The 121,896-nt window shown below is 47.0% G+C and overlaps 1 protein-coding gene across 1 annotated transcript; it reads right to left on the bottom strand.

Annotated features, from left to right (window-relative positions):
• Positions 1-2,218: 2,218 nt before the first annotated feature.
• Positions 2,219-96,558, bottom strand: NFX1 (nuclear transcription factor, X-box binding 1). Its single transcript, XM_066579225.1, has 24 exons — positions 96,421-96,558; positions 90,126-91,172; positions 69,725-69,886; positions 56,541-56,618; positions 55,968-56,073; positions 55,289-55,360; positions 52,964-53,103; positions 44,288-44,387; positions 41,395-41,612; positions 29,813-29,910; positions 26,523-26,553; positions 24,473-24,555; positions 22,044-22,152; positions 20,233-20,352; positions 18,290-18,369; positions 16,307-16,537; positions 15,149-15,222; positions 14,204-14,305; positions 12,762-12,803; positions 11,634-11,729; positions 9,021-9,087; positions 3,596-3,741; positions 3,333-3,437; positions 2,219-2,472 (listed from the first exon to the last, which is right to left on the bottom strand). The coding sequence occupies exons 1-24, from the start codon at positions 96,440-96,442 to the stop codon at positions 2,397-2,399; spliced, it is 3,405 nt and encodes a 1,134-aa protein (XP_066435322.1). The 5' UTR covers positions 96,443-96,558; the 3' UTR covers positions 2,219-2,396.
• Positions 96,559-121,896: the final 25,338 nt, after the last annotated feature.

The following is a 121,896-nucleotide window of genomic DNA, read 5'->3' as shown; positions in this document are numbered from 1 at the left end:
ACCGGCTGAATGAGAAGACGTTCGCTTCTTGTTCGTCGATCAGTGTCTGCATGCACAAACCTGAATGATGAATTGGCCGTCTTCTGAAGGACTGCCTGCGTCCTGTGAGTGGAGGCGGCTGGAATGATCCCCGGGCCGCTTATCCTCCATTCACTAGCGATAACTGGCCCTGCGTCGGACATCTCGCGCCTGACAGGTCGTCCCGTGTAAAGGCACCTTTACACGGTAAAAGACGTCCCTAGTAAAAATGTACAAGCGATGGACTAAAGCATACAAGTCCTTTAAGGGTTAAAATTTGTTTTCTTGTTCAATAAATGAGATTTTAAAAGAACATTCCTGTGTTTAACAAAACAATGAAATGAAAGCGATGTGACCTGGAAGTCAAGGAAAGGGGACGCTACAGCATTCAGGGAATGAAGGCTTTAAACCGGCGGCCCGGCTGACATCCCCTATAGCCGCCACGATTAACAGACTATTTGATTAACCCATTTTGTGCACTGAACTCTATAACCGGGGACAAGCAGCAGATCCCGGGCACTAGTGGCCGTTGTCCCAACCAGCAAAGTGAAGGCCGGCCAATAGGGGCAGACCCCCATATAAAGGAGCAGAACGGCTTGGACTGTCCATGTGGGTCCGGTCCTATGGGATCCACTGCGATTATAGGCTTGACCGCCACTCCATGCACATTCTGAACTCAGTGGTCCAATGGGCGGTTCTATCAGTGATTGACAGCTGTGTATGACTGTACATAGAGGGAAGGCTGTCAATCACCGATAGGACCGCCTATTGGACCACTCAGCTCAGAATGGTCCCATAAAAGTGAATGGAGTCGAGCATGAGCAGCATCACTCCATTCAGTTGGGACATTTGGAGTACGGCATCCTTTAGATTGCTGGGGAGCCCAATGATTGGACCTCCAGCAATCCATGTATCCCCCATCGTGTGTACTGGGGACAAACCTCTTCAGGTAAAATGCATTTAAAGGGGAACCTACAAAAAAAACTGCAATCAGGTGACAACAAGCAATAGATTTATAGTGTTAGGTTTACCATTTTGGTAACACGACAGGTCCTCTTTAAGAGAGCGCCAGAGCGAGCAAGCCACCCACATTTTGCATCGGTGTACTAATTAATAGCTGTTGCAACGGTCATAATTTGCAGTTTAATTTCCTCCCTAGACTGCTATAGAGGGTCATGACGGACACCAATAATCGCCACGAGCAAAACGTCACCAACATTCATCCAAGGCCAAAAAAGGCGATCTACAACAGCGACCTTCAGAACGTCGACATTTACCCCCCCAGTCAGAAACAAGCACATTCATCAGTTGTGAGATGTAAATTGTTCCTCAGGCACGGACTATCTGATGTGTCCGGGTAACAAAGTGGCAAACACCCCGCGGGTCATATCGTATCTCTGCCCTTACATGTCTAACAGGGGAGGCATCAGAGATCATACAGAACATCTTATAGAATTACTCTTTCAGACCGGGGCTGCAGTTCATTGCCAAGAAGGATAAACTCAGAAGTCTCGTACGTTATTTGACAGACTTGGATTGACGCCACTTGTTGCAGGATATGGTTTACAGACCGAGTCCACATACGATATTCAAGCGCTAAAGTGAATCGGTTTGGGATGAAGCATTTGCCACATTGTGAAGAGAGGGAAGGTGGTCTTATGGAGGCGATGGCTCCATGGACACATACTATAAGCCGTACCATCTGAACCCAGGAGACTAAGTCTAGTGGAAAGCAAGCAACAAATCATTACACGGCAAGCACAACATTCATCCGGAACACTCAGCTGCCATAAGAAAGCTAGAGATGTCTGCGGCCTTGGCACTGCCCTCCGTCACATACTTACAGCAATGTTGTATTACTGTAAGTGAGGCCAGAGGAGAACAGTCCGGGCACCTTAGCTGCGATGCAGAAGAGCTGCGTGTTCATAGAACGGGGTGTGCATCGCTTTTATATCATGTGAGGTAAAATTAATTCGGCAGCAATCGCGCGGGAAGGTAGGTAGTTCTGCCAAGTGGACCAACTTCAGTAGAAAAGTGAAGCAAAAATGGTATCTTTCATGGGAAGCGACTTGTATAAATCCCTCCTTCGCGATCTAAGACTCAGTGACCACAGAGCGAGGCACCGAGACTGTACATACGTGTGCGCGGTGGTCATGGCTAGTGCAGCCCACTCAGGAGAAGGATAGTAATCTGCAATTGCTTTATTGTGATCGTTTATTGTAGACCAGAAGTCATAATGTTTTGTGCAGGAATCCCAGCGGCGTTTCATGAGTGTGTACTATACCTACGACTACTTAAAGTGGGACTGATGAATTCATGACTCAGTAGCCACAGAAGTCCACAATGCCCTTCGGGGCTCTCATCCGCTGCAGAGGTCACTAGTCTTGCACGTCAAAGTAGTCTATTATCGGTTCGTCCCGCAGGGTCTTCTGGGAGCCGCTGTTTCCGCCATTTCTAAAATATAAATGTGCAGGCACAAAGTCACAATGCACTTAAAGCGACAGACCGCTGTTCTCAATACGCTCTCTGCCCTATTCATGTAGGCCATACTCAAAAGGCGGGCATTTTTGGAATAAAAACAGAAAGGTGTTAAAAAGGTTTAGAACACACAATTTTTATATATTCTTAGCCAGAAATGGTGTGGAAGAGCGTCCCTCACTCTGGAGGACCTGTCTTATACAGAAGACCCATGGATATGAATGGGCACTGTGTAATGCTTCATTTCTCCTGTGATGGCACCGCAGAAAAATTGAGCACTTACTGCCAGGTTACCTCACAAAACAGTTGATCGCTGAGGATCCCAGCAGGACAACAATTTGTGTTTGGCTTATTGTTAAAGGCTTCGCCTAACAAGGGGGGGACTGTCCAAAGCTTTATTTAAGGCCCATTTAGACACAACGATTATAGCTCAAAAGCCATCTTTTGAGGGATAGTCGTTGCGTGTAAATGTGCCAATCTTTCACTTTTCAACTAACGTTGGATTTCAGTTCGGCATGAAATCCATCGTTCAGCAGAACAGCCAATTAGATGGACTGCACGCTGTGTTCTGCCTGGGGAGCACTGATTACATTGTCTCAGCTGTCAGCTCTGTGGCAACACAAAGGGAATGTATTCAGCGAACAGCGGGTGGTCGGTTCCCTGACTACAGCTCCCGAAGGCTCACACGCTACTAATTGGTACTAATTGGCATCAGTATCAAGTAGTAGTTTATGCAAAAATGATCGCTCAAAAGCCATCTTTTGAGTGATCATCTGTGTGTCTAAATGCACCTTACCACCTCTGACAACATGTGTAAACCTGATGCCGTCTCTCACCTCTCAGCCTGGTGTCTGTAGTGGGCGATGGGAGGAGGGGGCCTTGCCTGGATCTCTCTTTCAATTACAGACAGAAGGGAAACATTTGGGCACATAGATTTGCCTCTGCAAAAGATTGATAATAAATATGTATTATATACATATCCATTGCATTAATGACAGACTGCATGTACCGGTATATATACATACACACACACAGTATGTATATACACACATACATACACACACAATGTGTGTATGTATGAGTGTGAAGTTCTACTCACTTTACGGCAGTAATGACGACATTGCGTTTGGGCTCGTTGTCGTAGCTCACGCTCTCTACACCGTACACTTCTGCGAGGTCGTGGATAATTTTTCGATGGTCTCTGTTCATTGGTGGAAAACAATGGCTTTTCTTGCTTTGCTTTCCCTACAAAATAACACATTAAATCCAGTGAATTACAGCGGCTCGCATACCACTACAGCCACTACAAATAGCAACACTACAGCGCTACTCTATTACAGCGGGTAAAACAAATCTGTTCAACGTGGTGATATTTCTGGAATCGCCTGCAATTCTGGCAAGGAGACACTAGAATGAGCCTCGCACTAACAGGTACGTTCTGAACTGTAGCGATCTACTCGTTATGGACAGCTGGTATCTTCTGTAGTGGATTAGCTCACTGGCAAGCTGTAAGGGGTATTCCCATCTCAGGTAAACATGGTCAAGGATGGAAACAGCCAAACTTGCTGCTCCCCCCAGTTTTTGTATATCCAACAGAAGTCAATGGGAGTTGTGTATACAACACAGTACAGCAAGCTACATTGTTTCTGCACCTCGGAAGCTAAGAACACATCATAACGGACTGCGCTATCCCATTTCCGTAATAAATGTTGACTTTTATGGGAGCTATGGAAACGGTGTAGAACAGCTAGTTCAGTGGTTCCCACAATCCTGGCCATTAGTGGCCCTGGCATACAGTCCGGTATTACCATCGATTGCACAATCATTTGTTATTGAAGGAATCTTTTATGATGACCTACCGTATTTCCCCGAAAAGAAGACCCTGTCTAGTAATAATTTTTGCCACAAAAGAGACACTAGGTCTTATTTTTGGGGATGTCTTATTATACTTACCTAGCAGGCTCAGCCCAGGTCCTTTCCACTGCTCTCCGGAGCTCCGTCAGGCTTCCTGCAGTCCTCGGAGACCCACAGAAGATCACTTCCTGTTTACGAGATTCATAAATCCCACCTCCAGGAAGCAATGGCTCCGATTGGTTCTTTGATTGCTGCTCAGCCAATCAGTGCAGCGCTCCATGAACAAATCACAGCCATCGCATTGGTTCATTAAGCGCTGCATTGATTTGTTCTTCAAGTGCTGCTCAGCCAAACAAAGCCATCGCTTCCTGGAGGCGATTTATGAATCCCGTAACCAGGAAGTGATGATCTGTGGGCGGCTGAGCACTGCAGGAACCACACTGGAGCTCTGGAAAGCAGCGGGAGGGACCTGGACCGAGCCTGCATAAATAATGCAGCTAGGGTTTTATTTTCAGGGTAGGGCTTATATTTCAAGCATCCCCAACCCCCCCCCACCTTCCAAAAAAAAAATCTGACTAAAGCTTATTTTCAGGGAAACACTGTAATAATTATTATTTGTTGACACTATCTCCTTATGTTAACAGGCATCTACTAAAAATTAGAGGAAGTAGAAAAAGGTGAAAAGCAATGGAGGCCTCCAAAGGTCGTAGGGTGCCTGAAGGATAAATGGCTGCGTGCTCTCGCTGTGAGCGAGGCATTCAGAGGACAGAGGAACCTCCCTCTTTTTGTTAAAACATTTAAAAGCCGCTGTCAGAATTGGACAGCGGCATCTAAATAGGCAACGTCTGCTATTGCAGGGCTCTCTGATTGCAGCTGGGTAATAACGGACAAACCCTGCGCACATCTGATGTCGCCAAGAGGTTAAGCAGCATCTGTTGCTAAATTTTTTATTTAAAGGCGGGCAAATTTTTCCCTTTATACCCTATCGCTACAGATTTTTGCGATAGGGTTTATACAAAATTTCGCCCCGTTTGTCCCCTGCAGCTCCTATGTATCACCGTGTATAGACGCTGCAGTCTAATGGTCTTTTTATGTTGATCAGCGCCCGTTTCATGTCATTCTTTTTCTTTTAGCGTGGGCGAAGCATTGCTCATTCCTACCACTGGTGGGCGCTCCCTGTTCACACACGAAGATGTACAGCTGAGCAGCTTTATGCTTGAATCAACAGGCCAATGAGCCAACGCACAAGCGATTGCTCATTCTTTGGCTGATGATTTGTCCGTTTACAAGGGCCTGACTGTCAAGTGATGAGTTTTCGGGAGCCATGGTTGAGCCCTGTAATCCCCCAATGTAAAAAGGATGTAAAATACCCACGAGTCTCAATAGGAAATCTTCATGTCCTGCTTAAGCTTCTTCAACAACACACACGACTCGTTACATTGAGTGGTTTGCACGATGGTTGTATAGTGTATACGTATGCAGTGACAGACCGATCGGCGATATATCACTGATCAGGTCCGTCATGCAATCATCGTTGATCTGTGCTGCGTCGTTCAGTTTAAACAGGCCGGCGTTCATCTATTTGAATCAAGTATGATATTAAGAAGTTGTAAATATCCTGCAGATCCTTCTGTTATATTTGCGGAGAGTTCACCAAACACGGGCACAGAAGCACTTTTTGGCAACAACGCAAAGATGAATGCGGCCTACTAAGCATATTTTGGGATGGCTGTGGGTGATCCAGGTAAGTCAGTCATCGGAACCTTACTTCAGATGCGATAACTGCAAGGAAACTCTTGAAAGTTGGTTCAGAGGCGAAAATAGAGCCAAGAAGTTTGCGATACTAAGAATTTGGCAGGAGCCAACTGATCATTCCACCAACTGCTATTTCTGCATGGTAGACCCCTCCAAACGTCGAAGTGGAAAAAACGCAGTTGCTGTGACGTATCCAAACATTCCTTCGTCTATGGCCCCGGTACCACATTGCTCTGATCTCCCCATTCTGACGCCTCCACAGAGCATGCATAGCGTGCAGACGTGTTCAGAGAACATCTGCTCAGACAGGGAAGATGCAACGGATCCTTTCCATGCTGGCGAAGATGGCAGAAGACCGTACTACCCGAACCAGAAGGATGGCAATGATTTGATAAGAGATTTTGGTAAGCAGAAATTCTGACATCGAATGGAACTTGTTGGATGATAGCGCGCAAGTCAAAGAGAATGTCATTAAATGTTTTCTACCTTCTTCACCCTTCAAGATGGACTCGGTTACTGCCATGACGTGACAGGTCTATTCAGTAAAATTGGGATACCTTGTAACACACAGGATTGGCGTCTTTTCATTAACAGTTCTTCCAAGAGCCTGAAAGCAGTTCTGCTCCACAATGGAAATCAACTTCCATCCCTTCCAGTGGCTCACATTGCACATCTCAAGGAGGAGTACAGTAGTATCAAATTCCCATTGCAAGTATTATCAGTATGGTTGGGAAGTAATTGGAGACTTCAAGATGGTTTCCCAAAGTTTCCTTGCTATCTCTGTCTTTAGTATAGCAGAGCCAAAACTCATGACTACCATCGACGAGACTAGCCTGAACATATTGACTTCACTGTCGGACGCCGCAACATCAAGTGGGAAGCCCTAGTAGATCCCAAGAGGATTCTGATGCCACTTCTTCACATAAAACTTATGAAACCGTTTGTCACAGCTCTAGACAAAGAATCTGCAGCGATGAAACATCTACTAAACTTCTTCCCGAAGCCGAGTGAGGCCAAGGTAAAAGCTGGCATCATACTGGGACCACAAATGAAGAGCATCATAGAATGTCCAAAATTTCTTGACATGCTCACAGAAGTACAGAAAGCAGCTTGGAACAGTTTTATTGCCGCGGTTCAGGGGTTCTTGGGAAATCCCTAAGCAGACGACTATGTGGAGTTGGTGGAAACGATGGTGAAGAAATACCACGCTATGGGATGCAAAATGTCGCTCAAGGCTCATATCCTGGATTCTCATCTATATACGTTCAAGCAGAACATGGGAGCATACTCTAAGGATCAAGGAGAAAGGTTCCACCAAGATATGCAGCAGTTTTAGTGTCGCCATCAAGGACAACACAACGAGAAAATGATGGGCGACTTCATCTGGGGGCCGGTCCGTGAAAGTGACCAGGAAAACAGTCGTCAATCAAAAAGAAGCAGACATTTTCGTTTATTTTGAACTGTATGGACATACTCTGTATTGTATAATGACTTTGGCTCATGATTGTAAGCATCGATGTCCTGACCACAAAAACAAACGGGAGAGTGCTGCAGTATCTGAATAGGGTTAAGGTCAGGAATCTGACTTGGCCATGCCAAAATGCAAATCATCTTTTTTCAAACCATTTTTGAGCTGATTTACTTGTATGCTTCAGGTAATTTTCTTGTTACATCACCCAACGCCTTTTCAGCCTGAGGTCATCGACTGCCGCTCTTACACTCTGTAAAATGTTTTCATACACCTTAGAATTAATGGTTTCCTCAATTATAAGGCATCAGCGCAACCCCAAACCAGGATGCGTAATTCCCAATGCTACATGTCAGGAGGAGGTTCTGGTGTTGGCGTGTTCTTTTCCCTCCAAACATAGCGTTGTGCATTTGTGTGAAAAAGCTGCACTTTTGTCTCATCTGCCACAGAACATCTTCCCAGACGCATGGAGGAATATCCAGGTGGCCTCAGGCCACGGTTGTTATTTTTGCCCAACAGTGGCTTCTTTCATGGGGTCCTTTAATTGCCTTTTTCTGGCAGTGGACCCATGAACAGAGGCGTTTGTTGCAGTCTGTAGAGTCTTCTGTAGGTCCTTCATACTGTTCCTGTTGAATCACTCATGTTTTTCGGGGCAGCCTCTCGGAGTAATGTCAACAGGACATCGCCTACTTGTAGGAAGTGCAGCGACTGTCCTCAACATTCTCCATCTGCAGATAATTTGTCAAACTGTGAACTGATGGACATCCAGATCTTTAACAACACTAAATGCCCATTAAGCTCTTGCAGAAGTCAAAATCAGAGGTTCACTTACTTTTTCTTGCTGCACTGTGAATGTTTACTCAATAAAAAGTCATGAAGGCACAACCCTTTGTGCATTTCCATCTTTCAAAGTTGAAGGTAACGTGAACTGAACCATAGAAACCAGTGCTTCATAAGCTGGGAGTCGGGCTTCAGTGGTCGGGCTCCCCTCTTAGGCGTTGGCGAGTTGCGGCTGGGGGGGCAGCTTGGGTACGGACTGCTAATATACTGATGGGTCCTACTGAAAAGGACTGTCTCCGGCTGCAAGAGCATCAGATATAGTAGCATAGGGATTTCTTCTATGCCTAAATAATACTCTACTGAGTGTCTATATATACAGTAAATCTATCTATATAGGAGTGTTTATTCAAAGTGAGTGCAGTCAGGGGGACTCCAGTAGATGCGGCTTCGTACAGTCTGCTGATATGACGTCTTCCATTACATAAAATTCTTATATAACCAGAAATCACTCTTAAATATCACCTTGTAGACATGAGAGGCGATCAGTTCTGTATCCTAAGGTGCGAGATCTGTAATAATGGACTTGACTCATTTTGGGTAAATGCTCCTACCTATCCGATCCAAGAACAGCTTATGGAGGGGCTTGTGAAGTGTAATATTAACCCACCTTATTGACTGCATCCACAAGGGCTTTTACTTCTCTCTCAATCTCAGATACAAACTTCAAGTCTTTCCTGCAGTTTAAAAAGAAAAAACAAAAATGAACATATAAAGTCATCCGACGGCCGTCTACAATCCATAAACTACCAATCTGCTTTATTTAGACCCCCAGTGGGAAGAGGTCTCTCAGTATAACATAGCGTTGGTGCTACACTTCTGTACACCACATCCTTGGTGGCTCTTAGATGTCTCTAGCAGGTGTAATGCATCCAGTGGCCAGCAGGGAGAGCCACGGGGTTTACAAGCGGCTAGAGAATAGGACGACCAAAGCTCTTTACCCAAGAAAAGCAGAGCCGGAGTCCAACTCCGTTTTTGGTGGATTCAGAAGAAATGGGCCAGTAAAAATATTCACCCTCTTAGTCACTTGCTTATGTTATATTTTAATGACAAAGCAATATTCTTAGTTTTTTTTATCGTTACATGGCAAGACTCATCACTTTTTATTTTTTCATGAACATAGTTGTAAGAAAACTTGTTTAAAAAAATAAATAAATAAAGTTGTATTTTAACCCCTTAACCCTTTCCAATCCACTTTCTGACGTCTGAAGACATACTGATTGAGGGCTGTACAGCTCCGATGTTGGAAGACATCCGGCAGGGTATTCTTACTGTAGATTACTGGCTGCTCTGTTGTCGGGGGCCTCTCCAGCCTGTCACATACTGCAGTACTGGATCTAGCCAGCAGATGGCGCCATTGTATAATGGCAGAAAGAGAAAGCCCCCTAGGAAACCCTGAATCCAAAATTGGATTGCAAAGGGTTAACACTACAGGATGTAATTTTACATCCTGGACCAATGGTACTTAATACAACAGGTCGTAAACGTACATCCTGCGGATGGCACGGGCTCAGAAGTGTATCAGCGCGATCCTGCTGCGATTGACAGTTGGCCTTACACTGCAACAGTAGGGATCGATGAGAACATTGATCCCCGTTTTTAACACCTTATATGGCTTTTTAAAATGTCTTTTTAAGGTGCCGGAATGGAAAAAAAAATATTGTAATAATCCTAACACCATTATTAATGCTGTAAAAAAAAAAAACCCCAAAAAACAAAACAAAAAAAAACCACACACAAAATACCAAACTGTCAGTACTGAGGCGGTTTTTCTCTCTGCTGTCCAAAATACGTTAATAAAGTTTTGCAATACATTTTATGAACATAAAAATGGTACCAATAAAACTACAGCTCACCCCACAAAACAGCTCAGACGGCCATGGTGACAGAAAAAAGATCAAAAAATAAAAATCTATCATGTTTATCAGCTCCGTTGCAGACCTATGGATCTCCATGGTTACATGGGTTTCACTGGCCTCCGATGAATATCCGATCAGTAGCGGGCCTCCCCTGACAATAAGCTGTTTGTAGAGGCCGCAGCAGGAAGGCGATTGCCGAGGTGTCTTTACACGTGACGCTCGGCCATTGGTCACATGACCTTTCTGCAGCTCAGGCGCAAGTCCTAGTATCAGGCACAGTGCTATGGCTGGTATACAGTAATGATGTCACAGCCTCTTCAAACAGCTGATTGGCCCGAATGCCCGGAGTCAGACGCCCACCGATCTAATATTGATGACCTATCCATCGATGTCGGCATCCAGGAAAACCCATTTGTCCATGCAGATACATAGGTCTGCAAAGGAGCTTTAGACATAACATGGTAGGCTTTTAAACAAGACTTGCAAAGATGCTTTTTTTTAAAAAAAATTGTATGCATTTAAAGAGCTTCTGTAATGAGAAAAAAAAACAAAAACACAACAGGGTTTTGGGTATAACTTACCGCAAAATCATTGGGGGACACAGCAAGACCTTGGCTATAGCTTCTGCCAAGGTCTTGCTGTGTCCCCCAATGATACGGACAAGAAAAAAGAAAATCTGTTCTTACCTATTCCTCCCCCGTCAGTCTTCTTACCAGATCCTCACCTGTCCGAACTTCTTCTGGCTCCTGCAGTCCCCCGGGTCACCTCACCTCCAGCTGGTCGGATCCTCTTCTTCCTGTGATGTAGCATACATTGCCGGCATTCTCCTTCCTGCAGGTCAGTGTACCCGGTCAGTAGTGACAGCGTTCACTGCCTAGAAGGGAATGCAGATTCCCTGCAGCATGCTTTAGCACACATGCTCCGGGTCTCGCCGCTAGTGTCCATATTGTATGTGTAGCGTTGAGACGCTGTGCCTGCATACTAAAGGAGGCTGCCGAGGGTCGTCATTCCCTGCTAGGTAGTGAGCGGTACGTCAGTAGTGACCGGGTACACTGACCTGCAGGGAGCAGAATGCTGGCAATATACACTTTGTCACCGGAAGAGAATCCGGACAGCTGGAGGAGCCAGAAGATCGGGGAGGTGAAGATCTGGTGAGAAGGCTGCCTGGGGAAGAATAGGGAAGGACAGAATTTGTATTTTTTTTTAATGACAAAACCCCTTTAAGCAACAATAACTTGTTACAAAGATGTGCAAAGCCTTCAATAACATGGGAATAAAAGGTTCTACAATTGTATCATTTATTGCAGCATGTCCAAATATTCCAGCTTTTCCTGCAATGGAAGGAGTGTGAAGGAAGCACAAACCTCGCATCATCCTTCAAGCTGTCGCTGAACTTGAATCCAGAACGAGTATTAAAAGGATCTGAATTCTCGGTAATGTTCAGAGCCTCCGCCAGCCGTCTGTGAAAGATGGACCAGATCAGCAATCAACAACTGAAAGCACAGAGCTACAACTTGCTGTAATCATCTGTCAGCGCCATGTGACGCACATTGTACTATTCCCCCATCTGCGCCTTTCCTACAATGTCCTATCCACATCTGCCTCAAACCTAAGACTTACCTCCACACGCAGGTGAACCTACATGCCATCAATACATGGCATTTCATCAGCGCCCTACAACTTGTGCCGCCTCTCTCCTCTTGTTCACACGCTGCAGATTTTCTACAGATTTTCAGTAGCAGAAACCTGCAAACAGCAAATCTGTACTAACTGGTGCGGCTCGGCCACGGACTTGAAGGAGGGAAATCAGTAGCAAAAATCTGCAGCATAAAACTGTGGATTTAAAATCTGCAACGCAGGTCAGCGTACGCCGTGTCTCTACAGCGTGTGGATGGGTAGTGGTCACATGCCCACAGCATAGTGCTGTTAGGGGATGTGATGGAGCCGGGTGAGGCATTTCTTATACTTACCCACTATCTGGATCCAGTGGTGTCCACCTTTGTAGATCCGGCTTGCACTGAGAATCTGACTTTTTCGCAGTGTGGTGCACGGTCTCCCATACAAGTTATCTGACTTTGCACAGTAGATATTATATTAGTTGGGGAATCACCATTAACCCAAGTCCCAAACAGGGATAAATGAGGCATCTATAGAACGAGGACCACCAAACAAACAGTCATTTTCCTCAGCTCTTGTGAGATGGTAAAGGAAGAACAATGGGGCTGCATGCAGTCACAACTTGTAGGTTTTGAGTGAGGTTGTTCTCTAAAAGTCTGTGGTCCGCCATCTGTCTTTGAGAGGGTTCACTGAACTTTTGTTTTTGGTTTCTCAGTAGTAATTATTTTGCTTGCTCTGACTGTCCAATATGTTAATGCTATCATTACCAATGACGTTCAAGCAGCAGAGGATCTAGAATTCTTTACCCTACAAAACATGACATAACCCCCTTTAAGCCCTCTAATCCCACCAGATACAAGCGTGTGCCCGCTTACCTGTTCCTCTCCAAAGCCAAGCATTCTTCATCACACTGCAGTCTGTAATCAAAGCCAAACAAAAGCAGGTCAGCAGGGCGCTCGCCGCAGAAGGGGCCAGATAGCCAACACTTCCTCCACCGCTCCTAGTAATTAACTCGCCTACTTGTTCTGACCTTTCACAATTAGCCTTAAAGTGTTCTTGCTGAATACCTTCTACTGGATCGTTGTGACAATCAAATACAATTAGTACGCTTGGCTTTGAAAATGAAATTAAACTGGCAGCCGCCCACACGCATTGTCTAAAGAGAACTTGGGCAAATGTGACGCGGGAACTGGAAGAGAAAGCCTGTGGCACTCGCAAGGATAATCACCCTCAACGGGCATCTTGTAAACAGCGTGGCCATTGCTGACATACAGCATTATACTCTAAACATGTATTCTACAGGGCAAAATCTGATGAATGACGGTTCCACATCTGCGTTGGAGGTTGTGTACCAGATTCGGCTGAAAATACTGGAAGAAAGTGCTCCATGCAGTGCCGCTTCTTCCATCCGAAAGCCGGGCAACTAGGTGTGCAAATCCCCATTATGGTCTATGGGGTCCGTCCAGAGACAGCCGTTCAGCCGCAGGGATTCCCTTTTCCTGCTCCACCCAAAGTTTGACCACCTCTGTTAACATTACTACTTTCTACAACTTTGTGAGTGATTTATACATTTGGGGCACGCATTATGGCGGGCCAAAATTTGGAAAATTCTTGGTGCAAACACAATAATAAAGGTCAGCCAATGTATTGATTTCTTTAGACTGCGGCTGTAGTACAACTACAAGACGTCTTCATGTAGCCTCACAGTAGAGCTCAGACAACTGGAGTGCCTCTAGAAATCCCTCGGTGCTCTGCAACACAACATCACCAACATTTAGGAGTCTCCTATCAAATCTAATGTCAGGGCTGTAGGTAGAGTTTGTGCTGCAGTTGGCACTTTTAGCACCTGTGCCCCTTATTGGCGATTATGGCTAAAGCTGCTCACACATTTTATTTACTTGACGGCATCCTATCGATCCCCCTCTACTCCCCCATACACATGCATGCGGAGCTCAGCAGAGCCCACCCTCTGTCTGCTTACATGCTATGGTCCTTATTAATCACTATGTCTGTGGGGGCTTTGTGGATGGGTAAGTGTATGGCAGAGCTGAAGGAGGGAGCCCCAGTCAATCGCTCCTTTTACCCCACCAACAACAGTGGCCCTGCACAGCAAGCATACAACCAAAGACTGAGATGTTCATCTCCTCTCTCCCCACTAGAGGGCTACACTGGGTAAAAGACCAGACCTCATGGCTGACAAGGACCATAATACAAGCCCTGAGCAGTGGACACTACAGTGTAGCAGCAAGTATGGGACTCCAGAATAAGTAGTAATCCATGAAGATTTTATTAAAACAAGGAGGCCGTACACACTTACCTGGTCTGCTTCAGCTCTTTTTTGGTGACAAGTTTTCCAATATCCACAGAATCGCCGAGTTGCATTTCGGTCAGCTTGGCAGCCATAGATATAGCAGCTATTCTAGAAACAACAAGCCCAAATATTGGCATTATTAAATTACCAATTCCAAAGCATTTGTAGCACGGCTGACGACACAAACGGCAATCAAGGAGAAATAATACTGCCGTCAGAATTCTTAGAACTAAACAACCAGAACTAAGAGAAATGAATGAGGACGTGGATGTCTAGTATGCTCAGAGGTCAAAGACACTCCGGCAGGGTATTCTCTTTGATGGTTTCCTCCATATGTCTACACTGCTACAAAGGAAAGTCAAAAGCCTTTAAGGGGTTTCTGGGACTGTATTTTTCTATTGATGACTGATGGGTCATCAATAGATGATCGGCAGGGACCCACCGCTATGATCCCTGCCGATTCCTGGGGCTGCATCAATGCAATCTGCGTAGAAAGCAGAAAGCGTTAACCATAGCGCAGCAGCTTGGGGGCGGATATGGCAGCGCAACTCCCATTGGATTCAACAGGAGTAGCGTTGCAGTAGCAACCCAGGCGGCTGTGCTACAGCCAGCACTTTCTGCTTCCCGCAATGACCATGGCTCAGGAATCAGCTGATCAGAGGGGATCTGAGTGGCTGATCTCCGACGATCACCTATTGATGACTCATCGGTCGTGTTTTTTTTTTGAAGTCCCAAAGTACCCCTCTAACATTTCATACTTGTATTCTGTAATGAACTACTGAATTCTTTTGGACTACACTGGATATCCCATTCACATGAGCCCGATGATGTATGCAATGACTAGATTGTACTTCAGTGGGCACGCCCAAGTGAGAGCATTTTTTTAAGAACAAATGTGCAATTATTATGTGACTCACTATTATAAGTAATGAAAAATTACCACATACTAACTTTTGATAGGCAGAGGACGCAGCTGAGCAAACCACGCTGTCTTTCCTTCGCCCACATTCACACTGGAGGTCTACCTAAAGAACACAAAAGACATCAGCACCACACAGATCCTCCATCCAGCTGTAGATGGGAGCAACACAATCGTCAAGTCACGTTACATTGTAGACTGGAAGAGAACGAAATAACCTTCCCCAAAAAGAAATGATTCAAATGCAATGAACACAGAACTTAGAAGCTCCAAGATAGAGTTAAAGCGGCTATGCCAAGAAGACATTGATCAAGGTCCTCTCCCCCGTTTGGGACCCCTTTTTATGGCCAGATCAGGTGGGCTTTGTACCATTCTTCCAATAACCAACCTATAATACATTTCGCCTGCAGCAGAAAAATCTGTCTGGCCGCGGTTCCCCTCTGTTGAATGAGTGGTCTGCCGGCGGTTGTGGGAACGAGACCTCAGGGAATCAGCGGTATGTCTACAGCCCACATTCTGAAAGAGGCTGTGTCCATAATTTGTGACTCCTGTATATTCCCTGTAGTATGCGGAGTGTACTGTATGTTTTGTACTTGAGAAAGTCGCGGTCATCGCGACGAAACGCATTGTACATGATTTATTTTATGTTACAGAATTAAAAGAAGCTACTAGTGCTAAACCCAAGATCCCACTGGTCTTCTCCTGTTGGAGCGCCGAGTGGATGCGTGAGGGCACACAAGGAAAATCGGGCTCAGGACCCCCCGACAGACCACCAGTAGGGAGGAACGTCTGATTGTCTGACAAGCACGAGAAGCTTCAACTGTTTTGTTGTCTGCCATCTTGAGACAGGTGGCGCCATCGTTACACCCCTGTGTATATCAGACATTTCCAGGTGCTGGGCTAAGGACATTTGGTCTTACGGCGCCCATTACATGTACTGCGTTTGACACCCACCTCACAGTGGTGTCGTGAACAACAAAACTGGACGTTAGGGATTGGAACCGGGTTGTCTTCAGTGACAAATCCAGGTTTAGTTTCATCGCCGACGACAGTGGGGTGATGATTTGGGGGGCCATTGCATATGACAGTCAGTCCCCCCCCCCCCCCCAATAGTGGTACGAGGGACAATGACAGCTCCTTGTAGGTGCCTGATTATTTTGACAATGACTGTATAATAAAAGTACAATTACCATTGAACTGCAAGCAGAAGGCGGGCACGGCTGAGAGGGGTGGCAAGTAGCCAAACATGGATGTCCACAGTCCGGTCTTGAAAGCGTGCAAGGCTGTTTACAATCTTCATCGATGAGGCACTCGCCTTTGTGGCAGATTCTTTTGCATTTGTGCATTGCACATTTTAAAAGCTGGTTGCATCGCAGGCCACATGAGATATCGGTAAGATGGCAGGGGATGTTGTTCCTAAGCTGCGGAAAGAAAAGAGGAGAGCTTTATGGTCCGAAAACTGCTCAGAGCATCATATGATGGGTCACATCATGTCTGCCAAAACTAGGGGCAAAAGAAAAGTTTATCTCACAAAGTTGTGGCTGAGCTAAGCAGCTGGCTGGGGGTCCAGCAAAACACTCCTAGGGGACAATAGCTGCACATAGGGGGCTCCATAGTACTTAGCCGCAGGGACTCTGCGTGCCTACAGATGCCACACATGACCTTCATTGAGATAGCATGCTGCAGAAAGTCTAAGGCCTAGTGCCCACGGCTGTGACGGGCTCTGCAAGCGGAATTCCGCAGCAGAGTCCGTCACGGCGCCCCCCGAAAGACCCCGGATCCACTGCCCGATGTCCCGTATTCCGTGGCGGCGCGCATGTGCAGCACAGCACGTGATGCGGCGGCCGTGTCATATGACGCAGGCATCGGTGGGTGGGGAAGCGTTTTCACGCTATCTTCCGCTGTGCTACAGTGGAAGATAGCGTAACGGATGGCTTCCATTGACTGCAACGGAAACCGTCCGTGCGTATGCCGGCGGCAAATAGAACATGCCGCGGGTGATTTCACGGGGTGGAATTCCGCACCGTTAGCATTGCGCTATTAGGTTCAATAGAACCTAATAGCTGCGGGGCAATGCCGTGGATTTCCGATGCGTGATACACGGCGGAAATCAGCCAGTGGGAATTAGGCCTTAATGAAACACCCCGATAGCGCGGCACACTTTGATATTACGTCTTGTTAAAGGGAATCTGTCACCATCTTTTTGCAGCCCTCACCAAGAGCTCTATGAAGTAGTGCCTGTTACACCGATCACAGTGACATGTCTGCTGTGTGCATCTGTGCAGGAGTTTCAGAAAAACTTGCGTTTTTTTTAGTATCAGCCAGACACAGAAGTAGTCCTGCATATTCATGAGCTGCAGACTGGCCACACCCACCCCGCCCTCCAGCCAATGACTGGCAACTCTCAATGCAGAGTAATGGACAGCCAGCAGCCAGTCAGTGGTCGGAGGGCAGGGGTGATCTGGGTGTAATTAGCCTGCAGCTCATGACTATCCAGGACTACCTTAAGTAGTCCTCTAGGTATGTGTTGCTGCTGACAGAATGCAAGTTTCTCCAAACGTCCTGCACAGATCTACAGCAGACATATCACTGTAATCAGTGTCACAGGTACTACATTATGGTACTCTCAGAGAGGAGTACAAAAACATGGTGACAGAGTCCCTTTAAGACCCATCTGCAGGAGCACACAGCACTGCCATGAGCAGGAGACCTTTAGTCTACATATAGGGCTGAGCACATGGCTTATAGGTCTACGATGGTAGGTCATGTCAGGCAAAGTAATGGGGCTCGACCACAGCCAGGACAAGGCGAGGCCAGCAGAATCTGGAATTTACATTGAAAATGATGTCTGACAAGTCTCCTTATTTCCTGGAAAACTTCTTAGCAAGTAAAAAAAAAAACCGTGCGGTCTGGGGCGACGGTGTATATAGTGTCAGCGGGCCGATGTCACCATGTGCTGACGGAGGAGGACTTCTGTAGCACATGGACAGGACAAGTACTGCGGGAGAGTCTTCCCTGCAAGCAAGGCGATTAGCCCATTCTTACTACTGTACTATCTACAGAACAGCCGTGAACGCCCAAACGGCGCTGCGCACATCTCTCCCATCTTCCCCGTCACCACAGCACTTCAACGTCCTAACCTGATACAACAAAGTTCCGCTAACCGTTCTTACCTCGTGTTTCCCCATACACCATTTCTGAGTGAGGTACGTACACGGGGGACATTTGTCCTCACTGTGACATGAATGAAAAACTGGGAAAAACAAAGAAAATACAATTACTGGCATTTAGGCAGACAATCTTATCGGCGCTTCTGGACGTAAATGTCAAAATGTAAGGAAAAATAACAAAACAGTTATCGCTGCCAACAGGCGCCGGCGCGATTCTGGGAAAGGTCATACATGGTGACAGTTCTATTTACAGAAAGTAGCAGGAAAACTACAAGGTTAATTCAGCCATTCACATGCATCTGCCTGCAGCTGGGTCCGCTCGCCAGGGGCAAACAAAAGCCCGGACAATATACGCTGTCTCCCCCTGCAGGTGGAGGAGGTGGGCCGGGAGCGGTGCACTGAGCTCCTGCTCCCTCTCCGCTATTTGCAATGGGAGGGTCAAGAACTTAGCACCCCCCCCGCCCCTCTCATTGCAAGCAGTGTCGAGGGGCGGGAGCTCAGTGCACTGCTCCCGTCCTGTCCCACCTCCTCCCCATGCAGATATCGGCTGGGCGTGAAAACCCTGCCGATATATGGATGTCTGAATAAGCCCTGAGGGTGCCTTTACACTAGCGTTTTTTTAACACAATGGGACTTTCTAATGTTAAAAACGCATCAACAAAAAATCGTAAAGCACAAACTTGCGATTTTTCTGCAACGCGTTTTTAACATTAGATTGCCCATTGACAATCAATCACATAAAAAAAAACCCCAAAAAAAAACAAAACACTGCGATATCGCAGCGTTAAATAAAATGCAAGTGGAAAGGCACCCTTAATTATACAACATAATGACATGATAAATTTGTTCTGCGGGTCGGTTCAATTGCAACTTTATTTTTTTTAGGTTTTTACACTGCTTTTTTTTTTTTTACATTTTTTTTATGACCCTGTAGGGAGCTTGAACCATAAGAGCTTTGATCACTGCGACAATGCATTGCAGCATCACTCACAACAGCTATCACAGGGCATGTCAGGCCCAGACATCAGTGTATAGCATCTGGGTGCCATTGCAACCCATCAGCCCTCCGCGATTACATCATAGGGGGCTGATGATGTCGCAGGGGCGGCATGCTCCTCTTGTGAACCCTTTACATGCTGTGAGCTACATTGATCACAGCCTGTAAAGGGCTAATAGTGGGGATCAGTGTTCTCCTCTGGAGGCGAGCCATCTGTCCTATTGCATTAACTACCACCCTGCCAGAATGTAAACTTATGTCTTTTGTCGTTAAGGGGTTAAACCAAACGATCAGCGAACAAGCCTATGATGATTTTTACTCTTGCATAAAATGAATGATGAACGATAAGTGAACGAACTATCATTCAATCGTTGGCCATGATTACATTGAATTTGCCTGAAGGGAGTGCAGCTAAAATACTGTAAAAAACACAACACGAAGTAAATAAAATCCATGTAGCTGTACGGTTAACCCCCCGCCCCCCCCCTCTGCACCTTCCTGGACTCGTCTTATATGTAAGCGCACACACTAACACATTTTGAAAAGTGAAACCAGAAATTAGCAATTTTCCTTCCACCGTTGTCAAGGAGCCGTAAACTCCCAGCGGTTAATTACAGGGCTGGACAATTTGCAACGTTCCCCACAACTGCATACATCAAGATGATAATTGCAGCCATCACAGATCCCACTATATGTTCGCCATATCTTTATGACAACCACAATTAATAACCTCACAAAGCATATTGCAGAAAAGGAAACGAGTCGTAATGCTGGGCACGGGGCTGTCCGCCATGGAGGCTGAACCTCCGGAGGCATCGGTGATCTACTGCAAGAGGAGGTTAGAAGAGGGGAGGAATGCAACATAATGTCTTTGGGTATCAAGTTAAATGCAATTCCTGATGATCCCAACAAGGAGTCAAAATGTAAGATGTTATATTGGGCAGCCTACCTGGATGGTCACACTCGTGCCGTCTTGTGCAAGAGTTTTTACACTCTGGAGGCCTGGTGCCACAGGGTACCGGAGGGTAGATGATAGACTCCCCACAATAGCAAGTGAGCTCGTCAAAACCTATCAAGAAAGAAAGAGGAGGACTGTTAGACTGCGGCTACGTGGCGAGTGTGGCGATACATGGTAAAAGTTGCTGCAACCATGACCTAATGATCAGGAGAAATCCAGCAGGTCAGGATTTCCATCGATTGTCGGTCGCGGCTAATATTTTCTGCACTCCAGCGCCTGCTGCATTCTTGATAAGTGGTCAAAACGGCATTATTCCGTAAGATAATACATGACCGGGCTTCTCATCTGCGCTTGTACTATTGCTGCATGGAAAGTTACTTCTGGTAAGAAGCATGCTTTAATCCTTACCAATCCAATTTGTATCCTGGTTTTCCTAGGGGGCTTAGTCTTTTTCTGCCGTTATACAACGGCGCTATCTGCTGGCTAAAGCCAGTACTGCATGAGGTGATACGTTGGATAGGCTCCGACAGCAGAGAGGCTGGCAATATACAGTAAGAGAACCCCGAGGGATGTCTTCCAACATCGGAGCTGTACAGCCCTAAATCATAATGTCTTCAGAGGTCAGACAGTGGATTGGAAGGGGTTAAATTAGACTAATGTTGTGGCCATTGCCACTCCAAAGCACATAGCAACAGCAGGCTCCATGACGTTTCTTCATGCCACAAAAGCCACATCCTCCTCCATCACTGTTCACTGTTTATCCCCGGTTGTCTTCCAACACAGTCAAGAGGAAGGACTCCTCTCCACAACGCAGAAGTGATGCAGTACAACTGACAGATGGAAAGAACGCAACGCAATTCAAAGATCTAATTCTTCACAAAACTTTACTAGGCCAACAAGTTTCAGGACAGATTCCGCTCTTCTTCACAACCAGTTTCAAACCAAATTACATCCAGTATTGTACATTCATTGCAGATTCATCTACAAAGTATTAACAAGTATCTAATGGTATTTAACACACAAAATGTAAGGTCCTATATCTGGGCAAGAAAAATGAAGAAAGCACATACAGAATGGGAGGAATTGGGCTAAGCAGCAGCACATGTGCTAAAGACTTGGGTATACTAATAGATCATGGACTGAACATGAGCCAACAATGTGATGCAGCAGCCAAAAAGGCAAACACAATTCTGGGATGTATTAAGAGAAGCATAGAGTCTAGATCATGTGAGGTCATTATCCCCCTCTACTCTTCCTTAGTCAGACCTCATCTGGAATACTGGGTCCAGTGATAAAAATAGTGATCCTTTAAACACTGAAGGCAGATGGAAGCCCTTCAGTTTCCTTCTCTCCGTCACTGGTTTTAATACAAAAAAACAACAAAAACGAAAAGGTACTTTCCATTTGCTTTTTATTTTCTGACAGTCACTGAAAGTGAATTGAACGGAGTCAAACTGCACCCAAACAGAGCAAAAAAAAATGTATTTCTCTCAATGGGTCCAGTATGCTTCAGCTTTTCTATTAAAAAACACAAAAACACTAAGCCTGAGGGCCAGACGCGGATGTGTAACCACCCGCAGAGCTCGTTTTGCGTTATTATACTATTCATAAGGAAATGCAATACATTTTGCCAAGAATACGAATAGTTCAGCCCTTAGAATACCCAAGACATTTGGTTTTTAGCCTCTGCACACAATTACAGCCCTAAAGGTTGTCACTTTTCATGAATACATTCTGTCGATCTTAATGCAAGCATGGAAGCAGCCGAAGCAGAACATCACTGTGACCCCCACTCAACTTACTTGTCTGCCAACAGTTCTGACAGTTCCCACGATGGCACGGGTGATCACATCTGTGAAGGCCGCAGTTCAGTTTATGACCACAGATTAAGGAGCACTTATGTTCTTTGTCCTGAGCAGAGACATAGTAGACAACAGAAGAGCAGTCAGAGTATATGGTCACTCCTATTGTTACAGAATGAAACGGTCCCAACGACTCTACAGCAACACCAAATCATGCTATCGCTGAACCGCTGAAGACCCTTACTCCATAAACACGGAGCAGCCATCCTGCTCCATGCGGTGTTTGTGGTGCCATCACTACATGCCACCAGCCACCCCAGTGCCAAGCACAAATAAAGGCTGGGAGAAAGAACCATCAAATCCACCCTTACTGAAAATTAATAACTTTAATTTGAAAGTTTCTTAAAGAGGTTTTGCATGAAGAATACTACGAATGCCGTACCCTTAGTTGATCGACTGGGATTCTCATTGAAATCAAAGCGGGCTGCGCCTGCAGTTACCAGCACCGGCCACTACACAGAAGTCGGCGCAGAGACTTCTGCTGCTTCCGCTCTGACCTCTGCGTATTTGCGGCGCTGACAGCATGCACCCACTCAGCTGATCGGTCAGGGTCCTGAGTGACGGACCCCAGCCAATTAACTATTGATGACCTGTCCTGAGGATACATCATCACTAGTACTCTCCCTGGGAAACCCTTTTAACTCCTCAAGCCTAAAGTATACAGTGGAATCGAATTTTGAGCAAATGTTCTAGATAATAAGCAGCGCTGCCATGTTTAACCCCTTGGCGACGCGTTTTTTTTTTCCCTCTCATTTTTAGTTTTTGCTGTCTGCTTAGAAAACTTGAACTTACAGTATATTGTGAGATCAAACACTCACAATACTTTTAGAACCCGTGAACACCGGCCGATCGGGGGATAGAACGGCTGCTTTCAGAAATCACAGCGGCATTTAAAGAGAGAGTTAAAAGCCGTGATGCACATGAAGACGGATCGTGGCTATTGTGGCAGAATGCCAGCTGTTAAAGATGGCTTACACCAGTCATGTATGTGGCGGGATCAGCTCCCAATCCCACCACACAAGCCCCGTGCACCCAGGACGTACATACATGTTACTAACACTACTCTCTTATTGGCTCCAACAGTCATGTGACTGGACCTTGCAGGACTTAGATCATTCATCCAGTAACCCCGTTTTCCTTGCACGGCTCTGGAACAGACTATGATCTTTTTTCACTTATCTGTAGTCACCAATCCTTCTTACATCATCAGGTTTTGTTTAAAAAAAGCAAAAACGTGGACTTAGATTGTCCTTTTTCCAAGCCCTTCAAATTTTACAACCAAAACCATGCAACGTCCTATATATCCCCCGTCAACTCCATCTACTGCTCCTTAAAAACCCTCTATTGTCCTCCCAACCACACAGGTATGTCTACTAATAATATGGAATTTAGAGGTTTTGCCCAAAATTTACTGCATTTCGTGAGGTTTTCTGAAGACCCCAAGAAATTTGTTTTGTTGTGTAGCTTCTCGGTACTGCTAGGAGTTCGAGATCTCTTCAGTGAGGCCCCATTTGTTTGAGAAGTTGTCGCTAGGGCTTGGAGAGACCGGCGCTAGGGCTTGGAGAGACCGGCGCTAGGGCTTGGAGAGACCGGCGCTAGGGCTTGGAGAGACCGGCGCTAGGGCTTGGAGAGACCGGCGCTAGGGCTTGGAGAGACCGGCGCTAGGGCTTGGAGAGACCGGCGCTAGGGCTTGGAGAGACCGGCGCTAGGGCTTGGAGAGACCGGCGCTAGGGCTTGGAGAGACCGGCGCTATCTTTTTGCATCCTTCTGAGGGCGGCATAATGTATTAACAGTCACTGCAATTATATGTCTGCTGTGTAGATCTGTGCAGTAGTTTTGGAGAATCTTACATTTTATCAGTAGCAGCAAATACATAGAGGGCTACCCAAAGTAGTCCTGGATATTTATGACCTACAGGCTAGCCACACCCACCCCACCCTCCAGCCAATGATTGACAGCTCTCTGTCTATACACAGTAATAGGCAGAAAGCTGCCAATCATTGGCTGGTGGGTGTGGCTAGCCTGTAGGTCATGAATATCCAGGACTACTTTAAGTAGTCTTTAAATGCATTTGCTTATACTGATAAAACGTAAGTTTCTCCAAAACTACTGCAGAGAGGACATACCACTGTAATCAGTGTGACAGTCACTACATTATGCTGCGCTCAGAAGGGTGCAAAAAGATGGTGGCAGTCTCCTTAAGCAAGATTAGTTGACATACATAATGCCGACAGAAGTCACCGATTCCTCAGATGACGAGTAATCTTCACTGTACTAGTGAAGCAGATCCGTAGAAGTGTCACATCATTCCAATACATCAGAAAGCAACATCTAGTAGGTGTTGTATCCCATGAAACACATCGACTCACCACACAGCAGATTTCACTGCATTTGTGTCGCCCACACTGACGTTTCTTGTTACAACGCTTGTCACAAATGAATGTGAGATCTTCTAGAGTTGGAGAAGCAGAAGGAAGACAAAAACAGAATAAACCTAAGTTTTGGATCATTCGATGGTAAATCAAGGCTCCTCGCAGGAAACTTGTTCCAGCTGATAACAGGGAAGCGTATTAGAAAGCTAAAGAAGAACATTAATAACTTTGAACTTAGTTTGCGAGGATGCCTGAAAGGATCCAGAAAGGAGTTCTCCCTCCGGCTGATCTCCCGTGAGCCATCTGTCCCCCCGGCAAGCGACTCCTGTTCAACATCAGACAACGCCCAACCGCTTATCATCCCAGATCAATCCCAACAAATGTCTGTAGGGTCAGGAAATGCCAGCGCTGGAAGTGATTGAGGGCTCATGTCTACGGGTGGGTTTGAATTCCAGGATCCGCGTGGTGTACCCGCGCGGATGATCCCGAGTTCAAGCCACCCATAACTATTCATGGGCTCCTGCAGCTTAATTAAAGCATGCAGGTTTGTTTTCCGGACTGGGAGGTGCAGAAAACAAATCACAGGATGCTCTATTTCGCCGCGGGTCCCGCAGTGATGGCTTCAATTGAAGTCAATGGAATCTGTCTGATCTGCGGCACACCGGGAACTGTCACATTTAAAAAATATCTCCACTGCGCACGAGCGGGGAGCGTGCCGTCCGGCAGGCCCACCCACAGGCGCGGAGGAGACGCTGGACGACCCGCACACATCTGGACTAGTAAGTAATGTCCTCCTGCCGCGGGCAGGGTGGGATCCCGCAGAGGCGCTCCCGCCCACGGAACCCGATCCACCCATGGACATGAGGTCTATCCGTCTGCTAGCCAAGTCTCAGCTATTCCTATTATCTATCCTCACATTTCAAGAGCATAACGTTTGAACTTTTCAGTCGACGGCCATGTGAGAGCCAGTCTTTGGCCGGATGACTTCTATTTTTTAGTGGTACCATGTAATGTATTGAGAACCTTTTTACACATTTTTTAAGTGTTGTGAAATAAAAAAAAAGTAATTTTGGGGCAATTTTTTCTTCTACTGTGTTTATGGTGCAGTAAAAAGGACGCGTTCACTTTGTTCTACGAGTCAGTATGATTACGGCAATGCCACATTCATACATACCTCCACCTGCTGATCACAATATACTGCAATGATTCAGTACTGCTTAATTTGGGGGGGGTGCATCACTGGGCTGAAGACTGTCATGGACCAGATCTCCCAGCTGATGGTTGACATGCCACCGTCAGCACTAACTGTGCATAGGAGTGGGTATATGGTCACAACTGGAACTAGCGCCAACTGCATTCATTTATGGCAGGTGTCAGCTGTTTGAAACTCCCGAGCAAGCTTCATAATCAGCGTACAACTCTGTGACCTATATGTACGTCACAGGTGGTTAAAGGGTTAACAAGGTGTTATCTGAGTTCTACCATTTCTGCACAACCAGAGCTGCTTGGTCCTCGGCGCCCGTGTACACGCTGCAGTCCTGGCCAGTTAGCAGGATGTCACCGGCAATGCAGTTAATAATAGAGCTTAGAGATCAAGTGCTAAGCTCAGTTATTGGCTGCAGAGACTGCGACATTCTGTAAACTGTAAAAAAACAAAACAAAAAGAAAGGCTTGTTTGCTTCCATCCCATCAGGTTTCTACTTTTATGCATGGAAAAATAACGCTACAGACCGCTCAATTTTTCCATCCCCCACCCAAAAAAAATTAAAACTTCACGGAACGGAAGCCTGTTTGTTTCTGTTTTTTGAAACCCAATTAAATGGTGGAAAAAAATACAAAAAACAAAAATGGATCAGTTTTATTCCAGTTTCTCTCCTTCAAAAATGGAGCAGAGAGACGAAAACCCTGAAGTGACCCCAACCCAAGTGTAAGAGCAGCCAACCTGAGTGAACAGCCACTATAACATAACCTTGTCCCAGGGTGCTTCTAGAATACGTTACAGTCTCACATTCTGATGTAGCGAAAGCTTCCAATCTCCGGTCCTTACCTTCACTTTGTATCAGCGCACAGGGAACTTCCTGTGGAAGAAATGAAGCCAGAATCATCAACTCCATCTCTAATTATTGTCCTTTATTTCAAAAACATTAACAGATGAAATTACTGTAAACTGACCAACAAACATTTAACCCCCTCAGCAGTTTAGGACGAGATCTGTTCTTTTTGCAGGAGAAGAACATTACAATTTTGGATGAAGAGCTGGTTACCCTGTAAACGGCTGTGACTCCAGTTCTATCAGCGCTACCCCTAAAGCGTTGTGGGCATTTACAGAAGCGGAGCTCCAGCCATTGGCAGAGAAGGTCTGTGATCCTCCTCTATATATCCCTGTCCTAGGGGAGCGGTAACGTGAAGGTTTGTTCTTGCCATCACCCCCCCTGACTATTACATGTGGAGCTTTGCTCAGAAAAGGACTGAAATGAAAAGGACTTGCTCACTGAAGCCGGTTTCACGCAGCTGAGAAAACTGCAAGGTGCACAAATCTCAAACAAATAGGAACCCCATTCAAATAATGGGGTCCTACGCATGAATGGGGTCATACACATAAGCGATGCGTCATACACATGAATGGGGTCATACACATGAGCGATGCGTCATACACATGAATGGGGTCATACACATGAGCGATGCGTCATACACATGAATGGGGTCATACACATGAGCGATGCGTCATACACATGAATGGGGTCATACACATGAGCGATGCGTCATACACATGAATGGGGTCATACACATGAGCGATGCGTCATACACATGAACGGGGTCATACACATGAACGGGGTCATACACATGAACGGGGTCATACACATGAACGGGGTCATACACATGAACGGGGTCATACACATGAGCGGGGTCATACACATGAGCGGGGTCATACACATGAGCGATGCGTCATACACATGAGCGATGCGTCATACACATGAGCGATGCGTCATACACATGAGCGATGCGTCATACACATGAGCGATGCGTCATACACATGAGCGATGCGTCATACACATGAGCGATGCGTCATACACATGAGCGATGCGTCATACACATGAGCGATGCGTCATACACATGAGCGATGCGTCATACACATGAGCGATGCGTCATACACATGAGCGATGCGTCATACACATGAGCGATGCGTCATACACATGAGCGATGCGTCATACACATGAGCGATGCGTCATACACATGAGCGATGCGTCATACACATGAGCGATGCGTCATACACATGAGCGATGCGTCATACACATGAGCGATGCGTCATACACATGAGCGATGCGTCATACACATGAGCGATGCGTCATACACATGAGCGATGCGTCATACACATGAGCGATGCGTCATACACATGAGCGATGCGTCATACACATGAGCGATGCGTCATACACATGAGCGATGCGTCATACACATGAGCGATGCGTCATACACATGAGCGATGCGTCATACACATGAGCGATGCGTCATACACATGAGCGATGCGTCATACACATGAGCGATGCGTCATACACATGAGCGATGCGTCATACACATGAGCGATGCGTCATACACATGAGCGATGCGTCATACACATGAGCGATGCGTCATACACATGAGCGATGCGTCATACACATGAGCGATGCGTCATACACATGAGCGATGCGTCATACACATGAGCGATGCGTCATACACATGAGCGATGCGTCATACACATGAGCGATGCGTCATACACATGAGCGATGCGTCATACACATGAGCGATGCGTCATACACATGAGCGATGCGTCATACACATGAGCGATGCGTCATACACATGAGCGATGCGTCATACACATGAGCGATGCGTCATACACATGAGCGATGCGTCATACACATGAGCGATGCGTCATACACATGAATGGGGTCATACACATGAGCGTTGCGTCATACACATGAATGGGGTCATACACATGAGCGATGCGTCATACACATGAATGGAGTCATACACATGAGCGATGCGTCATACACATGAATGGGGTCATACACATGAATGGGGTCATACACATGAACGGGGTCATACACATGAGCGATGCGTCATACACATGAGCGATGCGTCATACACATGAGCGATGCGTCATACACATGAGCGATGCGTCATACACATGAGCGATGCGTCATACACATGAGCGATGCGTCATACACATGAGCGATGCGTCATACACATGAGCGATGCGTCATACACATGAGCGATGCGTCATACACATGAGCGATGCGTCATACACATGAGCGATGCGTCATACACATGAGCGATGCGTCATACACATGAGCGATGCGTCATACACATGAGCGATGCGTCATACACATGAATGGGGTCATACACATGAGCGATGCGTCATACACATGAGCGATGCGTCATACACATGAGCGATGCGTCATACACATGAGCGATGCGTCATACACATGAGCGATGCGTCATACACATGAATGGGGTCATACACATGAGCGATGCGTCATACACATGAGCGATGTTTTCTTGCATAGCACTGCAATGCTATATAGGAAACATGACAGCATGTTCTATCTTCCTGCGATATCACCCGCTGGCTGCAATGTGGCTGGAGGGCAGTAACGTGGGAACACAAAAGGGCAAACGATTTACTGGCTCTTAAATCTAAAGTTAATTAAGTCACTAAGGGGTTAAAATGACTTCTGCATCAAATAGATTTACATTAGACAAATTCAAAAGCTGCAAAAGAAGGGGAGGGTTAGCCTAATTTTAACGTGACTGGTGGTAAGGCTAAAGAGAGGCGCACTACCTACTATTTGCAGGGCAGCCGATAACATATTCTTCCCTGTGGGGGCCGGATCAAGGCTGGCGGGAATTTGAGTTTTCTTCATTAAAAATTACTGAAATGTAGTCTACAAATATATCTTCCTCATCTCCAGTTCTGATAACTAGCTGCAGAAATGTTGCCTCTGCAAGTTCTTTACTGCGCCCCCGGAAACGGCCATGTTTGACGTTTTCAGAATCAGATACAGAATAGCCAGGTACTTTGCCCGTCATTCTAACGTTCCTGCCATGGCTGCTATTAGCGCTGCTTCATCTATAAACGGCCGGTATGGACTACTGGTGGAAGAGTTAACCAGGCGGGTCCGGCACTTCCTTGGTTAATAGTCCTTCATTTGTAAGACATTTAATAGTCACACATGGCCAGCCATACAATGTGGTTGGATGGGAATTGGTTCCTACTGCTTATTACTAGGGCTTTTCCTAAATAGTTATGGCAAAATTAAAAAGGGCTGAAAGAGAAAGCGTAAAAGTCCACAAACCGAATACCTTTGTTTTAAAGCCACATCGGCAGGATATGCTGGATGTCCGAGAGCAAGGGCCGCATTCTCCTTCGTGACAGAGGTTCTCGCAGGTATGAATGAAGTCTGCCATGAAAGAGACAGCAGTTACTACAATAATGCATCCCAAAGCCCCACAAATACTCCAGGCACCAGATCTAATGGATCGCATACAGAATATGTGAAAAGTGAAAAACAAACAAAAAAACAACAAAAACAACTAAGGTTTTGTATAAAAGTAGAAGAGAAATGCTGCAGGAAGCCCACCAACTGTCAGCTACCGTGTCAATCACAGAACAGAGTGGGAGTCGATGACAGATACACGGGCCATCCAGAGAGTCGTCCAAGTCATACGCTCTGTCATGTCTGAACACGCGGCAACTTTGCCTAACGAACATGTAGTTTTAATCAAAAGATAAAACGATTATCCCCATAGATCGCTTTCACGCGACCGAGAAAATCGTGAGATTTGTGTGTTGAGGGGGAGCGCGAGGAAAGAAATCTCCTGCAGCCTCCCCGCTGTGAGCCAGCGATACTAGCTCCCCCGCAGCAGCACCGCAGCTAGTACGTGCGGGGACGAGTGCTGGACATTGTCTGACATTCGTCCTATTTAAATAGACCTTCAGTGGGTAACGGTTGTTTATGGTTAACGGCCATGTTCAAACAACTCTGAACGATAATTGTCTCGTGTAAATAGGCATTTGGGCAAACGGTGTGGCCACTAACAATGATCAGGCAGTAACCAAGCAGAAGTACTTGGCCGCATCGCTGCCGCATCTCACAGGCGCTGTACCTGTGCAGCAAACGCGGTGTAGGACGCCGTCCTTTTATAGTAACTTCTCTCCTTTTAAGATCGACACCCAATTTTTTCAAAAACTATTTAATAATATACCCAATATATATTATTCACATGGTGGCCGGCACCATCAAGCGTAGGATCCGATGCAGCCAAAAGCTCCAGCAAGTGCAGCTCACTAATAATTAAGGCCACTCTCACACATGGACGCGGCAAAGCATTCACACAGGCGACTACGATATTAGTCCAAGAAACTCATTAATGTACATGTTTACCACTAAATTGTTACGAGTACAACCTTCCTATTTATACTTCGGGCTGTGTGACTTGTGCGGGCACATAGGGTGGATCGCTGGTCACTGTGATTTCTGCGGGCACATAGGGTGGATCACTGGTCACCGGGACTTGTGCGGTCACATGGGGCGGATCACTGGTCACCGGGACTTGTGCGGTCACATGGGGCGGATCACTGGTCACCGGGACTTGTGCGGTCACATGGGGTGGATCACTGGTCACCGGGACTTGTGCGGTCACATGGGGCGGATCACTGGTCACCGGGACTTGTGCGGTCACATGGGGCGGATCACTGGTCACCGGGACTTGTGCGGTCACATGGGGCGGATCACTGGTCACCGTGACTTGTGCGGTCACATGGGGCGGATCACTGGTCACCGGGACTTGTGCGGTCACATGGGGCGGATCACTGGTCACCGTGACTTGTGCGGTCACATGGGGCGGATCACTGGTCACCGTGACTTGTGCGGTCACATGGGGCGGATCACTGGTCACCGTGACTTGTGCGATCACATGGGGCGGATCACTGGTCACCGTGACTTGTGCGGTCACATGGGGCGGATCACTGGTCACCGTGACTTGTGCGGTCACAGGGTGGATTACTGGTCACTGTGACTTGTGCGGTCACATAGGGTGGATTACTGGTCACTGTGACTTGTGCGGTCACATAGGCTGGATTATTGGTCACTGTGACTTGCGCGGTCACGTAGGGTGGATTACTGGACACTGTGACTTGTGCGGTCACATAGGCTGGATTATTGGTCACTGTGACTTGCGCGGTCACGTAGGGTGGATTACTGGACACTGTGACTTGTGCGGTCACATAGGCTGGATTACTGGGGTCACTGTGACTTGTGCGGTCACATAGGGTGGATTACTTGTCACTATGGGAATGGGCACCCCTGGTTTACAGCCCCGATTCCAGACTTGAACCTACAGAAGGACGGCTGATACACAGATTGCGGCTACTTTCCTTCTTGATAGATTATGCTACGTTCATCTGGAATCTGGAAGGGTTAGGCCGCTCTCACTCAAGCGCCAGGCAAAATGCCACGATTTTATTTTCGTTTTTGGTCGCAGGTTCCTGCAGCAGACAGCGGGTTTTAGCGCGCCCCATCGTTCTGATGGGTGATAAGGTGTGCTAACCACGGATAAAAAAAGGGCAGACAGCGCTCGAATATCACGGCATTAGAAAATGCCAGGTTTGAGCGCATGTCTGCAAGGCCCCTATTACTCTGAGCATGGCCAAGTATCCTTCTCCAGGTCCTCCTACCCAACCTGTATAACCCGACCCCAATCATAAGTCACTCTTACAGCTCCTCTTACCGGGAGAACAAAGCCTAAACAGGACGACATTTGGTTATTTCTGCCTATTAGATGCCAATAGTTGGTTAATACTAGTTTAATGTTAAATACTTCATCTTCTTTATCTTCTTCTTGTCTTCTAGTCTCATCCCAGCAAGAAACCGAAACTTCCAAATGAAGACCAGGAAGGAGGTTTCCCAGCCGGGGTAACCCCCGGTGAACCAGGTACTGACCCCCCATATAATAAGGTCTCTATTACGCTGCTGGCTGCCATTACAATATCTTCATGTAAGACAATAGCAGCATAATACGGTTTAGTAGTTTTGCTCCCCGGATCACTGAAATCTGAAGTCCCGTCTAATTCCTCCTAGTAGATAAGATGCGTTTTAAACCATTTGCTTTCTTTTGATTACTGCTATTTCGCTAATACATTCATCGTTTCCTCCTTATATACAGATTCACCAATTCCATCATCCAGCAATGTCATCTGCAGGTGAGATAAATGACCTCTAGAGGCGCTGCGCTCAGATCAATCAGCGTCTATTATCATATAAGACCCTCTGGGATATTTCATCATCTCATCTACTAATAGCAAGGATTCCATCCCGTTAATAAGACTTGGGAGGTTTCACTATTACACTTTCATCCACTGATTTATGGATCTACATTTGTTTTCACAGATCCACCGATGTCATTGTGATTTCGGATGATGATGAGGATTCTATAAGCGATGTAACACCAACTCGCAAAAGTAAGTAGTAATTAGCGGAGTCTTCTCGCTACACCCCAGACTTCTGGTATTGGCCGCAGTATATTGCTCACTCCTCTCTACTCTCATGTGTTATTACAGGACGCAGGACGTCTGATACAGAAGCGGTGGACGACCAGCAGTCCGGATCTCCACTGGTCATTAGAGATGACATCAGAACATCAACCAACATCACTGGTCAGTTTACAAAACTGTTTTCTGTATCTTTAGAGACGACTTCAATAAAAGCTCATTTAGACTTTATCTATTATAAACTGTATGGGACACCAATAGGAGCCCAACATATTATCTTCTCATGGCGATTCTTGTGCTAAATCCAGGAGTAATGACTTCTCTTGCCCGGAACATAACATGGAGTTAGTCACTAAGACACGTAATATTAGGTCTCTTCAGGGTGTCCCAATGGAGAAGCTAAAATGTTCTTCTAAACTTCTGATCAGGCAAAAATTCCCCGCAGCGTCACAAAGTTTCCCTGGTTAGGCTAGAAGTACGCATAGACCGGACAATACTTCTGATGGTGGTATGTGCCGAACCTGGGCGAGGTTTCCGTCCCCAGACACTGATGGGTACAAGTGCCTCCACCCGCTGTCTGTATTACAGCTGCCCATTAATAACCTCATATACACTGGTCCATCATACGGGCAGACAACCGGTTATGGATGAACAGTCTTGTATGTAGCTGCCCTTCCAATAGACATTATTAGCTGTGAACATTATAATACATTTGTCGTCCTGAATTGTAGGGTCTTGTTAATATAAACCTTCCGCACGGATTGTATCATAATGGAAGATTTTCCCTACTTTATATTTCTATACAGATAATGAAGCATTTGAATGTGGAGATGAACCCACATCAGGGAAAAGGTAAGTTATATGAAGTTTCATGTCCCTGTAATTAGTCTTGTGGCAGGTGCACTTTCCTGCCTCCACCTGTCCATACCTATTGCTGCTGCTTCATGTCTCTATGGTAGGTCGACCTCTTAGTGATATAACCCCCTATTGTAGGTCTAACTCTTAGTAATATTACCTGCTATGGCAGCTCCTCCAGTTACTGATATTACCCCTATGGTAGGTCAACCTCTTAGTGATATAACCATTAGGGCAGTTTTATGTCCTACTGATATTACCCCCTATGGCAGCTCCACCTCTTACTGATATAATCCTTAGGGCAGTTCTATCTTCTACTGATATTACCCCCTAGGGCAGGTCCACCTCTTACTGATATTACCCCCTAGGGCAGCTCCACCTCTTACTGATATTACCCCCTATGGAAGGTCCACCTCTTACTGATATTACCCCTATGGAAGGTCCACCTCTTACTGATATTACCCCTATGGTAGGTCCACCTCTTACTGATATTACCCCTATGGTAGCTCCACCTCTTACTGATATTACCCCCTAGGGAAGCTCCACCTCTTACTGATATTACCCCCTAGGGAAGCTCCACCTCTTACTGATATTACCCCCTAGGGAAGCTCCACCTCTTACTGATATTACCCCCTAGGGAAGCTCCACCTCTTACTGATATTACCCCCTAGGGAAGCTCCACCTCTTACTGATATTACCCCCTAGGGAAGCTCCACCTCTTACTGATATTACCCCCTAGGGAAGCTCCACCTCTTACTGATATTACCCCCTATGGAAGGTCCACCTCTTACTGATATTACCCCCTATGGAAGGTCCACCTCTTACTGATATTACCCCCTATGGAAGGTCCACCTCTTACTGATATTACCCCCTATGGAAGGTCCACCTCTTACTGATATTACCCCCTATGGAAGGTCCACCTCTTACTGATATTACCCCCTATGGAAGGTCCACCTCTTACTGATATTACCCCCTATGGAAGGTCCACCTCTTACTGATATTACCCCCTAGGGCAGCTCCACCTCTTACTGATATTACCCCCTAGGGCAGCTCCACCTCTTACTGATATTACCCCCTAGGGCAGCTCCACCTCTTACTGATATTACCCCCTAGGGCAGCTCCACCTCTTACTGATATTACCCCCTAGGGCAGCTCCACCTCTTACTGATATTACCCCCTAGGGCAGCTCCACCTCTTACTGATATTACCCCCTAGGGCAGCTCCACCTCTTACTGATATTACCCCCTAGGGCAGCTCCACCTCTTACTGATATTACCCCCTATGGAAGGTCCACCTCTTACTGATATTACCCCCTATGGAAGGTCCACCTCTTACTGATATTACCCCTATGGTAGGTCCACCTCTTACTGATATTACCCCCTAGGGCATCTCCACCTCTTAATCTAATCGCCTGTTCCTTGTGATTTGGTTTTGAAATGAACAAGGACTGATTGATGTATGATTTCTTCTTCCTTCCAGCAGACCTCATTGTAACATCAGGGGCTGCTTTATTACTGACATCACCGCAGAGATGTCCCCATACGTCACACACTTCCACCAGAACAAGCGGTTGCTGGCAAGACGACTGTTCAACCTCTACAACCGGACGGTGTTTGAGAACAAGTTACCTTATCCAGTAGTTCATCTCTGGGTTACTCATCTTCATGTTCAGCTTACTTTAAACTCTGGTCATAATTTGTGAGATTTATGGATTTATCCCTGGCAGCAATTAGTGGCTCCAAATCAACTTTAAGTGCGGTTGGACGTAGAACTTGGAGCTCCTGGGCCCTAATGCAAAATCTGTATTAGAGCCTCTCACCTACCATGTGCCAGGTATAATTCTGGCGTCTTGTGGCAGAATGGCATTGTGCCATCTCAGGCACCCGGGCCCGGTTGGGCCTGCTACCTCTGCATCCCTATAGCTAGGCCCCTTAACGAGATTGCCAAGTTTTAACTTCATGGTCTTGATTTGGGGATGAAAAAGGTCTTCAACTTTAATCACCGTTTGAAATAAAATTATTAAGGGATCGTGTGGCTTCAGTTTTGAGTGGATAGAGAATAACAGATATGAAACAAGTCACAACGGAGACATTTGGGTCTGTTTGAAACGATGGAACACAGATTTAATGTTTTCGGTTTTTCCACCTGCCTCTTTAGCTTCCCGATTCCACACTCCTGACCTGGAACACCAGTCTGACAACAGCGTCTGGAAGATGTATTAATATATATGACGATGGGGATTGTTATTCATGTATTCAGATATCAGAGAACATCTGTGACTCTGCCGGTAAGCTTCACAATCGCTGCTTTGGGGTTTACATTAATGACTCTTGTGATACATTGTGTCCTTATTACTGTGTATACTGTTCTCTTTAGACCGTGTGAGAGATACCTTAGCACATGAGATGTGCCATGAAGCTTGCTGGATCATCGATGGAGTCCAAGAAGACAACCATGGAGACCTGTGGATGTCATATGCCCAAAAAGTCACCCGTGTCCATCCTGAGCTGCCAACAGTCACCAAGTATCACGACTATGACACCGATTTTACATACAACTATATGTGCGAATGGTGTCTAAAAAGGTGAAGTGATATCTTATATCTATGTATTTGTGAAGAGAGGGGGGCGGGGGGGGGGGTTCTATGACAAAATATTTATCTTTATATTGTTATAGTATAAGACTAAGTTCTTCCTCCACTCATTGGTCCTCTTGGCCAATACCTGCCTACTAATCGCCGTTCTTCTCTGTAGATATGGATCCTCCACAAGTTTTGGTGAAGAGGCGAGATCTTGTGATGTATGTGGGGGTCCACTGCTCAGTGAGGATGAGGACAGCGAGGACTGACCATCTACAAGGCAAACTCCATCGGCACACACGGCCAGAGAAAACTGCGGAGCAGCTAAAACATCAGCATCCGGAACAAGCCGGCCACAACGCAGGATGAGACTCAATGCTGGCTGTTCCGTAAAACGCAAGCGCCCGACCAAATGTAAGTATATATGCGGCTCATAGAGCAGAGTCACATCATACACAGAGCAGGTCTGCAGGAGAGGTTTCCAATGACACGTGGTCACCGGGATCATCACCGGCTGCGTCTCCCGGCCCGGCGCTGACCGGCACTGCAGGCTATCATCATCTTCATAGTTTATCCTAAGATGATCCCTTGCATTGTATCCATGTAGTAAATAGGTAGAATAGAAATGTTACATGTGATTTATAATTCATTCTAATTATCGCTCCTCACAGAATACCATCAAGGATGGAAGAACACATCCTACATCCTAGTGAATGACAGCAAGCAGAGATCTTGTAGACCAAGAAAAACCTGATATAAAAGGTATGTTGGACATTGGCAGAAATTACATTAATTTGACAGTGAGAATAATATTCAATGGTCCGGTATGTAAACGGCCGCATCCACATGTTAATATCTCATGTATCACATGTAGCAGGGTTTTCTCCTCCCCCACCTGATACATGACTCGGGGTAGTGCTAAGTAACTATTAGCTTCCCTTACACAGAGAAGGGACATTACTTTTTGGCCAGGAGTTGCTAATAGTTGGTTAATACTAGTTACTAAGTATTTATCTTCATGATATATTTGCACTGGAGGGCGGCTGTGAAAGCTTCATTCTACAGAGTAATTTCTTATCATGTTTCTTTCTTCCAGTCTCATCCCAGTAACAAACACCTAAACATCATCCAGCACTGACATCTACAGGCGCTGCGCTCAGGTCCATCAGCGCCTATTATCATATAAGATCCGCTGGGTTAGATCATCTTCTCCCATCTACTGATATCAATGGTTTCACCCCGTTAATAAGACTTGGAGCTTTCAACAAGGTCCTTGTGATTTCTGATGGGGAGGATTCTACAAGCGAGGAAACATCAAAAGTAAGTAGTAATTAGCGGAGACTTCCAGCTACACCCCAGACTTCTGGTATTGGCCGCAGTACATTGCTCACTCCTCTCTACTCTTATGTGTTATTACAGGACTTCGGATACAGAAGCGGTTGATGTCTAAGCCGTGACGGTCTTCAGTGCTGAATAGTGACAGTGATGACAACTGCATGATAACAGCAGCACAAAATCTGTCGCCATCTTCCTAATCTGGGGAAAAAAACTGTTTCGCCAAGCTTTCCCTTTGCCCAAACTTTCCCAATTTTATGCCATATTTACCAATAAAAAACCTAAAACCTTAAGAGTCTTCTGCCTTCTTTTCCTGCAACAAAGTGATCGCCTCTTCACAAGTCACTGGTCAGACCACAGATAGAGTATAGTGGACAGTTTTGGGCATCGGTACTCAAGGAGGACATTTCAGAGCTTAAACGGGTATAAAAGTGGACAACTAAAGTAATAAACAGAATGGACTACAATACCCAGAGAGGTTATAAAAATTGGGATTATTCAGTTTAGATAAAAGACGGCCGAGGAGCGACCTAATAACTATGTATAATATATCAGGGGACAATACAGAGATCTCTCCCATCATCTATTTATACACAGGACTGTAACAAGGGGACGCTCTAATAACTATTTATACATATATATAAGGGGACAATACAGAAATCTCTCCCATCATCTATTATACCCAGGACTGTAACAAGGGGGCGCTCTAATAACTATGTATACATATATATCAGGGGACAATACAGAGATCTCTCCCATCATCTATTATACCCAGGACTGTAACAATGGGGCGCTCGAATAACTATGTATAGAAATATCAGGGGTCAGTACAGAGATCTCTCCCATGATCTGTTTATACACAGTACTGTGCCTGTAACAAGGGGGCGCTCTAATAACTATTTATACATATATATCAGGGGACAATACAGAAATCTCTCCCATCATCTATTATACCCAGGACTGTAACAAGGGGGCGCTCGAATAACTATGTATAGAAATATCAGGGGTCAGTACAGAGACCTCTCCCATGATCTGTTTATACACAGTACTGTGCCTGTAACAAGGGGGCGCTCTAATAACTATGTATAATATATCAGGGTACAATACAGAAATCTCTCCCATCATCTATTATACCCAGGACTGTAACAAGGGGGCGCTCTAATAACTATTTATACATATATAACAGGGGACAATACAGAGATCTCTCCCATCATCTATTATACCCAGGACTGTAACAAGGGGGCGCTCTAATAACTATGTATAATTATATCAGGGAACAGTACAGAGATCTCTCCCATAATCTGTTTATACCCAGGACTGTGCCTGTAACAAGGGGACGCTCTCCTCATCTAGAGGAAAAAAGGGGTTTCTACAACAACATAGAAGGGAGTTCTTTACTGTAAGAGCAGTAAGACTATGGAACTCTCTGCCTGAGGTTATGGTGATAGTGAACTCAAAAAAGAGTTCAAGAGGGGCCTGGACATCTTTCTTAACTATAACATGTTATATCACTGATTACTTCAGAAGGGTCGGTGATCCAGGAATATGCCAGATTGAAGTCGGGAAGGAAGTTTTTTCTTAATATAAGGAAAATTGGCTTCTACCTCATGGCACTTTTTGCCTTCCTCTGGATCAACAGTGCAGGATAATAAGCTGATCCGGATGGAAGTATATTTTGTTAGCCTTACATACTATTTTACTATGTTATTATGAATCACGGGAACCCAGGAAGAGAAAAGAGACCACTGCAGCTGCAGACCGAGCCATAGGTCCAGTAGCAGGAGAATGGCTGCTGATGATCGTCCGGCCCAGCAAGTAGAGCACCAGGGCATGGGAGCAAAGGAGCGCCATGTCCAGTGAAAGCAGCAGGTGATGTCAGGTGAGATGTGCCGGCCTGTGAGGGATGGCCCAGCAGACCTGCAGCAGATGGGTATGGTGGGATACCCAACCTCAGACTAGAGGGCATGGTGATAATTACTCCAGAAGAGTGCCAGTCTGTCAGAAAGACGTCCAGAGTCCTGGGGAACAGGAAGCCAAGTGAGTCATGGAAGGTAGCCAACCATGAGAAAGGGCCATAAGGCTCTGCTGTCCTGCGTTGAGACTGCAGTGAGCGGGCGATCGGCTCCTTGTTGTTCAGGACAGTTTGCAATATTAGAAAGTTTTATAGTTTAATGCAAAAACTTGTGTTGCTTCCGTCTGGTCTTCCCATCATAATAACCAACATCTTGCATCTTCACTCTACGCTACATTCCATGTACATTCATACATATTACTGCATGTTTACTAGACAACCATGAAGTCATTATATACAACACCAGCACATACACACATCCTAGGGTCCAATGTATACATCCATGGTGCATACATATACAATAGAAAGAATACCACGGGAACATTTAGGAGTTCCAGCCATGACTCCTCACTACACACAAACTCCCAGTGCCAACTGGCAAGCAGATGGATGTGGATCCACCATGCCACACACCGGTTTGGCTTTGGGCTTTCTGAGGTCACAGCACCTGGGGAACCCCGGTTTTCATGCTTAACCCCTCCAATTCAGATATCGGCTTTGCTGCAGGGTCCCCAAGCCGCACACAGATAGTCCCGATTATGTGGCACGGTACCTGTAGGTCTGAACAGAGGCATCGTGAGGAAACAAGCTGAAGTCAGGGCAGGTAGCACAGGTGAGTAAACGAGGTCCAAACTGAAGGTCAGGGCAGCCATTCCAAAATACAGAGCTGAGGTCAGGGAACACAGAGGTCAGAATGGTCTCCCCAACTCTCTTAGAAACCATGGTTTACCAACTTTCTCTACATGACCGATTCATCTGTCATGTGGCTTTATTTTCACTATTGAGGAACAGTGAATCTGATTAGTAAGGGCATTGACCAAAGACCACCCACTAGACAGACAGGCCAAACCACTCAATCCAATGTAGTGAAGTGCATCCTACTGGGTGCTGAGAAGACATTTAAAGGGGTTGTCCCGCGATAGCAAGTGGGGTTAAGTACTTCTGTATGACCATATTAATGCACTTTGTAATATACATCGTGCATTGAATATTGGCCATACAGAAGTTATACACTTACCCCCTCCGGTGCTGGCGTCCCCGTCTCCATGGCGCCGACCAAAGCCGCCTTCTGCCTGGATTAGACGCGCTTGCACTGAAGGGGCCGCTCCGGCGTGCTCGCGCCGCACAGGTCTTCTGCCCATGCGCAGAGGACCTCTGCGGCGCAAGCACGCCGGAGCCGGACAGAAGAGGGCAGACTGCGCAAGCGCGTCTAATCCAGGCAGAAGGCGGCGCCATGGAGACGGGGACGCCAACACCGGAGGGGGTAAGTGTATAACTTCTGTATGGCCAATATTTAATGCACGATGTATATTACAAAGTGCATTAATATGGCCATACAGAAGTGCTTAACCCCGCTGCCGCGGGACAACCCCTTTAACTGAACACTGCCAGCATGAGAATATATAGTTCTGGGCGGAATGATGACAAACCCGGGTGTATCACAATACAACACATATCTGGACTTTAGATAAAGCCCTCACATCCAAAACTGGAGGCGTGAGACAAGTGGTGGTCCAGAGCCATTCTCTACAACTACGAAAGGCGGCTTAGATTACCGTGAGAACCACAAGGCAGAGGCTTTCCACACGTCTTCCCACAAGATGGTATTGGATCAGTGCAGATTTTTCTGTCCACACAGCCCAACTCAAGTAATTTGCTCAATGGAGTTTGTCCACAGGGGCAGAAACGCACAATCTGGGGAAGTCGTGGACAAGGCTGGCAAGGCTGCGGATGGCAGACCTCCGTACACCCATGTTTTCCGCAATTTAATTTTCTGTAAGTAAACATATGTGTTAGGACTTAAAGGACGTTCTATGTAACAGACATGACATGCACAATGGAGAATTAAAAACAAATCTAAATTAGTGCTGCAATAGAAGAAAGGTTTCAGCCCTTCCCATCACTTTAGGTATATGCGCCATCCTACCTCAGTCCATACAACTCAATCCTTGACTAATATTTCTCACTCAATCTCACCTAATTTACTAAAAAATACCTGTGTGTTGCATCCCTACCAAAATAAACCCACTATTGAGAAAACGTGGAACAAAATGAGAGCTCTTAATAGTGTATTCCTCGTTGGCAAACCAGTTGCAGCGCCAACAGGGCACTTCACATAATGACTTCATACATGCAAAAAAAAAAATCAAAGGTTTACTCTCATACATCAACTTGAGAAGGGCCTTAAAGGGGTTGTCTGGTTGTAAATGAATTTTTTCAAATAAGAGCCAAATGGGTTAAAACAATAAAACAAGCAGGTAGTTATCCTCCTCAGCCCCACTGCGACAGCGCTGCAATTCCTCCATTTGAAAATCCTGGCATCATGGCACCCAGGATGTCAGCGCTGATGCCGGGAAAAAAAAAAGTTGTAACACTGCAGCCTCTGATTGGCAGGCAGTGGTCACCTGACTTCCACAGTCATAAGAAACCAGGACAATCGCGGTGCTGCTCCGCTGGATTGCCAGGAATGAGGAGGGTAAGTACTCATTTGTTTTACTGTTTTGACCTATTTGCTTCATATTTTAAAAAATTTCATGTGCAACTAGACAACCCCTTTAAGGGCCAAATCACATGGCAGTAATTTCAGGCCATGTCCACAGACAGCACATGGTCCCATTATAGTCTATGAGGCTATACACATGAACAAGTTTTCACATGGACCAATGATTTTGGTTGGGGAAAAAAATTGCTGCATGTCCAATTCTCGTCTGTTTTCCAGCATAAACGAGGATAGGACATGCAGCGTCTGCACAGATCGGACAGGAAATGGCGGAGTGTCCGTGTGCTTTCCAAGGCGGGTTGCGCATGAGCTTCGTGGGTGCAACTCGCCATATGATTGTGTGAATCCGGCCTCTCTGAACTACAAGATAAGTTTCCCAAGAGCAGTTGTTTTATTTATTACCTACAAATACAAAGTTAAACCCAACATGTAGACCATGACCTACTGAACAATGAATGGGCATCTCCCTAAGGGCTCCCGCACACTTGCGATTTTGTTAACGCCGTGTTTTTTTTTTTTTTAGGAGGACGTCCAATGCGATGGGTGACTTTAATAATGGTGGCCATTTAGTGTAAAAATCAGTTACATTACACATGCTGCTCCCTAATCAGGGGCATAGATGGGGCATGTGCCCCAGTTGCAATCGGGCTGGAGGACTGGCCAACAACCACAGGACAGAATCAGCTGTTTGCTTCGGCAGCTGCCTGACACCAAGGGCGCCTCTTAGTTCTACAAAACAGCGGATTGCTGCTGTCAGGGGCAGCCTGCGTGTTGGGCAGCTGCCAAAGCAAACAGCTGCTACGATAAGACAGAGACAGTCTTTGTGAGCAAAGGACCTTTCAGGACATCCTGCATGTGACTAGTCGCACAGGCTCCGCTGTCGGGGCTGTTCTCTACAGTTTTTTTTCCGTACAGAATATGAAAGGTCCTCATGAACAGGTAAAACAGATGTATCAGAGAAGAGGTGACCTGTGATTAATCACTAGAGGTAACTGCACTGTAATCACTATCGCTGTGTAGAACCGGTCTCTGTTATATGGTGAATGCATGATAACATTATTTTTGCGTGGAGGGCCAACAATGATGTCTTGAGGCTTGTACCTCTGATCTCTGAAGACCCCAGCAGTGTATCAAGCTACTAGTGCTACATCAATAAGGCTCATAAGCCCAGTGATGCAGCTAAATCTCACAGATGGGCTGTGCCCGAAGCCATGAAGTAGAGCAGGGGGACCCTAGCTGAACTTTTGCACCGGGCCCATGAGCCTTTACCTATTCCCTGTGTCTACGGTAGGGCCACACAGAGCGGCATGTCACAGTACAGCCACAACATGATTCAGTGCCATTACCAATCGAATGTTATATGGCTGCACGCAGGATAGATTATAAAAATCTGATCAGCGAGGGGTCTGATCCCGAGAGCTTGCACTCCGCTATCTCCAACAGTCCCATTGAAATGAATGGGATGGTGGCATGCATGCCGCTCCATTCAACGTACAATGAGGAGGAGAGTGAAGGCATAAGACTCCCCCCCCCCCCCCCCCTCACCTACCCCATACTTCGTATCAGTGGGGGAAGCCTCGGTGATGAGAAGTCGATTCTGGGATAATCCCTTTGGGTTTCCAATGGGGAAGAAAGCTAACAATTTTTGCTTGGAGGGCTGGAAGCCCTGCTGTAGTTCTACCTCTGCCATAATCATATGTACGGGTATGGTAATATGCATGTCTCCTCTTCCTTGGCATGTGGCCGCCATATGCATATCATCATACAAGTCTGCTACTAAAACGCATTACTGACAGTTTACAATAAGATGCACTGTAGATGTGACAGTAAGTAGATGTACCAACCTGTGGTGAGAAGAAAATAACAGACAGCAGTAATCATTGCACTATCATCAACCTATCTGCATGTTTAAGTAGTCGGCCATCGGTATCAGAGGCGCTGAAGCTTACTTGCCACAGAGCTTTTGGCAGGAGAAGTTTCCAAACCCATCGTAGTTATCCTTGTCTGTTCCGCAGGACACGTCCCGAGAGCTGCCGCCACAATAGCACGCTGCGTGGGAGACCAACAAAGACGACACCGAATTAGTCCAACATTATTATATTATACTAGATCTATAAAATTGTATGTATGTGCGCGCCACCATAAGTCATCAACGCCTGTAGCAATTTGAGCTACACTTGATACATGTATAACTCCTCCCATGGGGCCAAATTTGGGGGGGTTAACACAGCCCCACTACCCCCGGGGGGAGAGGGTGTGGGAATGCTAGAATTGCACTTGAGCAGATGGTTTTTATTTCACAGGCTTATATTACACAGATGACCTCCTCCTTATCATACACTAATCTATTACACAGATGACCTCCTGCTCCTCATATACTAATCTATTACACAGACCTCCTGCTCCCCAGATAATATCTTACACAGACTACCTCCTCCTCTGCTCCAACTACCACACAGCTTCCCACCAGCACTAAGCCACTATGTACCACACAGAAATGAGCCCAGCACCCACTATTATGAAAGCTGTCCAAAAGGAAATCGGTGTTGCCCATAGCAACCAATCACAGCGCAGCTTTCATTGTACCTCAGCAGTATAACAAGTGAAAGCAGAGCTGTGATTGGTTGCTATTGACAACAAAAATTACAGGGGAAGTCGGTGAGTTTTTGATTCTTAATTACACCAGTATTACACAGACTTCCTGCTCCTCAGATAATATCTTACACAGACAACTTCCTCCTCCTCAAATACTATTACACAGACGACCTCCTCCTCAAATACTATTACACAGACTTCCTCCTCCTCAAATACTATTACACAGACGACCTCCTCCTCAAATACTATTACACAGACGACCTCCTCCTCAAATACTATTACACAGACTTCCTCCTCCTCAAATACTATTACACAGACGACCTCCTCCTCAAATACTATTACACAGACGACCTCCTCCTCAAATACTATTACACAGACGACCTCCTCCTCAAATACTATTACACAGACGACCTCCTCCTCAAATACTATTACACAGACGACCTCCTCCTCAAATACTATTACACAGACGACCTCCTCCTCAAATACTATTACACAGACGACCTCCTCCTCAAATACTATTACACAGACTTCCTCCTCCTCAAATACTATTACACAGACGACCTCCTCCTCAAATACTATTACACAGACGACCTCCTCCTCAAATACTATTACACAGACGACCTCCTCCTCAAATACTATTACACAGACGACCTCCTCCTCAAATACTATTGCACAGACTTCCTCCTCCTCAAATACTATTACACAGACTTCCTCCTCCTCAAATACTATTACACAGACGACCTCCTCCTCAAATACTATTACACAGACGACCTCCTCCTCAAATACCATTACACAGACGACCTCCTCCTCATATACCAATATTACACAGACGACCTCCTCCTCATATACCAATATTACACAGACGACCTCCTCCTCATATACCAATATTACACAGACGACCTCCTCCTCATATACCAATATTACACAGACGACCTCCTCCTCATATACCAATATTACACAGATGACCTCCTCCTCATATACCAATATTACACAGACGACCTCCTCCTCATATACCAATATTACACAGACGACCTCCTCCTCATATACCAATATTACACAGACGACTTCCTCCTCATATACCATTACACAGACGACTTCCTCCTCATATACCAATATTACACAGACGACTTCCTCCTCATATACCAATATTACACAGACGACCTCCTCCTCATATACCAATATTACACAGATGACCTCCTCCTCATATACCAATATTACACAGACGACTTCCTCCTCATATACCAATATTACACAGACGACCTCCTCCTCATATACCAATATTACACAGACAACCTCCTCCTCATATACCAATATTACACAGACAACCTCCTCCTCATATACCAATATATTACACGGACGCCCTCTTCCTCCTCATATACCAATATATTACACGGACGCCCTCTTCCTCCTCATATACCAATATATTACACGGACGCCCTCTTCCTCCTCATATACCAATATATTACACGGACGCCCTCTTCCTCCTCATATACCAATATATTACACAACCGCCCTCTTCCTCCTCATATACCAATATATTACACAGACGCCCTCTTCCTCCTCATATACCAATATATTACACAGTCGCCCTCTTCCTCCTCATATACCAATATATTACACAGACGCTCTCTTCCTCCTCATATACCAATATATTACACAGACGCCCTCTTCCTCCTCATATACCAATATATTACACAGACGCCCTCTTCCTCCTCATATACCAATATATTACACAGACGCTCTCTTCCTCCTCATATACCAATATATTACACAGACGCCCTCTTCCTCCTCATATACCAATATATTACACAGACGCTCTCTTCCTCCTCATATACCAATATATTACACAGACGCCCTCTTCCTCCTCATATACCAATATATTACACAGACGCCCTCTTCCTCCTCATATACCAATATATTACACAGACGCCCTCTTTCTCCTCATATACCAATACATTACACGGACACCCTCTTCCTCCTCATATACCAATATATTACACGGACGCCCTCTTCCTCCTCATATACCAATATATTACACGGACGCCCTCTTCCTCCTCATATACCAATATATTACACTGACGCGCTCTTCCTCCTCATATACCAATATATTACACGGATGCCCTCTTCCTCCTCATATACCAATATATTACACGGACGCCCTCTTCCTCCTCATATATCACTATATTACACAGACGCCCTCTTCCTCCTCATATACCAATATATTACACAGACGCCCTCTTCCTCCTCATATACCAATATATTACACAGACGCCCTCTTCCTCCTCATATACCAATATATTACACAGACGCCCTCTTCCTCCTCATATACCAATATATTACACAGACGCGCTCTTCCTCCTCATATACCAATATATTACACAGACGCCCTCTTCCTCCTCATATACCAATATATTACACAGACGCCCTCTTTCTCCTCATATACCAATATATTACACAGACGCCCTCTTTCTCCTCATATACCAATATATTACACGGACACCCTCTTCCTCCTCATATACCAATATATTACAGACGCCCTCTTCCTCCTCATATACCAATATATTACACGGACGCCCTCTTCCTCCTCATATACCAATATATTACACAGACGCCCTCTTCCTCCTCATATACCAATATATTACACAGACGACCACTTCCTCCTCATATACCAATATATTACACAGACGCTCTCTTTCTCCTCATATACCAATATATTACACGGACACCCTCTTCCTCCTCATATACCAATATATTACAGACGCCCTCTTCCTCCTCATATACCAATATATTACACAGACGACCTCTTCCTCCTCATATACCAATATATTACACAGACGCCCTCTTTCTCCTCATATACCAATATATTACACAGACGACCTCTTCCTCCTCATTTACCAATATATTACACAGACGACCTCTTCCTCCTCATATACCAATATATTACACAGACACCCTCTTCCTCCTCATATACCAATATATAACACGGAAGCCCTCTTCCTCCTCATATACCAATATATTACACGGACGCCGTCTTCCTCCTCATATACCAATATATTACACAGACGCCCTCTTCCTCCTCATATACCAATATATTACAGACGCCCTCTTCCTCCTCATATACCAATATATTACACAGACGCCCTCTTCCTCCTCATATACCAATATATTACACAGACGCCCTCTTCCTCCTCATATACCAATATATTACACAGACGCCCTCTTCCTCCTCATATACCAATATATTACACAGACGCGCTCTTCCTCCTCATATACCAATATATTACACAGACGCCCTCTTCCTCCTCATATACCAATATATTACACAGACGCCCTCTTTCTCCTCATATACCAATATATTACACGGACACCCTCTTCCTCCTCATATACCAATATATTACAGACGCCCTCTTCCTCCTCATATACCAATATATTACACGGACGCCCTCTTCCTCCTCATATACCAATATATTACACAGACGCCCTCTTCCTCCTCATATACCAATATATTACACAGACGACCACTTCCTCCTCATATACCAATATATTACACAGACGCTCTCTTTCTCCTCATATACCAATATATTACACGGACACCCTCTTCCTCCTCATATACCAATATATTACAGACGCCCTCTTCCTCCTCATATACCAATATATTACACAGACGACCTCTTCCTCCTCATATACCAATATATTACACAGACGCCCTCTTTCTCCTCATATACCAATATATTACACAGACGACCTCTTCCTCCTCATTTACCAATATATTACACAGACGACCTCTTCCTCCTCATATACCAATATATTATACAGACACCCTCTTCCTCCTCATATACCAATATATAACACGGAAGCCCTCTTCCTCCTCATATACCAATATATTACACGGACGCCGTCTTCCTCCTCATATACCAATATATTACACAGACGCCCTCTTCCTCCTCATATACCAATATATTACAGACGCCCTCTTCCTCCTCATATACCAATATATTACACAGACGCCCTCTTCCTCCTCATATACCAATATATTACACAAATGCCCTCTTCCTCCTCATATACCAATATATTACACAGACAACCTCTTCCTCCTCATATACCAATATATTACACAGACGACCTCTTCCTCCTCATATCCTAATATATCACACAGATGACCACCTCCTCATATATTAATATATTACACAGACGACCTTTTCCTCCTCATATACTATCACACAGATGACCTCGTCCTCCTCATATACTAACATATTAGTGGGTTTGTGCTGTATCATACGGCCTGAAATCTATAAAAATGGACTTAATTCCCTTTGGAAGCCCGCTCCTGCTTGAAGCTGGCTGATCAGACGAGCCTAAGTTTATACCTGTCACATGCAATACGCAGTCCGTCCCCAGTTGTGGGCATCATGTTATGGAATGGGAGGAGCCAAGTGGACTGATATATAGTCTATGGGGAAAGATTCAGTAGAAGTTGTACTCATTGAAATCCCTGCTCCTTCTGTGCTTAGGAGTCTAGTGGACGGTACTCATCAGTGATTGACAGCCTTCCCTGTATTGGTATACACACAGAGATAGCTGTCAATCACTGATAGGACCGCCCACTGGACTCCTAAGCACAGCAAGAGCAGGGATTTCAATGAACATATAACAAGCTCTACTGAGTCTTTCTCCCCCACCCGTTGAGCTCCTCCTGACCATAGATTATGCATCATCTCCAAGATGACAGGTTTCCTTTAAAGGCAAGCCCGTTACTGCAGTGACACTAAACCAAGAAATACCCTACGACCTCAAGGCCAAAACTGGCTACACCAATGAGATATTTACCACACAGAACCACAAATGTTTACTGTACAGTATATTTCTTCTGTCAACAGGTTCACGAACGTCATTGATCAAACAGAGGAAGCAAGCAGCTACGTATCGACCCTGTGCTCGGGTCTTTATCAGCTTGATATAGACCCGAGCACAGGGTCGATACGTAGCTGCTTGCTTCCTCATGTTATTCTAATAAAGAAGAGGATTTTTAAATGAATGCTGCCTGGTTCTTCTTTTCTGCATTGATGACCAACGGTGGACCCGGGGAGTCGGGACCCTAACTGGGCTACTGCATAGTACCTTGCACCAGCGGTGTGACTGAACTTTTGGAGTGCTGCTGTAACTCTTTTTCTTCCTATTGATCAAACATATAAATGGGTAGGCCGCACTCTCGGTTTTTAGGGCTTGAGCATACTTGCACAGTGTATTATGTATGCAATACACTGTGAATAGACTCCATTGTTTTCAATGGGTTCGTTCACATGAAAAAAAATATGTGGCATGTCCTATTTTGGTGGGTATTACACATTGCAATAGGCCATTGAGGAGAATGGGCCGGCACACTTCTGCAATGACCTGCGTATTCACTGTGCATTTGCGCAACAAATACATGGCCCTCCTGCATTTTTTCCATGTGCACAAAAACCTACAGGAGTGGGCGAAACATGCGGGTGTGGACGATTTTTGTCTTATTAAATAGAAGCAGCTTAATCTCCTCCATTGTGACTACAAGCTTGAAGCTCTGAAGTTTGGAGCCAGCGATAGACTTCATGGTGAAATGATCTGCAGTGAAGCCTTCATGGTGAAATAATCTGCAGTGATAGACTTCCATTTACAAATATAAATTGCTGCTTTAAGGACTACATTTTCCTGAGCTACAAATCGGACAGAATAATCCAAAGTAAAAGGATTATGTACTATAAGAGTGTTCGGCTGCCATGGTAACGCTCCGATAAAGATATAGAAATGGTTACATTATCCAGAAGCATTAACACAATTAACTTATTTAATAGCACTTCTGATATTACATAACTAGTCGTGGTGGAAGCTCCAACTGCATGCTGGAGACAAGAGACACTGTGCACATACAGCGGATGTTAAAGTCTACACACCCCTGTCAAATGGACATGTTTTTGTCCTGTTTTAAAAAAAAAAAAAAAAAGCAGACCAAGATGAATCATTCCATTTATTTCTCCTCCATGTGACCCGTTATCTGTACTATTCCACTGGAAAAGAGACTGAAATCTTATTAGGGTGGGGAAAAAAAAACTAAAATAATGTGGTTGCATAAATCTGCACACCTGTAAAACTAATACCTTGCTGATGGACCCTTTGATGGCATTCAGTCTTTTTGGGTCGGTGTCTATCAGCATGGCATCTTGACTTGGCAATCTTTGCCCATTCTTCCTTGCGAAGCATTCCAAATCTGTCAGATTGGAGGACATCTCATGTGTAGCGCCCTCTTCAGGTCACCCACAGATCTTCGAAAAGGGATTCAGGTGCTCTAATTGGCTATTCCAAAACTTTTTTCTTCTAGTGAAGCCATCCTCTTAGTGATTTGTCGTTCTGCTTTGGGACGTCTGCTGAAAGCGGAAATTCCTCATCATATTCATCTTTTTAGACGAGGCTTGAAGGTTTTGTGCCAAATGGACTGATATTTGAAGGGGCCATAATTCCCTCCACCTTGACTAAGCAGAACAGCCCCCCACATAATGCTGTCCCCTCCATCCTCACTGCAGGTCTGAATTCAATGAATGGCCGATCGCTGCCTGTGATTGGCTGAGCCCTGTGAGCAATCACAGGCAGCACTCAGCAGTCATTCATTGAATGGCTAAGTGCTGCCTGTGATTGGCTGAGCACTTAGCCAATCAGATACAGCTCTTTCAGCAGGCGGGGTTTTTAAATCCCCGCCTGATGAAAGAATTTTAGAGCAGTGCATGGAGAGGACACGGCTACATGCGGCTGAGAGGACAGTATATTTTTTTTTTTTTTACACATGCTATAAATGATTTTCAGGGGAGGGCTTAGATTTAAAGGGGTTGTCCCGCGGCAGCAAGTGGGTCTATACACTTCTGTATGGCCATAATAATGCACTTTGTAATGTACATTGTGCATTAATTATGAGCCATACAGAAGTTATAAAAAGTTTTATACTTACCTGCTCCGTTGCTGGCGTCCTCGTTCCCATGGAGCCGACTAATTTTCGCCCTCCGATGGCCAAATTAGCCGCGCTTGCGCAGTCCGGGTCTTCTGCAGTCTTCTATGGGGCCGCTGGTGTAGAATGCCGGCTCCGTGTAGCTCCGCCCCGTCACGTGCCGATTCCAGCCAATCAGGAGGCTGGAATCGGCAGTGGACCGCACAGAAGAGCTGCGGTCCACGAAGGTAGAAGATCCCGGCGGCCATCTTCAGCGGTAAGTATTGAAGTCACCGGACCGCCGGGATTCAGGTAAGCGCTGTGCGGGTGGTTTTTTTAACCCCTGCATCGGGGTTGTCTCGCGCCGAACGGGGGGGGGGTTTAAAAAAAAAAAAACCCGTTTCGGCGCGGGACATCTCCTTTAAAGCCCTTCCCCGAAAATCACTGTGGGGTTGCCGGGAGCCCATTGCATTCAAGGGGGCCGCCGGCAGCAGCGGCAGTCCCATTGAAAGGAATGGCAGAACGGATTAGTGTCGTATCCATTCATTTCAATGGTGAAACTGGTTTTGACTTACAAGTGTTTTGGATTTAGAGCTTTGTCACGGAACAAATTAAACTGTTAACCTGAGGCACCCCTGTATGGGGGAACCCAGAATCCCTGTAAATAATGGCAGCGGAGTTCTGACTACTAGTTATCAGGAGGTTACATGTGATTGGCTGATTCTGAACACAACTACTCCCTCAAATATAAGAGGGTGTGAACACTTATACAACCACATGATTTTAGTTTAGTTATTTTTATTTTTCAACCCTATAAGGTTTCAGTTTGTTTTCCAGTGGAATCGTACAGATAACGGCTTACGTGGAAATAAATCTGAAAGGATTCATCTCTGTAGGATTTTATACCATGACAAGAACCTGGCATTTTACAGGGGTGTGCAGACTTTATATCCACTGCACATGTAATGCTTATTGGTTCATGATGAGGCTTGAGGTTTTGTAGGTAAATACTCTTACCCCATCCAGTAAATACATCATCATCCATACCCAACACCCACACAACAGTGGAGTTTCCTACCTTGATGTATAATTTGCTGGCACGGCTGGCACTTCCCAGCATGGCAAACCTGATTACAGTTGTGTTCCCCACAGTTCAATGGATTTCCACAAACATTTGCACAGTGCATAGTAGAAGATTGGCCACAGCGAACAGATTGACTGCAAAAAGTAGAAAGTGTTAATCAGAGGGGCGGAAACATAACTGAAAACTGCAAATTTATTAATAGTGTTTGAAAATAATTAATCAGTTCCACACGACCGTATATACGCTTTTTAGCTAAGTCCAAAAATTCAGGCAAAAATCGCGGCCATCTGAGGAATTTGATTCCAAGGTATTCATTCAGATGAGCGAATATTAGCCATGTAAAAGAAACAAAAGATCACGCCGACAAAAATAGAACATCGGCGCCAGTTTTTGGTCGACGATTTTATATGCTGTGTCCAAAGATAGGCCTTGCCCTATCTTAGGCTGAGATACGTTGGAAGCTCCTATAGACATCCATTACTGCCATTAAAGAGTTTGTGCCATGAGTATAAGTTATCTCCATCCACAGAGGACAACTTGTAATCATGGAGGGGGGAGGCTCAGAACTTCTGTCAATCAGCTCAACGGGTCCTGGTGGTCCTACTACAGCCGCACCCTCCTAATTGTTTTCACGGGCCCAAACTGCATGAGGAAGTACTTTTAGTCATGACTATGGCCAAATGCACTCAGGTGGAAATTCCGGGGTGGGATTTCCTGCAGAATTTCCGCCTGTGCCCGCTGCCATAGAATTGCATTAGATAACACAGTCGCGATTTGACCACACGAAAACGGGCCTGGTAAACAAATCGCAGCATGTCCTATTTGTGTGCGAGCCTCGCAGAGAACAGCACAGAAACATCAGTAGTGAAGCGCCAGCTCCGCATATGTGCCAGCTGGGCGGCAGCCGGCACATAGCTGAGAGGGGAGACGCCGAAAGCGGGTGAGTCGCAGTGGTCACTGCAGGGGCTCGGCTCGCATCCCGCTGTGAGAATTCTCGCAGCTGGATCCGACCCGGCTGTCTGCAGGCGGCCTCTGTTTGATTGAGGCAAAGCTGCAACAAGAAGTGACAAATCCTTGTCTAGACAACATGTTGTTGCCAGGTAAGAATCGCTTCGCTGATTGCAGCACAGAGACCCCAGAGAGTGTTTTTATAGTGAATTACGAGCAACTGGCATGTAAGGAGTCCATATGATGTATTAGGTGGTGGCTTCATTATGAAAGTGGCCAAAGAATTTATCTAAATTAAGCCCATTTCTACATTTTGGAGGATTAACTGAAGAGCTTGTAAAGAGTGAGTATGGGAGGAAGGAGACATTTCACAAAAACACTTCTGTTCTAAGAATCAGCAGCCCTATGTTAATTACATTCTCCTATTACTCATTGCACTGTCATATGTCCCTGCCAGGATGCCAAGGGGAACATAAGCACACCCTTACCATATGGCGATATACGGTAGAGATGTACGGTTGGCGAACGCCCTAGATACTGTAAGCAAATCGGCCGTGATAAATATTATTGATGTATAGATATCAAGTAGAATCCAGGACTCTAAAGGCCCATTTAGACACAACGATTATCGCTCAAAAGCAGTATTTGAGCAATAATCGTTGTGTGTAACTGCACTGGCATCATGCACTTTTCTTTAACCAGTCGCTGATCGTCTTTCAGCATGCTGAAAGAACGATCAGCCTTATCAGGAATTCACAGCGGAATACAGCTAATACTATTGTTTCAGCTGTATCCCGCTCCCTGAACACAGGCGGCGTATAAAGAACACAGCAGTCCCCCGGCTCCATGAACAGCCAGGGTATGAAGACCACAACGGTCCAGCCTTGTTCTGCATACCCCGCTCAGAGCGCTCAGCTGCACAACAGCCAGGTGCTCTGAGCAGAGAACAGCTGGATGCAGAAGACAAGTGGCCCCGCTTGTCTTCTGCATCCCCTGCTTAGAGCGTAAGGTGATCGCTCAACGTTTGAGCGATCACCTGCTTAAGAGGAGGCTGGAATCATAGAAACATATAGGCTTGGCTATTATGTAATTATGTAACTCCCATAGAAGTTAATGGGAGACACACAAACAGCATCGTGAGCTACACCGTTTCTGCAACTCCCATTGACTCCTTTTGGGAGTTATGGAATCAGCGTAGTGCAGGACGCCCAGCTATTTCTATCCTCCGGGTCACCACATGCAGGTTGGCCAGAGGGGCAGTGGGTCCCAGAGGTGGAAGCTGTCGGACTTTTATGGTGTATGGCGTAGAGAAGTCTGAAATGGGAATACCCCTTTAAGAACTACTTCCTGTTTTGCAGTTTGCACACTCACCTGGTTCTTCCGCATTCACAGGTTTTTGTAACAAAGGCAGGACAGGAGGGACAAGGTCCTGGATGACACAGGCTGCGTGAAATAAAAATAAGAGTGAAAATATACTCACATGGTTATAAAGAAATGGAGTACAAATACTGAAACATGTGGCCATAAGGGGCTTCACAGGAGCTCTACAGCCCATAGTAAAGCACTTCCACATAGGCGACAACGATATTGCAGCTTTGTTTCAGCGATTTTGAGAATAATCTCACATCGCATCACTGCCGCCCGCGATACAATCGCAAAAGTCAACAGAAGTTTCTAATGTTAAAAATCACATCACATGGAAATTGCAAGTTTGTGACAAGGATATAGAAGGCTCCATAGGGAAACATGGGCTACAAAAAGTAGCACATCGCAGAAACATAGGCATGACGCAATTCTTTTTTTCTCGCAACCTATCCTTGAAAACATCGTTAATGTGAAGGAACCCATTGAAAAGCATGGGCTTCACAAGCATGCGTTTGTAGCGCTGTCGGATTGCCGGGTGGGGTGGGGGGGGGGGGGGACGCACAATTTGTAGCCCGTGTAAAAGCAGCCTTACTCCCATCATCTCCTACATGTTAGTTTAATGATACTTTGCATGAAGTAACAGTGCGGCCATTGCTATGCATGAGCCGGACATAGGAGGTCTTACATGTTGCAGGTATGAGGACAATCAAGGCCGGAGCGCTTCTTCCCACAAAGCTCACCACAACTATGGGGGATTTCATTTCTATTCCATTCCGGGTTGCTGACTTTACCTGAAAAATAAAAAAAGAGAAAAAAAAAATATAGTTTATACTAATGAACAAAACAAAACAATTAATCTTTATTACTCTCCACCCAAGACACGGGGCTGCGAGTATCCCACAGGTGGCACATGGCCTATTATCGCCTATGAGGATGTGTCTAGGAGATAATTCTCACGCGGACTGACTGGCGCTGTGAAAATACAGAAATACATCTTTTTATAAGTATATGTGTGATATATATATATATATATATATATATATATATATACACACACACATATACATATATATATATATATACACACATACACATACACACACACACACACATATATATACACACACACGACCTCTTGTCCACTTCCACAGACAAGAACAGGACAAGCAATGTGCAGAGTCCATGTGTTGTCCAACATAAATTGCGCACGAGGGTTTTGTGCGTAATATGGTTGTGCGAATCCAGTCTTAAAACATACCACAAAAGCAGGTGTAGTTGTTGGGCGCACGAGAGGAGACATTTTGACAGGTGGGACATCTCCAACCGCTATTTCCATCTAGAAGAAAGAATATGAAGCACAAGTAAGCTCGTTAACATTACAGTATGCAAAGGCCCATTTATCTTTAAAGATAATCGCTCAAAAATCACTTAAACGACCATATCAGTGACAGTTATGAGCGATCATCTTTGCATACTTTATAGTAGCTAATTAGCTACTATAGAGCTATGCAGACAGAGCAGGACACCACCGCGGCCACTAATAGAACAATACAGCTGTTCTGCATAAGCAAATAGATGTAATTCTTTTCTCGGCTTACAGCCCGTGCCCCGCTCTGAATTCACAGCAGGACACAGGCACAGAGAATCTTATTAGCGCAGCCGGCTGATAACAGCTGATCGCTCAATTCTAGCAAGCTAGAATTCAGTGACCAGCGACTCGATGGTCACTGATGACGCGGGAAAAGCAGGGGTTTAAAAAATGTTATACAGCCGAGCTTTTCGAGCGGGCTATGGAGAACAGAGCTGGACCGCTGTGTTCTTCATACCCCGCCTGTCATCAGGGAGCAGGATACAGATGAAACAATAGTATCCGCTGTATCCCACTGTGAATCCCTGATAAGGCTCATTGCTGTCTTTCAGCACGCTAAAAGATAACGATGAGCGACGGCCTAACGAAAACTGCACGATGTCAGTCCAGTTACACACAACGATTATCGCTCAAAAGACGTCTTTGAGCGATTTTTGAGCGATAATCATTGTGTCTAAATGGGCCTTAAGTTTTCAGCATTTTCTTCACACCTGCCTAAAACTTTTGCACATTACTGTACACTTTAAAAAAAATCCCAACATCCTGCAGTTTTTAGACGGAGGGTCTTTTTACACAGGACGACTGTATATTCTCCATTATGTGGTACAAGGTGTGCAGTCGTGGGTCCTCGGACCACTTTGCTATCTGTACTTCTACATATACATGGCATTGATCCAACATTAACCAAGTCATCTTGTTAAATATTGGACTACGCAAGAAATGATTTCTGAAAAATTGTTGTGAAGTCTTTCCCTTTTTCCAGATCTTCAGACAGACGATGCCAACCAACCGCGTCACCGGCTCAGCGTCTTACTGATAAAGAGATGAACAGCATGAAGAACACAAACGCCTCCTGTCCGCTAATTAATGTACTAACGACATTACACAGCAAGCCACAAGAAGTCATGTGGAAGCGTGCAGCCTTCATCCGCTCGCTCATCACACGCCGGGCTCATTAATAACTCAGCCGCGGCTCCTGCGGTGAAACGCCTAAGTCAACAGCAGGTGTTACAAGGAGACAGAGCTACCAATAAGGGATGGGAGTGTAGTGCAGGGAGGATAGTCGGCACCCAAATCCTCTACCACCGCTTCTCAATTACACGTATTACAGCCTCAACACCCTTCACAAACTAGATTGGCATCAATAAAAGGGACGCCCGGCCGCGCTGCGCCAACCTGCCACAGACCAAAATAACGCCTAAAACCGGCCGTCCAGCGAGGACAATGTGATCTCTGAGCTCAGAGGATAAGGGAACCGCAGGGAAACGTACTGTTACCCTGCCAAACCATTCAGGTCTAACTATTTGTGGGACATATTGGGGGTCTGGACTAACATTAAAGGTTTCCAATCTCTGCATTTTATTTGCCCAAATAGCAAGACAGTATTTACATAAGGGGATTACATACAAAGCAATTCCTAAAGAAATTCTTATCAGAACTGACCGGGACGGATCTGATCATTAGTACAGGATAGAAGGAATATACCAGCAGCACACTTCTTGTACCCAAGTCAGGGATGGACTTTAAACATGCATAGCCACCTGAAAGATCCTGATCCGACCAGATCCAAGAAATCCAGAATAAAGCAAATATGATGGCAGCATAAACGCTGTTGATCTCCAAAGAGATTTTTCTTTTATTTCTTCCACAAAAAGTTACACAACGTTTCGACTTGCATCTTTGTCAAGTACTTGACAAAGACGCAAGTCGAAATGTTGTGTAACTTTTTGTGGAAGAAATAAAAGAAAAATCTCTTTGGAGATCAACAGCGTTTATGCTGCCATCATATTTGCTTTATTCTGATCATCAGTACAAACGGAGGAACGGCTGCACGTGATTCCCATATGTAAAAGAATGAAGGAAAACTTTAGAGGGGTTGGGTTCCTCATCCTGCAGTTATCCCAGCCCCATATACATCCTCTCCCCTCCCCGCCAATCCCAGCCCCATATACATCCTCTCCCCCCCCCCCGCCAATCCCAGCCCCATATACATCCTCTCCCCCCCCCCCGCCAATCCCAGCCCCATATACATCCTCTCCCCCCCCCCCCCCGCCAATCCCAGCCCCATATACATCCTCTCCCCCCCCCCCCCGCCAATCCCAGCCCCATATACATCCTCTCCCCCCCCACCCCGCCAATCCCAGCCCCATATACATCCTCTCCCCCCCCCCCCCGCCAATCCCAGCCCCATATACATCCTCTCCCCCCCCCCCCCCCCGCCAATCCCAGCCCCATATACATCCTCTCCCCCCCCCCCCGCCAATCCCAGCCCCATATACATCCTCTCCCCCCCCCCCCCGCCAATCCCAGCCCCATATACATCCTCCCCCCCCCGCCAATCCCAGCCCCGTATACATCCTCCCCCCCCCAATTCCAGCCCCGTATACATCCCCCCCCCCCAATCCCAGCCCCGTATACATCCTCCCCCAATCCCAGCCCCGTATACATCCTCCCCCAATCCCAGCCCCGTATACATCCTCCCCCAATCCCAGCCCCGTATACATCCTCCCCCAATCCCAGCCCCGTATACATCCTCTCCCCAATCCCAGCCCCGTATACATCCCCCCCCAATCCCAGCCCTATACACATCCCTCCCCCAATCCCAGCCCTATACACATCCCCCCCCAATCCCAGCCCTATACACATCCTCTCCCCCCCAATCCCAGCCCCATATACATCCTCTCCCCCCCCAATCCCAGCCCCATATACATCCTCTCCCCCCCCAATCCCAGCCCCATATACATCCTCTCCCCCCCCAATCCCAGCCCCATATACATCCTCTCACCCCCCAATCCCAGCCCCATATACATCCTCTCCCCCCCCAATCCCAGCCCCATATACATCCTCTCCCCTCCCCCACCAATCCCAGCCCCATATACATCCTCTCTCCCCCTCTCAATCCCTGCCCCATATACATCCTCTCCCCCCCTCAATCCCAGCTTCATACACATCCTCTCCCCCCCCAATCCAAGCCCCCATATACATCCTCTCTCCCCCAATCACAGCCCCAGATACATCCTCTCCCCCCAATCACAGCCCCATATACATCCTCTCCCCCCAATCACAGCCCCATATACATCCTCTTCCCCCCAATCACAGCCCCATAATACATCCTCTTCCCCCCCAATCACAGCCCCATATACATCCCCCCCCCAATCACAGCCCCATATACACCCTCTCCCCCCCCCCCCCAAAATCACAGCCCCATATTACACCCTTCCCCCCCCAAATCACAGCCCCAAATACATCCTCTCCCCCCCCCCCATTACAGCCCCAAATACATCCTCCCCCCCCCCATTACAGCCCCAAATACATCCTCCCCCCCCCCCATTACAGCCCCAAATACATTCCTCCCCCCCCCATTACAGCCCGCAAATACATCCTCCCCCCCCCATTACAGCCCGCAAATACATCCTCCCCACCCCCCATTACAGCCCCAAATACATCCTCTCCCCCCCCCCATTACAGCCCCCAAATACATCCTCTCCCCCCCCCCATTACAGCCCCAAATACATCCTCACCCCCCCCCATTACAGCCCCAAATACATCCTCCCCCCCCCCCATTACAGCCCCAAATACATCCTCCACCCCCCCCCATTACAGCCCCAAATACATCCTCCCCCCCCCCATTACAGCCCCAAATACATCCTCCCCCCCCCCCCATTACAGCCCCAAATACATCCTCTCCCCCCCCCATTACAGCCCCAAATACATCCTCTCCCCCCCCCCATTACAGCCCCCAAATAACATCCTCTCCCCCCCCCCCCATTACAGCCCCAAATACATCCTCTCCCCCCCCCCCCCCCATTACAGCCCCAAATACATCCTCCCCCCATTACAGCCCCTAATACATCCTCTCCCCCCCCCCCCATTACAGCCCCAAATACATCCTCTCCCCCCCCCCCATTACAGCCCCAAATACATCCTCTCCCCCCCCCCATTACAGCCCCAAATACATCCTCTCCCCCCCCCCAAATACATCCTCTCCCCCCCCCATTACAGCCCCAAATACATCCTCTCCCCCCCCCATTACAGCCCCAAATACATCCTCTCCCCCCCTCCCCAATCACAGCCCCATATACATCCTCTCGAACCCCCCCCCCCCCAAAATCACAGCCCCAAATACATCCTCCCCCCCCATTACAGCATCAAATACATCCTCTCCCCCCCCCCCCCCCCCCCCAAAATCACAGCCCCATATACATCCTCTCCCCCCTCTAACCACATATACTGTCCTCTTCCTTCTCAATCATCATAGCCACATACTGAAGTCCGAGCACTGGCACGGGACACCATATACTGCATTTGTTATTATTGGGGAAGGAGTTGTCCCGAGAGGTTACAACTTAAACAATCCTTTTAAAGAGAACCTGCCTAAAGTACGAGGTTACAGGGAGTCGGGTGATGTGTATGTGCAAATGTATGTATATAAAAATTTTTTATACTTGGCCCCTCTCGGTTTCCTGCGGTACCAGCAGCTGAGGTCCACACGAAAAACCAACTCTTTTCCGAGTCCCCGATGCGTGCGCTTGTATACATGTCTATGTGCATACAAGACTCGGGGGGGGGGGTTTCAGTGCCAACTTCAGCTGCAGGCACGGCACCGGAAACAGCGGGCAGGGCAGTATACACAATACTGTGACCTCACCCAGCAGCACCGTTAGCTGGTGGTGTTTTAGGCAGGTTCTCCTTAAGGAGAACAATGGACAATTACAGCTGTTTTAACATAAAACTGTGTTTTATGAAGAGAAAGTGGTTTCTGCAATGCAGCATTAAAGGAGGGGTGCGGAGAGTCAGCTGAGGTAATGAGTTTGTTGGGGGAACTTTTCATAATGCATTACGCCCGCTTCTAATCACTCATCTCCATATCAAAACCTATTTCTGTCTTTTTCTCCATTGCTGACAATGGCTCGGCGTGGCAATTGTGAGCCAAGTTGCCATAACAACACTATATCAGAGTAATAAAAACAGGAAGGAAAATGTTCGCACACCGGCAGGGTAGTACATTATCTGCCTCAATGCCCACACCGTATCACTAGTACCCTGTTGTACCGCCTCTAGCTTGGATACAAGATGTGATACGGGCGGGCATTGAGGCTCTAGTACCCTGTTGTACAGTCTCTAGCTTGTATACAAGTTGTGATGCAAGTGGGCATGGAGGCTCTAGTACCCTGTTGTACTGTCTATAGCTTGTATACAAGATGTGATGCAAGTGGGCATGGAGGCTCTAGTACCCTGTAGTATCGTCTCTAGCTTGGATACAAGATGTGATACAGGCAGGCATGGAAGCTCTAGTACCCTGTTGTACCACCTTTAACTTGAATACAAAATGTGATACAGGTGGGCATAGAGGCTCTAGTACCTTGTTGCACCACCTCTAGCTTGGCTACAAAATGTGAAAGAGGCAGGCATGGAGGCATAGAGACCCTGTACGGTATTCTGCATCAATATCTATCCACATATGCTGTAACTGAACCTCTGGTTCGTGCAAAAAGTCTGTAAGCTGTAGAAGTTGGCGTCCCAGCTGATCCCATATATGCTCTATTGGCCAAGTAAGTGTGACAATGTTGTAGGGCTTCCTGTGACCCCCTTGTGTGTGTGGCCGAACATTAATCTGATAGAAGCCAAATTGAGAGGAACACATGTGGCTGCAGGATGTCCTGAACATAGGGTTCACACAGGGCTGATATTCCGCGGTTTTGCCGCGGATTGCCGTTGCATATCCGCACGGCGGCAAAACTGCTGCGTTTGCAGTGCAATGCAGCACAAATGAGTTTTGCAAAAAAGCTGTTCTCACAGGGCGGATTTTTTCCGCACAGCCGCAGTGCAGAAATACAACTGCGGCGCGGTTTTCAAAGATGCAGCATGTCCATTCTTCTGTCTTTTCCGCAGCGCTTTTTTATCCATATACCTCTATGGACGCAGCCAAATCCGCACCAAATATGCGGCAAAAAGTAAAAAAGCGCTCCGGAAAACAACGCTTGCAGATTTTGCCGCAAGAAAATCCGCAAGCCAAAATTAACCTTTGAAGCAGTTTTGCCGCAGAAGCATAAACCACAGCAAATCCGTCCTGTGTGAACCCAGACTTAGGGGTGACCGACTGTCGTATGTGATGACCCCCAGACCATCACCTCAGCAGGGGGCAGTGTTCCGCTTCACAGCGGCGCTCACTCAGAGGTCCCCAGACACAAACAAAAGACATCATCAATGCCAAAACTAAAACTGGATTAAGCGCTGAAAACAACCCGTTCCGCTCCGTAGCATCCAGTGTCATTGTTCACATCATCACTGCAGACGGAGGCGACGGACGGTGGGGTTTGTCAGAGGCCATATATCCCGCAATTTTATAAGAGTTCTGGGTAGCACCTCAAGAGTCCTGAAGAAAACTCTTAATGCTCGAAGCTCTAGAACCAATATTTACAAAGTTCTCGCTGATTTAGTAATATCATTTTTGGAAGTTAGCACCACAGAGATACATTTGTTGATTTTTTTGCCTAATTTGCTAGAACTATTTCTAAAATTAATTGGGAACTCTAGAACTCTTTGGGGTGCATCCAGAACTTATAAAAAAATTAACTTTTTTGAAAGATGGGGTGCTGACTTCACAGAGGTTTCCAAAAGACATGGGGGTGTAATGATGGCACCACCTGTCTCTGGATGGCGGACAACAAAACGGTTGGAGCTGCTGGTGCTTGTTGGACAATCAGACGCTCCTCTCTACTGGTGGTCTGTCGGGCGTCCTGAGCCCGGTCACCTTCTGTGCCCTCACAAATCCTCTGGTTCTAATGGTCGGCTCAGAAACGCAAGATGGAATACCACCTCTGCAGCGCCACCTATTGGCTGGCAGCATTCATACCAATCAGTGTCAGATTCTTTATACGGGGCTTTATAACAATGATTGGGAATTGAAAACCAAGCCAGACTCCAACCAGACAGCTGTTTTGGGGGGCTGCAGGTTTCTGACTTGGCTAGTGGCCCATGATGCGAGTCGGAGGAGTATCGTCACTCTTTAAAGAGACACCTAGAAGAGGAGTGAGGAAAGTTTTGCGGAGAACGACAACCTCTTCTAGGGGCTGGATTTTATATGTTAAATTAATTCTGTGGTTCAGTCTGATTATATCAATACCAAATACATACATATATTTATTTTTAAAGTGCTTTGCTACTTAACCCCTTAGTGACCAAGCCTTTTTGCGCCTTAATGACCAAGCCAAATTTTGCAAATCTGACACGTGTCACTTTAACATAGAATAACTCTGTAAAGGTTTTGCATATCCCAGTGATTCTGACATTGTTTTTTCGCCACATGTTGTACTTCATTTAGGCGGAAAAAAAAGACCGATAGAATTTGTGTTTATTTATTAAAAGCGCCAAAATTGGGAAAATTTTGAACAAATCGTCATTTTTTCGCATTTCCAACTGCAATATCTTAAATATGTGCAAACATAATATAGAAATATTTGCTAAGATATATATGTCCACCCGTTTACTTTATTTTGGGCGCACATTGGAAAAACTTTCGTTTTTTAACCATTTAGGAGACGTACAAATTCAACATTACTTATCAGCATTTTGAGGAACACTTTGTTTTCCTGCACCAAGCCAAGATTGGAAAGGCTCATGAGTGTCAGAATGATAGATACCCCCACAAATGACCCCATTTTAAAAACTACACCCCTTTGTGTATTCACTGAGGAATTAATTCAATTTAGAGGAGAAAAAGTAAAATTTCATATTTTCGCAAATCTGTCATTTTAAAGACATATTTTTTTCCTATAGTTTACATGAAAATGAGGATTTACACCCCAAAATGGATACCCCTGTTTCTCCCGTGTTCAGGAATATACCCATTGTGGCCCTAATGTTATATCTGAGTCCACAACGGGACACAAAATCAAAGGAGTAGTCAGTATCTTTCAAAACAGAAATTTTGCTTGAAGTCCTTTTAGGCCCCATAGCACACATGTAGAGTCCTTGAGCACCCAAAACCATAGAAAACGCCCACAAATGACCCCATTTTGAAAACTAGACCCCTTAAGGAATTTATCTAGGGGTGTACTGCATATTTTGACGCCACAGTTTTTGAATGAATTCAAGCCAAGCAAAAGGAAAAAATTGTGATTTTCGTTTTTTTTGGCAATTGTCATTTTAAAAACTGCTTTTTTTGTACAGCGCACATATGAATGAAGACTTACACCCAAAAATGGATACCCGTTTGTCCCGTGTTCAGAGACATACCCATTGTGGCCCTAATCTTCTGTTTGGAAGCACAACGGGGCCCAAAATGAAAGGAGTAGCCAGTGGCTTTCAGAACATAGATTTTGCTTGATGTCCTTTTAGGCCCCATTGCCCACTGGTAGAGTTCTTGAGAAGCCAAAACCATGGAGAACCCCCACAAAGGACCCCATTTTGAAAACTAGACTCATTAACGAATGTAACTAGGGGTGTACTGCATATTTTGACCCCACAGTTTTTGAATAAATTCAAGCAAAGCAAAAGGAAAAAATTAGGATTTTCGTTTTTTTGGCAATTCTGTCATTTTAAAAAACGCTTTTTTGTACAGCACATATATGAATGAAGACTTGCACCCCAAAATGGATACCCCTGTTTGTACGGTTTTCAGAAACATACCCATTGTGGCCCTAATCTTATGTTTGGATGCACAACGGGGCCCAAAATGAAAGGAGTAATCATTGGTGGCTTTCAGAACATAGATTTTGCTTGAAGTCCTTTTAGGCCCCATTGCCCACTTGTAGAGTTCTTGAGCAGCCAAAACGACAGAGAACCCCCACAAATGACACCATTTTGAAAACTAGACCCCTTTACGAATTTATCGAGGGGTGTACTGCGTATTTTAACCCTACAATTTTTAAATAGATCTAAGCAAAGCAGTAAGAAAAAATTACAATTTTCATTTTTTGAGCTATTGCGTCAATTTAAAAGCAGTTTTTTTGTACAGCACATGAATAAATGAAGACTTTCACCCCAAAATGGATACTCCTGTTTGTCCCGTGTTCAGAAACATACCCATTGTGGCCCTAATATACTTACAGGACACATGGCTAGGCCTATAATGGAGGGAACACCCGTTGGATTTCAGGGTACAACTGAATAAATTCCAGGCCCCATTGCCCACTTGTAGAGCCATTGAGCGGCCAAAACGGAGGAGAACCCCCACAAATGACCCCATTTTGAAAACTAAATAAGCTTGCGGAGGTGCGGCAGTTTCGCACAGAAGGCTCTCAACAAGCTGCTCTTGGAACTGCATGAAGGCGAGCGTTCCCGGGGCTTCTGGTAAATTACGTATTACAGGTAGCGGTCTGAATAACGCCGGGCTCACGGAGGCCCGCAGCGGATCCCATCTGTGAGCCCGGCTGTGACCCTGCGTACGGCCGCGTAATGTACTGCGCATAACTGCCTACTCACACAGGCGGTCATGCGCAGTACATTTTTTTCTGTTTGTATTTCCCGCACAGTCGCTTAGCGATGACGCGGGTACCCGCAGCCCGTATACAACGTAGTTGCGTATGGGCAGCGGGTATATCCACGACCATGGAGCACAATGGGCTCTATGTTGCGGATATCCGCAGTAAAATAGAACCTGCTGCGTTCTCTTTTCTGCGAGTGGATTATGCAATTCCGACCCGCTAATGTGAGCGGAATTGTGTAATCCAATGCGATTGATCTGCGAAATACCGCGGATCAGACGCATGCGGAATCCGTATTTCCTATCCGGTCATGTGAGACCGGCCTAAGGTAGATCACTACCTTTTTATGACGTGACCAGGGACTGCTCAACGAGGCCACCCGTCACTGCTCCAGGCTCTCGGCGACGCAAGGAGATTTTAGATTTCCTGGGCTCCCCGACTCCTGCGCATGTGTCCGGCTTTTTGCCGGCAGTCGCATGTGCAGAATTCGGAAGGTTCATGAAGGAGGATTGCGTCGGGGTTCAAATACGGAGGCCTCTAGTAAAAAGCTTCATCTCCTCTCAACGATCGCATCGGTGAGGGGAGATGAACCTTCAATTTTTTTTTTTTTTACTTTTACGTGATCGCCATTATTGGATAACGGCAAACACATGATCAGGAACCGCTCACCGCGGCCCCCCGTGAAATCTCCAGGCTCTTGGCTACGTTTTGTAGCCAGGAGCAGGGAGAATTTAAATTATCCTGGCAATCCACAACTTTTGCGCATGCGTCCGCCACTTTGGCAACAGGCGTGTGCGCAGAAGCTGGGGTAAGGTCCGCGGATAAATCCGGGGGCCTTATGCAAGTACTTTCATCCTCTCTCACGAATATGATCCGTGAGGGGAGATGAAACGTAAAGCTTTAACTTTTTTTTAAACTTTTTTACACTTTTTTTTTACTTTACATGATCACTGTTATCCATTGGATAACAGTGATCCCATGCTGGGTGACATCCCTCTGCTCCTGGCTACACAGAGGGATTTTGAATTTCCCCGGGCTCGAGCCCCTCTGTGCACGCACCCGACATCAATCATCCGGCGCGCATGCGCAGAAGGGGACTTCAGGTCCCAGGACAGCGGGGAGGACCGAGGTGAGTATTTTCACCTCCCCTCATGGATCCGATCCATGAGGGGAGGTGAAAATTTGCTTTTTTAAAACTTTTTTTTTCACTTTTCCGCGATCGCCGTTATCCATTGGATAACGGTGATCGCGGTATCGGGGACCTACAGGAGCCGGGAGCCAGGAGATTTTAAATCTCCCGCGGCTCCGGGCCTTCTGCGCATGCGGCTGACGGAGTAGCGCACATGCGCAGGCGGCCGGCTTTGGGTCCCGGAGCATCAGGAGAGCGGGGAGCAGTGCAGCGGATGGTCCATCAGGGCAGCTGAATCTAACTTTTTTTCAACCTTTTTTTTAACTTTTATGCAATCGGCACTATCGATTGGATAGCGCCTATCGCATAGCCGGGGGGGGGGGGGGGGGGGGGAATCCCTGCAGCCCGGGTGTACAGCTACCTGCGGGCACCGACAGCATGGAGCTGTCACGTCCAGAGCCCGAGGAGCTTTATTCTCTGCAGGACACATGTTTTTACGTCCTCAGAGAATAAAGCCCACTTGGGCAGGACGTAAAAAGACTATGGGCTGGTCGTTAAGGGGTTAAATCACATCTTGTTAAACATGTTTTTTCCCCTATTGCTGCATTCAATGCCTCCTTTTTTCTGGACAATGGTGCTGTGAGATTTTTTTTGTGTGGAACAAGATGTATTTTTCAATGGCACAATTTAGTGATTCATAGGACTTTTTGAACGCTTTTCATTTCTTCTGAAGGGAGATTGGAAAAATTAGCTATTCTGTCCAATTTTTAATATATATTGTTTTCACGGCATTCACTGTGAAGGTTAAATAATGGACTATTTTTTATGTGGGTCATTAACCCTTTGACGCTCAAGGGCGTAAGTTTACGTCCTGGCAGCGGGGTACTTCCCGCAACAGGGCGTAAACTTATGTCCTGGGGACAGCGCAAGATCATAAGAGATCTCGCGCTATCCAGCAGCCACCTTCTACTGGCCCACCAAAAACTACTAAACCCCGCGGGGAGATCTCATCCCACAGCAAGAACTGTGCTGCCTCATCCCCGCACCCTATTTATTTAAAGATACAGTACCATCACTTCAAACAGTATTAATCATTAGAGATGAGCGAATCTACTTGTTTAGGGCGTTTTTTGCACTAGAGCACCGCTTTTTTCCGAGTAACTGACTACTCGGACGAAAAGATTCGGGGGGCGCCGGGGGTGAGCGGGTGGTTGCAGAGGGGAGGGGGGAGAGAGAGCTCCCCCGTTCCCCACTGCTACCCCCCGCCGCCCCCCCGCATCTTTTTGTCTGAGTAGTCAGTTACTCGGAAAAAGCGGTGCTCGAGTGCGAAAACACCCGAACTGAGTACGCTCGCTCATCTCTATTAATCATCTAGAAGGAATCAGGAAAAAGAGAAGGGACCCCTCTACACATCGCTAGTCTAAGGCTGGGTTCTCACATGCCGGAATCCCAGCGGAGATCTCACGGTTTAGGAGAAGCGAAAAACCGCGAGATTTCTGCTCGGAAAGTGCCGCTTCAAAACCCGCAGCACTTAGCCGCAGGTTTTGGAGTGGCTTGGCTGCACACGTTTCCACTGCAGCCGGCGCAACCATAGAGGAGAGCGCGTCCGCAACGGGGGGGGGGGGGGTATTCCACCCTCTCTGTGCCCCAGCCCTCCCTAGGACGACTGATTGGGGTATACTGGTTACAGATCAGTACGCTAGACGTTCAGTTCTAATGGTATCTGTATAAGAAGATTTTCCTATGGACCAAGTATGCTGATTCTTACCTGCCCAAAATATACCAAAAGGATGTACGTGACATGTTCACAAAACGTATGGAGTAGGAGGCCTTCAGGGTCATTCACATGGGCGTATTTGCACCACATATTATGTACGCAATTACGAGCGCTGCACAGAGAATAGAACCCATTGATTTCATTGGGTTCGTTCACGAGTGTAATATTTTTTTCCCAACGCTGTGTTTAATTGCGTGAAGAAATACGCGACGTGTCCCATTATGGCGTGCATTATACACTGCAATAGGCTGTTGAAGTGAATGGGCCGCAGCAAATACACAGGAAACCTGCATATGTATGCAGCATATACATGGGCCCTTCTGCGTACTTCTTTGCACATACACAACGCCTTTCTGCGCACAACCGCACTGCGGCAGGGAAACACACAGGCATAAAACGATTTCTGGTCGTGTAAACATGCAGCGTATTTACGCAACTGAAATACGCTTACGCCCGTGTGAATAGGCCCTTACAGAGGGATCTACCCAAATATCTGCACAGACACAAATAGAATACTGACCTTCCGCTTGTGACGCCGGAGAACGGGCCCATTTTTTGATGCAGTTCAGGTGGAAAACATGGTAGCAGCTCTGACAGCTCCACACCGGCGCCATGACGCGTATGATGTCGCAGCACACCATGCACTCGTACTTCTCTGCGGATAGCTGCTCGATCAGAGACCCTGGAAGAGAGGAACCAGCGTTAGAGGGGACAGTAAAATACGTATGGGTGCGAGCCGCGCCAAATCCACATCTAGACGTGGGCCATTCATTGGAATAGCAATCCGCGTCACAGTCTAAACCGTACGGATTTGGGGGCGCAGGGGAAATCTGCGGCGGATTAGAAAAGGAAAAAAAGCGCTAATCCTCGGCGACAGCTTGTGCAGAATACCCCTGCGGATTATAACAGAGCGGTGTCAGGGTCTGCGGTCATTCATATAAGGCGAAATACACAGTGAATAGAGAATGAGGATTTTAAAAACACAGCATGTGATATCGTGGGGTGTATCAGGCACCATAACTACTCATGGAAACAAATGGGCGCACGTAAATATACAGAAAACCTAGAAATACATTCATTTAGGCTTAAAATCAAATGGTATTCCATATGTTTTTACACAACGCCGCTTAGTTATGCATGTGAAAACAACTACGGATAGGCAGAAACACGCGAGGTATCCGTGTATAGCGGCTGCGTGTTCACAGGCTGAGTACACATATGGACTCGTGGACGCACCCTATTTACAGGAGGAGGTAATAAACGTCACAGAAGAGTCTGACTTCTACAACGTGCGACGCTGCAAACACTGAATGGGATTCTTCCACCAACAGCTTTGACATAGGCGTAAAAAAGGCGAAAAAGCATTTATCCAGGGAATTTATGTTAGTTTGTAATAAAAGTTTCTTACAACAAAACAAACCAATTTCCATCATGTGTGGCAGAGCCGTCTCCCACCGCAGACCCCCGACCACCATACAAGGACCCGCTGGCCGGTAGATCACAACGCATGGAGGTGATCCGATGACACAGGACCATAAAACTAGGACTAGAATGGAACTTTTTTCATTCCTTTCCTGCAGAAATCAAAATCATTATTGGCTCATTCACCATTTACTGTTTGGTGTAAATACCGATTGTTCAGTCGTTATTAGTGATATACCACACAACACCGCCGGGGTACGTCACCCAGTATGCCACACAACACCGCCGGGGTACGTCACCCAGTATGCCACACAACACCGCCGGGGTACGTCACCCAGTATGCCACACAACACCGCCGGGGTACGTCACCCAGTATGCCACACAACACCGCCGGGGTACGTCACCCAGTATGCCACACAACACCGCCGGGGTACGTCACCCAGTATGCCACACAACACCGCAGGGGTACGTCACCCAGTATGCCACATAACACCGCACGGGTACGTCACCCAGTATGCCACAACACCGCAGGGGTACGTCACCTAGTATGCCACATAACACCACAGGGGTACGTCACCTAGTATACCACATAACACCGCAGGGGTACATCACCTAGTATACCACATAACACCGCAGGGGTACATCACCTAGTATACCACATAACACCGCAGGGGTACATCACCTAGTATACCATATAACACCGCAGGGGTATATCACCTAGTATACCATATAACACCGCAGGGGTATATCACCTAGTATACCATATAACACCGCAGGGGTACATCACCTAGTATACCATATAACACCGCAGGGGTATATCACCTAGTATACCATATAACACCGCAGGGGTATATCACCTAGTATACCATATAACACCGCAGGGGTATATCACCTAGTATACCATATAACACCGCAGGGGTATATCACCTAGTATACCATATAACACCGCAGGGGTACATCACCTAGTATACCATATAACACCGCAGGGGTATATCACCTAGTATGCCATATAACACCGCAGGGGTACATCACCTAGTATGCCATATAACACCGCAGGGGTATATCACCTAGTATGCCATATAACACCGCAGGGGTATATCACCTAGTATGCCATATAACACATATGTCCGACGATTCTTCCCCTTATAACATACGTACATATGCCCATTTATGTGACCAAAACCCACAATCCGCCCTGTAAACCCGGCCTAAAGACTGCATGACGTCCATCAGTAAAAGACAAAGCCAACATCCTCTCATCCGAGGATCGCACACCGATGCCTTTGTGCCGTGGGTTACCAGTCTTCACGCAGAAGACTAATCTGCCGAGGGGGACCGAAATCTGAACAGCGGATCCACGGGACATCAAATATTTATCATTTCATTCACAGCAGAGGAAAACGGCAATTAGTTAGTAGAAAGCTTTTCCCCCAGCGCCCTCGGAAGGAGGAGGGGTGTACTACAGGGGGGTCTGGGGATTTCAGACGTCCCTGAAGGCTCTTTACAACTCAATATGCCAAGTGCAGAATGCAGGCAAGAGCCCGCCGCCGGCTCCCGGGTAATAGAGTATATTCCGCTCTCCCGCTGAGATTATCTGTCCTTATTTACATATTTCAGGGGCGGCAGGGACGTCTAATCAGGAAGAAATAAACAGATTCAGAAGATGATGAAAGCCGATGCAGAGGACTTATCTGGTGGAAGCGAGAACATGTTCCATATTTGTGGCCAATCTAGTAGGGCAGCAGTCAGCCGCTCCACGCTGTCCACACATCGCCAGGCTCCCTTATTACAGTCAGCTATGCTCTTAAACGCTAAGGCATTTCAGAGAAACACATTATAAAGAGGTGGTGGGGGTACTGCCTGATCGCCTAGATGATCTGCATATAAGCAAACAGTAGGGACCTCTTAATGGGGATTAACAATGCTGTGCGATGCAGAGGGAAAAAAAGATAAAAATCACTCATGTGTATGACCTCATTCAAAAGAATGGGGTTCATATTCGGGCATCTCAAAGAGCGATTTTATTGCCTAAGTTTTATTTTTTCAATATTTAAAGTATTGTGTAAGGGGGAGGGGAATCTTTCCGTTTCATCTGTAAAACCACTTGGATGCCGTGGACAGCAGTGACTGTAGCATACGCAGGTTAAACAACATAGAGGTGTGATTAGATGAGAAAGTGCTTACCTTCTCACACTTTCAGGGAGAAAAAAGAAAACCACATGCAGCAGTCAGAGAGCAAATATGGTAAGAGGAGTGATAAGAGGGCCTTCACACTTGCGATCGCGATATCGCGGTGTTTTGTTTTTTTTAATGCAAGTGTCAATAGGACTTTCCAATGTTAAAAACTAGAGATGAGCGAGCGTACTCGGCCACGCCCCTTTTTCGCCCGAGTACCGCGATTTTCGAGTACTTCCATACTCGGGCGAAAAGATTCGGGGGGCACCGTGGGTAAGTGGGGGTTGCAGTGGGGAGTGGGGGGGGGGGGGGGAGAGGAGAACATAATATTATGTTCGTATGCACAATGGGCCCCAAACCGAGAGGAGCAGCCGATGACTTTCAGAACAGACATTCAGATTGAAGGTTTTTGCTTCTAGGCCCCGTTGCCCACTTGTAGAGCCCTTGAGCCGCCAAAATGACAGAGAACCCCCACAAATAGGGCTGCAGGGTCGGCATCGCATACGTCTGTCACTGATTCATTCTGACCATTGGGTCCTCAGCCAGAGGTGATCACAGTAATTGGACTGTTCTTCATATTTCTCACCTTGGAGTCCAACAGCAGATCTGATCTTGCAGGACAGCGGCACATATTAGGAAAATCAGTAAGTAAGAAGGGGGTTTGCATTAACCCGAGCCACTAAAAGCAGGAGAAGGGCATGCGCTTATGAAGCGATGATATTCCGAGCACTTGGCAATTCAATACCACAGCAAATTGTGATTAAAAAGCGCACGCAGCTTTTGCAAAGCGGCTTTCATGGTCTGACCGTACCCCAAGGGTACGTCACACGGCGGAAAAACTCCCTGTAAGTTCCACCTCTAAAATCCGCACTTTTCTGACGCAGATGTTTGCACGGTTCTGCATGTGGAATAAGACATGCCTCAGATGCTCCAATGACGGGGCAGAGATAGGACCCATAGCTTATGGTTTAAGCGGTTAATGACTGCCTAAAACATGGCTATTAAACATGAACAAACTATGAGGCCATTGATAATGATCAGGCAGTAAGCAAATTAGTGAGAAGTACTTGGCTGCATCGCTGCCACACCTCAGACACGCAGTACCTGAAGTACTTGGCTGCATCGCTGCCACACCTCAGACACGCAGTACCTGAAGAACTTGGCTGCATCGCTGCCACACCTCAGACACGCAGTACCTGAAGTACTTGGCTGCATCGCTGCCACACCTCAGACACGCAGTACCTGAAGTACTTGGCTGCATCGCTGCCACACCTCAGACACGCAGTACCTGAAGAACTTGGCTGCATCGCTGCCACACCTCAGACACGCAGTACCTGAAGTACTTGGCTGCATCGCTGCCACACCTCAGACACGCAGTACCTGAAGTATTTGGCTGCATCGCTGCCACACCTCAGACACGCAGTACCTGAAGTATCTGGCTGCATCGCTGCCACACCTCAGACACGCAGTACCTGAAGTATCTGGCTGCATCGCTGCCACACCTCAGACACGCAGTACCTGAAGTACTTGGCTGCATCGCTGCCACACCTCAGACACTCAGTACCTGAAGTACTTGGCTGCATCGCTGCCACACCTCAGACACGCAGTACCTGAAGTACTTGGCTGCATCGCTGCCACACCTCAGACACGCAGTACCTGAAGTACTTGGCTGCATCGCTGCCACACCTCAGACACGCAGTACCTGAAGTACTTGGCTGCATCGCTGCCACACCTCAGACACGCAGTACCTGAAGTACTTGGCTGCATCGCTGCCACACCTCAGACACGCAGTACCTGAAGTACTTGGCTGCATCGCTGCTACACCTCAGACACGCAGTACCTGAAGTACTTGGCTGCATCGCTGCCACACCTCAGACACACAGTACCTGAAGTACTTGGCTGCATCGCTGCCACACCTCAGACACGCAGTACCTGAAGTACTTGGCTGCATCGCTGCCACACCTCAGACACGCAGTACCTGAAGTACTTGGCTGCATCGCTGCCACACCTCAGACACGCAGTACCTGAAGTACTTGGCTGCATCGCTGCCACACCTCAGACACGCAGTACCTGAAGTATCTGGCTGCATCGCTGCCACACCTCAGACACGCAGTACCTGAAGTATCTGGCTGCATCGCTGCCACACCTCAGACACGCAGTACCTGAAGTATCTGGCTGCATCGCTGCCACACCTCAGACACGCAGTACCTGAAGTACTTGGCTGCATCGCTGCCACACCTCAGACACGCAGTACCTGAAGTATCTGGCTGCATCGCTGCCACACCTCAGACACGCAGTACCTGTGCAGCACACGCCGTGTAGAACCCCGTCCTTTTATGGGAGTTTCTCTCATTTCTGATCCACACCTGATTGTTTTCAAAAACTATATTTAATATATTTGCATTGTGTGATAGCTCCACTAAGGGTGTTATGTCCATGTGGTGCACTAAAGCGCCACGCCTCAGCACGGACGCAATAAGGTGTCCTAATAAAACCGTAACAACTCTCATAATGTTGCATAGACCAATTACACCTCTCCAGACAAAGATGGAAGGATGCCTGTCCCTTACTAATCAAGGAAAGTTGGGAACCCCTGCCTAAAAGCAGGGTGATTGTCCCGATAAGGACAGCCCCACTGTCTTCATCTGGGATCTAGCTATCCCTGATTAGGTACTGGAGATATGTACAAAACAGTACAGGACACTGTTCACACCTCATGTCTAGCCACCTGCACAGACATACAGAACACGCCGTTCTTCACACCAACACACCCGGCAATGCACACCACACAGAACAGGACTGCACATACACCACGTCTGGCCACTTGCACAGACATACGAAACACGTCGCTGTTCACAACTACACGCATGACAATGCATACCACATAGAACAGGAACCCCACCCAGAACTGACATGTATACAGATAGTAAACCATAGCTAGTCTAAGTGTCCTCACACCAAGAGGATCGAGAGTCAGCCACCATGCTGACAAACAGGGAAAAGTGACAGGCATCACCCACCTGACACACACATAAAAGAGACATCTGGGAGGCTACAACTGTGAAGGAAAAAGGAGAAACCTGCGGGTGTATGCACCTGTGCGGTCACCGTACCACACACTACACGATGCACGCACCCCAAAACGCAAGGAGGGGAGGGACAACAGGTGTCCAGACCATCCTCAGGGAAGGTGAGAGAGACTACAGACTAGCATGCATAACACCAGCTCTAAGTGGGGTTAACACAGAACGCATCAACAGAATAAGATGACCAGCATCTTCTACCAAGAGATGCTGGTATTTATGTGCAGCAGACCAGAGGGGATTGGCCGGAGAGACACTACACCAAGACAGCTCATTTAACCCTCACCTGTGAAGCAGTGTTCATGGAAACCTGTAGAACCACAGGTCCCAGACACACAACCTAACATAGGGTCCCACGCAGCGTTGGCAACATGACCGACCGAGGCCAAAGATCCAGTCACAATGTAGCCAAAAGCTCCGGCAAGTGCAGCTCACTAGTGACTAACTGGTAACTGGCAGTTCATGGATAAAGGAGGGTACATTCACACGGGCGAATACAATATTACTACAAGAACTCATTAATGTACACGGTTACCACTAAATGGCTACAAATAAAATCTTCCCATTTATACTTCGGGCTGTATGACTTGTGCGGGCACATAGGGTGGATTACATGTCACTACGGAAATGGGCACCCCTGGTGCGTAGCCATGATGCCACACTTGGTGTATGAACCTACAGGACGACGGTTGTGTTCTTTCTTTATAGATTATGCTCCGTTCATCAAAAATCTGAAAGTGTTACAGTGTCTGCACTTTATTTAACTGTTATTTGGGCCCCGTATGATGTACCATAATGGGGGAAGTCAATAGACGGTGCTACAAAGGCCACTATTCAACCTAAGGCTGGTCCTGCATAAGCTTCTAGATCGGCTTTATATACCACTATTTGACCAATGACATTACAATATCAGTGTCACATGACTGATGATGTCACGGAACTTGTCACACAACTAGTGAAGTTACCATTATGATGTCATAATCTATCTGGTAGTTATAAATGCCATGTAACGGAATGATTCCCCTGAGGGTTGTTGAAGGAGTTCTAGAGAGAGAAGTGCGCTATACTGTGGCTACAGCAATGGCAAAAGAGCGTTCTAAACGTATTCGAGAATTGTCCGACTCGGATAACAGCTGTGATGAGGATTTCCACCAGGTGAGCCGTCACTTCTCTATAGTCCTATTACTCTGAGCATGGCCAAGTATCCTTCTTCAGGTCCTCCTACCCAACCTGTATAACCCGACCCCAATCATAAGTCACTCTTACAGCTCCTCTTACAGGGAGAACAAAGTCTAAACAGGACGACATTTGGTTATTTCTGCCTATTAGATGCCAATAGTTGGTTAATACTAGTTTAATGTTAAACACGTCATCTTTCTTCTTGTCTTCTAGTCTCATCCAGCTAAGAAATTGAAACTTCCAGATAAAGACCAGGAAGGAGGTTTCCCAAGCAGGACAACACCCAGAGAACAAGGTACTGACCCCCCATATAATAAGGTCTATATTACTCTGTTCTATACCTTTACAATATCTTCATGTAAGACAATACCAGCATAATCTGGTTTAGTAGTTTTGCTCCCCGGATCACTGACATCTGAAGTCCCATCTAATTCCTCCTAGTAGATAAGATGCGTTTTAAACCATTTGCTTTCATTTGATTACCGCCATTAATTAGCTAACACCTTCATTTTCCCCTCTTTATCATATACAGATTCCCCAGTACGATCATCCAGCAATGACACCTGCAGGTGAGATAAATGCCCTCTTCTCAGTGCCGAGATCAGGTCCATTAGGGCTCCCACACACGCCATTGTCAATGGGACTTTCTAATGTTAAAAACACATCACAGGTTGGCGCTTTGCCATTTTTGCGCGATGCGTTTTTAACATTAGAAAGTCCCGTGGACAATCGCGTTAAAACATAAACCACAAGTGTGTGCGAGCCCTTGGTGTATTATCATAAGAGCCGCTGGATTCGTTCATCTTCTCATCTGATATCAATGCTTTCATCCACCGATTCATGAATCTATACATGTTTTCACAGTTCCAACGAGGTCATTGCTAGTTCTGATGATGAGGATTATTCTATAAGCGAGGAACCATGTCCAAAAAGTAAGGAAGAATTAGCCAACTTTTATAGCTCCACCCGGATTAATGGTATTGGACATAGTGCATTGCTCACTCCTCTTGATTATGTGTTATTACAGGACTCAGGACATCGGATATAGAAGTGGAAGACCAGCAATCTCCACTGGTCTATATTGACAGCGAAGACGATGATTGCACTGGTTAGTTACCAAGATGGTTTTTTGGATCTTTAGAGGACTTCAATGAAAGCTCAATTAGACTTTAGGTTTTAAAAACTGTATCAGCCAATAACTCAAAATGTTATCTTCTCATGACGATTCTTATGTTAAATCCAGGCATAATTAAGGATTTCTCTTGCCCGGAACATAACATGGAGTTAGTCACTAAGACATCTAATATTAGGTTCTCGTCAGGGTGTCCAAGTGAAGAAGAGCTAAAATGCTTTTCTAAAGTGCTGATCAGGCAAAAATTCACTGCAATGTAAAAAAGTATCCCTGGTTAGGAAAGAACTCCACAGTACTGTTGTATCTTGCCTCCACTGGAAGCTAGGGGTTTGACAGCCCGTAGAAGTAGGGAACACCAATCAGGAGAGTTAACAAGGTGTCAATGTCACTCAGCAGGTCTCCACCCATTTTTCTGGTGAAGACAAGATATAGCAGTACCGAATCACACACAGGCCTGACAATACTGCCGATATATATATATATATATATATATATATATATATATATATATATATATATATATATATAACTAACTATATATTGTACCTGGGCGAGGTTTCCCTCCCCAGACATTGATGGGTACAAGTGCCTCCACCCGCGGTCTTTATTACAGCTTCCCATTATAACACCTCATATACACTGGTCCACCATACTGGCAGATAACCTGTTATCCCTACTTTATATTTCTATACAGATAATGAAGCATTTCAACATGGAGATCAACCCACTTCAGAGAAAAGGTAAGTTATATGAAGTTCCATGTTCCCCCTGCGGCCAATTTTACCCCTATGGCAGGTCCCCCTGCGGCTGATATTACCCCTATGGCAGGTCCCCCTGCGGCTGATATTACCCCTACGGCAGGCCCCCCTGCGGCTGATATTACCCCTACGGCAGGTCCCCCTGCGGCTGATATTACCCCTACGGCAGGCCCCCCTTAATCTAATCACCCATTCCTTATGATTTGGTTTTGAAATGAACAAGGACTGACTGATCTATAATTTCTTATTCTTTCCAGCAGACCTACCTGCAACATCAAGGGCTGCTTTCTCAAGGACATCACTGAAGCAACATCGCCATATGTCACACGGTTTCAGGACACCAAACGGGAGCTAGTAAACCGGTTATACAAACTATACAACCAAACCGTGTTTGAGAACAAGGTACCATATTCAGTAGTTAATCTCTGGGTTACTCATCTTGATCTTCATCTTACTTTAAAATCTGGTCATAACTTGTGAGATTTATGGATTTATCCCTGGCAGCATCGGTGGCTCCAAATAAACTTTAAGTGCAGTTGGACGTAGAACTTGGAGCTCCTGGGCCCTAATGCAAAATCTGTATTAGAGCCTCTCACCTACCATGTGCCAGGTATAATTCTGGCGTCTTGTGGCAGAATGGCATTGTGCCCTCTCAGGCACCCGGGCCCGGTTGGGCCTGCTACCTCTGCATCCCTATAGCTAGGCCCCTTACCGAGATTGCCAAGTTTTAACTTCATGGTCTTGATTTAGGGATGAAAAAGGTCTTTAAAATTAACTTTAATCACCAACGGCGATATTTGGACCTGTCTGAGACGATGTGACCGCAAATATCTCTAGTGATGCAAACACAGATTTAATGGTTGTTTTTTCACCTGCTTCTTCAGCTCCCCGATTCCACACTAATCATCTGGAACAGGAACATGACATCATCTGGCACGTGTCATAATGAGTTTGATGACTGGGAGGTCTCTTCCACCATAGAGATCTCTGAAACCATCTGCGACTCCGCTGGTAAGTTTCACAGCCGCTCTACATGTTATGGAGCTGCTTTGGGGTTTACATTAATGACTCTTGTGATACATTGCATCCTTATTACTGTGTATACTGTTCTCTTTAGACCGTGTGAGAGATACCTTAGCACACGAGATGTGCCATGCAGCCTGCTGGCTGATCAACGGAGTCCAACATGACAACCATGGAGACCTGTGGATGTCATACAGCCAAAAATTCACCAGAGTCCATCCAGAGCTGCCGCCAGTCAGAAAACATCATAGTTATCGCATTAATTTCACGTTTCAATACAAGTGCGAATGGTGTGAAAAAAGGTAACGTGATATTTTATTTCTATGTAATCGTAAAGAGAGGGGGCTTCAGTGCAAAAAAAAGTGTAACCACCCCCATATCAGGCCGCATGTTTGAATAGCAGAGCAGGGGTCATAGGTTCAAATCCGAGCAAGAACAATATCCACCTAGAGTTTGTATGTTGTCCCTTGTGTACCAATAAGTAAATATAGGTTGAGATGGCCCCATGACGATAGCGCCTATTGTAAGTGATGAGTCAATTTTAAGCGCTACGGTATATGTGTGCACTATATAAATCAGTATAATAAATATCAGTAGGAACTAAAAGATTATTCGGAAAAACACATTAACCCTTTGCAATCCAATTTTGGATTCAGGGTTTCCTAGGGGGCTTTCTCTTTGTGCCATTATACAGTGGCGCCATCTGCTGGCTAGAGCCAGTACTGCAGTATGCGACATGCTGGAGAGGCTCCTGACAACAGAGCGGCCAGTAATCTACAGTAAGGATACCCTGTCGGACGTCTTCCGACATCGGAGCTGTACAGCCTCTTTAGACATCAGTGGATTGGAAAGGGTTAATGCAACTTCTATTTGCTTATCAAAAAATCTTTTTGAAATAGCTTTATATTGTTAGTAGAGAAAGAACTTAGTTTTATACTATAATTGGTCTTCTTGACCAATACCTGCCTACTAATCATGGTTCTTCTTTGTAGATATGGATCCTTCACTAGCCTAGCTGATACCACAACCTGTTGCCGGCTATGTGATGGTCCACTGGTCAGCCAGTGTGTGGACAGTCCATCCACAAGCCAGCAAGTTCCATCTGGCTGCACCGGAAAACGCAAGCGCCCGGCCTAATGTAAGTATATATGCGGCTCATAGAGCAGAGTGACATCATACACAGAGCAGGTCTGCAGGAGAGGTTTCCAATGACACGTGGTCACCGGGATCATCACCGGCTGCGTCTCCCGGCCCGGCGCTGACCGGCACTGCAGGCTCTCTTCATAGTTTATCCTAAAATGATCCCTTGCAATGTATCCATGTAGTAAATAGGTAGAATAGGAATGTTACATGTGATTTATAATTCATTCTTATTATCGCTCCTCACAGAATACCATCGAGGACGCGCCGGGCCTTCTGGAAGATCCTGCATCCAATCAATGACAGCAAGCAGAGATCTTGTAGAGCAAGAGGAGTTGATATAAAAGGTTTGTTGGGCAATCGAAAAAAAAAATGTACATTAATTTGGTAATGAGAATAATATGCAATGGTCCGGTATGTAAACAGCCTCATCCACATGTAATATCACAAGGACTCTAACAGGATATCAGTCATCCGTTCCAATCTAGGACCAGATCTGATCTATATTGTGTATTACATATAACCCATACAAGCAGTGACTGGAAGAAGTGCAAACTGGACTCGGTTCTTGGGTTAGCGGGGTATCAGTGGTTGGACCCCCACCAAAAAGTGGGTGCAGACTTAAAAAAAAATAAAATATGAGACCCCCACCCTCCTCCTGAATACCAATTTGCTTTCTTTTGATTAATGCTATTTGCCTAAAATGTTCATTTTCCCCCTTTTTCTCAGATACAAACACCTAAACATCATCCAGCACTGACATCTACAGGCGCTGCGCTCAGGTCCATCAGCGCCTATTATCATATAAGATCCGCTGGATTAGATCATCTTCTCCCATCTACTGATATCAATGGTTTCACCCCGTTAATAAGACTTGGAGCTTTCAACAAGGTCCTTGTGATTTCTGATGGGGAGGATTCTACAAGCGAGGAAACATCAAAAGTAAGTAGTAATTAGCGGAGTCTTCCAGCTACACCCCAGACTTCTGGTATTGGCCGCAGTACGAGGGGCTGCTGATAAGTCTTTTGGCTTGGTGTTCTTCATGTGTTACATCACATGAAAGCCTTATGTGTCTAATATAAATTTTCAAATGTTTGTGTTTGTAGCCTAATGATCTCGGCCCGCAGGAAGACATGGCGGAGTCTAAGGCGATATTCGCAGCAAAGCGATATTTCTGCAAGGAAAGTCCGCGAAGGAGATTCATGGTGATATGTCGCAGACATCGGGGGATCAACGCCCTCATATACTACAGTTAACTGGGTTGCCACTTCAGCACCAATGATGAGGAACGTCCTGGACGACCAAGAGAGGTTGTTGCTCCGGAGATCGTCGATGCTGTGCACCAAATTTTCCCAACCGTACTTCAAATTTCCCAATAAACAGAAAAACCTTAAGACTTCTGCCTTATTTCCTGAGACTGCAAAGAACTGATCACCTCTTTACAAGTCACTGGTCAGACCACACAGGGAATATTGTGGATACATGTAAGGTTCTGCACATGGGCAGAGGAAATATATGTCACCATTACACATGAAATGGGAAACCACTGGGGATCACGACACGGAGAAGGACTTGGGGGGGTTTATTTAACTCAAAGCTTAACTGGAGCAACCAGTGTCAGGCAGCTGCTGCCAAGGCAAAAACAACCATGGGGTTCATCAAAAGAGGTCTGGGGGGGGGGGGGGGGGGGGCGCATGATGAGAACATTGTTCTTCCTCTTTACCAGTCACTGGTCAGACCACACATGGAGTATTGTGGACAGTTTGGGGCATCGGTACTCAAACAGGAAATATCAGAGCTTGAGTGGGTACAGGTGAAGGGGGGGTGCAACTAAAGTAATACAATGGAATGGGTGGACTACAATACCCAGAGAGGTCATCAAAATCGGGGTAATTTCGTTTAGAAAGACCGCAGCTGAGGGGGCAACCTAATAACTATATATATCAGGGGGGAGTACAGAGATCTCTCCCATTAGCTAGTTATACCCAGGACTGTGACCAACAAGGGGGCACCCTCTACGTCTAGAGGAAAGAAGGTTTCCACACTGACAAAAAAGGGGGGTTCTTTACTGTAAGAGCAGTGAATCTATGGAACATTCTGCCTGAGGACGTGGTGACGGTGAACTCACTGAGTATAAAGTAGTCCCAGACATCTTTCCTGAGTACGACAGCATTACATGCTATAGTCACTGATTACTTCAGAAGGGTCGGTGATCCGGGGATTATTCCAATTGTCAGATTGAAGTCGGGAAGGAATTTTTTTTATCTTAATATGACAAAAACTGGCTTCTACCTCATGGAGCTTTTTGCTTTCCTCTGGATCCATGGCTGAACTGGGCGGACATATATCTTGTCAGCCTTACATACTATTTTACCATGTTATTATAAGTGAGAGCCGCGGGTCCCTGGCTGCAGAAGAGAGAAGAGATGACTGCATCAGCAGACCACACCATAGATCCAGTAACAGGAGAATGACTGCTGATGATCGGCCAGCCCAGCAAGTAGAGCACCAGGGCATCGGGGCAAAGGAGCACCATGTCCAGTGAAAATAGCAGGTGATGTCAGGTGAGATGTGCCGGCCTGTGAGGGATGGCCCAGCAGACTGGTGTTGGTGGGAGACGCAGCCTCGGAGGGCATGGTGACAATAGAAGGTTCATGTTGGGATCGCCATCCCATTTTTTGCTGGGAAGGAATCAATCAAGGTCAGAATAGGGATAGTCTGACCACTTCATTTTATGTACAATACAGAGTCATGGGATATCCTTAAGGCTGGGTTCACACAGGGCGGATTCCCGTCGGAAATCTCGCGGTTTGGCCGCAGCAAAAACCACGAGATTTCCGCCGGGAGAACCGCCGCGGCTTGAACCGGCTCGGCCGCATGCTTTTCCGTTGCGGCCGGCGCTCCATAGAGGAGAGCGCGGCCGCGACGAAAATAAACAAACAAAAAAAAAGGTAAACAGACTGCAGCCGCGGTTTCAACCGGACTTACCGCAGCGGATTAGCCGTCCCGTGTGGATGAGATTTCTGAGAAATCTCATCCACATGGCTGGCTAATCCCGAGATTAGCGGCCACGGGCGGTTTTGCCGCGGGCGGATCTGCTGCGGCAAAACCGCGGCAAATCCACCCTGTGTGAACCCAGTCTTATTGTTATAAGAGGTTACGTTTTAAAGCTCGTCCTTCTTGGAAAACTCATTAAGTTCATGTTTTTGTCACCCTGTAATTAACAGTCTAATGAAGGGGGGGGGGGGGTCTGCTGAAGTGCTGCTCTGCCGCGGAACAGCAGAATTTTTTTTCAAAAATTGTGTACGCCACATGCGCGCGGCACGCTTCCGCCAGGCTAAAGAAAGATCTGAAGCGTCCAGACAGGTAAGTAATAAGGATTTTCTGGCCTCATGTCTGTGGGAAAGGAGGGATCCGCGGGGGCCGAATTATCTCGTGGACATGAGGCCTAATACGTCGCCTGCACAAGATGTGCTGCAGAGCATACAGATGTAGTCATAAGTGTATGAGCCGGAGGCGCCTTTATGAAGCTGCTTACATGAAAGTCCCAATAAATCCTGAACTGTAAGCCGCGAGTTCAGCAGTCCGTCCTACAATCACCAGGCAGACAGAAGAAAATGTCTGTAAAAGCTCTACTGAAATCTGAGTTATGGCTAATGCCCACAGACGGATTTATGCCGCATTCCTCGCGGCGGAATAACGTAGCTATTAGATTCTAATGACCCTAATGGCTCAGTCCACATATGCGGGATTCTGCCATGGATTTACGCTGCAGAAAAATAAAATAAAAAAATCACGCCATGTTCTATTTTACCGCGTTTTTCAGCGGTGGGAGGTCTGCATTAATATAGTGTAACTGGAGACTGCGGAAAAACACACGTTTTTCTGCGATTGCCAACAGTGGACTTTTTTTTGTTTATCCCCGCAGCGTAAAACCATCCGTGGGCAGCAGGCCTTAGAGTGCCATGGGCATGCTCCGTGACTGCAGAGAGTGGAGGCAGATGGAGCTCATTAATAGGCACTCTATGGGGAGTGTGAAAACTGCAATATCTATATAGGTTTTTTACATGCGTTTAATATAAAATCTCCATTTAACACCAGTCACTGCCTGATAACACTGCCCAATGATGATTTTGTTTTGGGCTCAAAATTAGCGTATTTCCATCTGCTGATACAAAGATAACCATTAAAATGACCGATTAGCTCTTGCTTCGGAGACAGTGACAGGTCATTTTTTAGAGTTTACATTTTTATTTTGTGGGAATTTTTTTTTTCTTTGGGGGTTGGGGTTACACCTCAGCTGACATATCACACTGTTCTCCATAGGTTTGTAGGTTATAAACATAAATGTTGCTATGACTCAGTTTCATATGTTTGTTTCCTTTTTGTGAATTTCTGGTTTTGGAGCGCTTCTGAAGTGTAAAAATTTGCTATATCAAAATGCCACAAAAGGGTGCAAATTTAGGGAATAATTTTTTGTTAAACAGAAACTCAATCTGACGCCTCTTGTGAAGATTGCCTATCATCATTATTTCGGTATGAAGGTAGGGGACCAGGATAAGTCATGGGCTCCACATCTATGTTGCAACTCTTGTTGAGTTCAACTACGAGAACGGCTGGAGAATAAAAAACAAACAATCTATGGCTATTGCTGCGCCTATGGCTTGGCGGGAGCCTACAAACCCTACAGATGACGGCCATTTCTGCTTGACTCCGCCTATAAAGGCAGGATTGTCAATGAAGAGAACAGTTCAATACCCGAATCTTCCATCAGCTATTACGCCTATCCCACATTCAGATAGTTTACCAGCTCAAACTCCACTCCAATATTATGGGCTTGAAGTAGAAAATGAAGAAAGTGCGGAAAAAGAAGAACCCAACAAGCCTTCCACGTCCCATGACCCGGACTTTGAGGTAAAAGATGATACACCACACAGACTGAGTCAAGTGGAATTGAGTGATCTCATTCGAGACCTTGACTTGTCAAAGGAGAAGGCAGAACTTCTAGGTTACAGACTACAGCAATGGAATCTTCTCCAAGGTGATGTCAGGGTCTCACAGTACAGAGAACGGCGGAGGGATCTGCTTCCGTTTGAGAAGAGAAACAATCTGGTTGTTTGATGCGATGTTAATGGCTTGATGGAATGTGTGAATTTGAACCATGATCCAACTGAATGGAGGCTCTTCATAGATTCCTCCAAGCTTAGTGTGAAAGCTTTATTACTTCACAACGGCAACCGTCTTCCTTCTATTCCTGTTGGTCATGCAGTTCACATGGAGGAGACTTATGCAAACATGACAGCCCTCAACGACTCAATCAAATATGCTGAACACAAGTGGAAAAATCTGTGGTGATCTAAAAGTCATGGCTGTACTCTTAGGAATACAATTGGGGTCACTAAATACTGGTTGTATGTGGGACAGTAGGGATAGGAAATCACATTACATTCAAGCGGACTGCAAGAAATCTTGGCTCTAACAAGAAAAGTGTGGTTGCCGAGCCTCTCATGGACCCAAAAGATGTTCTTCTTCCACTCCTTCATATAAAGCTGGGTTTAACAAAAATATTGTCCCAGGTATGAACCAGGAAGGACAGACATTTAAGTACTTCAGAGACAAATTCCCTAGATTGAGTGATGCCAAGGTTAAGAAAGGTATTTCTGTTGGGCCACAAATTCGATAACTTGTAAAGGATCCTGCGTTTGGCCAAGTTTAGGAGGGAAAAGAAAAGGAAGCTTGGCAAGCCTTAAAGGGAATTCATGGATTCTTAGGCAACAAAATAGATGCTAACTACCCTCAGTGGGGACAGGACTTCTGGAAAAACACCATCAACTCGGATGCAACATGTCCCTTAAAATCCATTTTCTCTGCTCCCACCTAGACTTTTCCCCTCCTAGTTGTGGAGCTGTCAGTGATGAACATTGAGAAAGATTCCACCAGGATATTTCTGTAATGGAGCTAAGATATCGGGGCAGTTGGGATGAAGCAATGCTTGCGGATTACTGCTGGTCTGTGTGTAAGGATGCTCCGGAACGGACGTACAAGAGGCAAGCCAAAAGAAGACAATCTCATGAAGTCACCACATGATTCCCTTCACATCGTACCCCCTGCCAGGAATTCTTCCATCAATTTAGAATCCTTAGGCCTCATGTCCACTGGCTAATTATATTTAGTAAATCCGCGCGGGGGTCCTGCATGCCTGATCCGCGCCCATAGGGATGCATTGGACACCCACAGGGTAAATACCTGCGGATGTCATTTTTTCCTGCCGCGCGGATCGCACGTGTGGGAAATCACCCGCATCATAATCTATTTTCTGCAGGTTTCCCGCACGGACGGCTCCCGCAGGCTTCCACTGAAGCCTATGGAAGCCGTCCGTATCCGCGGCACACCCACAGCTCAAATTCTGCTCTTCCGCGGGGCCGCGGGAAAGCAGGAATGGATTCAAAAACAAAAAGTGCACGCTGCCAGCGTGCCGCGCACATCTGCTGGGCAGAAGGAAAGAAGATCCGGCCACTACGGACAGGAACCCGCAGCTTCCAGATAGGTGAGTATTATCCATTTATAGGCCTCATTCGAGCCCGAATTTCCCCGCGGACATGAGGCCTTAGAATGTAACGGTCATTAAAAAAATTTCAAATGCACCTTCTATGTTGTTAGCATACGTAATTACAATGTATCATTTTCTCTTAATCCGCTAAAATTACATACTTCCACCTATTGTAGATCACAGAAACTAGAGCTAAGAAAAGTTTTTCTTTGTCATATTCGTTTTTCTCACCCCAAAATTAGTAAGATTTGACTCATAATGTTAAGGAAACATTCCAAAATCCTTTTTGTTGGCCAGTGGATCGTTTTCACTTGTTTGAATGATAATTATTCCATCAAAAAGGGCCTTTACACTAATCCAAGCCGACCCAGAATGCACAGGGGCAACTGCATGAATAATTTGCACAAGAGCGGCAGACGTGCGGCAGGTGACTAGTTAACTTCCATTCTTTCTCCAATTACAGGAGCCCTCTGGGTGCTCAACGGGTGACGAGAGGTGCTGACATCACACGGTAAGACGCCGTTCACACGGAGTTATAGTGCATCACAGGAGCCAGTCGAGACCGGGCCCCAAAATCAGAGTGTGCCCCTCCCCACAGCACAAACGGTGCTGCAGCTACAGTGGGGCCATTCCCAGTAATCAGGTGCTGTTCAGGGATATAAAGCGACCTGCCGACCCTGGAGGAACAAAGATGGCCGCCGCAGCATCTAATGTGCACCAGGTAGTCAGAGAAGCGGTGCCGCCATCTTTGTTTCTCCAGGACTGGAGGGTTGATTTAACATGGCTCTAAATCGAGCACAAGTGCCCCAAGGTCCAGTAGACCAGCCAGGCGGTATAGAGCTGTATGATGGCGCCCGCACACATGGCAGCCCAATCACACATGAACCCAAAGTTAGTTCTTGTAGAAAGATAGCAGCTGGCAGGAAACATTCCCCATCATGGCCATCTATAGGCTGCGCTGTGCAGTGGTAATTGGGGGCACATGCCTACACCCAGTCCCAACTAATCAAAAAACAGGCTGGTCTTGCGAGGTGGCTGAGCATGCTGCTGGGAGTTGTAGTTCCTCTACACTGTCAGCTGCAACCTCCATAAATGCCTGAACCAGACAATAAGCATATCATGTGCCTCCATGTGTCACCAGCATCTCCAGACCAACAACCATCTACTTGACCAACCCAATGGCCTTGGCTATGAGTGGCGAATGCGTTAGGTCGTCATGGTACAATGCTCACTGCCCTGGCACGCTGCTGCCCGACTGGTTGATAGGGTCACTGACATGTCAGCCTACATGAAGACAGCAGCGTCTGCTTGCGCTGCATGAAAGAGGAAAGCGGATTCCCCATAAAAATGCAGTGATGCGGACAGCCGCAGATGGCGACGTGACGCAATTCTGGTCACCACTTGCTAAATTTCTGGCGATTATTTTGGTGCTAAACTTGATACAGCCCCTCAGCAGCCAATGACGTACATGTACGTCCTCCGGAGCCCCTAGTAAGCATCGCCACCGCTAAGGCGGAGGGGGTGTTGAGCCCATACCAGACCCAGCAGGTGCTAGCTGGGTAGAGCCGAGCACACCCATGCATGAGAACGACAAAGGGTCTAATCACGGCTACTGATGCTGTAGCCAAGGTTGGGAGGCTGGGGGATATTCTATTGTGAACGCAAGTTCTAGTCCCCTGTTGGTCCAGAGGTCAAAACAAACAAGCATACACTACAGTAAGGCTGGATTCACAGGAACGTATTTGCATACGCAAAAAGTAAAAAAACATGCAGCAAGTGCTATTATTTTTGAGATTTCACACCCAAAAATAGCATATATCGAAGTAATTAACTTAGCGGTAATTGCACATGTAAGAAGTACAGTAAAACATGCAAATACAACGACCTGAAAGTTGAACCCCCCCCCCTATTACTATTTAAACATCCAAACGATAAAAATCAAGTTGGTATCGCGGCGTCCGTAATAGTTGTACTATAAAAACATCACATTATCTTTCACGGAGAACATCAGAAAAAACCAATGTACACAATTACACCAGAATTACACTTTTTTAAGCCGTTGCATACCTCACATACCCAAAAAAAGACAAACAGTTATTAAAAGGCAAAAATACACCAAAATGGTCCCATTAACGCTACAGATCACTGCGCTGAGTTATAGGCCTCAGACTACGGCAACTAAAAAAAGGTCCGCTTCATTAAGGGGTTAACAGATATAACTCGTTCTGCAAAAAACAAGCCCTTGTACGGCTGTTGAAAAAATAAATAAATTTAAAGGTCTCAGCGCTTGGAAGGAGGGGGACAAACAGATGCCGCCTTATCGATAACACGTGGTTACTGATACAAGACCAACGTTCCCGCTCTTCTCTACACAGTGAGGGGTGCGAGGTCCTTGCAACAAGGACGACCCGGACCCCAATCACCCACACAGAGCAGCTCATGCAGTGTAGACCACCTACCTGTATGGGTCTCCTTGCTCTTTGGTATTTCGTGTTTCTTCCACTGCCTACTTAGCTGACCAGATGACTTTGGGCGGTCTTGAGACGGATGCTTCTTCCCTGCTGGTTTGTCCCCATCAGCGACCCACTGAAGCCCACGAGACTTTGGCTCTGGATATGCGCGCGAGAGAGGAGGTTCTGTTCCCCGATCGATCGTCTTCGTTTTTGATGTGGCTGGTTTTTCACGCCTTGGCAACTTGCCGCTTTGCGCTTCATTCCGCTTGAACGTCTGGACATCTTCTTGAGTCTTCTTCCATTCCAGCGGTTCCCGTGATGGCCTATTACCAGAAGATGAATGCTTCTGCTTGTCTTCGGTTGCTCCATCACACCGATCAAGTCTACTTTTATAATGGTCCTCCTTAGTTGTCCCTGATTTCCCAAAATCTCGAGGTGGAATGTTTTCAAATAACTCATCAGTTTTTTGCTTTGGGGCTACCCGTTTCTCCCGGTCATACGAAGGTTTTGTTCTGTCCCGAGGTCCTCTGAGAGATCCCCCTGACACATGGGTTAGTCTCTTTGGCTTAGCACCTCGACTGTCAGCACTGCCAACCTCTTTCTCACTCTCCGATGAGCATAAGTCACTGGGATCTCTTGTCCTTACACGCCAGTCGCCGAGAGGGGTGGTGGCAACGAACGATGACCGTGCCGACGTATCCGAGAGAGGCTGCCTCGAATGGTTTCTATTGTGAGATCTCTCACTTCTAGACCGATGCCACCTCTGATTTTGAAAGCTGTGATTCTTTACAGGTTTGTTCATGGTGTCCGGTGATCCTTGCTGGCCTCTTGCATGGTTCCCTGCGGCCGAGCTATTGTAGGAGGGCACCTTCTGCGAGGGGCTGTCGGGATTGCCCTCCCTCTGTAGCACATGCTGATGAGCGGCAGGCAAGTTACAGCTTCTTGACCAGGTTCTATTGCTTTCAGGTCGTCCATGATTCCTCCAGGTTGGGTGATGACCTAAGTGCTCTCTGGGGACGAAGTCGGCAGCCTCAGGGTTATACTTTGTAAGCCCTGAAACAAAGGAGAACTATGTGAGTCCGACGTTCACATTAAGCTGGTTATTCATTAGACAGAACGGCATTAGCTGCTGTAAGCAGAACATTGGTGTGCAGAACGTGACGTCCCCCATATGTCCCTCAACCCGAAATCAAAGCGTACACAGAGCCGTACGGGGTGCGATACAACCGCTATCCTAGATGAGGAGCCGACCAGATGAAAGAAGGTGGGATAAGATGTATTATATAAGACGTAGCCGGCACAGAGGGCTTAATTCGTTAACGGGTTCACATACTTTTTTAAAAGGGGGAATTCAAAATTAATCCTTTTATGTATCCAGCAGCCAAAAGCTGTGGATTTGTAGAAGAAAGTGCCAAAATGCTTCCAACAATCAGGGCCTCCAGATGGCAACTAAAACGGTCACAAATGCAACCAAAAAAATATAGTTTGGTTCCTAATTATTCTTTTATTTGCCAAAGGCGACAAAGTAACAACGGTCTGCCTGCGTGCTCCTCATTACCGTCTCATCTAGGAGAAGCGCCGACACGGAACAGCCTTGATTTTTAATTTGATGGCCAAATAAAATTAGGAGCTAATTCTTCGGCCTAGAGCCTTGCACCCCTTACGGAGAACCAGAAGGAGTGACACGGTCCAGCATAACTCCTTAAGACTGCCTGCCCATGGGTGTTGCGATATCCCGTGGCAGATCTTTGCTGCGGGAGCCGCCGCCGGGGAGCGGGAGCCAGCTGACGGATCCCGCGGTGAGCCTATCTGACAGATAGGCTGACCGCAGAGAATCGCGGCAGTTCAGAGCATTTGCCGTCCACGAGCGGAGAATCACTATGATTCTCCACTCGTGGACAGGAGGCCTGAGGCCAGCTTCACACAATCGGATTCCACGATCCGCAGTAAGTCGCACGCAATGAAAGGTAGGTACTTTTTTTGCTTTTTCCTTTACGTTCGTGGATATGAATGAAGTACTCCGCCAGCAGAGGAAAATCACAGCATGCTCCACTTCGCTGCAGAATCCACACGGACGGGCTCTGCTGAAGGCAATAGAGGCTGTCCAACCTGCAGTCTATACGCAACTGATATTGCAGATAGGCCATTGGTACCAGAGTCATCGCCTAGCAACTGCACTGTCCGGGGCTCGGTGCACCGTGTTGTGACATGTAGTATACCCCCGCTGTACTGTCAGGGGCTCGGTGCACCGTGTTGTGACATGTAGTATACCCCCGCTGTACTGTCAGGGGCTCGGTGCACCGTGTTGTGACATGTAGTATACCCCCGCTGTACTGTCAGGGGATCGGTGCACCGTGTTGTGACATGTAGTATACCCCCACTGTACTGTCAGGGGCTCGGTGCACCACGTTGTGACATGTAGTATACCCCCGCTGTACTGTCAGGGGCTCGGTGCACCGTGTTGTGACATGTAGTATACCCCCGCTGTACTGTCAGGGGATCGGTGCACCGTGTTGTGACATGTAGTATACCCCCGCTGTACTGTCCGGGGCTCGGTGCACCGTGTTGTGACATGTAGTATACCCCCGCTGTACTGTCAGGGGCTCGGTGCACCGTGTTGTGACATGCAGTATACCCCCGCTGTACTGTCAGGGGCTCGGTGCACCGTGTTGTGACATGCAGTATACCCCCGCTGTACTGTCAGGGGCTCGGTGCACCGTGTTGTGACATGTAGTATACCCCCGCTGTACTGTCAGGGGCTCGGTGCACCGTGTTGTGACATGTAGTATACCCCCGGCTGTACTGTCAGGGGCTCGGTGCACCGTGTTGTGACATGTAGTATACCCCCGCTGTACTGTCAGGGGATCGGTGCACCGTGTTGTGACATGTAGTATACCCCCACTGTACTGTCAGGGGCTCGGTGCACCACGTTGTGACATGTAGTATACCCCCGCTGTACTGTCAGGGGCTCGGTGCACCGTGTTGTGACATGTAGTATACCCCCGCTGTACTGTCAGGGGATCGGTGCACCGTGTTGTGACATGTAGTATACCCCCGCTGTACTGTCCGGGGCTCGGTGCACCGTGTTGTGACATGTAGTATACCCCCGCTGTACTGTCAGGGGCTCGGTGCACCGTGTTGTGACATGCAGTATACCCCCGCTGTACTGTCAGGGGCTCGGTGCACCGTGTTGTGACATGTAGTATACCCCCGCTGTACTGTCAGGGGCTCGGTGCACCGTGTTGTGACATGTAGTATACCCCCGGCTGTACTGTCAGGGGCTCGGTGCACCGTGTTGTGACATGCAGTATACCCCCATAGTATATATAAAACACAGAGTCTGACCGACAGAAGAACAGCACAGTTGGGGCTCTTGGAAGGGGAGGACAAAAATAACAGACTGAGAATACAACTAAACCGCTATTATGTCAGAAGACAACAACCCACCTCCACCACAGAGATCCAGGGGGCTAAAGGACCTGTGCTGATGTCACTGCTGTGGGAAGAGCCAAGCTATGTGTGTGATGTGCGGGGTGTAGTAGAGCTGTGTGTGTGCATGTACCATGGAGTAGAGCTGTGTGTGTGCATGTACCATGGAGTAGAGCTGTGTGTGTGCATGTACCATGTACTAGAGCTGTGTGGCACATTGCGCCACAAGAAACCCTGATACTATAATTTCCTACACAACTCAGCAGTCCTGACAGAACACACTGACCTACCACCACCACAGAGATCCGGTGGGCTGAAACCCTGGTACTATAATTTCCTAATTACTACTAGTAAACTTTAAATGGGGACAGAACATGTGTGTGCAGCTGTAGTATAAAGAGCGGAGCGCCCTCTACTGTTGTGCAGCCAGGCGAGGATGGTTTTCTCAGCTACATTCCATGAGCAAGGTGGTTATCTGACAGCATAAAAACTTTCCCCAACAAGGAGCACTTTATTCTCCAACAGACCAGTGTGTGGCTCCACATAAGGAGTCATGGGGGCGGAGCTGCTGACGGTGACAGGACCCTCTGATGGGCAGCAGGGATACAAGCTTCTGCCACCCACATATATTTATGGGAATATAAAGGCGTCTCAGAGAGCGGTAATACCAGCTGCAGCTGTAGGAACACCGGTCCAACCAGACACCCCGGGGAGGGATTACAGGCCGTCCCTAACAACAGGTGACACATAATGGCAGCCCGCGAGTCCGACAACTCATGATCGCTGAATTATGATTAAAGGGGTGTTCCAGGATACACAAGGGTCGGAGTGAAAGTTGCCGGTGCTCGTAATTTCATGCTGGGGTCACGCCAATTGCAATGAGAGCTGTACCTGCAATTACGAGCACCAGCCACTACACAGAGGTCGGAGCTGCGGCACCAACTTGGGGACTGGTGTAAAACTCTCGCCATTTGTTACTTTCACACAACCGGGTCGGATCCTGCATACGGGAGCCCACAGCAGAATCCGGCTCTGACCGCGGCCGGCGACCCTGCGTACCTGTCATTAGTCTTTTTCTGCACTGCGGACGGCTCACTGTCAGACATGCGCAGTACAGATTTTTTTTTTATGTTTGTATTTCCCGCGCCGTCGCTAGGCGATAACACGGAATCCGTGATCTATCCACAATGGCAACTGCAGAAGGGCCGCGGGTCGGACAGCTTCCAATGACTTCAATGGAAGCCGTCCGCACAAGACGCAAAAGTAATGAACAGAGCATGCTGCGATCTTACCGCCGCTAGCAAAAAAAACGCAGTTGCGAGTCCGCAGGAAGACGTGCTTTTATATCGTCCACCAGACCAGGAGCGGAGGCCATGAATGTAGGAAGTGGCGCGCCTCTGCCCGCACCGCGAGGGGACTCTTACCAAGGCTGGACTTCGTGAGTAACCCCCGCAGTGTCTTAGGCCCCCAATGTATACCATGCATCAGCGGTGCCGCCATCTTTGTTCCTCCAGCCCGTCATATGTCTACATGGGGTGGAAAAGTCGCGGATTTTCCGCAGTAAAACCCCAGCATTTCTACAAAAGATACAGTCAAAATTTGCCCCATCGGCGGTGGCGCCCCCCAACGTGCCACTCCGGGGGTGAGGGGAGCTCCAGCGGCGTGCGGCTGAGTAAGTGGAGATCTGCCCCATCGGAGGTGGCGCCCCCGACCAGCAGGGCTGTGCTCAGAGTGTGCTGGGTACCCGAGAGCGCCAACACTCCGGTGGTGAGGGGAGCTCTTGCAGAGTGCCGCTGTGTGACCCACCCCTGTGCTCACCCCGGCCGACCTGCTGGGTTTTCTGCGCACTTTACAATGAAGCTCGCGGCCGGATCAGCGGAAGGACCGCCTTTATTAACGCCTTAGGGTGCCTGCGCACACGCATTACGGTATCCTGCGGCAGATCTCCACCGCGGGAGCCGCCGGCCGGGAACGGAGCCGACAGACAGATGTCCGCGGTGAGCCTGACAGATGGGCTCCCCGTGGAGAATCGCGGCAAGTCGCAGCATGCTGCAAATGGCCGATCGTGAGTGGAGAATCGCCATGGTTCCCCCTCATGGACAGGGGGCTGCGCTTTCCATAGCAACGCTGAGGAGAGCGGTCAGGGTTACCCACCGCCGGATTACTGCCACGGGGAACGCAGTGAGAATACGCCGTGGACAGGCAGCCTTAGGCGTATCCTCCGCAGCTGACCCGCGCCTGCGATTGCCTTCTTCACGCGAACGATCTGCTGCGGATACAAGATATCTTCCGCATCATAATGCCGACACGCGGAAACGGCTGCCAGAAGAGCGACGGTGATCACCGGGGCTGAAAACACCTTTACGTCCAGCTTCATGGCCAGCGGTCAGTAGCGGCACGGCGGCCGACAAATCACACCGACCGGCGGCTTCGTGTTACACGAAATGTCTGACACAGAACACGCATCACACATGTACAGACAGACATACATACATATACACACACATCACACCACACATGTACAGACAGACATACATACACGTACAGGCAGGCGCATCACCAACATACATACATACATATACACACACATCACACATGTACAGACAGGCAGACATACATGTATAGGCAGGCGCATCACATACATACATACATACATATACACACACACACACACACACATCACACATGTGCATGCATAGACAGACAGACAGGCGCACGCGGCCGGTCTATAACAGGTATCTTCAGGTCCCTCCCGTCAGTCCGGCGGCATTACACAACACCACAAGTTCCGGCAGACGCAGCAGCTGCCCCGGGCCGTCTCCTCACACCGGGCACGGCCGGAGGACACGCAGCGCACACAGTCACACATTACCTGACGGCTGCGCCTCCGCCATTCCTCCCTCTCCGCCGCCGTACGGATCACGTGACGTGTTGCCCGCCGAGCAGCCGGACCGCAGCTCCCTGACACAGACGGCGCTGCTGCCTTCTGCTGACGTCACGTGCTGCCAGTCACCGCACCGTCCTGCCAGGAGGCAGACGCGCATGCTCCGGAGAAGCCCCGCCCCCGCCGCCGGGCCGGTGTGTTTTTCTGCTAATTCTTCAATCAGCTTTATTTAGTGAATGAGCGGTGACAGAGGTACAAACACGGAGCCCGCAGTACAGCACCGGCCGGTGTCTGTGGGGCTGTACATGGCAGAATGTAGTATCCGAGTAGGACGGCGGTGTGCTGGAGCGGCTGTGGCCTGCAGGCAGCGGAGGGCGCTGTGCACACCAGCGGGGTGGGGTTGTGTGCCCCCTGCAGCACATACCTGATACACGGGGACTGCTGTCACTGACTGTCATTGATCCATTCACACTTGTGGATATTCATTGTGTATAATAAGGGAGAGCGCAGCGGGTGCTACGATACCGCGTGTTACACTGACGAGCCTCTCACTGACACGTAAGATACTGACGGCGAGCGCAAGATACTGACATGAACGCTAGATACCGACGGCAAGCGCAAGATACCGACGGCGGGTGTGAGATACCGACAGCGGGGGTGAGATACTGACACGAGCGTGAGATACCGACGGCGGGGGTGAGATACTGACACGAGCGTGAGATACCGACGGCGGGGGTGAGATACTGACACGAGCGTGAGATACCGACGGCGAGCGCAAGATACTGACATGAGCGCTACATACCGACGGCGGGTGTGAGATACTGACATGAGCGTGAGATACGGACAGCGGGTGTGAGATACTGACATGAGCGTGAGATACCGACGGCGGGTGTGAGATACTGACGAGCGCTAGATACCGACGGCGGGTGTGAGATACTGATATGAGCGCTAGATACCGGCGGCGGGTGTGAGATACTGACGAGCGCTAGATACAGACGGCGGGTGTGAGATACTGACGAGCGCTAGATACCGACGGCGGGTGTGAGATACTGACATGACAGCTAGATACCGACGGCGGGTGTGAGATACTGACATGACAGCTAGATACCGACGGCGGGTGTGAGATACTGACATGAGAGCTAGATACCGACAGCAGGTGTGAGATACTGACATGAGCCCTAGATACCGACGGCGGGTGTGAGATACTGACATGACGGCAGGTGTGAGATACTGACATGAGTGCTAGATACCGACGACGGGTGTGAGATACTGACATGAGTGCTAGATACCGACGACGGGTGTGAGATACTGACATGAGCATAGATACCGACGGCGGGTGTGAGATACTGACATGAGCGCTAGATATTGACGGCGGGTGTGAGAAACTGGCACGAGCGTGAGATACCGACGGCGGGTGTGAGATACTGACACGAGCGTGAGATACCGACGGCGGGTGTGAGATACTGACACGAGCGTGAGATACCGACGGTGGGTGTGAGATACTGACATGAGCGCTAGATACCGATGGCGGGTATAAGATACTGACATGAGCGCTAGATACCGACGGCGGGTGTGAGATACTGACATGAGCGCTAGATACCGATGGCGGGTGTAAGATACTGACATGAGCGTGAGATACGGCGGGTGTGAGATACTAACATGAGCGCGAGATACCGACAGCGGGTGTGAGATACTGACGCGTGAAATACTGACGGCGGGTGTGAGATACTGACACGAGCGTGAGATTCCGACAGCGGGGGTGAGATACTGACAGGAGCGCTAGATACCGATGGCGGGTATGAGATACTGACATGAGCGTGAAATACCGACGGCGGGTGTGAGATACTGACACGAGCGCTAGATACCGACAGCGGGTGTGAAATACCGACACGAGCGTAAGATACTGACGGCGGGTGTGATATACTGACAGCGGGTGTAAGATACTGACATGAGAGCTAGATACCGACGGCGGGTGTGAGATACTGACACGAGAGTGAGATACCGACGGCAGGTGTGAGATACTGATATGAGAGTGAGATACTGAAGCGGGTGTAAGATACTGACATGAGCGCTAGATACAGACGGCGGGTGTGAGATACTGACACGAGAGTGAGATACCGACTGCGGGTGTGAGATACTGACATGAGCGCTAGATACCGACGGCGGGTGTGAGATACTGACATCAGCGCTAGATATCGACGGCAGGTGTGAGATACTGACATGAGTGCTAGATACTGATGGTGGGTGTGAGATACTGACATGAGCGTAGATACCGACGGCGGGTGTGAGATATTGACGGCGGGTTTGAGATACTGACAAGAGCGCTAGATACCGACGGTGGGCGTGAGATACTGACGGCGGGTGTGAGATACTGGCACGAGCGTGAGATACCGACGGCAGGTGTGAGATACTGACTCGAGCGTGAGATACCGACGGCGGGTGTGAGATACTGACACGAGCGTGAGATACCGACGGCGGGTGTGAGATACGGACATGAGCGTAAGATACCGATGGCGGGTATAAGATACTGACATGAGCGCTAGATACCGACGGCGGGTGTGAGATACTGACATGAGCGCTAGATACTGACGGTGGGTGTGAGATACTAACATGAGCGTGAGATACTGACACGGGCGTGAAATACTGACGGCGGGTGTGAGATACTGACACGAGCGTGAGATACCGACAGCGGGGGTGAGATACTGACATGAGCGTGAGATACTGACGGCGGGTGTGAGATAGTGACATGAGCGTGAGAAACCGACGGCAGGTGTGAGATACTGACATGAGCACTAGATACCGACGGCGGGTGTGAGATACTGACATGAGCGCTGGATACCGACATGAGCGCTAGATACCGGCGGCGGGTGTGAGATACTGACATGAGCGCTAGATACCGACGGCGGGTGTAAGATACTGACATGAGCGTGAGATACTAACATGAGCGCGAGATACCGACAGCGGGTGTGAGATACTGACACGCGTGAAATACTGACGGCGGGTGTGAGATACTGACACGAGCGTGAGATTCCGACAGCAGGGGTGAGATACTGACAGGAGCGCTAGATACCGATGGCGGGTATGAGATACTGACATGAGCGTGAAATACCGACGGCGGGTGTGAGATACTGACACGAGCGCTAGATACCGACAGCGGGTGTGAGATACTGACAGGAGCGCTAGATACCGACGGCGGGTGTGAGATACCGACACGAGCGTAAGATACCGACGGCGGGTGTGATATACTGACAGCGGGTGTAAGATACTGACATGAGAGCTAGATACCGACGGCGGGTGTGAGATACTGACACGAGAGTGAGATACCGACGGCAGGTGTGAGATACTGATATGAGAGTGAGATACTGAAGGCGGGTGTAAGATACTGACATGAGCGCTAGATACAGACGGCGGGTGTGAGATACTGACACAAGAGTGAGATACCGACTGCGGGTGTGAGATACTGACATGAGCGCTAGATACCGACGGCGGGTGTGAGATACTGACATGAGCGCTAGATATCGACGGCAGGTGTGAGATACTGACATGAGTGCTAGATACTGACGGCGGGTGTGAGATACTGGCACGAGCGTGAGATACCGACGGCAGGTGTGAGATACTGACTCGAGCGTGAGATACCGACGGCGGGTTTGAGATACTGACACGAGCGTGAGATACCGATGGCGGGTGTGAGATACTGACACGAGCGTGAGATACCGACGGCGGGTGTGAGATACGGACATGAGCGTAAGATACCGATGGCGGGTATAAGATACTGACATGAGCGCTAGATACCGACGGCGGGTGTGAGATACTGACATGAGCGCTAGATACTGACGGTGGGTGTGAGATACTAACATGAGCGTGAGATACCGACGGCGGGTGTGAGATACTGACACGGGCGTGAAATACTGACGGCGGATGTGAGATACTGACACGAACGTGAGATACCGACAGCGGGGGTGAGATACTGACATGAGCGTGAGATACTGACAGGAGCGCTAGATACCGACGGCGGGTGTGAGATACTGACATGAGCGTGAGATACCGACGCCGGGTGTGAGATACTGACATGAGCGTGAGATACCGATGGCGGGTGTGAGATACTGACATGAGCGCTAGATACTGACGGCGTGTGCGAGATACTGACACGAGCGTGAAATACCGACGGCGGGTGTGAGATACTGACATGAGCACTAGATACCGACGGCGAGCGCAAGATACTGACATGAGCGCTAGATACCGACGGCGGGTGTGAGATACTGACATGAGCGTGAGATACCGACGGCGGGTGTGAGATACTGACATGAGCGCTAGATACTGACGGCGTGTGCGAGATACTGACACGAGCGTGAAATACCGACGGCGGGTGTGAGATACTGACATGAGCGTGAGATACCGACGGCGGGTATAAGATACTGACATGAGCGCTAGATACCGACGGCGGGTGTGAGATACTGACATGAGTGCTAGATACTGACGGTGGGTGTGAGATACTAACATGAGCGCGAGATACCGACGGCGGGTGTGAGATACTGACATGGGCGTGAAATACTGACGGCGGGTGTGAGATACTGACACGAGCGTGAGATACCGACAGCGGGGGTGAGATACTGACAGGAGCGCTAGATACCAACGCCAGGTGTGAGATACTGACATGAGCGTGAGATACCGACGGCGGGTGTGAGATACTGACATGAGAGCTAGATACTGACGGCGTGTGCGAGATACTGACACGAGCGTGAAATACCGACGGCGGGTGTGAGATACTGACACGAGCGCTAGATACCGACAGCGGGTGTGAGATACTGACAGGAACGCTAGATACCGACAGCGGGTGTGAAATACCGACTCGAGCGTAAGATACCGACGGCGGGTGTGATATACTGACGGCGGGTGTAAGATACTGACATGAGAGCTAGATACCGACGGCGGGTGTGAGATACTGACATGAGAGTGAGATACCGACGGCAGGTGTGAGATACTGATATGAGCGTGAGATACCGACGGCGAGCGTAAGATACCTATAGCGGGCGCGAGATACCTACAGCGGGCGCGAGATACTGACACGAGCATGAGATACCGACGGCGAGCGTGAGATACCTACAGCGGGCGCAAAATACTGACATGAGCGTGAGATACCAACAGCGGGTGTGAGATACTGACACAAGCAAGAGATAACGACAGCGAACTTGAAATACCTGCCATGCGCAGTCATACGTGTTCACAATCGCAGTGATCGCAGCTCCACACGCCGGTGAAATGCGTTTTATACGCAGCTTTTGACCAGTATACAGACTGCAGCATAAGTATTTTCATTTAGTTCAATAAAAGTAATATCCCAATGAGGGTCCTCAGCCGGGGGGGTGCTGTACACTCTGAGGCACTATTTGTATACTCCGTAAATATATTTGGTGCAGAACTTGGTCACCTTAAAGGAGTATTCGGAGACTGGGTGAACTTTCTCTACCGTTTCCACTTATTGCCATGATTACAAAGATCCCTCTAAATCGTCAAACAACCCCGGTACCTTTTCTTGCCGACCGGCGTCATCGCCGCATTCCAAACGGGTTCAGATTTCCGCATTGTTATTTACCATGGTCGCCGGGAAGTGCAAAAACTACATCTCCCACAATGCCCCACTGCCAGGGACTGATGAGAGCGCATGCATGACCATACAAACTGTTATTACAGAATGTGCAGACACTGAGCGTGCCTGACCAGTAAAACAGCGGAGCGATTGGGGCGTAACCGTTAGATACCAGTGGAAACTTAGGAGGAGGAGAACACGGATAAAGTAATATTTCTGCAGCTGGTAAAACAAGTTATAACATTATATTGCAAAATTACGTTCTCACCGTATGTGTTCAGAAAACGCTGCATCCGAAGTCGCAGCATTTTGACAGCGTTCTTTTAATGTACCCCAACACTCTGATGGATGATGAGGTGCGTTAGCAAGAGCTAAAACACACGAAAATAAAGCAGACTGCGCTAGAAAATAGTGACGTTAGACACACACCATGTTTGTGCGCTACTTGGCGAAGCCCCATCGAAGTTAATAGAGGCGCTGTACCGTGGTTAATACAGTGTTTGAAACGTCGCACTAATCGCAGTAAAAAGCGGTCGCAACGGGATCCGACCTGGCCGTCTGCAGGCGGCCTAAGGGTGATTACCCACTTCCGTTTTTCTTGCACGTTTTTTTCACGGGATAGCGCTGCGTTTTTTTAATGCGTTTGTCAATGGGACTTTCTAATGTTAAAAACGCATCGCAACTCAACATCACCAACAGATATTCGGATTGTTAGGGTTTAGTCTGTGTAAAAGGTCTGGCGTGTGGTACCTAAATGTTAGTATCTTACATTGGTCCTCTATATTGTACGCTGGAAGAGGATTTAGCCGCTTCCAAATTAGTTGCCAAGTGTCGGCTGATAAGGTGCTTCCTAGAAAAGATTCCAATTTTTCCAAATAATGATGCTTGATTGGTTTATATGGAGACGGGTCTAATGATGGCTTATAAATTGTTGATATCAAACCCTTGGTAGAGGTGTCCAGCTTGCCAAGCTTTTTGACGACTGTGGGGGTGAAAACCTTGTGTGACCTAAATCCAATATACATAAAATGTTTAAATCGCAAATAGTACTGTGTTTCCCCCAAAATAAGACACCCCTGAAAATAAGACACCCCCCCAAAATTTGCAGAAGTCCCAAATATAAGGCACCCCCCAATAGTAAGGCATAGTAAAGTGTGCAGGCAAGTCAAGAGGCCTGTCCCCTGCTGCCATCCCCGTGGTCTCCTACCTCCAGATGTATAGGTAGATATGCAGAGCTCCCCCTGGTGGCCGGAAGCTGCAATACCATCCCTGCTTACAAGTGGTACAGGAACTTCTGTCTGCAGACAGCCCTTTTTTTATGGCTCTGTGTGTCAGGCAACCTGTGTGTGATTCTTAAGGCTGGGTTCTCACAGAGCGTATTTCCAGCGGAAATCTCGCAGTTTGGCCACAGCGATAAACAGCGAGATTTCCGCCGGGAAAGCGCTGCTTCAAAACCCACGGCACTCAGCCGCTTGTTTTGAAGCGACCTGGCTGCACGCTTTTCCGTTTCTGTGGCCAGCAAATCCGCACCACAACACTGGCTTCTCCCAGCTTTGCCATGACAGATTTGCTGTCCCATGTGGACGAGATTTCTGAGAACTTTCGTCCACAAAGCTGGCCAATTGAGGGATTAGCGGCCACAGACGGATTTGCCGTGGCGAAATAAGACACCCCCTGAAAATAAGACATAGCGCATATTTGGGAGCAAAAATTAATATAAGACAGGGAGAAACAGGGTAGTAATACCATCCAGGAGGTAATTTATAAGGAGATTGCAGTGTTACGAAGGGTTAAAGTTCTATAATCCACCATATTTGCTAGTCGAAAGAGTTCCGCTTAAAGCCATGGTTCCGACATGCCTCCTGAAAGACTATCTGGGATCTGGGGATTAAGAAGATGCCATGGAGGATTTAGCCGAAGCTAAAGGACACCTCTTAGAACATATTCTCCGGACGTCGGCACCAAAAGATCCTCAACTGGGCTTTTTGCTTAACGGGATTTAATGGAAGAGTGTTGGGCTAGGAATATAGACCAGAGAAATATATCAAAAATACTTGCTATTGCTTTAGCTTCATATATCAAGTCGCATTTATCATTTTAGGTTCAAAAGTATTTTATTAGGCAACATCCAATTAGGCATAAGCATGTATAATATATATTAAGCATGTAAACCCATATAATTGAGTACACATTCATCAGGTTACGCATCATTCTATAGATCACTGAAATGGAGTGGCTGGGAGGTTCCGAGCCCATACACAGAACTTCAAATGGAGAAATCTATTGAGGTTCTCCACAGGTATCAGGGAGCTCACATAACTTCTAAACTGGAATTATTCTAACCATGCCCCATTGGGGGCCTCAGATTCGATGAAGAAGTCCTGAAAGGGCCGCAGTCCTGATTTGGAGAAAACATCCCTTAGACGGGGCGTAGGGGAATTAGGAAGAGGCAATAGAACACAATTCTGGAGGGTAACTCTGAATTGAGGGTTTCCTATTAATGGGGTAAGTGGTACAGGAAAGCTTACTAAACTTTGTATTAGCGAATCCAGTCCAGGTTTGCAGAAGCTGCTCCCCAAATGGTGAGGTGGAAGTCCCTAGTCCTACCCGCAACCCTTGTCCCTACCTACTTGCCCCCCTAGGCTAGGCCCTAGGGCGACAATTGGACGACAGTCCCTAGGCTCACTAGGGATGCGGGGCAGGAGTCAGACACACAGACAAATACAGGAAAAGAAACAAACAAACACAAAAGCAGGTCAGGCAATCCGGGTCGGAAACAGGAGAGAAAGCGGTACAAGGGGTCAGGCGAAGGCAAAGTCAGATCCGAAGGAGGCGAGTCAAAACAGGGCATCAATTCAAGGTACAGCGGGTGTAGCTGGAGACCAAACATACACTGGCAAGGTCAGAAGGAAACTAAGCAGTTTAAATGCTGTCAGAACTCCGGCAGCTGATTAGGGTGGGGAGCCTGACAGCAGCAGGACCCAATCACAGGACGCTGGGAGAAACAGCCTTCGGCGCCTGCTAAGGAGAGACAAAGCAAGTTTTCCCGGGTGTCATGGTAATGGGGATGCGGCACGGGACGACACCGGCGGCGTCCCCACCAACCCGGCTACTTCGGTGCCCGCTCCCTGAGCACGTGAGCATGCGCCCGGATAACGGTGGTCAGGGGAGGTCACAAAGACTGGGGCTCCCCTGCACAGCACCCTCGCAGCCCGGGTGATAGGACTAGGCACTGTGGGGGCATGGAGACCCCGAGAGCCACCGATCCTGACACCAAAAAGCTCCCTGTATCAGTAATGGGCCTTGTTTTCTATTTCTACCCATAGCTCACTGCAACGATGACGTAGAATATCAAGGACTCAGTTACTGATACCAGCCCTATAATAAAGGGCAAAGTCAGGTAAACCCATTTTCCCCGAAGCCTCTCCCGTGTCAGAATGGCATGTTTTAATCTTGGTCTTCACTCCCTACTGACAAATTTAGATATCAAACAATGGACATTCTTTAAATAGTTCCTATTTAAAGGGGTTGTCTCGCGGCAGCAAGTGGGTCTATACACTTCTGTATGGCCATATTAATGCACTTTGTAATATACATCGTGCATTAATTATGAGCCATACAGAAGTTATTCACTTACCTGCTCCGTTGCTAGCGTCCCCGTCGCCATGGTTCCGTCTAATTTCGGTGTCTTCTTGCCTTTTTAGACGCGCTTGCGCAGATCCGTCTTCTCCCTTCTTCTCCCTTCGGCTCCGCTCGGCAGCATCGGCATTTTGGCCCCGCCCCCTTGTACGCATCATCGCGTAGCTCCGCCCCATGATGTGTGCCGGTTCCAGCCTCCTGATTGGCTGGAATCGGCACGTGACGGGGGCGGAGCTACGCGATGATGCGTACAAGGGGGCGGGGCCAAAATGCCGATGCTGCCGAGCGGAGAAGAAGGGAGAAGACGGATCTGCGCAAGCGCGTCTAAAAAGGCAAGAAGACACCGAAAATAGACGGAACCATGGCGACGGGGACGCTAGCAACGGAGCAGGTAAGTGAATAACTTCTGTATGGCTCATATTTAATGCACGATGTATATTACAAAGTGCATTAATATGGCCATACAGAAGTGTATACCCCCACTTGCTGCCGCGAGACAACCCCTTTAAGTCTACCGGCAGTGTCTGGCATACATATAAAAACCTTGGAAAGACATCCATTTTAATAGTGGTAGCTTGACCAAACCACGACAGATATAGTGGGCTCCACCTCTCTAGGTTCCTCTCCAAATCTGACAGGAATGGTTTAAAGTTAAGTGAAAATGCCTAAGAGTAAGGAGTTCTGGGACTCCCTCTCCGGAGAACCGACTCAGTCTGTGGCAAAGTGATGTTTAAGATCTCCGATTTTGACTTCAAAGTTACTAAGCCTTCCAAATACCCGAAATTCTTGCAGTAGCACCAGAAGGTCCACCCTTGGGCACGAGAGGTACACGAGCAAGTCATCCGTGAAGAGTGAGAGCTTAAACTCCGCAGAGCCCACCTTTACCCCATTAATTGAGCCGTTCTGTTGAATCGCATTATCTAGGGACTCCATAACCAGAACATACAAAGCGGGGGAGAGGGGACAACCCTGACATGTCCCGTTGTGACTTTGATAAGGCTAGGACAATAAGCCATTCGCCTTTATAATTTCTCAGTGTATATGGGTTGGTTTGTTCTGTCTGCTCCCGTAGCTGTTTGGCCAGTAAAGTATGCCTTTTATTTCCCCGCTCAGAGTACCTTTTGCTTGGAGTAGACTAACGGTTTTTCTACTTTATTCAAGGCCGCACCATTTAATTGTTTGCGAATATCAATTATGTGGTGAAGAGTTTAATGCATGAGGTGTGTCAAAAGAGCGGCCTCTTTGGGTTGAGAGAGTCGCAGCCTGATACGTAGCTTCTCTCTTCAGCTTGGTTCCCAAGACAATGCATTGACATCACAACACCACTTCCCAAAGTATAGCAAGAGATCTCACAGAGCCCTCGTTAACCCTTTCCAATCCAATTTGTATCCTGGTTTTCCTAGGGGGTTTACTCGTTTTCTGCTGTTATACAACAGCGCAGTATGCTGGCTAAAGCCAGTACTGCATGAGGTGACACATTGGATAGGCTCTGACAGCAGAGAGGCTGGCAATATAAAGTAAGAAAACTCCGACGGATGTCTTCCAACATCAGAGCTGTACAGCCTTAAATCATAATGTCTTAAGACGTCAGACGGTGGATTGGAAAGGGTTAATCTTAACCCCTTAATGACATGGCCTATTTTGGGCTTCAAGACGCAGTGATTTTTGGCGGATTTTCTTCTCCATTTTTCAAAAGCCATAACTTCTTTATTTTTCCGTGCCCAAATAAGGGCTTGTTTTTTGCGTAGCGAACTGTAGCTTTTATCGGTGCCAATTTTGGGTTCATTGACTATATTGTAAAACTTTTATTATTTTTTTATGATAGCAGGGAGAGAAAACGCATCAATTCTGCCACAGATTTTTTTTTTTTACAGCGTTAATCATGCAGCATAAATGACATGTGAACATGTGAATAAAAAGGAAAGGTATGATCAGTGGGGTTGTCCACGTGCCACAGGCCATATAGATAGAAACAATAAGAATCTCTATGCTCCTCCCGACAGATGAAAAAGCTGCAAGCAGTAAAGAGGCACTAACCAAGGGGCAAACAACTAAGTCTCTTCTGTATAACAGGAGGGTCAAACTTCTTCAGTATAATTATCTGCTATCTTTAGAACATTATGCCTATTCGGGGGGGGGGGGCTGAGAGAAAGGGAGAGGCTATAGGCAGACTGAGTCATTGAGTAACGAGAAAAGAACCTGGTGTTCACATGAGTGGTATTAGGCTGGGTTCACACATGCCGGAAATCTCGCGGGATTGGCCGCAGTGAAAAACCGTAAGATTTCAGCCGGGAAAGCGCTGTTTCAAAACCTGTGGCACTTAGCCGTGGGTTCTGGAGCGGCTTGGCTGCACGCTTGTTTTTTGTTGCGGCCGGCATTCCCATAGAGGAGAGTGCGGCCGCAACGGGGAAAAAAAATGAACATGCTGCGCCAACGATGGCTTCTGCCGGTTTTGCCGCAATGGATTCGTCGTCACATGTAGACAAGATTTCTGAGAAATCTCGTCCACATGGCTGGCTAACGCCAGGATTAGCGTCCGCAGGTGGATCTGCCGCGGAGAAATTCTGCACGGAATTTTCGCCACAAATATGGCCTGTGTGAACCCAGCCTTATTGTACCTTGACGCCACCAGGAAGCTAGGGGTTTGACAGTGCTTGGATGCAGGAACGCCCCTGTCACACCCCTAGCTCCCGATTAGCTGATGTCTGTAAGGTCTTAGCAGCACTGCGTCTACAGATTTTTGCCAGCCCTGGACGGTTAGGGGTTTATTTTCCGGTGAGGGTTACATTATTAGTTGTAAAAAGGTCCATGTTACAGGTGTAACATGGAAGCATTTACAGTTAATTACGTAAGGCAAACTAGAAAATAACCCCTAACCCTAACCGTCCAGGGCCAGCAAAAATCAGTAGACAGTGCTGCTACATGATGCTGCAATGTGTACCTGCCACCCCCCTTCTATCTGGGCTGGGCAACCGGTGGTTCCGGACTGAAGGGAGACGGGGAGCAGCAGTAACGAGGAAGGATGCGACTGCAGTGTCCTGCTGCCCCTGCATCAGCATGATGTGGATGTGTGCTGCAGCTCGCCCTCTGGAAACAGGCACCAAGGGGCCGACGCCACTCTCCTGCCGCCACTGCCTGGACATACACTCCATATCCTGCCGAACATGGTCAGGAGACCCATCCCCTGGATAATCAGCACCAGCGGAGACACTGGCAATCATCATCAGCGGGAACACCAGCGACCAGCAGCAACAACAGCGGGGACACTGGCGATCAAGCAGCAGCAGGGACACCAGGGATCTGAGGCAGCAGCAGGGGGATGCCAGGGATCAAGCAGCGGCGAAGGGCCGGTCAACAGAGAAAACTAGCAGCAGAGAGAATAACTCTTGCCCGGGAGAAGAGGGGAGAATACTAATTACCTTCCAGGACCTGCAGCCAAACCATCTGTGCAGCCAATGAGGTACTGTGGGTGTCACCGGGCTGTCAGTGCTCTCTCCAGCACTACTTCCTGGTGGCGTCAAGGTACAATAATACCCACAACAGCCAGGGCCATCTCTAGTAGTGTTGCACATCTTAAAGGGGTTGTCTCATGAAATCAAGTGGGGTTATATACTTCTGTATGGCCATATTAATGCACTTTGTAATGTACATCGTGCATTAATTATGAGCCATACAGAAGTTATTCACTTACCTGTTCCGTTGCTAGCGTCCCCGTCGCCATGGATCCGTCTAAAATCGCCGTCTTCTGGCGATTTTAGACGCACTTGCGCTGTGCGGTCTTCTGTGCGGTGAATGGGGCCGCTCGTGCCGGAGAGCTGGTCCTCGTAGCTCCGCCCCGTCATGTGTGCCGATTCCAGCCAATCAGGAGGCTGGAATCGGCAATGGACCGCACAGAACCCACGGTGCACCATGGGAGAAGACCCGCGGTGCATCGTGGGTGAAGATCCCGGCGGCCATCTTAGTAAGGTAAGGAAGAAGTCGCCGCAGCGCGGGGATTCGGGTAAGTACTAAACGTTTTGTTTTTTTTAACACATGCATTGGGTTTGTCTCGCGCCGAACGGGGGGCCTATTGAAAAAAAAACCCAGTTTCGGCGTGAGACAACCCCTTTAATTGACCAGGCAATAAAATCGCCCTGACTTTAGCAACATTGAATCGGGTACATCTGACCCCCTTTTTGCAAAAATCACGGGACAATTAAATTTCCCATAATGCTTACCACAGAGTTTGCAGCCAATCAGCAGCCAGGGTTCCTTGATGATGTTACTAAATGTGTCCTACAGCTTACATATGGCAAGCAGTTTCATTGGACGCCTGCATCACATGACCTGGCCATATATAACATAGGCACAGCATAACCAGCGGCCATTTTACAGTTGAGCACAGGACAGAGAAGCTACATCATGTTTATAAGCCTATATAAGACATGGTCTGTTGTTAGGGCAGGATACATTGTTGCTGGTTGTATAAGCTTGTATACCCTGTGGTTCTATTGGTGAGAGCAATTACCTTTAGATGGCTGTATGGTTTGTACATTGGGAGAGAGCAGATTTCTGCTGCTGTCAACATAAGTAACAGCAAAGCAGACATACAAATGATGCTTTGGCATGGAGAATATTGCAGTTTTCTGTTTGTGGCCTCAGATCCTGTCCAAAGACTCTGATCTGGCCAGTTCAAATTATTTGCAGGCCTTACGCAACCAGCAATGGGCTTTGGGGAATTCAATTCTGCTACGCCAAACAGACAACTCACAAACCTGAAAGCTATACTCTGTGGCCTTTTGTTCTCACATATCATGCCTCCCAGGGATTGCAGCCTATTTAGTTGCTGGTGTTTTTTTTTTTTTTGTTAACATAAAGCAAAAAGTAACCCAAACAGGAAGACAGCAAATACACACAGTGCATGTCAGCAGCTTCAGATGTCACTCAATGTCCCCAGTCTGGCCACTATGAATTATTTAAAGACCTTATGCAGCTAGCAATGGGATTTGGGGAATTCAATTACATTGCGCCAAACAGGAACAGTGCACAAATATACAAGCTGTACTGTGTGGCTTCTCTTCTCACATACTGCGCCGCCCTGGAATTGCACTTTATTTCATTGGCGTGGGTGTTTTGTGTTAACATAAAACAAAAAGAAACCCGAATAGGAGAGCAGCAAATACACACAGTGCATGTCAGTGGCTGGGGATGTTCAGAGTCACCAGTCCGGTCACTACAAATTATTTGCAGGTCTTACGCAGCTAGTAGTGGGGTGAGGGGAGTTCAGTTACGGTGCACCAAACAACAACAGCTCACAAAGATGCAAGCTATACTCTGTGGTCTTCTGTACTCACATATTATGCCTCCCAGGGATTGCAGTTTATTTAGTTGGTGGTGGTATTTAGTGTGAATATAAAAGAAAAAGAAACCCAAACAGGGAAACAGCAAATACACACATTGCGTGTCAGCGGCTTCAGACGCTGTTCAAAGTCTCCAGTCTGGCCACTACAGATTATTTGCAGACCTTATGCAGCTAGCAGTGGGGTTTAGAGAATTAAATTATACTGCACCAAATACTGTACTGTGTGCCCTTCTGATCTCACATATCATGCTGCCCAAGGATTGCATCTTATCTGGTGTTTTGTGTTAATCTAAAACAAAAAGAAACCCAAACAGGAAAACAGCAAACACACTCAGACATCATTGAAACTCACCAGTCTGACCACTATGAATTATTTGCAGGCCTTACGCAGCCAGCAGTGGGATGATGGAAATGTAATAATGCTGCACCAAACAGGGACAGCTCACAAATATACTCTATGACTTTCTGTTTTACAGAGGATAACCTGCTAATCAATGGGGGTCCAACCGCTGGGATCCGTACTGATCCTGACAATAGGGCTTCAAGATTTCTGGAAGAGAAAGCAGCAGCATGTGCACTTCAACTCTACTATCATTGGTGGCCAATTCATTTAAATGTGACCACTAATGATAGTAAAGTTGAAGCACTTGTGCTACCAATAGTTGACCAGCAGGGGTCTGCCACTCCAGATCCTCACTGATCAGCTTTTCTTCCAGCCTGCCGTCAGTGCAGCGGGCTGGACATCCGTATCGGTGGTCAGGGCTGGAAGTGTAATTGAAGGGTTCACTCCCAATGGGATTTCCCACTACATAAATGGGAACGTATTGTGGTTCTTGAATATTGCACTGATCAAACTAAAATAAAATCGCTAAATTCTGAAGGCCTAAAAATTAATCGCTAATATCTTCAACTGCAGGGTCAATTCTAGTAGTGGGCCCTAGACCCCTCAGTGTGACACTGCTTGGGTCCCCTTGGAGCCCTGTGCCATTGCCCATTAAGAGCTGATGTGTTATATATAGAGATGAGCGAGTATATTTGCTAAAGGCAATTGCTCGAGCGAGCATTGCCTTAAGCGAGTACCTGCCCGCTCAAGACTGAAGGTTAGGGTGCCGGCGCGGGGGAGCGGTGAGTAGCGGCTGTCAGCAGGAGGGAGCGGGAGGGGGAGAGAGGGAGAGAGAGATCTCCCCTCCGTTCCTCCCCGCTCTCCCCCACAGCTCGAGCGGGCAGGTACTCGCTAAAGGCAATGCTCGCTCGAGCAACTGCTTTTAGCGAGTATACTCGCTCATCTCTAGTTATATATAGAAGGCGGAATGTAAGTATAGGCAGGGAGAGTAAAGCATGAATACTTGGACACAAGAAGGAAACGTCAGCACTAGACATCACTACTTCTTCCACAAAGCTCTTTAAACCATACATGGTAGTAGGAACATTCACTGCAGCGTGTTCTGCCCTTATCTACACATGGCATTTACTTCAGAGAATGCAATATATTGTTTATCAGCTTTGAATCTTTCTTTGCAATAACGAAAAGCTGTAGTATAACATCACCTCCAGCGAAAATCTGGGCCGCTCCGGTAATATTTTTTTTAGTCCTTATTCCGCTATCCCCCAGCATATATAAGTTGGCTAGTGTTACCTCGGTTAGTTGTTCCTTTCTATCTGGCCTCCTCCTCCTCAGATGGTCATGTTATCTCAGTACTGGCCAGCTCCGATCTACTTGGGGTTACATTGTGAGAAACTAGTCAGTTTCTGATGGTGTTACATGAACCTATCGGCGAAATTGCTTAGAGAGGGTTACAAATATTCCTATCACAGTTACTGGTGATGATCACATATTATATGTGAACCTGTCTCGGGCATTATAGAAAACTGCGGAAACAGAAACCATTCTGCGTTGGAGAGAAAAGCGCAGTCTAGCACGTAGTTCTTTTTTCAGTACAGAATGATGCAAATGGACAAAAAAATCTTCCAAAATGGAGACCTATTGGTCTTTTTCAATAGTTTTCTGGTTCTGTTCAGTCTTCATTCAGTGGTTCAGTTTTCGTGATTTTAACCCTTTCCAATCCAATTTGTATCCTGGTTTTCCTAGGGGGCTTACTCTTTTTCTGCCGTTATACAATGGCGCTATCTGCTGGCTAGAGCCAGTACTGCATGAGGTGACACGTTGGATAGGCTCTGACAGCAGAGAGGCTGGCAATATACAGTAAGAGAACCCCGATGGAAGTCTTCCAACATGGGAGCTATACAGCCTTAAATCATAACGTCTTCAGAGGTCAGGCGGTGGATTGGAAAGGGTTAAACGTAAACCCCCAGACAGAGCCAATAACAAGATGTGAACAGGCTATTTAAACCAATATTCCTTGCCAGACTGGAATCGGGAAGGAATTTTTTTCCCTTAAATGAGGAAAATGGTCTACCTCATTAGTTTTTTTTTTGCCTTCCTCTGGATCAACATTGGGGAGTAATAGGCTGAGCTGGATGGATATATGTCTTTTTTCAGCCTAAAATACTATGTTACTATGACTACTTGCATATACAAAAAAAATTATTGAAATTATAGTATGTGGCAATCTTCTGAGAGAAAATTACAGGTAGCTACAGGAAATGATACATTACATTTGGAAGCCATCAACCTTATATAATTACCGCTCTCTCACGATGACAGGGAATTGGTGGAATATGCAGGATGCTAAATGAGTTTTAGACATCTTTTTCTTTAATTATGGCAGGCAGAAAAAAAACTAAATATTCATAATAAGAGACCGAATAATACAATGTAACTTTTCTAAACAGCACTAAAGTTATATCCACAGGGGCGAGTTTTCAGTCTGATTTTCTGTCAAAAAAATTGACAGAAATAAAGCACAATTTTTTTTTCCCGAGCATTCTGAGCAAAAACATTTGCAGCGTCTTACTTTGTTGCAATTTTCCAGATGAAAATGACCGATTCAAGTCTATGGGTGAGTTTAAAAAAAACGGATTGTACTCGTTGATGCAATTCCAATCTGTTTTTAATGTCTGAAACCACGGTGACCACAAAAAATAAATACATAAATAGAACCAGGAGGGGCCGAAACTGGACACTATTAATGTGCTTTTTTTTTTTCTTACACGTGTGAAAATCTGATGCAAAACCGATAAACTGCAGGGAAACAAATTGCCTAAACACATAAAAATCATATGAAAATTGCACAAGAGATTGGACGGTTTTATACAAATTGCAAATCACAAACATCCGTTTGAACTAGAGATGAGCGAACACGTTCGGCCCCGCCCCTTTTTCGCCTGAACACCGAACTTTGCGAACACTTCAGTGTTCGGGCGAAAAAAGTTCGGGGGCCGCCGTGACAGCGCGGGGGGGTGCGGCGGGGAGTGGGGGGGAGAGGGAGAGAGAGAGGGCTCCCCCCTGTTCCCCGCTACTGCCGCCCGCGCCGCCGCGCATCTCCCCGCCCCCCGGCGGCACCCGGACCTTTACGCGCGAACACTGCAGTGTTCGGCAAAGCCGGTGTCCGGGTGCGGATGTGTCCGTAACGGACATGTTCGCTCATCTCTAGTTTGAACCTAATGCTATCATAGTATAATGCTGCCAGACTGGCATCACTAAAAAAATGACTAAAGACTAGAGATGAGCGAGCATACTCGCTAAGGACAATTACTCGAGCGAGTATTGTCCTTAGCGAGTACCTGCCCGCTCGGAAGAAAAGATTCTGGTGTCTACGCGGGTGAGCAGTGAGTTGAGGCAGTGAGCAGGGGGGAGAGAGGGAGAGAGAGATCTCCCCTCCGTTCCTCCCCGCTTTCTCCGCCGCCCCCTGCCGGCACCCGAATCTTTTCTTCCGAGTGGGCAGGTACTCGCTAAGGACAATGCTCGCTTGAGTAATTGTCCTTAGCGAGTATGCTCGCTCATCTCTACTAAAGACCTGTTCACATCAGAACTGGAGGTTCAGACCCCCGTCACTGAATTCTGTTAACAAATAGAACAAAATAGCGCAGCATGCTGTATTATTTTATCCTGTAAAATGCTGGAAGTATGGCCAGAAACCAAATGGACCCCATTATAGTCAGTAGTCACATGATGGTTCCATTCACTGGGTGCCGTTTTTCTGCTCTTATAATGGAGCAGGAAAATGAAACCGAAAGGGTTGATGCATATTAAGCCCCAACTGATATTTGATTCCTGGTACTATTGTGGCAAATTTACATCAAGATACCTATGAAGAAGAAGCTAACGCTTGCAGTGATTTACTGTAGACACACGATGAAGGGGTTTTCTGCGGCTAGGGTATTGATGACTTCTCCTCAGAGTAGAGAACTATCACTTATCAAAAAGAAAGAGGCTCCAAGTCTGACATTTAATGGTAATACACTATGTGGCACATTCACAAAGTGTTTTACGCCGGTTTCTGGCTTTAAAGAGTTGCACATTTTTGTGCAGACAGGTATTTGCGCAAAGATTTGCAACTTTTCCCCTTTTTGCCTTGGCCCCGCTACTTTTGGGAAAAGTGGGTGGGGCTTCTCGGAGGGGTCGTTGCTACCCAGGATTAACAAATTTATGTATGATTTACACCAAAAATTGTACAGAGGGCCCTGTAGCATCTTACTGGCACTGGGTAGGAGCGCGGGTGTAATAGCCATGCAGGTCTGGAGTGGTAATCAGGGACGAGCCAGGAGTCAGCAACAAGTGCTCTCGGTAAGCAGTACAGAAGGATCAGGAGGGTAACTGAGTCCGATAGAAAACCAGAAGTCAGCAAAGGGTGGTCTCGGTATACAGTGCAGAAGGATGAGATGGGAAACTTAGATGGAAAGCCAGAAGTAAGCAACCGGTGGTCTCGGTATGCAGTACAGAAGGATGAGGCGGGTAATGTAGTCAGATGGAAAGCCAGGAGTCGGTATCAGGAAGTCTTGTCAAAATGGCAGAGGAGCAGGCAGAAGTGGAGCTGATCAATGCTGTGGAGCAGGATAATCACGCAACAAGTGGGTGGAAAAGCCAGGCTCATATAGGAAATGCTAATTAGCAGCAAGGTAGGTCACAGGTTCGATCCCCGACAGGCCCCTAGCTATCATGACACCAAGATCACATCATAGGGAAACTGTTTGCGAGCCTCAAACTCCAAACAGGACTTTTAAAGGTTTAACCCTTTGCAATCCAATTTTGGATTCAGGGTTTCCTAGGGGTTTTTCTCTTCCTGCCATTATACAATGGCGCCACCTGCTGGCTAGAGTTAGTATTGCAGTATTAGACATGCTGGAGAGGACCACGACAACAGAGCGGCCAGTAATATACAGTAAGAATACCCTGCCGGATATCTTCCGACATCGGAAGCTGTACAGCCTTCAATCAGAATGTCTTTAGACGCCAGACAGTGGATTGGAAAGGGTTAACAGCCACTATCAGCGTTATCGCCAATTGCAGTGGGTGTCTGATGTCAAAGATGGCCAACACCCACCATGTTCACTTGACCTCCAATTGTGTCCCACAATATCTTGATTGAATAGAGATCTGAGATTGATGCTAGCAAAGTAATCACCTGGACACCTTGCAAAGTGTGCCTGCTAATGTTCACTCTGAGGGACCATGAGTTATCTTGCGTCAGGTATGCCTTGAAGATATGGGTACCCTGGTACGTACTAGAGGTGATCGGCTGTTGATGCTAGCAGCACCCTAAACAATGACTGCAGGTTGACAAGCTGTGTGGCACTTTAAAATGACAAAAGGATCAGCCCAATTGCTACATCGCCTCTTGATCCTCAATCGGTGATCATCATTGCAGAGACAGAATTTCACATAAGTGCTCCTTTCTATGAAAAAACTGCACTAAGCTGATAATATTCAAAAACTTTTAAAAAGCCCAACGGGGTTACAATATACAACAGAGTCATCGGCTCTGCCGGGGATGGTGTTCCCTGTAACGCAGGCTCCTATGGATGCTTCAGCTACAGTGGAAAAGTTTGAAATAAGAAAAAGACAATGTAAATGTCCCCCAGAGGTCTTATATGACATAATGGGGGATGTAGATAGTAAAAAAAAAATGGTTACAAAAATAAGTTAAAAAAATTACAGAATAAAATAAAGAACCCATTCCCATGCTTTATTTTAGCAGAAATATACCAGTTTGAAAAAAAAAAACCTATAAACTAAAAAAAAAAATCTCTTTTTTTAGCCTAATAAAATAAAAAAAATTTAAAAAACTGAAAAAAAGATATAAAAAAATAGCCCAATGTGTCACGGAAAAAAATGCTGCAAAAGCAACTTTTGTAGCTGAAGGTAAAATAAGTAGGTCAGTAAAACAACCACATGGGTAAAATCCCTAAAAAGTGTCTGGTCCTTAAGGTACAAAACAGCCTGGTCCTTCAGGGGTTACGGTGTTTTTAAATGGAGCTACTATAATTGTTCAAATGAACAAAACAATGATAATCATTCGGTCTAAAAGCAGCCAACGACTGAATGACGAATGATGATCATTCACTTTTCGTTTGTCGTTCATTTCTATCCTCGTTATGGTGTTCACTTATCCTCGTAAGCGGCGCTCGTTCAGCCATTCTCACTGATACAGTGAATATGAAGGACTGAACGATTTCTTTATCAACCAACCAACAATGTATCTGCCGGCATAAACGGGCTGCCCGAGTGAATGAGCTACCGCTGACGCCACTCGCAGGTTCAAACGAGAATCGGCTCGTCTAGAAGGACCCTCGGCTACTGAATGCTGAAGTTAGAGAGTATTGGGAAAAAGCAAGGAAAGAAATCAAGCGGTTTTACTGTAAAATAATGGTGAAGGCTGCAGAGTATGATGGATGGTCCAGAGTCCAACTGAACACGGTCCCTGATGGCATTACAAAACCGTTATTGGATAGACTGGAAGGCAGAAGGGGGGGCATGATGGACACCTCTAAATATGGTAAAAGTATAAGGGCTCATACCCATGGGCGTATGCGTAAACACTGCGTGGATCATGCAGCGTTTTACCGCTGTGGGGGCTAGCAGTGACCCAGTGTACTGCCATGTATGACAGCGTATCTCACGCATGCTATCATGTGCAGTGTAAACTCCCCGCTCTGTCTCATAGCGCCATAGCATATGCAACACCACTAAAGATGAGCAAGCATTGTCCTTAGCGAGTATCTCCCCGCTCCAGAGGGTTCAGCTGCCGGCGCGGGTCACAGGTGAGTTGCGGCAGTCAGCAGGGGGGAGAGATCTCCCCTCCGTTTCTCCCCGCTTTCCCCCGCAGCTCCCTGCCCACCGCCGGCAGCCGAATCTTTGCTCCCGAGCGGGCAGGTACTCGCTAAGGGCAATGCTCGATCGAGCAATTGCCCTTAGCGAGTATACTCGCTCATCTCTAAACACCACCCATATGCAATGTATTGTGTATGGAGAGCATTGCATACACCACCCATAGAGAACAATAGGGCTGTACATGCGTAATACGCGGTGAAATAGAGCATGATGCGTTTTTTTTTCACATGCGTAGTTACATGCAATGTATATGCTCTAATGTTAATGGATCAATGAAAATCCATGTACTTTCATTGACTCCATTCACCGCCTATCACATCGCATGCGTAATACCTGGTGAAATTCCGCTCGTGGGATTGAGCCCTTAGTAAGGTTCAGGTGTAGTGCCCCAGAGTTGGGGTCCCACAGCACGGTGTTAGCTACATTATGTGGAGTGTCTATGTGAATATGTATGTGTATTAGTGCTTTGTTATGTGTGTTGGCTCTGTCTAACTGTGCATGACTATGCAGAATGCACCGTAACCCACTCTGTTACCTGTCAGTCACCCCTAGCTAGGACTGGGATTGAGTAGAATGTTTCCCAGGTTTGGTTAGTGGGGAGGTTATAAAAGGTCAGAGCTTGGGTGGGGTCAGGGTCAGTCTGGGAGAGGGAAAGTTGGAGTCTAGCTCAGTCTTGAGAAGATGTAGCCAAGTATGGTTCAGGCTAGCCTAGACTAGTCTGGGAGCCCACGCCTGGACAGTACCCGGTCTAAGCGTGGAGGCCAGTCATGAAGAAAGTCCAGCCGTGGAGCCAGCAGGAGAGGAAAACAGCAGGACAGAGGGGAGTCTTCGTCAGTCTTCTTCAGCCTTGTCCTGAGGGATTATTTGCCAGGGAAGGTCTGTTCGTCAGTGAGTTACACTTGTCCCTGCATAGTCAGAAGTCCTCCACAAATAACCTCCTAGCTCATCTCCACTTGGCCTGGCCATCTCACTCCTCCAGTAAGGGATTAAGAGACTCCACATATATTGTTCTTTATATCTACCAAGTTGTTACGGAAGTTATTGCCTGTTGCAAAGAAAGTGTGAAGACTGTCCAAGTCTGCAAATATTCAGTAAACTGTGTGCCTTCGGTTTTACTGCAATCTATTTGGACTTGTCTCTTTATTTCATTACCCTAACTCATTCAAAGCCACTGGCGTCACATCAGACAGTACACAAATTACTAATTGTCATCATCACAAACTTTATATTATTTTACTGACGAAGTAGTAGACGTTTGGAGCAAACTCCCAGATGTGGTTGGAAAATCAGCAATAAATGAATTCCAGCTCCCTGGGAGAAGCAGATATCCATTTAGACGGAGCAATTTGACCAGAAAATTGTCAAACAAGCAAAACTGAACACTAACCGGGATAGAGAGACCGCTCAGGGTGGATGGAAAGCCGAATGAAGCAAAATACAGATATTCTTAAAGGGGTTGTCCCGTGGCAGCAAGTGGGTCTATACACTTCTGTATGGCCATATTAATGCACTTTGTAATGTACATTGTGCATTAATTATGAGCCATACAGAAGTTATAAAAAGTTTTATACTTACCTGCTCCGTTGCTGGCGTCCTCGTCTCCATGGTGCCGACTAATTTTCGCCCTCCGATGGCCAAATTAGCCGCGCTTGCGCAGTCCTGGTCTTCTGCTCTCTTCAATGGAGCCGCTCGTGCAGAATGCAGGCTCCGTGTAGCTCCGCCCCGTCACGTGCCGATTCCAGCCAATCAGGAGGCTGGAATCGGCAATGGACCGCACAGAAGAGCTGCGGTCCACGGAGGAAGAGGATTCCGGCGGCCATCTTCACAGGTAAGTATAGAAGTCACCGGAGCGCGGGGATTAAGGTAAGCGCTCCGGTAAGCTTTCTGTACGTCCCTGCATCGGGGTTGTCTCGCGCTGAACGGGGGGGGGGGTTGAAAAAAAAAAAAACCCGTTTCGGCGCGGGACAACCCCTTTAATGAAAACCTATATCAGAGTGCAAGGGACCTCAGACTGGGCAGAAGGGTCACCTCTCAACAAGACAATGACTGAGTGCACAGCCAGGACACCACAGGAGGGGCCCAGGGACAACGCTGTGAATGTCCTCAAGTGGCCCTGCCACAGTCCTGTCCTGAACAAAATCAAATATCCTTGGAGAGATCTGAAAATGGCCGTCCACAGACGGCCCCCATGACACCTGATATGGCTTAAGAGGGTCTGCACAGGAGAATGGCAGAAAATCCCCAAATTCAGATATGCAAACCTTATGGCATCATACCAAGAAGACTGGAGACTGGAATCACTGCCAGAGGGGCTTCAACTGAGTACGGGGTGTGAATACTTATGGCACTGCATAAGGTTAGAAATCTTTGTACACTTTTTAAAAATGAAAAACTAACATTCTGCGTTCACTTTGTCATTCTAGGGGAATTGAGTGCAGAATGATGAAGAGAAACTTGAATTTTTCTTTATTTTTCATAACAAAATGTAAAAAAGTGAAAGGTCTGAAGACTTTCTGGCCCTACTGTATGTACTTGTGACTCCACATGTACGGTAGATGTAAAGATCGCACCACCCAGGAGCAGCGATCTGTGTGCTGGCAGGGCGGCCATAAGTAGTCCTGAGCACTTATTCCAGTCTGTCCCAGGGAAGCTCCAATGATAACAGGCTGTATATGGGCACTGACATCACAGCAACTCCCCGAGGTATCCGCTTAGGGAATCTAGGGAAGATGCCGTTCAGTGCCATCTGGACAAAAACTAAAAAGTAGACAAAGCTCCTAGTAAGCATGCTTGATAGATTAGTAATTAGAAATATAACTTACTTCACAGAGGAGACTTGGGGGCCACTAAGTCTCCCCAGTATCGAGGGTCGCAGATCGAAAGTCACCACAAGGAGGAGAAGAGGACTTCTGTTGGATTTATTCCACAATATGGTTAAAATGTAATAATAGACAAAACAAGAAAAACAAAAAGCACATGTAACCAGGCGACGCCTTCTTTTTCAAGCCAAGTGCAGTGCCATCTGTCGCTTATAGACTATAATGGCCTCCATTAACCCCTTCAGGACATGGCCTACTTTGGGCAACGCTTTTTGGCGGATTTTGATCTCCATTTTTCAAAAGCCATAACTTTTTTAATTTTTCCGTCGACGCGGCCGTATAAGGGCTTGTTTTTTGTGTGGCGAACTGTAGTTTTTATCGGTGCCATTTTTGGGCACCTAGACTATATTGTAAAACTTTTATTATTTTTTTTTTTTATGATTGCAGGGAGAGAAAACGCATCAATTCTGCAATAGTTTTTTTTTTTTTTTACAGCGTTAATCATGCAGCATAAATGACACAATCCATTTTTTTCTGCAGGTCGTTACGATACCAAATTTTTTTTTTTGTTTTTCCACTTTTTTGCAATAAAAACCCTTTTTTGGATTTTTTTTTCTAAATCGCTGCATTTAAAGTCCTATAACTTTTTTATTTTTCTATGTACGAAGCTCTGTGAGGGCTTATTTTTTGCGAGACGAGCTGTAGTTTTAATTGGCACCTTTTGGGGTGCATACAGCTTCTTTGATCACTTTTATTGCTTTTTTGAGAGGCAAAATGCTAAAAATTAGCATTTTGCCTCAGTTTTTTAAGCGTTTTTTTTTACACTTTTTTGTCGTGCAGGATAAAA

The sequence above is a fragment of the Eleutherodactylus coqui genome, chromosome 9 (assembly GCF_035609145.1).
Source record: "Eleutherodactylus coqui strain aEleCoq1 chromosome 9, aEleCoq1.hap1, whole genome shotgun sequence".
Lineage (NCBI taxonomy): Eukaryota > Metazoa > Chordata > Amphibia > Anura > Eleutherodactylidae > Eleutherodactylus > Eleutherodactylus coqui.
The sequence above is the reverse complement of the archived record's forward strand: the minus strand, read 5'-3'. Positions and strand labels throughout refer to the sequence as shown.

What these genes read in the sequence shown, in the direction of transcription:
- NFX1 (XM_066579225.1), bottom strand. Translation starts at nt 96,442, where the DNA reads ATGGCGGAGGCGCAGCCGTCAG. An exon ending in TCCGGCGTCACAAGCGGAAG is followed by an intron (nt 56,619 to 69,724) that starts GTCAGTATTCTA and finishes TCTTTCTTCTAG; the next exon opens with ATGGAAATAGCGGTTGGAGA. An exon ending in TACAGACACCAGGCTGAGAG is followed by an intron (nt 2,473 to 3,332) that starts GTGAGAGACGGC and finishes TTTATATTTTAG; the next exon opens with AAATGGCGGAAACAGCGGCT.